The sequence below is a fragment of the Micromys minutus genome (genome assembly GCF_963924665.1).
Source record: "Micromys minutus genome assembly, chromosome: 3".
Classification (NCBI taxonomy): Eukaryota; Metazoa; Chordata; class Mammalia; order Rodentia; family Muridae; genus Micromys; species Micromys minutus.
In genome coordinates, this window is record NC_137972.1 from 65,157,493 (window position 1) to 65,301,671 (window position 144,179).

General features: G+C 41.3%; 1 protein-coding gene across 1 annotated transcript; it reads right to left on the reverse strand.

The window, feature by feature from the left end:
* Positions 1-3,023: 3,023 nt before the first annotated feature.
* On the reverse strand, positions 3,024-112,970 carry LOC308418597 (neuronal acetylcholine receptor subunit alpha-7; the record flags this gene model as incomplete). Its single annotated transcript, XM_080913985.1, has 10 exons — positions 3,024-3,542; positions 7,643-7,752; positions 8,878-8,964; positions 9,845-10,039; positions 11,318-11,485; positions 14,225-14,304; positions 49,151-49,260; positions 59,003-59,047; positions 112,616-112,755; positions 112,916-112,970. The coding sequence occupies 10 exons, from the start codon at positions 112,968-112,970 to the stop codon at positions 3,024-3,026; spliced, it is 1,509 nt and encodes a 502-aa protein (XP_080770111.1).
* Positions 112,971-144,179: the final 31,209 nt, after the last annotated feature.

Here is a 144,179-nt window from a genome sequence, read left to right on the forward strand (position 1 = left end):
TCCTATAAGGAATCTTAAAGAATAAAAAGTCATAAAGGCGAACAAGTGGAAATGTTAAGTTTTAGAAGGAAAAATATGACTAATTTATTTGTAATTTCAACATGGGAAGGCCTCTTTAAACCTAGAATCATGGTCTACAAAGGAAAACATAAATAAACTAACAACACAGTGCTTTAAACTTTCTATATAAACAATCAATGAACACCATAAAAAACACATGACAAATAAAAACTAAAAGAATAAAAAATTTAAGTTTATATTAAAGATATAAATATTATAAAACTGAAATTACCAATATATATTTTCATATATATATATATATATATACATATATATATATATATAAACTTCAACCTTGCTCACAGCAAAATGAACTAAATTCAGAATGTTTTGTGCCTCGTTATTTTTGCTCATCAGATCGGAAAGGGAAAAATTAAATTTGGAAGTATTTAAGAGCAGAAACCTGAGAATCTGGCCATTTAGCTTTAGATAGGGGTATGCACTGAGTTCATGGAGGACCATCCAGGTATCTTTATCCAGAGTTCCACATAGTCTTAGATCCAGTCGTTCCATTTCTAAACTGGAATTTACACACAAAAACTTTGGCAAACGATGCACCGATATGCTAACAATAGGCTTGTGTATACAAATCAAACTTGGAAATGTTACAGCTGTGTGTTCATCACTCAAAGGCTGATCCAATACATTATAACCACCAAATGGAGTGGAACTCTAAGCAGCTATTAAGAGGAATGAGGTAGACCTTTAGACCATTATGGAAAGCTCTCTAGGACAAAAGACTAGGTGCCTAGACCCTTTCAAACATGAGTTCTAGGAAAGCAACAACAAAGTCTCTCCATGTCCTCCTCCCTCTCTCTGTTTCCACCTGCCCTTTCTTTCTGTCTAAAACTGTCCCAAGGAGGAAACTGGAGCAAGGAGAGACTATTTTAAACCACAGACACCTAACTATGGACACAGCTATTCTTGATCATTATTTTATAATGACAATAATTACTCAGATAGTCAAAGCAACGGCTAGGGTTCAATTTTTAACAGTAAGACACAGAGCCTAGTATTTAGGTATCAAAACATATCTATTTGTTTCTAGTTACTTTAATCAAAAAGCATAATACCAGCAAAATATTTTATACCATTTGTTGATACTGTATGTAACAGATGCATGCTGGGAATGACCCTGATCCAGATGGTGGGTGCTGAAATCAACAGTCTCCAGATTTATCCACATCACCCTACACTCTCTCCTCTCTTTAGCCAAACACACACACACACACACACACACACACACACACACACACACAGTGCATACATGCACATGACCACATACATACAGAGTACCACCAAGTCTTCATCTTCCTATAGTAAAAATAATGGCTGGGGAAATGTGAGTGTTTGTTTGTTTGCTTTTTATTATTCTGAGAATTTAAATCTTCTCTCATGATTACATTTCTGGAGTCAGAAGTTGAAATTTCTGGGAGCCTCAGAAGCTTGATATAGTTTTAATCCTCAAGAAGCTCAACAACATTGTTAAATAGTTTTTCTTGGTGAAAAAACCTCTCACCTCATTAACAAATAAGGATATGCAAACAGACTGGTGTGAGCAATGTAGCCAGAAGGACCCTAGCTCAGAAGAAGGAAAAAATAAACAAGCAAACAACACTTTACACCCATCTCCAGTGAATCCTGGCACTGACTCCTAGTGAGCTTTGCATCTGAAGCCATGGGAAGGCAGATCCTAAGAAGCCAAATCCTGATGGTACTAGCTTTGTATCTAGACTCGTAATCAGTGACACCATCTCTCCACAGTTCCTGTCATACAGGAACTCAGAGGGGACAAATTGGTTCTCTTTAGCCGAAACATGGGGAAAAAGCCATAGATTATATGTACTTGGTGTGCAATAGTCCAGATGCAAAAACTTGTAAGACTTGTTAAGTCTGACATGCAGAGAAACTGACATGCATTTATTTTCAACATACACACATACACACACACACACACACACACACACACACACACACACACACATTTAGGTAAGCTTCAGCTCATCCTTAGTTAACACTCAGAACTCTATTTTCCCTTCAGGTTTTGTACAAGCAAATTTACTTAATTCAGTTCCTGGAAGCATCATGAAGCTTGGGGGTCATCTGAAATCTACAGGAGTCAAAGTCTTGAAACCCTTTTGGTTAGGGTGAGTCCTAGTTTTGAACTGACGCAACTTGTGTGCTAATTTAATTGTCAGGACAAATTTACAGGAATTAGCTTGCTTAAAACATCATTCAGAAGGCCAACTTTATCCCTGGTATAAAGTTGTAAAGACAAAGATGATAGATGATAGATAGATAGATAGATAGATAGATAGATAGATAGATAGATAGATAGATAGATAGATAGATAGATAGATGGGTGGGTGGGTGGATGGGTAGGTAGGTAGATAGATAGATAGATAGATAGATAGATAGATAGATAGATAGATAGATAGATAGATAGGTGGATCGGTGGATAGATAAAAAGAAATGTAAGTTGAAACACAGTAAAACTAGCAGAGAAACTAGAAGAGACGTTAGTAGTTTGAATTTGTATTTGCCTTCCTTTCACAAGGCAGTTGTTGAAATGGATCCAGTGGGGACTGCTCTGCATTAGTTTCAGCCTGCGTCTGTGCATGGCAAAGGCAGACAGCAAATCCTTGTATGAGCTCATGACAAGGGGCATGCTTCCATGCACCACCAACCAGACTGACCTCTCCTTGGCTAATATCACCATGAAGATCTACCCTGTAGGGCTGTCCAGAGTGGGCAAATGACCAAATAGTGCCCCTGCTAAGTTCAAGGATATGCCACTGCTAAGTGCAAGAGTAAACAAAAGGCTGCTGGGATCTTTTTAGTTAAAGTAACTAGAAAATTAAGTCTCAAGATAGCTACAGGGATACCTCAGAGTATCTTCCATTTATCACAATGTGGAGTTAGGACCCTCAGATTTCCTTCTGTGCGTTTCCTACATGATAATATTAAGCGAAGTCTTTGGATACAGCCTCCACAAAGTTTGGGGCTGACATGAGGATGCCGATGGTGCAGATGATGGTAAAGACCGAAAAGGCCATGAGGCACAAGCGGTCCACCACACAGGCTGCGAACTTCCATTCGCTGCAGATCACCTCACTCTCATCCTGGCAGCGGAAGCGGTTGGCGATGTAGCGGACCTCCTCCAGGATCTTGGCCAGGTCGGGGTCCCCATCAGAAGGGTGTGTACCATGCATGAGTTGCTCATCGTGTGTTGGGGAGCAGGCCAAACGGCCACATACGACCCCAGAGTCCGGAGTTGGGGCACAGTGCATGCCCTCCAAGCCTCGGAAGCCAATGTAGAGCAGGTTGCCATTGCTGGCAGGTGGCCCAGCACCCGCGCTCAGCTCCACACTGGCCAGGCTGCAGCGCCGAGGCTTGTGCTGACACGCCGGCCGCACCTTGTCTTCTCCGGGCCTTTTCATGCGCAGAAACCACGCACACCAGTTCAGAAGAATGATTCTGGTCTGCAAAAAAAAGAGGATGTCAAGAGCTGCTCAGAGTTATATATCAGATGAGCCCTCGCAGCAATGTGACCCCTACAGAGGAAGACTTGCTTTACAGATTGTAGGGAAAACATGCTTCCATGCCTTCTCAGTGGCTTTTAAATTTTTTTTTTTTAAAAAGCGAATCAGTGAGGAAACCTGGCAAGAATGGAGTCAAATATTAACTGAGAATATGACCTATGTAGGTTTATCACTCAGGGAACAAGCTGAAGTTCCCTCAGGCTAGACATACGGCACCGTCTGTGAGGAAAAAAAAAGGCAGCTAGTTAGGTAAAGATGTCTGGGATGTGTATAAGGAGAACACCATTTCTTTCAAAAGCCTTCCTTTTTTATTTCTAGAGACCTGCAGATCTAATTCCCTGGCCCTCATGCAGACCGTAATCTCCCCTGCAAGGAGTCTTCAATATGTCAGACTCCTAGCTTGGAGCAACTTCAGGGTTCTAACTTCAGGTAACCATATCTCTTGTGAGTAACTTTGTATCTTTGAGAGGTTGGTTTTAAAGGTTGCACCAAGATTATCAAGAGAATTAAGGAGAAACAGAGAAGGAAGGTGACAGTCTCTAATCCGTCCTCAGGGGTTGAAAGGACATGTTGTACTCCACAGGTGCCAGGTTGTTTAAGGCAAAGACTTGTTCAAATCTACATAAACAGACCGACTGTTGGGCCTCAGAGCCCTGTGATAAAAAGAGATGGGACATTAATATGGAAGAAAGCTTAGGCGTTCTTAACCCAAGTCATTAGGCTCTGATGATGAGCTCGTAAGAGCATGTGTGGGCCCGTGAGCTGCAGACAGAAGCAGGCGTTACAGACTTGCTGTGCATAGAGCAGACCAGGAAAGCTCCCAGACAACAGTGCCCCTGCTGGTGTGCACATAATAAGTGCAGGGCTGCCCAAAACAAACAAAAAAACCAAAAAACCCTCAGCCTTTTATAATTTTTAAAAGGTTGTAGTTAGGTACTAGAATCCTAGGTTATCAATGTGGCCCTTGGAGTTTTATGAATGTTCCCTGTCTGATGCACAGTGAAGAGTTGCTCTGCCAGTTTATAGGTTTTGTGTTTTGAGGCAGCTAAGACCTCAATCTGGATGAAGAAGATACTTGAAGTCAGTCTCAGTGTGTAAACAGTGGATCTTCTAAAGCATCTAGCCACACTGGTGGCAGATGCAAGTTGTGAAGTCCATGTCAGTAGTTCTTGATGCTTTGGCAGTCGTTTTTACAGCATTTTATCAAAAACTGCAAACATCAGATCTGTAGATAAGGAGTGAGAGGCAAAAGAAAGGTCAATCTTAGGTTCCTCATTCCTGGGCAGCCTGTCACAGCCTTACACTTCCAGTGGCAGGTTGAACTGAGAGAAACTCACAGCTGTACTGTAATTTCAAGATTAGGAAGAAGCAGGGCTGGAGAGATATCTCAGCAGTTAAGAGCACTGGTTGCTCTTCCTGAGGTCCTGAGTTCAATTCCCAGCAACTGCATGGTGGCTCACAGCCATCTGTTATAAGATCTGATAATCTCTTCTGGTGTATCTGAAGACAGCTACAATCTACCCATATATATAAAATAAATAAATATTTAAAAAAAACAAAAGAAGGAAGCAGAGGCACCTTCCTACCTTCTCATGAGCGTGAATCTAGCTCAGTCATTCAGAAGGCATGAAATGAAAATAAAGTCTCCATTTTACAGATAAACTGAGGCTCAAAGAACATACTGAACTGGATCAAGGTCAGCCTTTTATGGTGTCTGCTGCAAGCCTTGTCTATCAAAGGAACCTGGGCTCTCTTCAGAATGCTTATCTCTTATCCTAACCTTCTTTAGAAGACCCTAGATGGCTGGTGCTAGATCTCAAAAGAGGCTGTCAAACAATATGTGAATCCGAATCCAGATGCAACTGTGCGCACAAGGATTGAATAGGGTTGGGCACCTCTTCTGCCACATGGGTTCCGTATGTGCCGTCTGAGATGTATCTGCAACTAATATGATTTGTGTCACTAAGTCTGTTTTGAATTCCATGGGCCAAATTATCAGCTTTCAAGCACAACACATCCATCTCCAAATACAGAAGTGTTCTGTCAGTACTTATCAACCCATGCCCATGACCTCTTCTGTTAGCCTACAGTTTTGTTGTTACTTGTGCAAATGTCACATAATGTCACTGCACCCAGCAGTATCTTCTTCATAATAGCAGCAAATCATAGTAGGAGTCGCCTGGATACTGTTTACATTTCAAAGATGCATAAGATGAATGGAAAGTGTCCAATACTTTACAAAATGAGACATATACACTTATGTTTTACGAGCAGCCAATTGGTTTCTGAGAGGCTTGTGATAGACAAATGCTCTTAATTAAGATTCTAGGAGAATAAAGTGGAACCAGTTTCATTAAAAATGGCTCTGTGTCTCTGTGTACCAGCTTATCTTCACACCAGCCAAAATACTTAAGGAAATAAGTATGTGTGTATTGTGTGTGTGTGTGTGTGTGTGTGTGTGTGTGTTAGCATAAACACTAAAGGAAAAATAGAGAATTCATTAAAATGGCTACCAATATTTGTGGTTACAAAGGATGGGAGTAAAATGGGAGGTAGACTTTCTTATGCCTAATGTTGATTTTCCTCTTCCTTTTGAAGCAGGTAGTGTGTAATCTGCTTCAAATGAATGGCTAAGCAGACAGACCTAGCTTAGTTTGCCCTCATGTATCACGATGCTAAGAAAAAGAAGAATATAGGTGAGTGGACAGCTCTGTAACAGGACTGATGACTTCTAAAACAAGATTTCTGGACAGCAGCCAGAAATGTGAGGCATTTGAGGCAAAGGCACTGAGGCTGAGCACGTGCTACAGCTGGAGCGATGAACTTCATGTGGGATTTTACGATGTACATAGGGCAAGTAGAACAAAAGGAGAACTAGTACTCTTATGGGGCCACTGGAAAATCAAACGTTCCCTTTGCCAAGTCAGGCCATTGTAAGCTATTGCACAATGACTGTATTCAAAAGGTTGGAAGCCCTTTATTCTACTGGGGATCAAAATGCATCTTTTGCTATATGCTGTGTTTATCACATGGTTGATTCCTACATTTCTTTTTGGACTTGAGTGTTATTGAATGGGTCTTCAATAAAGGCCATCCTCTTTGGGGATGGAGAGGACTGCTCTTCTATCTTTCTACAGAAAAACAATGGAGGGTGGTTAGGGCAGCTACCTTCTACCTTGGGTTACATCGTGTCAAAGTGAGGAAAGTCTGGGCTCAAACTGAGCCCTAGTCAATGTCCCTGTGTATCAGCTTCAGATACTGGGTCCCGAGGTGGCAAGGCAGGTGAACACCAGAATCTAATAGTGCTGGCCTGATGCTTGTAGGTATCAGGAAGTGACAATGTACCCTGGGCTTATCCATTTCCTTTTGTTCTGTTACCTACTGGATCACTTCATCATATATCATGGATTTGGGTGGAAACTTGGCCCTATGTAGTTCTGGTTTCTGTCCTTACTAATTCTAATAAGCACACACTTAAAAAAAAAAAAAAAAAAAAAAAAAAACCTTAGGAAAAAATAAACCTGAAAGTATATTTGAATGTGTACAGATAATTTTCCTATAGAATTCCCTAAACAAGATAGCATAAGAAGTACTGGGGTGGCATTTACACATCAGGAAGTACCATACGGCATCTGAGGATGATCGGTCGTATACTGGAAGGTGCGTGCAGGTTCTATGTAAGCGCTATACTATTTTCTACCAGGAGCTGGGGTAATTCCAAATTCTCTGTTGCCAAGAGTTCTAGAACCAGTGCCCTGCAGATACCGAGAAACATTCATTCTGGTTCTCATTCTTTTTGCCCCTCTGTCCTGCAGTGAAGCTCCAGTTGCTTCCTGGCCACTGTCCTAATCCATTCAACTTGCTACATCGTAGTCCTCAGTGGAAGAGCATCGACAGAGCAATGCTAGCAGGACACAGAAGCAGCCAGTGTGGAGGCCTGATCTGGCAAGTCAGTGTGAAACACTGCCACGTCCTCAGGACACACCGAGGGGTGGGGTCTGTTGAGGGGCCCTGCAACTCCACAGGGGCACAAGACATACCCACTTAGGCATTTTGCCACCATCAGGGTCATGGTGGTGATATCGAAGCACAATCACTGTCACCACCACAGAGAGGCCCACGATGATCATGGTGCTGGCGAAGTACTGGGCTGTCAAGAGAACAGAAGCAGTGTAAACCCTGGAGCTCCAGCAGCACCTACTGGGTTGATATTTTCCTATCAGGTCACACTGTGTGGTCATACTGAAAAAAAAAAAAAAAAGCTATAGCTGAATAATCATTTTTCTAGTGGAAAAGGAACAGAGAGCCTAGACCTCAAAGACTTCTCTCCCCATCACAAATCAGAAGTGGCAACTCTCCCACTGAAGCCTAAAAGTCCATGACAGCATCCCTGTGGCACCCTGACCAGGAACGGAGTGAATAAGGCAACGTGAATCAAAAGCTAACCTGGACACAGTGTCCTTTACACGGTCCCCTTTGTTCTCATCTAGCAAACCCTACAGATACGGGGTCTTCCTATTTCTATCCCTCATCCCCTCAGAAACACCTACCTTAGATAAAACATATTTGCTCTACCCCCATCCCTCTAAACAATTAGCTAACAAATTGATACCAAGTGATTTCAGGAAATAGTAGCTAACAATTAAAATATGTGTGATTTGTCTCATTTTAAATAAAAAGATTAGTCAAAAAAAAACCCCAATATCTAGGTAAAGTATTGGGTCTCTAATTTTAAAGTCTTTGGGTCTAGAGCTGAAAGTATAAATAGGAGGAATATAGAAGAAAGGGGCAATTCCAGAACACACTCATACACACACACACACACACACACACACACACACAATCACACACACATACACACATACACACACACACACAATCACACATACCCCACCCACCCATCTGCCCACCCACACCACCACCACCATCACAGATGTCCCTCTCTCATTTTAAAAGATGGGTCATGCTTCTGGCTAGTCTTGAACTTCTGAATTCTCTAACCCTCCTGCCTCACAATCACAAAAGGTGATGGCAATTACACAAAACCTCTCATTGCCATTTCTTCAGACTAAAAAGAAGTCACAAGTGTGAACACCTCTCTCCTATTTCTCCTGCTTTGGCCTAGGTATGGGCCATGGTGTTGTGCAATAGTTACAGCAAGCCTTGTCCCCATAGCAGAGAACAGAAGGGTAGAAGAAACCTCCAGAGCCTTGAAGATGTTCCTTCTCTGTGTACCTGCTGGGAATCACTGGGCACATTTGAGCCCTTGCCTTACCTATCAAGGGCACGGAATCAGATGTTGCTGGCATGATCTCAGCCACAAGCAGCATGAAGACAGTCAGGGAAAGTAAGACAGTTATTCCTGAAACACAAATGTGAGGAGTTCCTTAGGCAGAATGGAAAACAACACAGAAATTCCATCTCCCAGGAGCTCACAAAGGGAGTTGCAGAGCACTAGCTAGGTGGCACCATTAAGTCCTGTGGTTTCTGTATATACAGGCATATGCAGTTTTCTGGGTACGGTTCCCATCACCACCTGGAACCCAAAGGAATCTCAAAAGGAGGCAAACTTAGAAATCACAATGTTGAGAGGACCAAGCAGCATGATTACTTCTCAGGGTCTTTCCTTAGTACTAAGAAGAGTTTAACACAGCAGGATCAGGAAACCGTATGGCCGGACTTGGTTTCTTTAAGGTTTTGCCTCTGCAGTTTAATTAGCTGTGTGACCTTGGATAAGATATTTAACATTCTAAGCCTTATGCCAAGAAGGCAGACAATATGTGAAAGCTTTCTTATACACATTAAATATGTATTTACTTAGTAATTTTGTGATATAAGAAGCTCATTCTATCTTTCAATATCTCACTTTTCATGTCTTCACAGGGAATTATAACAAACTTCATTCTTATTGTAATGTGTACAATAATTTACCGAGGCAAGCTGATATTAAGTTAATGTGTCTACCATCCATGCTGGAGGCTGGCTAGCTGCCACTGAGGAGCAAGGTGGGTGGAAGTGGGGGGTAGATAGCCCATCGGGGTAGAAACTGATCTGGTCTCTTGCTCTATCCTGTCTTCTTCACAAGACCACGGAATCCTTGGATCCTGCCCGATTCTCTGAAAGACATTCCGTATCTTTAAGAGCCAGAACCAGGAGTTTCTGATGTTGTGAGGATGATCCTGCTTATAGGCCCATGAATCCTGTAGAGATATCCTCAGAGAAAAAAAAATATGAATACTTACCAAGAGAGATTTTCTCTCCAGAGTCTGCAGGCAGCAAGAATACCAGCAGAGCCAGGGCTGAAATGAGCACACAAGGTATGAGCAGGTTGAGGCCATAGTAGAGTGTCCTACGGCGCATGGTTACCGTGTAGGTGACATCTGGATATGGCTCTTTGCAACACTCATAGAACTTCTCATTCCTTTTGCCAGGGATTCCTGCATGGGGTGCCAGAGAAAGTAATGAGGCCATCAGGTCACCAGAATATACATATCTTTTTTTTTTTTTTTTTTTTTTTTTTTTGGCCAAGAATGTACTACACAGGAACACAGCCCCTAAAAAAAGGGTAATGGGTGTTTTAAACAAACCCTTCCTCATATGCTATAGCTATTTAAAGGTATCTCAGTGATCTTCAAACCAACTTATAGATATTGTTTTGATGAATTAGAAGTACTTACACAATGTTAATTTTATAGCATCACAAATTCAGTTATAAGCATGTGCCACCGAAGAGTGTTTCTGTCAAAGATGTAAGAAATGTCCACGGTGATAGTCCAGCCATACTATCAGACTAGAATGGATCCCATGTGCACATAAAAGCTGCACCAACATTGCTAGTTTACCATCCCTTACTGATTCTGTGACTGGCTTACTTTGTGTATTATAAGTGACTTCCATCACGTTCACACAGTAAGATTACATAATGGCACTTCTCAGAATGTATACCTTATAGTAAATGACTCATAATAATATGGGTTTGGATTCTGAATAAGTGCAGTATAGGTTCCTATTGATTAAAAATAAATGTCAAAATGGCTATAGAGAGAAAAACAATCAAACTATTTTTCTAAGACTTAGAGATTTGCCAACAGGGGGTAAATTGTCCTGCAGGCATCATGTCAGGAAGTGCATCTGCTAGAAGGAACAATTTCTCAGAATCTCAGATTAGTTTAAAAGATTGAAAATGCTAGAGTGACCAGTTTGCTCCCTGTCCTAGACAGGACAATGGATTTAGGAAATTATTTTTAAACTACTTGGCTGACCCTTTGCATCCTCCCACCCCATGTTGAACTATGATATGTACTCTTTACCTTAAAATCCAAAGCCCACCCCGTCTCGGCAGAGTGCTGTCCTTGTGTCTTCCAGTGTGCCCAAACACTACTGTTTGTACTTTTGACTGAGCTCCACTTTTGATTTTCTTCATTTACATTGTCACTACAGTGTGCAGTCCAGCCATACCATAGGACCAGCACAGACCCCTTGATTGCACAGAATCTGCACCAGCACTGCAACTCTAACAGCCCCACCATGGCTGTTTGCTGCATTTGCTAATTGTTTTCTGCTTCTCATTCTGGAGCTCTCGGGACATGATGGAAGAGACTGCCAAGTGTAGTAAATAAAAAGAACACTGGAAAATCCCCAATTTCTTCAGCTCACACAAGCAGAAGGCACATTCTTTTTCAGGGAGACAGCATCTTGGTCTTGGCTAGCCTTACCCATGAGATCCCATTCTCCATTGGGGATATAGCTGCTGATATCTGCCTCTTGCATCTGCAGGTCCAAGGACCACCCTCCATAGGACCAGGACCCAAACTTCAGTTTGCACTGCTGCACATCAAAAGGGAACCAGCGTACATCGATGTAGCAGGAGCTCTTGAATATGCCTATGTGAGCATAGGAAGTGATCAGAGGACTGAGATGGAGCCAACTGAAACAGGCTCAAAATATACATCAGGTTCCACAGCCCACCCACCACCCCAAACTCTCACTACACCTATTTAGGACATACTGAGGTGCCTCCACACCTTCCTATTTTTTCCTTTGCAAAACTCTCTAGAGTAGCTCAGCTGAAGCTTCATTGCCTTTTCAAATTAAAACACAGTGCTAGCCTCTGTTATGGGAGGCTTTTCTTATGAAACTGTGCAAATTATTCATTATAAACTTTATTTGCCATGGGCACATTCAGACTCTGAGCAATATGAGAGAAAGAAAGGGCATCATAAATCTCCAAGACATTGATATAGATGATGAAGAACTTAAAAAGAGAATTGGAAAGAGGTGGGGAGAGGCTGTTGTTTTTAAGCAGCAAATTGAGAAAATATTTAGTTATTTGAATACACACAGATACATATATGTGTACACACAGACACACACACACACACACACACACACACACACACACACACACACATATATATATATATATATATAATTGCAACCTATAATTGTTCAGTTTCCAGAGTTAGGATGAATAGGTACAAAATTAAAGAGAGGCGAAAGAGGGAGTTTGGTTACAAAGGTAGATTCTACTAAAAGAATGTGCTCTTTCCTGCCCACAGTCTGGACTGTGCTAGAAGACACATATGGCTGAAATGCCCCAGTGCTAGTGGGGCCAGGGCAACACACTTCACATTTCTTTGACTGAATTAAAAGACCGAATGGAGGATGGAACTGAAGAGCTTTACACTCATAAGCTCCAAGACACAGCCACTGCTGAGATAACATAATGAACTCTCCCTATATAGGTATGACTTAGAATCCCAGATACTTGGGAAGAGGAGTCAGGAGGATGACAAGTCCAAGAACATCCCAGGCAACTCAATGATTCCCTGACTCAAAACAAAAGGGCACACGGGTTAGGGATATAGTTCAACAGTATACTACCTACTTAGTATGAATGAGGCTAAAAACTTTATCTGCAATACTATAATACACACATAGGTGTATGTATGTGTGTGTGTATGTATATATCACATACATGTGGCCTACAGAATTACTCCAGATTCTCACATAAACTTGAAAGTAACTACGGGTACTCTCCTACCATTAACAATTGATTCTAAATTGTATTTGATTCCACTTTTATAAAAAGGACCCAAGAAGAAGATGAAAACGATTCACAGGTTGTCTGAGGGTGGCATCAAGATCAGTTAACTGCTGTGAACAGTCAATGGATGACGGGGACACTCTGAAATTGGATCGGTCATGGTGCTCCTCTCGCTTCAAATGTATAATATGCAAATTCTACTGCCATGCACCTGTTAAAGAATAAACACATGGAGAGGGCTGAAGATATGGTTCAGTGGTTAGGAACACAGGCTGAGCTTTTAGAGGACCCAGCTTCAATCCCCAGCAGCCACATGGTGACTCACAATGGTAACTCACTGGTGACTCAATTTAAAGTGTGCTAGAAGTCAACATACAGCCCAGTATGCAAGGTGCTTGCAGTGCGGAGGAAGGGCTGGAGTAGGCAAGCAGATGATTTAAGACAGAAAGCCTGAGAAGCAACACTTCTTTAATCAATATAAACATCAGTGAAAGGGATCTGTCTCTGATAGATTCAATCACTTATTCATTCATTTATTGACACGAAGCCACCTGCAGTTGAGGAGTGATGGATTATAAGGTGAGCAAACACAGATTCTGTCTACAGAATTCTTATCACCTGCTAACAGGAAGAACATTGTAAACAATAGGCCAAGCCAGCTTTGCTGTGTCCTTTCAGATGGGAGGGGGCTAAGTGCTAGAAAAGGATGTGGTAGGCATTCATGTGTAGTTCTGAGAAGTTATATGTTCAAGAGTTACATATGTCGAAAGGGTGTTAGTGTGTTGTGAGCGGAGAGGTAACAGTGTGGCACAGGGTTAGACATTTGTTATGAGCCAATTACAATGAGGAAGATAATTCTTGAAAATTCTATTAAAAAAATCAAAAGATAAGGTAGAAAAAAATAATCCCTATATACTAAAACACACCTTGAATGTGTGTCAGAGGGCAGCAGTTTCTCAGGCTATAAACTGCTCAACAAGCAGCCCAGGATTCTGTGAGTCCCACAGTAATGACAGGCAGGATGACAAATCAAGCCCATAAAGTTCTTTATCACCAGGAGGTTAAGAAGGAAGAAACCAGTTGACAAGTCACCAATGGATGCTCCCTGGAGAGCACTGGTCCTTGCATCTATCTTGTGAGAAGTCTTGAGTGCATGAACCCAAGATGTGAACCCAGAATGCCCACCATCTTCCCAGTGTTGGTATACCTGTCAAGTTACTGTGCCAACTAGAAAGAGATGAAAGAGAAAGGCCTGCCTATCATGTTTATGGGCACAAAGAAGAGTTTGAAATTACTCAGCAACGGAGGCTAGAGTGTGAATTAACATTAGTAAAAGCATGTGGCAGGCTCTGGCAAAGACATTCTGAAATGTCAATATCCTATTAGAGACGACACCCAGAATGAGTTGAGGAGACATGTGAGAGTTCAGATGGGAAGGGAAGCGGGAGTGAGGATTCACCATGGAGCCATTCCTCCCCTCAGGAGAGGAGCCAGCCCTTCCCTTAGGAGGTCAGTCCTTGGGACAGATGTAAATAGGTGCTTAAATCTTCTCACTGGAATGAGTCCAAGATCTTACCTGGAGGGAGATACTGGCAATGCCCAGATGCATTTACCAAGACGTTGGTGTGGAATGTGGCATCAAACCGTTCATCAGCACTAGAAATAGAAAAAGGATTCATGAGTCAGCACCTGCAGGCAATGGGTTTCTCGGTGTCCTGCAGAACTGTGCTCAACCAGTCAGAAAAGTAGCAGCTCTTTGAAGGGTTCCTGCTTGTAGCTGGACAAGCTCACACCTGCCTGGGAGAGCAAATGTGGCTTATCTGGAGGGTCTTCTTATGGAAGAGCCAATGTTCACTCTCACTTCATATAGATTGTAATGTTGTAGGTTTTTTTTTGTTGTTGTTGTTGTTGTTGCTGTGATTAAAGAACCCCAACAAGAGCAACTTAGAGAATAAAGGTATCTTTTTGGTTCACAATTCTAGGTTATAGGAAAGTCAAAGCAAAAGCTTAAAAGCCTTGTGTACACAGTCAAGAGCAGAAAGAATAAACACATAATCCCCTATTCCCTTTCTTTCTCAGCTAGTCTTGCCTGGTTCAGGACTCTGCCATTGTGTAGTACTATTCCCGAGGAGACATGAACAAATATCTACTCACCCTAGATAAGGGGCCCAGGACAGGCTTAAAGTAAGGATACCATCAAAGTCCAACTGGATGAACCAGTAGGTTTTATTGATGGGGACTATTGACAGGAATATGGTTAAGGGGTTACTTACAGGGGCAGAAATGACTCAACATATTTGCACCATTAAAATCTATTTCAGAATTGGCGATAGTATCCAATCTCTAGAATGGGATTCATACTTGACTAGTGTTTAAAAAAAAGTTAACAACTCCTGCCAGCCATTTCTTAAGTTTTTTACATTCTTATGTTTTGAAATCTGAGACTTCAATGATCCTACAGAGGCTTCCCACTTGAGATCAGGCAGTTCCTAGAGAGAGTGAGCAAGTGTTCTAGTTCGCTTACTGTTGCAATGATAAACATGACCAACAACAACTTAGGGGGGATAGGGTTTATTTGGTTTGTAGGTTACAGTCGATTATCACTGGAAGCCAAAGCAAGACTTAAGGCAGGAATCTGGAGTCAATTGAAGCAGGATTGGAGTCAGAATTACCACAGAGTAATGCTGTTTACTGGCTTACTCCCCAAGTCTTTCTCAGCTTGCTTTCTTATACAACCACGTGCCCAAGAGTAGTGTCTTAGTCAGGATTACTATTGCTGTGATGAGACACCATGACTAAAAGCAACTTGGGGAGGAAAGGGTTTATTTCAATCACGGTTCCCATGTAAGAGTTTATCATCTCGAAGGCAGTGAAAGCAGGAATCTGGTGACAGACAGGAACAGCAGAGCCCCTAGGGGAGTGCCACTCACTGCTCCAGGTGGCCTGCTCAGCTTGCTTCCCCACAGAACCCACAAACACCAGCCCAGGGGTGGCCCCAGCCAACGGACTACCTGCCCCCTCATTCGATTTTATGGGGGCATCTTCTCAGTCAAGGCTTCCTCCTTTATGATAACTAGGTTGACATAAAACCAGTCAGTATAGGCAGCATAACCCACAGTGGGCGGGCCCCCAACCACCAATCATTACTCAGGAAAATGTCAGAGCGATCTGTCCACAGGCTAACCTGATGGGGCAATTTCTCAACTGATATTTCTTCTTCTTCAGGTGATTCCAGTTTGTGTCAAGTTGAAAAGCTAACCAGCACACCAAGCTTCAAAAGTCTCTTTCGAATCTAAACTAAACAAATTGGAGCCATACTCCTACCACCTACGGTATCAGGCTCCAGTGCCCAGGGCCCTCACGGCCCAGTGTAGAAACTGTCCCTTACCACCAGAACCTGCTATATTACTTATGGTCAATGGTGAACCCATTTGCCCTTTAGGACTGATTACCCCAAAGGAAACTAAAAGAAAGGTCACTGCCTGCTTACTCCATTATCTGTGCCTTTTGCCTCACATCCATCCTAGAGCTTTTCCCTGTGTCTCTCTCGGAGTGCTTTACAGCCTACACACACACACACACACACACACAAACAAACAAACAAAACAAAAAAGATCTTTCTTAATAATAGTCATTTTCTTGTTCCCATACCAGATTAAAGTCAACTCTATGTGGCTTCAAAACGCCAGCCTTTATGTCAATAAAAATAAATGGCCTGAAGAAAACATCAGCAGGGATGGGGAGAGAGTTCATTGGGGTCGTGAAAAAGTCAGGCAACACTGTTCACATCCGTAACTACAGCAGGGGTGGTCAGAGAGACCTGGATTCCAAAGCTCCACCAGCCAGCATAGGCAAACCAGTGAGCTTCCAGCTCAGTGTGAGAACCTGTCACAGGGCAGGAGCATGGATAGTGATAGAGGAAAACAATGGGTGTCCTACCTGGCCTCTGCGAGCTTGCACACACACACACACACACACACAAACACACACACACACACACACACACTAAATAAATAAATAGAAAACCCAGGCATCCAGCCAAGGTGTTGGCAACACACTATAAAGTCCCCCTCAATTTAATAAACAAGGTCCCAAACTGGGACTTCCCATGCAGACAGCATCTCAGGAAGCCTGCTTTATGCCTGAGGTCCCTCAGTGGAAAACTCAGAGTCACAAGGCACCAATGATCCATCTTCACTGGGAGCCACACAATCACCAGTAAGTATTTTAAAACATTTAAAAATAAAAGAAATTAAAAGGGGGAAACTTCCGATGGAAATGATAAAAAATTACTGCTTAACAAAAAGTGTAATATCCTCTTCAAATTCAAGAATATATTACAACTGGGAAGCAAACAGAAACCAAAGCTGCGGTTGATGAAGTAATTTTAAATGCATGGTGTGAGATTCTGCTGGTAAGCATCACAAAAGACAAGTGGACCAAAAATGATGAATGAATGCCACACAAAGGACAAGGCCAGCAGAGCCCACGTCATTGACAGGAAGACAAGAGCCAGAGTGGGAGGGAGAAAACGACCCAAGAAGAAACCACACAAAGGAATTGTCTAAGCAGAAGGAGGAGACCATTCAAGTGTGAAGGCAGGGAGGGGTATTTATACAAAGGCCAGAGAGCTGGAGTCCCACGCATCTGTCCTTGGGGAGCTTAACAGAACAATGAGGGTAAAATGGATGGAGATAGAGAGTGAGAGAAGAAACTTTTATACTCATCTGGGAATGGAGAACAGCCTCACTGGGATGTGCTATGCAGACAGCTAGACTATCTGGAGCCATACTGGAGAGGTACATTCTGGGCTGGCTAGAGATGGGCATCAAACAGACGAAAGTGTGCTTTGTAATGCAGGCAGTGTATAGCTGTGAGTCTTGCCTAGCCAGGAACTCTAAATCCTACTGCCTCAGTCTCCCAAGTATTATGACTACAGCTGTGCATGACCACACCTACCCAACATTTGGATCTGATTAAAGGCACATCTGTAAAATCTCCTAAAAAGAAGTTCTTTTGTTACTGCCATAGCCATTTTGCTCTGATAAGTGTACTAACAGAATCTCCCATTTTTTAAAAATAAATATTACATTAAGGAAAAATAAATTCAAAAGGGGAAAATGCACGAGACTTACTTATGAAAGAAAAATAGGATGGAGTTGATGGAGTTTAAAGGGAAGGAGGGAAGCCATTCATCACAGATGGATTGGGACACATCTACCTCCCTACACAAAACTCCACAGGGAGAGACAAAGGGTGGAAACAAGTTTGGCTACATCTGCACATGACTGCCAGTGAGTCCCATTATATATAGAAACTGGAGGGACATCAGCTTCTACACTGACTCAGGAGAGTATTATAACTTTCCAGCTTTTTCTCGAAGACCTCAGGGCTCCATTTTCTTAAGAATTTCATAAATCAGAAAGCTCTGAACACCCCAGAAACAACTTACAGACTATATGAAGTTCAAGAAAAACAAAGGCCAAAAACAAAGAACAATCATTATGCTTACACTTTACACATCAAGAAAACTTTGACTACTTCCAGGTTACATCTTGTTTTACAGGTTACTAGTAAGATTTTAAGGCATACTATCAAACCTTTAAAAAAATCAAGTACTGACAAAAATGTATTCATATGCTGTTATGCAAAAATGCTTTTAAAATCTGTACATTTATCTTTGTTTTTTAAAATAAAGTTGTTCAATTATAAAAAAGACCCCAGAACTCAAAAACATGTCCGAATCTCAGAGAATGTCTATTTTCTTTTTGTTGTGTATGAAAATGGATATAAAACCTACCATCGTTCAAATGACTGGATCTCAAATTTTAGCTCTTCAAAGACAACCAGTGTATTCATGTGGTTCATTGTCCTCCCTTCTGGGTAAAAAGTGTAAAGGCATCTTCTCTTCCCCTGAATGCACACACACTTGAATCTCTTACACATGAGTCACCACATAAACCTTCAGTCTGCCATTGCCCGTTTGAAAAGTTCATGTTTGTGCATATCATTTCTCATAGTGAACCTCTGTTTCTACCAAGGTTGATGATCCACAACATTCACACAAAGTATCAGATGTGTACTAGAGCCCAGAGTTTTTGTATATTTTAAGTTTGGAGTTTTTGTCTGACTTATTTTTATATTTATAATAAATACCACCATGGGCATCTGTTAGATCCATGATTCAGTTATGAAAAGAAGCAGTTACTAAAAGCTTTTCCTTCAAGTATTCAGATTAATTTAATTGAAGAGTTTTCAGGGCCACAAGAGAAATAGGCTACATACGAGAAAAAACACTGTTGCCAGTAGCAACAGCAAACCTGGGTGGCTCCATGATTTCTGAATGTTGTTCATCCACACAGAGCACTGAGATGAACAGGACTGGAACACTGCAGCTGCAGTCCAATCAGACTGCTGTGTTCAAGGTAGCTGATTCATGATTCTGTCCCATAGGCAAATTGACTTCATCAATAAGTGATACAGAAGTAAAATTGTGAGTGAGATTTGTGCTAATACCACTTTATCTGTTCTAAACATTAAGGCTAGATAAAAAAAATATTTGGAAAGAAAAAGCCTTGAGACAAACCTCTGAGTTTAAAAATAGCTCGCTCTCTCACCTCCCCCCTCAGAAACTCAGGTGTCCAGAGACCAGAACACAGTAGCAACTATGTAGGAATCTTCACCCCAAAGCCATTGATGCTGATAACACTGGAGCCAGCTCATGATAGCCTAGAGCAGTGGCTCTCAACCTTCCCAATGCTGCCCCCCTTTAATATAGTTCCTCCTGTTGTGATGACCCACAGCCATTAAATTACTTTCGTTGTTTCTTCATAACTGCAATTTTGCTACTATTACAATAAAGAACTGTAGTGTAAATATTTTGGAGGCAGAGGTTTATAAAGGGGGTCTTGACCCACAGGTGGAGAACAGTTTTAAAGGGGTCCACTTTACTCTTTTCTCTGCTTTTGTGTGTATCTGAACATTTTGTGTTAGTCTGAAAAATGTACAATCTATCTTTCCCCATCCCCAGTGTCTGGAAAATGCAATACCTAGGCATAGTTTTTGAGAACCTCAGATCCGGTCCCATTTTCCCATCAAGAGCTGCCTTTCTAGGTTGTCTCAACTTTCCACCAGCCAAAGAGATCATGAGCCTGCACTTAGTATGAGGAGAACTCTGAGCCTTGTCCTCATATCTAACTACAGAAAGGACAATGAGGAAATTTTATATCAAATATTGGGGTTTTTTATCTTGAAATGGTCTGTTGAGTTGGGAAGATATATGCAGGCAAAAATGAAGATATCCATGTCTCTGGCAGAGGCACAAAATTGCATTATAAATCCAGGGCAAACTGGAACATGGGAGCTTTGGGAAGCTGGACTTCTCAGTGTATAGGTCTAGCCCCAAGCAGTTATGTGGGGAAAGGATCTTGGAAGCAAACGGAAGGTGCCTATGGGACTCCCAATTGTTTTCAGAGCCAGTAAAGATGTAAAAAAAAAATGAATCTTCAGCACTGAGCTAGATAGCATAAGACAGGACTAACGGAGCTCTCTTATGAACATCCCCTCAGCTCTGACAGAATACCTGGTTCTGCATCAAAGACAAGCTTGTCCTAGCCACTTCAGCTTTCTCTGTAGCATTGGCATCTACTGCACAGCATGGGGGAACCAATCTTATGGCAGGAAGGTGAAAAATGAAGAAGGAAGAAGGGAGTGGAGGTAGAGTCACTGGCTTGAGAAAAACAGAGGGGGAGCAATCTCTACAAGGCTCAGCAAGACCAACACCATAGGGCAACTATTGACCAGAATGAAACTGTATCCAGGAACTAGTAAAGAATTTTAAAAGACGTCAGCTGCACTGTACTGCTATATACTGGTATAGGGACACAGATACTGATGTGTAAAATCCATCACTTGGGTGAAGAATGAGGTCTCAGGAGAAATCAGCCCATTCCCTCTAAGCTCCAAGTTAAAAAAAAGATGAAAGTATGATTTATCTGAAAACAACAAAATCATCAGGCATGGAGGCAATCCATCTGTCTCAAAACACAGTAAGTTTAAGGCACAATTTATTCCTAAAGAAAGTGAAAAAGTCATTTCTAACAACATGTTAAGATACAAAAGTTTTCATGATATAAAACAGGTCTATATTGAGGTATCCATAAAATGGATAAACTATAATAGATAAATTTTATATAAACTTTACTTTGACTTTTTTTATTCTAAGTGTCTGCAATCAGCTCCATGTAGCTTTTCATATCACATAACAAGAGATATTTGAATATCATCATATTATTATAGTCATTTCTTTTATTTTTTTAAGAAATTTTTATTTATGTATGTGAGTACACTGTAGCTGTCTTCAGACACACTAGAAGAGGGCACCAGATCCCATTATATATATCTGTGAGTCACCATGTGGTTGCTGGGAATTGAACTCAGGACCTCTGGAAGAGCAGTCAAGTGGAGCCATCTCTCCAGCCCTTCATGATCATTTCTAAGATCTTAGGACAGTAGCACAGCTCCTGTTATTGTGGTGACCCTTAATCATAAAATTATTTTTATTGCTACTTCTTAACTATAATTTTGTTACATTATAAATCATAAATATCTGTGTTTTCCATTTTCAATGGTCTTAGACAACTCCTGTGAAAGGGTCATGACCCACAGGTTGAAAACCAATGTCTTAGAAGTTGCGCCTAAAACATAGGGAGGAAACTTCCAGAAGAAAGAGAATAACCCATGGTCTAGCACCAATCTCAGACACTATTAATGATTCTCTGTTATACTCACACACAGGAGTCTAGCATGGCTGTCCTCCGAGAGTCTCCACACCGCAGCTGACTTAGACAGATGAAGATACCCACAGACAATCACTGGGAAGAGGTCAAGGACTCTTATAGGGGGAAGGAAGGCCCAGAAGGGAATAGGAACTCCACAGGAAGACCAACACAATCAACTAACCTGGACCTTCAGGAACTCTCAGAGACTGAGCCATCAACCAAAGAACACACATCAACTGGAATAAGGCCCCTGGCACATATGTAGCATGAGTGTAGCTTGGTCCCTATGTGAACCCCCCAACAACTAGAGCTAGAGCGGAGGTTCTCCCTAACGCTGCAGCTTGACTGTGGTATCCATGTTCCCCAACAGGGCTGCCTAGTCTGTCCTCAGTGGGAGAGGATGTGCCTACTCTGGCAGAGACTTGATGCACCAGGGTGGGGGGAAACCTAAGTGTGGAGGGCAGCCTTTCAGAGGAGAAGAGGCTGGGGATGGAGATCTCAGGGACGGGGTAGGGAGACCAGGACCAGCATTTGGAATGCAAATAAATAAATAAAAAATTAAAAGTAAAAGGTTAAATCAGTTGTTAAAAAGACCCAATTTGCCAGACTTTAGCAATGGTATGATGGGAAGTAGTTTACAGAAATGATAATGTATATAATAAATAATAGAATTCAAAAAAAGGAAAAAAAAGAATAAAATAAAATTGTGGCTACAAAGGAGAGAGGTTCAGAAGGGAGGAAATAGGTTGGGGATAGATAGGAAGATGCAAAATAACAGCTATACAAGGCGACTAACTTGTAATACACAACATGACGTTTATAAGTAAGTGGCGTTGGCTGACCTATCACTCCCAATGATGGGCACATCACTGACTTCACTCCCGTGATGGTTTTACATTTATATCTCCCTTAATATACTTTAAACATAAAGAATGCCATTTATTTTGAAGCATCCTTTCTTTTTACCATTACACATTAAATTCAATATAATACCATACATGTTTCTGTGACAATTACAACTTGATTTAACACTACAGAGGTCCTAAAAATCCTCTAAAGAACACAGGAAAATACTATGTAGCATTAGCAATGCTTCTGCTTGTTTCAGATTGGGTCCAGCTGGACATTATTAGCATGAGAAAAGTGTTTACACTTAAAGTTCACATGTCTCTCAAATTCGTTCTTTCTCTTTAAAATTCTCTTACCTAGTAAACTTTTGCTCCATATTGTAAATCTCGAGATCTATTGGTCCAATCACATAAAGATCCCATTGGAGCTTTAGTTGTAATAACATTAAATTTTGCTTGAGAAAATTTGCTGTCTTTATGGCATTGTGTTTACCAGGCACAGACTGATGAAACTAGATATTTAGGAAAGTTTTTTTTTTTCCCCCAGTGTAGATGGGTAATGTTTAACACCGGCAGATGCTGGCCATAAAATCAATCACATAACATTATCTAAATGTTTGTGGTAAGAGAACTGAAATATATTTCATATTTATATTATTTTCCCCTATTGAATATATTTTGTGTAGACTCCTTGAAAAAAATAATCGATTAATGATACCTTATTCTTTTCTCATGTTTTAAATTTTTTTAATTTTCTTGTTATTTGAAATTATGTGGTTTCTAGGATTTTTTTTTTTTGTGATGGCAAGTAACAGTTTTATTTTGTGGCACATGCTATATAGTCAGTGACTATTCAAGAAGCATTTCCATCGCCGTCCAGGGGATGCCGGAACAGGTGACAGCACCAGCTACTTATGTGTGGCTACATATGGCTTGGTAACTTGTTCTACCCAATCATATATCTTCGCAGATATTGTCCCTTGGACTAAAATTCAGATTACCAAAGGATACTTAGGTCAAATGAAATAAGATACCAAGCCTTGAGAAGATATGGATTGATATATCAAAAATACAAGTTACTAAGAGGGGAAAGCTGATGTGGAAAGGTTGTACGCCATATGGTTTCAATTCTGACTCTTGAGAAAGAGCCTGGGGTTGGAGGGAGAGGATGGACAGGTCAGACACAGAAAGCACTCTTGGACACTAAATATGTTGCCAGTCAGCAGACTGAGGATTCAAAGATTGGGGTCTCTGTGCAGGGTGTACATATCTGGGCTGTTAGAATTTAGCCAGTGTTAAGAGTTCTCCACCTGGGTTCTGAGACCAGTGCTAGAGGTTTATTAATGACCTGGACCTCTTTCAACTACCAGCCTCTATAGGTTCTCTTCTCTGGCTTTTTATAGCCCTTTCTCCTTTAGTCTCAGCTTTCTGCTTGCACTCACAGAGCCCTTTCTTTCCCTTTCTTCCTGTATGGAATACACGTGAACTGTTCTGCTTTTTTTTTCTCTCCCATTTGTTAGGAACCTCTTACATCCCAGTGGCTACCACCAAGAAAAGTCCCTCCTGTGAGGTTGCACTTGGAAGGCAGGGGGAGAGATGGGATACCTGCCAATGCTCAGGAGCGTGGGCACCATGAGGGCTGCTCAAATCCTAGGTAAAGTCTGGGTGAGTAAGGCGTGGGATGCTCAGGTGGGACAGCAGTCTATCCCAGGGGGTGTGCTCTCCCTTTTGTCCTCCCTGGCCAGGGTAGAACAGTCGTGGAGTTATCTACAACTATATAGGGAAAAAAATGCCATTGATCCCGTGAGACTGGTATTTAAATCACACATTTTCCCTTTAAATCCCTTCTAATGTAAGTATTAAAAGATCCATACTTCTATATTTTTTGCATTCAAAACAAACTTGTTAAAGATTTACAATATTTACTTGGGTACTTACTTCTCTGGATATTTGATTTTCATAGTTCATCTTTTCTGTTTTTGCTTTTACCTCCTGCATCTAGATGGCTTAAGTTCTCACGAAATAGCTTACAGATTTTCTTCTTTAGTTATTGCTGAGAGATTTGTGTTTTGTCTTGTCTGTTTTTGTTTAACCAGCTGACTCATCCACATGGTTTTAGGTGATTAGCTGTGATGATGCTGACTGGCTTCTCCACCGACTCACTGCATTTCTTCTAGCCTCTTACATTTTCTTTGCTCCTTCCCCTCTCACTACCAGATGGAGGATAAATATGCAACTCCTGTTTCTGTTGATTGTTTTCATTCATTTCTAAGTTATATATTTTACTAACGCTGGTGTTTCTAGGGTCTTCCTGGAAGAGCATTTTCCTCCATACACTATATAAACACTGCCTCTCACTCTATTCTTTTTCAATACTTTAATTCCACTACTGCTTTTTGGGATGATGCGGTCTTGAACCCACAGCCTTGGTATATATACTAAGGAGACATTCTATGTCCCAGCTACGCTTGCACCCTATTTTTTTAAACATTAAATTCAGCTTTTATTATCTTCTACATTCCAGTTTGTTTCTAAGCAAGCCCCCAGCATTTTACCTGATTTTAAAAATGATTTACTTTACCTATTCTTCTCATACCTCACTCCTAAAATTTATCTTCTGGTCATTTCTTTTATGGCAGTGTGCATCCTGCATGGTAAGTTTCTTCGGTCTTTGTTTCCCTGGGAACGCCTTTATTTTATCTTCGGTATAACATGGCTTAGCTTGGGACAGAATTCTAGATTGGCAAATATTTTCTTTTAATGTTTAAAAGTATTATGACACTTTGGGCTCCTATTGTTGTCTTTCAAAGGCCTGATTCTGTCTAATTGCCATCTCTCCCTCATCTGGTTATCTTTTCTCCTATGCTCACCATCTTTTGGCTTCAGCCTTCTGCAGCTTTATTTGCTCAGCATTTCTTTGTCTTTTTTCTTATTGCACATGGCACCTCAGACTCACATCTCCTGAACCTGAGGATCTATGCTTTATACTGATATTGTTAAATTTTCGAAAGTCTTGTGGATTGCGTCTTCTATATAGAAAGCACTGTTTCGGTGGAAAGCTCCCTTCCCCCACAGCACGCACTGGGGTTAGCTGCTCCCACACTGTAGACTGCCTGAGCTATTCTGCAGCTGGTTGTAGATTATAAGCGATTGACAGATGTAGCAACTGAGCTTTGGGGGGAATGCTTTAACTGGTACAGCTTTACCTCCCTGCCCATTGTAGATCAACAATTTTATTGTTCATTCCCAAACCCTTTTTATATCATATAAATCTGTACTGGTTTGGCTTTTCCACCTAACTGGCCAGGGCATCCACCTTCCCTCATGGAACTTAATACACTGTAAAACACGTTCAGTTTTCAACTTACGTGGAGGTTGAACCTTTACCAGTTTTAGAAAGATGTGTTTTAAGGCTGTCCCTTCATTCTTTCTCTGGCTGCTTTCCATAGTACCACCAAGGTGTGTGGGACACCTGCTGGTTAGGCAAAGGTAGGAACCCAGTCTCTACTGATAAGAATTCAGTCTTCCAGACCTGATTTATGAGTGACCTTGGACATTGTAAATCTACAATTTACCTAATCTAAACTTAGTGGTGCTTTCTGTCAAGGACTACTCACACAGGAAGCTTCTGGGAAGACCTGATGCAGAGATGTGACATCAGCATCTCTGCTATATCTGTTTACTATTCTTTCCTACTTCCCTCTGAGTCAGGCAGGAAATTGCTTCTGCTCCATCAAGTGCATCTCACCTGGCGTCCTGTGCCTCCACTGAGTTTTTTAATTGGATGACTATTTCTCATTTCCACTAATTTTACTTGATTCTTGCTTTTAAATGGTATGTAGCTCTTTTCTCCTGTTTGCAACACTTAATTGTGTCTAATTATGTGTCTTTTGCTGTGTTTGTAAATGATTACTCAAAGTGGTTCTTTATTTTGTAACCGTAACTTAAAGAGCTCATTTTCAACCAAAAGTTTTTGAAGTTGTCTTAATTTCCAGTGCATTTCTGTTTGTTTGTTTGTTTGTTTCTGTTGCCATTGTTGTTTGCAGCATACAAAGTGGCTATGGAGGCAAGGTGTCTCAGAGGGTAAAGGTGTTAGGAAAAAGAAGAGAGTAGCGGGCATATGCTCCATGGAGGTGCAGGGAGGCCTGGGGGTAAAGGGGGATGCCTCTGTGGGACCCATGTTGGGAATCCCTTCCCCTGAGGGACCAGCCACACAATGGTATAGTAGAGAATAGAGTTTATTCAGGACATGGAGAGGGGAGTTAAGAGGGTGGTAGAGGCAGAGAGTAAGAAGAGAGAGAGAGAGAGAGAGAGAGAGAGAGAGAGAGAGAGAGAGAGAGAGAGAGAGAGAGAGAGGAGTAGAAAAGCAGAGGAATAGAGGCCAGCCATGAACACTTGGAGAGAGGGGGGGAAGAGAATGGGGAGAGGAAGGGGGGGAAGAGCAAGGGCACAAGACAGCCAAGGGAACAAGAAAGAGAGGAAGGGGCAAGTAGCCCCCTTTTATAGTGTCAGGTAACAGGGGCAGAGCATACCTGGAACTGTGGGGTGGGGTCTACCTAGCTGTTGCCAGGTAACTGTGGAGTGGGGTTTACAGAATCCCAACAAAAGGGACATTCCACCAAATGGGAAACCCTGAGTTTGATCCTGGAGACCCACAGGGTAGAAGGAAGGGACATCAAGTTGTCCTAAGATAGCCACATATGTGTGCTGTGGTACAGGTTTGCGCATAGAGAAATGAGTGAGGTCTGTGGCTCCTTCACAGGTTCTTCTGCATCATAGCAGCATGGGCCATTTGTTAGCTGAAAAAGATCAGGGCTCGTATGACGTCCCACAGCCCCCATGTGCAAGGTACATGAAGCTTACCGACTGGCACACTAGAACGAATACTGGATTTTTGTACAGTTACAATGGTTTGCTGACATTCAGGGGAAGCAGGGCTCCATGTGATGCACTAGAGGGTGGTTTTTTTGGGTTCTTTAGAGCCTCTCAGATCCCCCGACTTCTCATGCCAATATAAGTGGACCAAGGCTTTCCTGTGAGATGTTACTATCAAAAATTGAGCTGCATCAGGGATCACCTCATCTCCATTACAAACTCATAGTAGAGAGCAAACTTCCAGCACAGTGCAATCAAGCTTTCTTTCCATTTTCCTTTGCTGTGGATTGGAATTTGCCCATCCCCACTTCTCCTGAGCAGTTTTGAGTTGATCTCAGCCTCCCCAGTTCCATCCACCTCATAAGTTGTGAGAGAATATGTGCAGGCTATCCTGCTTCAGTGGATAATTAACTCTGTGACCTGCTACTCTTGAATGAATTAGCCAGGGCACAATATAGAAGTATAGGAAGAAGAGCTGGGCTTAACCTTATGAGCCTGCTAATAGCTTTCACGTTCCTTGTAACACAGTTCCACTTATCCCACAGAACTCTATGTGAAAGAGTTAATGAGATACAAATAAAAAATAATTTCAATTCCCAAATGATGTGATCCAATGTGGTCTACCAGCTTTAAACCCACAGAGAAAGAGAAGAAGTTGGCCAACTGAAAAGAAACTATTCCGACTAACATCATTATGCATGCTAAGACTGTCCATTATCATGGAAATTTACCTGCATGCATTGCTGATTCCCTGGACCAGCCTATCCCCAGCAAAGGGGCTGACCTGATGCCTATGCAAACTAAGAGCTTTCAGAACAATTTGGGGGATAAGGTTCTTGCTGAGGTTTCCTAGGGATTGACCAGAAGGTAACTAGTCTGATTGTTCTGAGACAGGATCTTGTTAAACAGCCTAATTTGGCTGGCCTCTCACAGCTCAATCACTTTGATATATGGATTTCAGCACTATGAGAACACACGCACACAATTAACTAAGATAGCTGTTAAGTTTCAAATGGTGACGAACTGTTTAAATATCATCTAACTCACAGATGACAGCCATATCAAAACAAGGAAAGAATAAAACTGCCTCCAGCCCAAGTCACTACCAGCTCTTTTGGGGGTGCACAGATATGTGCAAGCATTCCCAATCTCTCCATTTTGCTCTCTACTCCTCCTTAATGTATACAGTAAAGAAGTATGTAGCAGACAGAGCTCTTACTATGCAACCAAAGTAGTCACAAACTTGATTTTTGTCCATTAGGACTCTAAAGGGGGAAAAACCCAAATCTGCTTAAAGACACAAGGGCTATGGTGTCTTCTTGTGGCAGCCTAAGTTGCTTATACATCATTAGTTCTTCTAAGCTGGACAAGTAACTGCACATGACACATATGAAAGCATGATGACTATAAAAGCTGTAGAGATGCCACAGGAGTGACAAGTGACACCCTGTGCCAGGAATAATGACACACGGCTAATGACCCATGCTTTTTTCTTTGTTTTACATATTCTAAAGTGTGTCCCACAGAGGGCTGTACCACAGATATAGGTGAGGCCAAAATCACTCCCAAGAACTCTAATTCTCTCTAGAAAATAACTTATTTTTCAATATAGCAGTAGCCTGCCCTAGCAAAATGCAGAAATCAAGCCCCATGATCACAGTTCCAGTGAGGGTCTGACCTTTGATTATTATCGGATGAAAAGGAGACCTCTTTCCTGTATATGGTTAAAATAAGGGCCATATCAGGGTACAGACTTAGTCTTAACAAGCAGTAATAAGCTTCCATCTGCAATTGAGGACAGTCAGAGAACTGGAGCTTCTCTGACCCTCCTGCTTGCTGTAAGCAACAAGAGCCCTTGTCTTTAAGATATTAGTGGAAGCTGCATGGAAAGTTGCACGTGCCCTCTACCTGACAAGAAAAGCTCTGATACCTCCTTCTTCCATTTACAGTCTCTCTAAGTAATGCCCAAAGTGTACAGGCTATAACATCCTTTTTGTCTATTAAATAAAAACCTTTGGAGCCAATGAAATTCTACAAGTGTCTATAATCTCCAGTGTTAAGAATGTTACCACAAAAGATCTGGGATCTACGGCATTTCCCTACTTCCCTGTAACTCATCCACCTGATGTCAGGACCATGTGTAAATGCCTTGACTTACAACTTTCATTTTCTGACTACAAATAAATTCTACAGTGGATCATGTCATTCAGGGAGAAAAAAATCTATCCAAGATTCCTCTGAGCCATGGTATCTTATGGCTCAGAATAAACTCTCTCTTCTTCTATTAAAAACCCATCAGCTACACCAAAAATCAAGACATTTTTTAACTCTAAGAAGAAAAGAAACGTGGTAGATGCTGTGCCTGAGATGGTATATCCTAGAATTCTGGAATTCTCTGAGATGACTTTGAAAATCGCTCCCATAACAATGTGCCACAAAGCCATGAGGGAAAAGAAGGGAGAATGGAGATATTCTCGGCAAGGAATAGTAGATACAAAAGCAGCTCAGTGGGGAAATTGGAATTGAAAAATAGAGTAAGGGGTTAGAAACACACAGGCAAGGCTCAGTATTAGAGCAGAGAGAGACACAGAGAGAATGGGTGTCTTGAAGTCGGACCGGAAAATACCCACTCTGAACCATAAGGTCAAAGAAAAAAAATACCTTAGAAAATGAGAACAAAGCTTGCCAAGAATGTAAGGTGATAATGAAAGACCTAGAGGTATCGGTGTTGAGTCTCAAAGACAAAAATACGTGAAGGCCGATGGAGAGCAAACAGTATTTGAGGAAGCAATGGCTTTAAAACGTTCTCAAATTTAGCAAAATATATAAACATAGAGTTAAGAGGCGGAGTGGAGCATAAGAGGAACCCAAAAGGGATCAGGCCGACACTCATCATGAGCAAACACGTGAAAACTGAATGAAAAGGAGACTCTTAGAGCAGCAGCAGGTAGACAATAGGAGGAAATAACGAAGTCCGAGACACAAGGCATTATCAGAGACCAGAAGCAGGTGCACAAATGTGCCTCAAGTGCTGAGAGCAAAGATGGTCAGCACAGGGTTCTGTCCCTGGAGATACTGTTCAGGGACAATGAAGAATTGAAGAGACTATGTTTGAATGAAGTGAAAATAAGTAAGCTGATAAATATCCAGGAAAATCACTTTAGAGTAAAATGCCTCAGGGAGGTTCTTGAAAAGAGAAAATAAAGAAAGAAGATGATGTTTTGATATTTGAACTAGTAAGAAATATTTAGTACCATTATACCGCAAACCTTGATCTATATGTAACACAGAATATCTGAAAACACCCTAGGACAAATGAACAAAGAGATAATCTCAAAACATTATACAAACTAATTCTTGTTTTAAAAAACATGTTAGGCTGACCCACAGGAAGGAAAGCAGAGAAGATGAAACGGTGAAGTGAAACACACACATACACACACACACACACACACACACACATATTCATATACAGACATACATACACACACATACACACACACACACACACACACACACATAGACGCACACATTAAAAATGACTATATGACTATCAGGCAGAGTAGACCTTAGAGCAGAGAAAACTGTGACATAGGAATGTGTATTTACATAGTAATAAAAGCTCAATCCACCAAGAAGACTCAGCCATCAGAAATGTATTTTCAAACAAGGAAGCTGTAAACATCCTACAATATACTTACAGGCTTCAACACCTCTCTTAGTAAGAAATGTCAAGACATGTCAGACAGGCAGTGGAGAATACACCGGCGTTTCACCAACTCTCCACCAAGAGATTTGAATTTGAATTTACAGAACTCACTAGCAACAGTTGTGCTTATTTATTTTTGTTTGCCAGACATATCCTGAGCCACAATACAACCTCAGTGAATGTAAAAGAAGGGAAACATCAAAGAGTGGTACCTTTCCACAGAGGACTCACACCAGATGTGACAAAATAAAAGACTTCACATCTGTGGAAATGAAATACCAACATCTTATCCATGAACCAAAGAGAAGGCAGCAAGGAAACAAAATCCACAAAGGACTTGACAAAACCAAACTGTCCCAACAGGTAGGAGCTAGGAGAGAGCTCAGTTGATGAAGTGCTTGCTACTCCAGCATGTGGACTTAAGTCTGATCAATAGGACTCCTATTTGGGGGATGGGTGATGGGTGCTTGATGTCACAAGTGTAAAGTCCCCCTTCTGGGGAGACAGTGGCCAGCAAGATATCCCTGGGGTGTGCTGGCTAGGAGCACATGAAGAATGCCCCCTGTCCTCTAGCTTCAACACACATGTGCATGCACCTGTGAAACACAGAGGGAAAAACAAATCAATGTATGTGATCTTTGGGGAAGAAGAATATTACAAAAGTCAATGTTCCCATTAGGAAGGAGGCTATGTAAAAGATAAACTCACTGCACACATCAATGGCCACGGAGAAATCAGAAAATCCAGGTAGCAGGTAGGAAGGAAAAGGTGATGAGCATACATCCATAAAACCGGGAAGAGTAGGAAGAACAGTGAAAACCAACTAAACAGGAATCCAATCCCTGGAAAGACCAACAAAGCCGACAGCCTAGGAAATGACTCTAGGTGTACCTGTAGACCTACATACCGGGCACCCAAAGGATGGCACAGGGGACTGCAAACCTTCTCACACATCAGCAAGTTACATGAAATGCATTTGCCCCTTCAAATCCATAGATGCCCCAAACACGGCCAATCAATATGTGTGGGCTGAAGAGCCCAAACAATCAAACAAAACCCCACTTGATCCTTTTAAAAAAAAGTTGCCAAACAGAATAGATTCTAGTGGTTGCCCAGAATTCTTCCAAATATTTAAAGAAAAGGTGATATAAATTCTCTTCCTGAAAACAGAGGAGGAACAATAACCGATGCAATGCATTTTTTAAAAAAAAAAAAGCCAATACTAATGTGTCACCTAAACCACACAAAACTGTACAGAAAAAGAATAAAACACCCCCCTAAATTAAAGCATGTATCTTCTCTCATGCAATAAGATAAATTCTAACAGAATTCTAACAGAGCAGTACATATCACCCAGTGGCAGCCATGACGAGGCACATACACTGGGTAGAGCTTGTTCCATGTATTTTTTAAAAACTGGCTCAATGTTTGCAATTTTGGTCAATAAAAGCTGCCAAATCTGCAACCTAACAAGGGGAAAGCAGATGGCCATATCAATTCTTGCAGTAAATACAAGCTTTCAACATCCACCTTTAATAAAGTGCTCAGAAAACTTAACTAGGGCTTACTCAGCTTAATGCAAAAGAAACTATTACAGCCAGCATTCTACTTAATAGTGAAGGTCAAGAGGGTGTTGACACTTATTGGACATAAGGCTGAGTCTATGAGAAAGAGAAGTAAAGAAAGTAAGAGGCATGGATATCAGAAAGATACAGAACTGTCCCTGTTAATGGGTGACTGAAAACCCCTGGGAATCCCCATCCACAAAGAATGATAATGCCCTCTTAGAACCTGTGAAAGTATTAAAGTCAGAAGATACAACATCAGCATGCAAAAATGTGTGTGAATATACAAGCAATAAATGTACAAGCAGAAAACACTGAGCCTGCATGGCTGACCCCAAAGCAGCTTTAATAAACAAAGCTGACACAAGGTAGAAATCATCATGACACTAGGCACATGATGCTGGTGAAAGAAGCCACAGGGAACTTGATCACTGGTGGAAAGACAACAGTCTATAGACTGTGGGCGGATGAATAAACCCACACAGACACACATGCATAGACCTCATTAAATAAAAAAATTATGAATCTTTAAAATAACCTTATTATTGAAAACTATAATAGATGTGTTTCCTTGTTCTCTTTTTTCCAATTTCTTACACTCTGTAATTATTTCAAAACTTTAAAAAGTTTTAGATTTACCAAGTATTCAACAATAAAGACTTAGTATACAACTCAATGGAATAGTAATGTTTATACTTAATGTCACCATTGAAATGACAGTCAACGAAAAGCCTAAGAAATGCTGTCATCATAACCACATAGAATGGACTAAGTGAGTGGACGGAGGGAAGACATATAATATGAAATTTTGCTTTTTTACAGGAATAGGCTCAGAAATTAAACAGCTATTGTTTCCCATAACCATAAGTCCTTCTCTTCTGAAATCTGCAATTTTCTTTGCTTTACCCTAAATCTGAAGCTCACTGACAAATGAGGTCAACAAAGCCACCGTAAAGGGGATGACAGCACCCATCGGCAAATCAGAAAGCAGAGCTTTCCAAGCCAGATTGCACAGGTGTCCAGTGGGTCAACAGACAGAGGATAGAAAGCCTAGGATTGATTCATAACAGCATAAGACAGCTAGATGTAGAGCCTCCATGTTCTGCCCACTAGGAACACTGACAGAACCATTAAGAAGCACAGCACACCCCTCCTATTCACTAAAGATGTATAGAACATTCTGAAATGGCTCATTAGAGTCAGGTATTGATGCATCCTTGGGAGACATGAGCAGCACAGTCAGGGTAAGACAGAAACACTGAGACGGTTAAACCCAAGGTTCTGCTTCTTCTCCGCCTGCTGTGTGCTGAGAGCACCGTTCATCAGTCTGTAGGTTTTCCAGGTACAGCAGGAGGGAGACAAGGCTGTAATTGAGGTTAGTGCATGGGCTGAAGCGCACAGCTTTCAGCCACCCAGTTCCTCATCACTTCCACCTAATTAAAGGAACGCAGGCTGGTATTCATGTTCAGCAGGACAGAGTCTCTGACAGTCAAATGCAGGGGGACCTTTCAGGTGGCAGATTACGGAGCTTCACCACCCACCCCTGCCATATCAGGCCCAGTATGATGTTAAACATCCAGGGGGCTTTCAAAGACACCAGAGCATGAAGCAGAAGTCACAGTGAGTCACACCGGCTCAAAACAAGAATGATGAGGTTCAAATGACCAGATAAGGACTATGGGGCACACTGAGATTGGTCAAAGCCAGTCTGAGATCTCCTCATAACTTATCACTTAGCATACAAAGACTGCAGAAGACCGTGGTGATTGCGTCCTACCTGATACCACAGCAACAGAGTGCTTTTATAATTGACCCCCCAGAGACCCTCATGCAGCAATTCCCCTGTATGACCCAGCTGTTTGCCATAAAGCACTGGTGGCAGGGGTAGGGTATGAGATTTGAGTGCACATCTGTTTCTGAGCTGTTTCACCGTTGAGTCTTCAGTGTACAGCCTCCTGCAATGATCTGCAGAATCTCCCCTCCTCCATATTTTATAATCACATCACTAATATAAGTGAGCCACATTCCATCTTAATTCACTGAGCACTCTTCAGCAGCTAATTCAGCTGTTCACTCATCCAGATTTGAACCTCCTATCTCTCCAAGTTCATCAGCTGAGTAATCACCTGGAAGTAACGACATCATTGCTTCAAACTCATGTATTAAAATCTCTTGTTTTGCACTTTCTCTTGTGGGTGCTCTGGCTTCAGTCTTCTCGGAGAGGTAAGAGCAAGGAGCTATGATATTCAGAGACTTCCAGCAGACACAACCAAAAGATCACTAGCGGGAACACAGGAACTTAAAAGGTCAGTTTACATGTTCATTAGGTCGACAGTCCTGTGAGGTAGGAGGAAACCAGCAGATACTCAATCAAAGCTGAAATCTGAGAATAACAGGTATTAAGCATGTGCCCTCAGTCTGACACAAAGGCCTGGAAGCTCCCTCGAGGGTCTCCAGTGAGCCTGCATTCAAAGCAGTGACTGTACTCTGATGCTCCAGAGAATGGAAGCCATGTAACTCATCCTATGCCCCTACGGATCCTATCCAACTCATTTCAGCTTCTCATTCTACCCAGTCCCAGCCTGTCAAATGCCATTCAACGGCAGAGTAAACCTTCCCCTCCATTCCCTGATCCACTTTCCCAGAACACCTAGGCATTTCTCAATCCAGTCAGGTGTACATGTAAAACAGACTATTAAATCACTGAAGTGAGTTTGGAGCTACTACGCAGAAAACCATAGTCTGGATGACTCAAACCGCAGCTTCTTAAATGTGTTTTCCACATGTGATTCTTTCTCAATGGTTTTATATGAAGCTGAGTAGATAGACATATAAGGCATGTGCATAAATCAAACATGTAATGACTTTAAAAATCTTAGAAAATATTATTTTATTCTTTGTGGAAGGGTCTCATGTAGCCCGAACCAGCCTTAAACTCACTATCTAGCTGAGTATGGCCTTGAACTACTGAAACTCCTGCCTCCCTAGCACAGGTGTTAGGATGACAGGTATGGCCACCATGTCCGGAAACTAAAAATGCATTATGCAATAATTATTTACAGCTCACCACTCATTAGAGATGAAAGTATACTGGCATATTAATGAAAGAGATGTCCTTGTTTATTTTTAATCATTTAATTAAAATATTTAATTATTAAATCTTGGCAGAACATTCAGTACTACAAATCGCAGAGAATTTTTCAGCATTTTTCAGCTGATTGATATTTTGATTTTAGAATTACAAACATTGAGAATGTCACCTCACAAAAATGGTACAACACAGGCAGGAGTATAATTTCAGAATTATACTCACTTCAGAAATCCTTGGAAATTCTATCTTAATCCTTATCCAAAATTCATTTAATAGCTGATCTATCTATCCATTCATCTATCTATCTATCTATCTATCTATCTATCTATCTATCTTGATGTCAACATCAACATAGACGTAGACAGGTGATATAAATATAGATATAGATATAGATATAGGTATAGATATATCAACAACTCCAACAGTAATTTTGAAATGCAACCATTTTAACACAATTCAGAAATTATACTAATTTGGTAAATGCTAGAATGACAGTAGGAAACTATTAAAAGTCTGTTTTATATAATTTAGCTGCTGTTTCTGTTAGAAGCAGGAAAGTTTTGTAGTTTTAAAAGTCCTTTATGAAATTCTTAAGAAAATAGATGCATCTAGAGAATATCATCCTGAGTGAGGTAACCCAGTCACAAAAGAACAGACATAATATACAGTCACTGATAATTGGATACTAACCCCAGAAAGCTCTGAACACCCCAAAAACAACTCACAGACTATATGAAGTTCAAGAAAAAAAAAAAGAAAGAAAATGAGAAACCATTATGCTTAATCTTTACACACCAAGAAAACTTTGACTAATTCCAGGTTACATCTTGTTTTACATGTACTTTATGCTCATTGTAACTAGTAAGATCTTAATGCACACTATCAAACCTTTAAAAAAAAAAACAAGTACTGACAAAAATGTATTCTTATGCTTTTATGCAAAAATGCTTAAAATCTGTACATTTATCTTTGTTTTTTAAAATAAAGTTGTTCAATTAAAAAAAAAAAGTCCACTCTATACAATAGTGTGGACTCTGAGCTGAGGTGTTTCAGGCATGCCCTCCTTGAGCACCAACTGATGTGCCAGAATGGAGAATGTGTTTGTGGGCTGTGATCTGAACCATGCTGCAGAAGGAGCTGCCACACAGCACAGGCTAGCCCCAAGAACCACCACAAAACCAGGCTGCAGCAGAGCTGTCACACACAGCACAGGCTAGCCCCGAGCTACACTACAGAGAAACTGTGCATTTGATGTTGTTCAGAAAAGTTCACCTGTTGCTAATTTTTCATGTCTATATTCTGTCACACACCCTGATGGGTCCAGTGTCACGCAGTGTAAGGAGCTGAGGCTTAAAGGTTTATTTCTTACAGGTCTGAAAACTGAGGAGAAAAGATGAAGGTACTAGCAGATCCAGTTCCAGAAGAACCCACTCTCTGGTTCACAGCAGCAGAAGGATGTCTTCTCACTACATCCGCCAAGGAGCAGAGAAGGAAGCACACCCTTGCGCCTCTTCTCATAGTGGCCCTAATCCCATTTATGAGGCTTCATCACCTCCCAAACTCTGCAGGCTGATATTAATATCTTGGGGGCTGGGATCTCAATACATGACTGGGTTAGGAGCACAGATATACAGTTAGAACCTGTCACCCTGCTTAAGATGTGGACACATCTGACATTTCACATGTGGGCTGTTTACTATGTTCTTGTAGACAGAACTTCGTGATTGTTGTCATTTAGTCTTGGTGTGATTTGAAGGTAAATATTTTTCAAATGTTTCAAGTTTCCTTAACATAACTTTTATCGTTTGAGTACAGGTTCTTCTTTACATGTTTTAATTCTGTCTTATCTAACAACTCACCTTTCCTGAGACTGGTTTTTGCTAGTTTCACCTTGATGGTAAATTAATATTGACTGCTTTGGCCTTTGAAGCCACATGACTGAGTTACTACGATTTCTCAACAGAATTCCCTCTAAGCCATATGAAATATCTACAATGCCTTCTCATGCACTTTGTCTTAAATCTTTGTCGACTACAAATATTAAATCTAGGTTTTTTTTTCCCTCTTATAAAATTTGGCAGACAGGACTTTCATATGCCCCTGTTTTCAATCACCTTGATTAAAATCTACTTTTGGTTTATATATGATTTTGACTGATTTTTAGTACAATTTTTGTCTAAAAATCGGTTTATATTTTGTAATTTTTTGTAGGAAATATTAAAAATGGTGGCGCTGGGTGCCCCTGATTCTCTCTGACCTGGACGTCCACTGCTTTGCCAGGCCCCAGCTCCGGCTGATTTGGGCAGTAACTGACTGTCCTAGTATTTGTCCTTGTGCCATATTCTCTCTAATGCTGGGAGAAAGAAAACTTTTTGATCATCCCTTAAAGTTCAGAACTGGAGGCCTGTGGACTAACATAACAAAAAGAGATTAGCAGGAGCAAACATATTTTTATTCATGGTTTCATGAGCACACAGAAAAAAATATGACTTTCCAAATAACCCAAGGTGATGGGCGATTCAGCAAACTTCAAGGCAGAAAAAATATATCCCCATGGTAGAACCAGTAAGTTTACAGACAAGAAAAGGTAACAGAGTTAGTGATGTTTGTTTCGCAGCCCCAAGTGACCTTCTATGTCTTCTTTGTGGACACTAACACATCACTGGAAAGGGATCCGGAAAGCCTGTTCCCAACAGCTTATGCTTACAGACAGAGGAAGCTCTAAAAAGGCCTCTTTCTCTACTAGTGAATGTCACAAAGCTTTAGATTAAAATCATCTTCGGGGACAGGGCAAAGCTCAGTGGTAGAGCACTTGGCCAGACTGAGGAAAGCCCTGGGCTCCCTCCTGAACATTACTCAAAACAAAAACAATAAAAACAGCATAAAAGTCTCCACTTACTTCTGTGGTCCAAATATCTCTATATTTACAGTGTATGTTACTCTTCCTGACTTTTTGTTGTGCTTTCTCTAATATCTAAGGGTCTAAAGTGCACAACACTGCTTCTACTCCCCTCACCGCTGCTCCAGCACTCAACAGAGATATCAACCTGCATATTCTTACTGGTATATATAACTAGGACCCTTTCATAGACATAAACCAGAGGAGTCCATCTGTGAACTTCCAGTGTTTCTTTCACATTGCTAACATTGTTATCCGTTCTACTCTGCAGCTTATGGAGACTTCTTCGAAACCGAGCAAATCCCATGACCCAAATCTCAACAATAACAACAAAAAGGAGTAATTCATTCATCTTATCTTAGAACAATGCAAGAAGGCATACAACCAACAGCAGAAGACTCTCTGGGAACAACATGAACTCATGAGGACCGACACATTACTGAATGACGAATGAATTAAAAGAGAAAAATGTTTCATTGGGGATAGATTACAGTTTCAGATGTGTAGTCCATTATGGTCATGTAGTCCTTCATGGTGGGAAGCACGGTAGCATTGAGGCCAACATGGTGCTAGAGACGGAGCTGAGAGCTTGACTTCTTGACCCACAGGCAGCAAGGAGAGACCATGTGTCATGCTGGACATAGTTTGAGCACAAAAGACCTCAAAGCCTTCCACCACAGTGACACACTTCTTCATCAAGGTCACACCTCCTAACAGTGGTATTCAAACACAGGAGTCCAAGGGGGCCACCCCTATTCAAATGCTACAAAACCCAAATCAGGAAGGTAGAAGGAAATTAAAGATAGGAACAGAAATTAATGAAGTAGAAACAAAGAAAACAAAAGAAAAAACCAACTATCTAATAGCTAGGTATTTAAGAAGATAAACAAGATCAATAGACCAGTTAATCAATAGCACAGTTAATGACAACAAAATGGAGTCAAATGAACGAACAGAATTAGGAAAAACACAGCAGACACCATATATATTCAGAACACGATTTGGTAATAATTAAAAACCCTATATTCCATTAAGTTAAAAAAACTAATAAATGGATACATTTATAGATTTATCTGAATCACCAAGGTTGATAAAGAGGAGATCAACTACATAAACAGACTCATAGCAGACAAGGAGGCTAAATGGTAGTAGTTTTCTGACTAAAAACAAAAACAAAACAAACAAAAGCCCAGGCCCAGATAGATTCATAGAAGAATTCTACCAAAATTCCAAAGAAAGTCTACAATCAATACTTCTTAAATTACTCCAAAAAACAAAGGGGGGGAGGGAGAAGAGAGAGAGAGAACAACAAAGAATGAAGAGAAATTAGAAACTGAGGAAAAGCTTCTAAACCCCTTCTTGTATAAAACCAGGATTTGATATTTAATATCAAATCTAAGTTTAAAAATGAAGAAGAGAAAATTTCAGGCCAATATCTATGATGAATACAGATATGAAAAATATTAATACAATACTTGCAAACCCCAAACAAACATATATTAAAAAACCACCTACCAAGATCAAGTTGCCTTTACCTAAGAGATGCAGGTTTTGTTCAACATGTACAGGTCAATAATCTAATACAGCAGGTACATAAGACTTAAAGGCAAAAAACGTGTGACCATTTTAATATATTCCAAAAAGCCTTTGACACAATCCTATATGGCTTCATGAAAAAGGCCTAGTACTGAAGGGAGCATAGCTTAATGTAAGAAAAGCTACATTTGGAAAACCCACAGTCAATATCATCCTAAAAAAAAAAGCAAAGCAGTCCCATAGAAATCAGAAGTGAGAGAGAGTTGTCTACTATTCACATTCCTATCCAATATAGTGGCTGAAGCCCTAGCTAGAGTAATAAGACAAGAGAAGAAATTAAAGGGATACATAGATGGAAAGAGGAAGTTAAATTCTCTCCATTGCTATATACTATGATACTCTGTATAAGATGCAAAAGTGATATTAAAAAAAAAAACCCTTCTGGAAAATTAAAATATGTAAAATTATGTAAAAATGAAAAAATTCTAGAAAAGATAAACATTTTAAGCAAATTAGTATGGTTTGAGTAGTAAGCTTGCTGAGAAAGAGATTGTGAAACACTCCAATACACAATACACACACACACAATCACATACAGAGAAAAAGCCAGAAAAAGGAGAGAGAAAAATACATTTCCAATGAATGCAAAATCTCCAATGAAAGAGAATGAGGAAGAAACAAGAAGATGAAAAGATCTTTCTTGCTTATGTGTAAGTTGAATTAACATTGTGAAAATGGACATCCTACCAAAAGTTTATCTATTTAAAGCATGCCAATCAAAACCCCAATAACATTCACCACAGACACAGAAAAACCTAAAACACTGTTTTTATACAAAACCCTTATTACATTGAGCCATGTTCCCTTCAGTCCTATACGCTCTGAGACTTTTATATTGAGGTCATCCTAAAATTCATAAGTAAGCAGAAGTAACCTTGGAGAGTTAAAGCAATCCCAAGCAGAACCAATTACTGGAAGGATCACCACACCAGATCCAGGCTATATCTCAGGTCATATAAATACAAACAGTATGGTACTGTCACAGAACAGACTGTTAGAGCAGCAGAACACAACAAAAGATCCAAGTATGAGTAAATCTAAGTACAGCCACCTGACAGAAATGACAAACAAGAATCTTCAATAAGCTGTGCAAGGAAAATTGGATATCTATCTACAGAAGCTAGTTTAGACGAATATCTACTACCTACACAAAATTAGCACTAAAATCATCAAAGATGTACCTCAGTGTGACTCCTGAAATGCTGAAATGCTAGAAGAAATATAGGCTGTACTATGATATGTGCCATCATAAGCCCAATGGAATGAGGTCAATTGGTCATGGACTGAAACCTCCAATTTCATGAGCCAAAATAAACCTGTACTCACTCTTCATCATGCACCTAACACTTTTCCCCTCTCCCTCTCCCTCTCCCTCTCCCTCTCCTTCTCCCTCCCCTCTCCCTCCCACCTCTTCCTCCTTCTCCTCCTCCTCCTCCTTCTCTTATTTCCCTCCCTCCCTCCCTCCCTCCCTCCCTCCCCCCTCTCCCCAGTTACTGATCCTATCCTACAACCTAATTCTTTTGGCTACACAGGTCCCTTTTATGACTATAATAGATTCAGGGACATGTTCTTGTCTCAGGGTCATAAACAATAGATACATTTTTCTTTAAAAACTGATGATAGTTGCACAAATATAAATGGGACATTTGTCAAAGAGGACATATTTAAGTCATTCATTGCCAAGCGAACAGCAAGGCATAGCAAACAATTCTGAGGTGCATCCAGAAAGCAGACACATGCACAGACATCTAGGAAGTCTCACTTGACCTGTGAAGAGAGAAAGTCACTCACCACACAGAATCCATATGCCTTCCCATGGACTACACTCATTTGCTTTGCTATCCATTTCCCAGAACTTCCAGAGTTGACAGTATTCAGACAACAACAGACACAGTCCGTTGCAGAAGCAGTCGGCTAGCTGGTTCAGAGAGCACACCAAGAGAAGCTATCAATAGACCCTGGGTATCTCACCTCCTTTTTGTGGAGCAAGTGGACCATGTTCCCCTGACAGAAGATCTGGTATGGTTGAATAAACCTAAACCTCAGGGAAATCTCAGAATTGAGAATGGTAGGCATGAGACCAGTTTCCTGACAAAGATCTGATTTGGAACACGTAAAACCATAAAACACCACTGAGAGAACCATGACAATCAGTTACAATAGCACAGAAACCTGGAGTTCTCTGTGCTAATGAGGTATCTAGATAGGCCCTAAGTGTTTAGCCATTGAGGTTTCTTTCCTGGGCATTGCTCCCACAAAAGGTTCTTCGTGAGTAAGATATATGTATTCACATCCACCATCAAATAAAGCAGTTTAGACAAGCAAGGACCATCTCCTTTACCAAAGATTGCCATGGGGGTGGAAGTAGGGAGCGGGAAGCCTTCATCATAAAACACCTCACCTAAATCTCTTGGAGAAGGTCTTCTCTTTTCCAGCCCCTCCATACTCTCTGCACTCACTTGGAACCAAACCGGATTCCACCTCTGTCCCTAGTTCAGCCATCCCCTTCTGGTCTGGCATACCCACAGAACCCTGTTCCCAACTGCCCAAGGTCTCCGGGGTCTCTGGGTACACAGGATGCAGAGAACCACATTTATCCCAGATCCTGCTGTTTCTCACTGGGGGAAACAGAGGCTGGGACCCATATCATGGACTATGTTCTGCCTCCCCTGAGTGGTTTGCTGGTAGCACTAGGGCATCCCAGTGGCTAGGGAGAGAGGCAGTCCAACACCTTTGTGTATCTCTCTGGAGCAATATGGACAGGCCTTTGCCCTACTGCTCTACTTTTATCTCCTTGACACCATAGGACACACTATTGAGAAATTTTGTCTCCTGCCTCTGTCTACAGTCCAACTGTCCCCAATCCCTGCTGCTCTTCTGGGAGCACCTATAATCTGTCACATGCTCCCCTCCTGTCTCTATGGGACAGGGACTTAGTCTGGTTTGACAATACTGCTTCTTCAGTTTATCACACAACGCGTAATGGCAGTGCGGGACCTTCATTCAATATTGGTTGAACGAGTCATCAAATGAAAAACAAACAGTACCAGCCGCCAGGAAAATCCATGATAAACCTTTTGGAAAATGAGCCTGGAGGTGTAAATATAGAATGGCTGGCTGCCCTCACCTCTGTAAAACATGCTTTCTACCTACACAGTTTACAAAGAGAACCCTCCCCCCATTAGATGGGAATATTTGATAAGGCAGATATTCGCAAACACCACAATGCTAAGCTTCCTTCTCAAAGTCCCAGTGGCAAAACCGGGAGATTTCCGCTGCATCCTAGAACTATCCTGGTAACTACTGAGACGTATCCTTGGCCCTACCAGGGCCCGCCCTTGACTGCATGGCTTTGTTCACTAATAGACCAACCTCAGTTCTATCTCCAAGTACCATGATTTCAGACACATGAATTCTCATAGCACTCGGTGGTCACTCCCTGAGATCCCATTTCACTTATGAACCCATGTGGTACCTCGGTAAACACATTCCAGCTTATGGTGGAACAGGCACCACCAACTGAGATACAGACCCCAGCTTCATGTTCCCTCTGCTACCTTCCTTGTGCACTGCCTACCTGTGAACACCCATCCTATTAGAAGAAGCCTATCCTACAAAGCTTCCCGGCCATTCACAATGCTTCACCCTGCTGCTTGATCACCAATGGAGGCCGAGTTTGGGTCTCAAATCATGCCGGGTGAAGTGGAGATGGACCTTTAGGGTAGAACTGGAAAAATAACATTGGAAACTGTATTTTCTATATCCAAGGTCTTGGCAGCTGCCTCTTCAGAGGCTTTTGTGTCTATGTATTACGGCAAGCTGGTAAATGGTTCCAGGGAGCTAAGCAGCTTTGTACAAACCCTAGTCCTAGGCTTCCCAGAGAAATGTGAAATGGGCACATAGCATTTCCTAGTGGCCACAGCAACACTTGCTTTCACCACCCTTTCTCATAAAGCTTGCCCTCCTAACCAGGATTTCTGGGGATCACTTTCCTAATAAACCATGTGCACTGACGTTCCAATCTTGAGTTCATTCTAGACGAATATGAGACTCTTCACAGGAGGAAACACTTTGTTCCAGTGAAGTGTCATTTGTTAGCATTGTAAGACACCATAACAGGCTGGAACATACAGTCATCTCTGTAAGTTTGCCATCAGCTAAGAGGTCCCAGGGACAAGGGAAGATAAAGCTCCTCACAGTCTCTGGAAGAGATGTCTGACCACAAGCGTTGCTCTCAAAATCAGAGCTATCAAACACATCTTTATTCATGAAAAATTCCCCACTATTACTAAAATTTTCTCTTGCTAGGGCAATTAAAAAAAGAAGATTCCTAGGAAGGCTGAGACATTCGTTTGCAGTAGTAGGGGCAAGGGCCACCTCTACGTCATGATACTGAACTCCCTTTAGGAAAATGACTACTGACACCAGAAAGGCATTTAATGCCATCCAAAAAAGGGAAACTCTGACAAGGCATCTGTAATTGTTGAGCTCATTTTAAACTAGATTGTGTTCAGGAAAATCCTTGAATTGATGGCCCCAAGCAAAGCAGAATAAGGTGAAGGAGAAACTACTGGAATCAGCATCAGACAGAGCTAATATTAACTCCTCTCTCTCCTCACAGCAGTCCAGCTGGCTGGCAGCCCATCACTGGCTCCCTATCCATCAAGAAAATGCATCTGCCCAATCTAGAAATGGTGCAGAGATATCTGTTTGTAGTGAGCCAGCCTCTCAAAGCATGGGAAAATGCATCCAATCTCAAGAACCATAGTGTTACACATACGGACCCAGACACTAAACTGGGACAAGATATTCACTATCTTTGTAAGACATCTCCAGATGCCCTAATATTATCTTCAAGAATTATGACATCTTAACCTCTTTCTTTGGGAAAAGCTTCAACACCATTATTCATGCTTGGATGGATCACAGTATGTCTATGGGCAGAACATAATATTCTGAAGGCCTGAAACAGACAAAGTATTAAGCTCACCATTCTCAAAATCACCCAGAATAGAATACGTAAAGGTAAGAATTTACTGAAGACAAGCCCGTGTTTGCTATCTCTGGTGTTGATTTTGTTTTTGACTCTTTCATTTGTTTTCTAGGTTGCTAACATAACTTCTTTTCTTCATTTTATTTATTTTTGTCATTCTTTTTTTACAGTGTATGTATGTATTTATGTATGCATGTATTGAGAGTGGCACACATGCTACATTACACATGTGAAGATTTGTGGAGAACAAACAAGGGAAGTGAAATCAGTCTCTTTCTCTTGAGTATGAAGAAAAGGGAGGAAGATAGTGAACTCAGGAGAATGCCCATAATACACCAAGTTTAACGGTTTGGGAACAAAGGACAAGACTAGGCTGAACCGCTGTCTACTTCTTAAAATACCCATAGCCATCAAACTAGACCTAGACCTGTGAAAAAAGACAGAGGAATAACACCAAGGTGGTGTGGTCCTCAGGCATGGCTGTCATCCTTGCTGGCAGTCCGGGCCAGTAGTGTGTGTTCCTCAGTCCTAGAAACTGCAGTATGCCAATGCCTCATGCAGCAGACATGTAAGCAGATCAGTTGGGTCAGGACAAAGCATCGCATAGAGTAATAAAGCCAGAGTCTGAGATTTTTCAAGCTGCTCAGTTTGAGATAATTTGTTTTGCAGCAATAGAAAAATGATACGAGTGTATGTCTGACTTAAATAAAAGTCTCTGTAATCTGTGCATTTTACATTCTGGGTACAAAAGATATCTAGCATCTGATTTATCACAGAACTTGTATGTCCCTCTGCATTAGTTACTTTTCTGATGGACTAGACAAAAGACCTGAAACAGCTTGAGGAAGGAGCCCATCCTCTCAGGTTTACTTCATGGCTGTTTGGACTAAAAAGACTGAACAGAACACCATGGTTTCAGGAGCTTCGGAATGTTACAGCGTACCAGAAATCAAAGGTGGCATGGAGGATTGTGGGTCTTGCATTCACTCTGCTACAGGGTGGGTGTTGGGCTGTAGAGAAGCCCTGGGACACCTCTCCAGGATTGGGAAAAGCATAGTCTGAAGCTTGGGACAGCAGGAACTAGTTCAGCAGTTCCTGGGCTCCATCGAGCCTGTAAAGAGGCAGGGACTGTGGGGTTCCTAGGCTCTTGGACACCCAGGTGCCACTAGAAATCGAGGAAAAGCTGAAAATGTAATATGGGTCTATGGGCTGGATCTGGCTTAACAGCTTGTTGGTGGCTGTGGCTGGCAGTGTAGCGAGACCTTCTACCGGAGACTAGACAATGGCTCTATAGGTGAAGACCTTCCCCATGGCTCCCCATAGAGAATCCCAATGAAAAGAATCAGTCTATGGTTTTAAGGCATTTACTGTCATGGAGGAACGTGGATGTGTAAAACCATACACCACTTCTCAGGGTGCATCGATGGTTAAATACCTTTTCCAGGGAGGAGTGTCTAGAAGGAAAGCTTGTTGGCTAAGCCCTTCCAGCCTCTATGTACCTCATTAGCATGGAGGTCATGTCCTCTACATGTGGAGGGGCTTGGGGCATTGCCCTTCTGTGACTGATGGCCACAAACTATGGGGGACTTTGGCTACTGAAAGAGCCCTGGTGCCCATGAGCAGGCAAAACTCCTACCTACTGTCCCTTCAGGGTCTCTGGGGCTTCTAGCTTTAGCTCATCTGGGGATCATGCTACCTTTCACAGTCCCACAGCAGTGGGCAGGAATTGATGAGAGATATTATACTCTGAATGACCCCCTTTCCAGTGGCATATTTCTTCCAGTTGGGCTAACTTCCCAACATGTCCAGAATTTCCCAGAACAACACCAACAGCTGTAGATCGAGCTTTCAAAGTATGAGCCCGTGTTAGGAATTTCAAATTCAATCAATAATACTGGTTACTTAAAAAAAAAAAAAAAAAAAACTAAAGGAAACACTGAGGTGGTCCCTCTGAGCTCCATTAGGGACAGTGGCCATATGATCAACAGGAACATGAAAAAACTAACAGGGAAGCTGTTAAACGGTGACACGCAGGCAAGATTCTAGACTATGGTTCTCGTTCTGTAGGGGACACATCCCTAGAGCTTGGTGGGATATGTCAGGTGGAAGCTGTTCTATTCATGATCCTTGAAATTAATTATATAGAATAATTAGTAACTCTCAATTAGCCAGAAGTTCGAGATCATCAAACACTTCATGTTTTAGAGTTCACAGTCTTACCCACAGCCATAAAACCATCTCTCACTGCCTCATTATTGAAATTCTACTACATTAAAAAAACATATTCATCCTTTCAGATAAAACTCATCAGGCACTCTGAGAGACAGTTTTAATTGACAAAGTGACATTGCCCTCCTCCCACAAAAAAAAAAAAAAAAAAAATACACAACTTCCACTGAATGCTGACGTTGAATACCCCTGTCCCTTTGCGGAGGACTCCACTAGGTATGCTGCATGCACTACAGAAATGTCCTTACAAATCTACATTGTTTCTCCATACATTTTAACATTTAAAATTCTAAACCCTCGTACCTGAAAATGTGACTGCATTTAGAGACAGGCCCAGAAGAGTCAATTAAAGAGTTAGGTGTGGTGTTGCATGCTTGGAAGCCCAGCACTTAAAAATAGAAAGAAAAAGGTCACAGGTTCCAGGTTATCTTTTACTATATAGCAAGAGCCCAACACACACACACACACACACACACACACACACACACACATACACACAAGAGCCCAACACACACACACACACACACACACACACACACACACACATACACACACACCTGTGTGTATAGTATTTAAAGTTAAGGAGGTCACCAGGCTAGTGTTCTGGCAAGACATTAGGACAGAGGACAATGTACAGACATAGTGAAAAGGCTGATACTTAGAATCCCAGTAGAAAGATACAGAAGCCAAGCATGGCTACACCTACAGCTCACTCATCTGTCCTCCAAAGCCATGAGCACACAAATATCTGCTGTTTAAGACAGTGGCCAGTGGTACTGTTCTATAGCAGATCCAGAATATCAGTGCAGTCTCCAGGAAATAGATGACCCAAAGTTCAGCTGCCTCAACCACTCAATAAAGGACCAGTCATTCTGACCTTGGACGTCCCACGAGCTCAGTTATCTGAAGTTCCTTTAAGAAGCTGACAGCGGTAGCAAATGAGGGGGTGATTTTCATCTAGAAGCACATTCAACCATCCAAGAGAAAGGCAGAAAGCAATTAAATGTGAATACAAAAAACTGAACCGCCCAGGGTTTGGAAATAACAAGTGGAACAAATCGGCTGCCTTAGACATTCCCTGAGGGATCACTGAGCAGGGGTTGACAGTCAGAGTACTCGAAATCAGGAACACCTGGGTTCCTCTCTTTCTAAAAACAGGAGCAAAGAAACAATCGTCTTCTGGGACCTTCCCCTTTGCATGACACCACACTGGTCATTCTGTTTAGAAACAAGATGTTTGAAACTCCCTTCCTAAGTCTACACAGCATGCCAAGGAATTTCGCCACCTCTAGAACTTAAACCTGCCTAAAACTTGCTTTCTAAGGCCATCTTGTTGGCAAATCACATTTCCTTGAATTACAAATGAATCTCTTTATGTTTTGCCCCTAATATAAAAACATGACTGTCATCCATATTACCTGACTCTTACAGACCTTCTTCAGTCCATGGACATCCTCTGAGAAGCATGTTCTGCAGATCTTGGTCAAAATGCAACAGCCACCCAGTGAACAATGGGAAACAAATCAGATGAGAACCTAGGTCTAAACTGTAGTCTCCAATGCACATGCTGTCTGACACCTTCTGCTATGGATTGTAGAAGTTGCCATTCAGATAGCAAAGATACTGCCTTAAGAATTCTTTACATTCCTATAAATGGGGAAGAATTTTCTGAATCTATAATGTAACCACTTGGACGGAGCATTTCTGGTAGCAGGCAAGACAACCTGAACTTAGCTGCAAATACCAGCAGAGGGACAGAGCAGCCTCCCAGAGATTTGCCCACTTGGAAAGCCTCAAAAGGAGCAATGGTTCCAAATTAAAGATAACACAGCCAGCTTTTCTGTAAAATACTCAAATATGCTTTATCACCACATGCATGCAAGTGAAGCCCATTTCCCATCTGTCAGGCTTGCTTACCTGTTATAGAGAAGAATGTCTGGTTTCCAAATCTGGCCATCTGGAAAACGAACATTCTTCACTCCGGGGTACTCAGACATGTTCCACTGCAAATAGTGATCTGTCCAAGACTGACAAAGATGGAGAATTAGTGGCAATTTCTTCCCTGGCTTATTTCTATTTCTTGTAAAAAATTATTAGGAAAGTTCAAAGCCAAAAGGAGTTTGGACATTATTCCATGACTAAGTTGTTATCTATAAAGTTTAAGGAAGCTGGGAATTAAATAATCCCTTCTAAAATGATCCAGACTAGCATAATAAATCGCATTTGGGGACCTGCTGTCACCATGACCATGTTTGTATGATGGCATTAAAACCAATTCCAACTCAATGCATACCTCTAGCCTTAGGCTTCTCCTCCCCCAATGGACTGGTTACTTTTAACCAAATGAATAATGGTTCTGCTTTCCAAGTTTTCCCTGAAAGGGCATTTTGAAAGAAATAAAAAATAAATCCATTTATTGCAACTGGAAGCAAAACCAAACTATAGAAATGCCAGCCATTTGTTTCCATAAAGCAGACCCTCTCAGAACTTCTAAGGGCACACTTAACACATTATTTTTGATTTTTGTCTTACAGTCAGTGCTTTTGATACTACAAGCTGACATCTCAAACCCCTGACCTCAGCAGGACACAGACACAGGTATGGGAACTTAGGAGCACCCATGAGTACAGTAATGAGCACAGCAACTCAGGGTCAGGCCCTCATGAGTGACCTTCAGCCCCAGAAAGACCTACAGTCCTTTCTCCAATAATCAGGTACCTTCAGCCATCCCCAGGGCTAAATGGCAGAAATAATCACCATAGAGCCCAGCCTCCCACTGCTGACAGGCAATCAGCCTTAGATTTCAGGCGGGGCAGCAAAGGACCCACCAGCTCTAATGTGTTTCTATTGACATTCATGTGGCAAAATCCAGACTTTCCAGGATTTAGGAAGGTTTGGAATGCTATCCCTCCATCTAGAACCAGAGTGGCCCCCATAACCAAAGACATTCTCACTTGTGCCCTGAAACTTATCCACATATTTATTCTAATGCTTCGGTGTATAGCAATCTCCATTTGATTTCTGACCACAAGTGTTTGTTGCAAAGTTATAAAACAATACTCAAGTGGAAGGAACCAAGCAGTTAGTTACTGGACTTGGAATATACAGATGAGTGTTATATGTCTACAGATACTGATTCTGGCAACAAATATTCATGGACAGGTCTCAAAGATCTGGCCATCCTCCGGAGGAACCACAGTGTTCTAAAAGTCTTCTTCAGAAGTGGAGCATTCCAAGGTCGGAAAATAGCGCTATTCACAACTGGACACCTCAACAAACAAGGATATTAAATTAACTTAGCATGTAGCAGCATTCCTGGAACATCAACATCTGTCCCATAGGGTCCTGTAGCTGATGAGGGTAATGGGGAGTGCAACAATGAGGAAGTTCTGGCTCATTCAAGTAGTTTGCTGAAGCATGTTTGTAACAGCCCACTCCATCTGGATATGCTTGGCCCAATTCTCTCCCCTGATTCTATGTCAAAGCACTTTTATCTTATTCTTAGCCCTGGAATGTTGCTCTGAGTTAGTCACAGTGGCCAATATTGTGTTCATAGTGGTTGCAAGACCTACCCTTGAAGGCATACTGGCAGGACAGTCAAGGACCCATCTTCTAAGCCTGACATGACAGGCAGAGGAGTGGGGAAGTCAGGGAACAGGATCACTTAGATGTTCAAACTCAAGACCACTTAGTAGTACATGTCAGAACTGCCTCACACCTCCCATTTCCCCCCACTTCCCCCAGCTTCTGGGCACAGTCATATGTGGGGTGTTCCATAGCCTTGTGGCAGGTGACATCACTGCTATTCTGCCTGATTAACAGTGTATGTGTGGCTTCTGCCTCACCACAATCCAAGTTTGTCAACATTATGACAGAAGAAAGCTCTGACTGCTCTGGATATAAGTCGGTCACTCAGTCAAGACTCAATTGTGTCACCAGACCTCAAGTAAATGAACCTCTGGGATGTCTCAAGATTGGTTCTTCTAAAGCAATGTCTCTGTACTACAAGACTCCAGCCATAACAACACAGACCAGATGCAGTCTCTGAAGGTGCTGATATCTGCCTGCTATTTTCTCTAACATGGAAACCAACCTGACCCATCAGGTAATGGGCAAAAATAGCTGCAAGAGACTCTTGAACCACACAAACCTGGGCTCTGAGATTTGCTCTGAGGATTTGGAAGACTGAATTATCTTCTCTGAGCTGCAATGTCCCATGTGTATGCATCCCCTCAGGCTAAAATAAGGGTAAAAACGAGATCATGCCTTCGGCAGCAGGGCAAAATCATGTGGTTCATATAGGCGAGCAACACATGATAGGTTTAGAGAACAATGCTTTCACTTTATAGAACACTACATTGTACACAGGGCTACAGCATCTCCAATACCTTTGGCCCAAGCAATGGTGTAAGAAGGATGGGGGATGTAGTGGGAAATGCTAACAACATGGGAGTCTATTGGGAACTCTCCAGAAAAAAAAATTAGAATGCGGTTTTTGCAGTCAGGCTTTAGAAGAAATAGATGTGTGTTCTCAGACCATTCCCGGCCACTTAGATTTTGGGTCAATGGGGTTAGGAGCCAAAAGCATATTTCTCCATAGAGAGCATTTAGAAACATTTCAATATATATGTCAGCCCCTGAGAAACCATGTGAATGAACCAAAGATCTTCCTCAGCAGCCCTAGAATGAAGTGTACGGCTTGAAAGGTAACAGAGGGAAAGGGGAGATGGATATATAGAACGGCTGTAATGTACTATTTTGCAGACTCTTCTACAATTCCAACACCTGGGCCCTTTATGAACATGTCTTGAGTTTTCAGGGAACTTGAGTTTTTTTTTTTTTTTTTTTTTGTGTGTGTGTGTGTGTGTGTGTGTGTGTGTGTGTGTACATGGCATGAAAATGGGGCTGGACAGAGCAGGTGAAATATCCTCTCTTCCAGTTCTTAGTCAAAGGAGACCAACAATGCCCCAAACAATGTCTATTATTGATGTTGCTCTTGGTTACCTCCCAGAACTCGAAGGTAAAATGTAATCTGAGGATACCACACACTTTGGTTGGACATAGGACTTAGAGGAGTAGAGCCAGAAAACAGCCTGAAAGCTGTCTCTTTAATGTGCAGCTCTTATAATAAATGAAGATGCCATGAAGACTATAAAGGACTAAAACAAGCCAATAGTCCTACCCAGCTTTTGAGTCTGGGAACAACAACGATGAACAGCAAGGCAAGAAAGCCCTGAAGGAAAATAATGGCACTCACATATTGGGAGTAACCACAGGCTTTAGAATTAGAATAAAAGCCCATTCAACAGGAGGAAATTCAGGCCTGCTACTGTAAATCAAGCCAGCTACCCAATGGCTAGTGAGAGCATGGACCCTAAAAAAGAACTTAGCGCTGCCACTTGTCTAAACCGCACACTGTCTAGTTGCATTCTAAATACTTGTTTTCACAGATAAGCGTAGGTCTCATCCCTCACCAAATAACCTTCTTCATGAAGCAGACATAGATCATTACAGAAACCAGCCAAAATGCAGGAAACACCTGGTGGTGTTGTTCCTTACCCCAACTGATTCACCTACAACACAATCCCTATATCTAAGACTCATGGAGCATCACAGAAGATGGAGCAGACATATTTACACCACTCATTGACATGCCAAAATGGATGGGGAAGTCTCACAAAGCCCCATTCCACTGAGAGAAAACTCTCCCAGGCACCAGCCACCTGATAGGTTACCTAATCTCCTGTGGTCAGCGCTAAATACACTTACACGTATGAGCTATAAAACCGGAACCTCATAAGGCTGTGTGCATAATCTTCCTCTCTCCTTCACTCTCTCTGTCACTTCAGTACATCTGTATTTCTGTAATAGTTAAAGTATAAGAGCTCACTAACTTGAAGAGGAGTGGATGAGGACACAGGGAAAGTTAGAGGAGGGCGAGTTGGAAATGATATAAATACACAATACTAATGCATGAAACTCTCAAAAAGTAGGAATCTTTTAGAACGAAAATAGTTTTGTTTCCTTTCAAAATATATTGCAATGTAATGAGAAATATATTTGGTTTCCTTTGTATAGAGCTCCTTAAACTCTTGCAGCTTACTGAGTGACAGGAATATCTTTTGCTAAAACCATCCTTTGGACCATATCTGAGATTATGCTAATGTAGCAGCTTTGGGGTTGGACCGCCTCTCATAGTTTCAGGAAGAAAGCCAGACTCCATCAGGGCAAACTGCCTGACGAGAGCAGGGATGATAAACTCCATTTCATCCTCAAGTCCAGACTTGGAGACCAAGGGAGACAAACTTCTGTAAAAAGTGCAATGCAGTTCCAGGTGAGCGTGCACACACAAGTGCAAAGAAGTGTGGCATGTCCGGAGGAGCAGGGTAACTCCTCCCTCAACACCTGCTCTGGTGCCTCTCCCACACCTGCTTTTGAGTGGCATCCTTTAGAGCGAATGCTATTAAATGGGTACCTGATCGCATGAGTCAGTGTGATGGGTACGGGTATCCAGGGCAACACATTTGCAATATGTTGCTGATGTAGGAACAGCCTCATGGGATGCAGACCTTGAGCTTGTGGATTCAGCTCTTAACTCAAGGTGGACAATATCAAAATCAAATTAAATGGCTACCCAGCTGGGTTGGAGATCTGCTGTAGGTATTAAAAATGACATCATATAATCGGTGTCGGGAAGCATCATGCAACTTGGGTAAAAATTCACCTGACTGAGTATTTTGACTCAAAGGAAGAATGCGAGTCCATTCCCCCAGTTTTCCTGCTGACATTTTTCTCTCTGTGATGTCCAGTGCCTCTTACCTGACCACAGCTGCAATCCAGCCCTCAGCAGCACATTGCTGGCTAATGAGTAAACACAATTCATGGTATTTATGCTCCATAGATGACAAATGCAGAAAATTTAAAAAGGAAGCAATTTAGAACTAATTATGGTTTACAACTAATAACATGTGATGTGAATGCTATTATTACTATAATTAGAATTAGGAGTCTAAAAATAGAGAGTAAGTACAAAAGATGAGCAAATCCGAAGGCAAAATGGCTAAGGTTCTCAAAAAGAAAGGGAGAGTTTTCAAAAGGAAATGTGTGCATCGGGAAGGTTCCAGTGTTTCTGTAGAACCCAAAATGTCTTCTGTCATATCCTCACACTCATTAGATCAAAGATGTCTAGCACTCTCCCCAAATGATAAAACCTCTGCAGAAAGGAATCTCCCACCAGCTTCCCCCAGGATAGGAAGAGACTCTCAAAATCAGCAACTCAGTATTCTTTAGGCTGTTGGAATAATCTCAATCATGTGAAATGAGAGACAGCTGGAAAGGGGGATAAGAAAATCCACAAAGGGTAGGTCAAGGGGAATTTAATTTAAAAAAAAAAAAAACTTATGTGACTCTGCCATTTTGACTGGACTGAAAAATCTATAATTTGCAGAAAATTGACTGCAGAGTAGAAACACCCTGGAGAAAAGATTATGTGTATCAGATTTCAGAACAGAACTTAGTGAAATGAGGCTTCGGAACTGAGACCCAGTGCTAAATGCCATTCCCGACAATCCTCCAGCCTCCTGCTCTCACTGATGGTCCCCTGGGAACTCTGGCCCTGCTTCCTTCCATACTGAGCTTCATTCTTATCCATGTATAATATCAAGACTGGGTCAGGCTAGACAGGTGAGTGGCCAGGGAACACAGACATAAAAATCAGTCCATTGCTGTTTATCAATGGTCCCAAGGAAGCTCCCATAAGTGCCCCTGGTCACATGCAAAGCCCAGTGTCCATTCTGCAATGGGGACTTTCCTAAGACAGGGCTTACCTGGGTAGGCTGCACTAATGCAGGGGCATACAGCAGTAGCAGCATTGCACAGACTCAAGCTGCTCTATTTTCCATTTTGATAAAGCAGGACTGTTTCCCCCTATGACATCCAAACATATGCCCACCCACTCTTACAATATTCCAGAGAAACATGAGGTTTTGCTATAATGACCACCTTTATTTTGTGATTAATTAAAAATCAATTGACATACAACCACACATATTTATAAGTACAGTATGCTAATACAGTCCATGTATATATCGATGTATAATGATCCAATCAGGGTAATTAGCATCCTATCTCCTCAAACATTTATCATCTCTTGGCGCTTAACCTTTCTTTAAATGAGTTAATTGCACAGCCTGATTGTAACAGCCCGAAAGAGGAAATTCAGCTAATACATTTCCAAGTGCTCTCCCACGGCTCTGGTCAATGTCTTCTACAAAGCAGGCACTCCCAGTGGTGAGTTCAATTAGTAAATGGGATTTACAAAGTGAACTTTTAGATATTTCTGCAAAGGCACGTCTTAATTAGAACTACCCTGTGCTCCAAAGAAATCTAAAGATCTCTAGTGATACCCTTCAGAAAACAGGTGATAATTTGGTTTTTTTGTTTGTTTCTTTGTTTGTTTGTTTCGAGATGAGATGTCTGAACTCAGCACAGTAATAGCTCTGTTACAATTTTCCTGAAAATCAGCCCCCTCTAAAGTCACTTGTCATGTCTGAAACACTGCTGGAGAGCAATACATTTTTGTGGGCCAGGGAGGTGGGTACAGGGACAGATATCTATCACCTGTCCATGGCACACATTTCTCTCTGTAGAATGGCATGGTCAGGTACAATACCAGCCCTTAGGTGTGTATGTGGCAGCGGGTGGAAGCAGGAGAATCAGTTCAGGTTCAATGCCACCCTGAACTACACAGCAAAAAGCTAGCTAATCAGAGCCACAGAGGAAGATATGGGGGAGGGGGAGGAAAGAAAAGAAAAACAATGTTGATGCCCACGTTTTTGTTTGGTTCCTCAGGTAAACGGCCATCATTCCCCAGGGTTCTTAGAACTTCATCAAACTCAAGCCTCCCACTGTTGTGTAGGAAGTGAGCTTTAGTGTGCATCAGACTTATTTGCCCTGCCCCAGGCTGATGTAGAGTTTTGGGCCTGTTCATTCCTTCAACAAAAGTGACTCCGTGCCTATTGCAGGCAAAGCAGTGGACTAGGATCTGGAGGTATAGTGGGGTTCAACCCTAGCACACAGTACGTGATAGTCAGAGGGAGAGAGACCTGGAGGCAAGGAGCAAAGGGAGAAGTGAGTGCCAAGTGCATCAGAGGGTGAGAAGAAAAGTTCCTTGGAAGAAACAGGCAGTAAAAGAGACAAATTAGGGGCTGGAACATAGATCGGCGGTAGAACATTTGTCTAACGCCATTTTCTGTTCACAGCAGTGAAAATAGTGGGGGAGGGACGATAAACAGAGTAGACTGAATATCGAATAGGAAAGTTTAGGAAGAAGCAACTGAAGTGGGCGTGTTTGAAAAAGCAGAAGAGAGCAAGGGAAGCCATCGTATGGCTTTCTAGGTACATGCAAAACCCCAGGTCATTCTTGACCAACATGTGTGGATGACATCAGGACAGCAGGGAGCAGAGTAAAGAAGAAGAATGCAGAGGGAATGTAATAGAGCCAATGTAAGCAGAGAAAGGATCCCTCACTGCCATCAGCCCTACATTATCCTGGGAGACCAGGACCCCCAGAAGGGGAGGGGTCTGAGCCTAGGGGCACTCATTTTGACTTAGGCCAGTTTGGCTGCTGTGCTGAGAAGAGACACAACCAGGGAAGAAAAGTGCAGAACAGGATGACTGGCTGTAGGACTATACTGATGAAGGTGAGAAAGGCAGACTAAGAACAGTGGGGGGCCATGGACTGGAGAACAATGCACAGATCCAGGGTCTGTTTCTGAAAGCTGAGCTACCAGAATTCTGCTGAGCTAGGCTCCCTGGTCAGGGCAGAAGGTCCTCTGTTCAGCTAGATTAAGATGACTATGGCAGAGACAATATGAGAGGTGGAAAGAGTACCCTAGAGAATGCAGCCGGCCTTCCCAGACACTATATCTAGGCATAAACAAAGGAGGCCAGGAGCAGGGCACACATGAGCAGGTAGGCTGTGTTATCTTAACTCCTACATGGGACTGTGTCCAAAGCTTCACATTACTGTTAGAGATAGCTCAGTGAGAGGGCTCTTCTTTAGCAAAGTATGTCCCCAGCACCTACTTTAACTTCCCAACTCTCCATGGGTTGCCTAGAAACCTCACCTGCCAAGGACCACACAAAAATCTCCCCTGCCTCTGTAATTGCTTCTCTAAGTAAGCCCTTCACTGAGGGCTGCACTAAGACCACATATTGCTGACTCGGCAGGCCCCTGAATCTGTAATATGGCAGTGATAAAACAAAGGCCACGACTGCACATCAGTTCCTCATTTGTAGAAATAAAAAAAGTCACCTATATATGCAAAAATCAACTTAAGCCAATGTGTCATCTTTGATAGACAAGAATCTCCAAATAGAAAATGTGTAAATGTTGTAATCCATACCTTGTAGGGAGATTATATAACAATATATAAATCCTTAAATCAGCTCAGAAGATTTTTTTTAAGTGTACTATGGCCTAAAAGAACGATGTTGCATAAATATTTACATTTGAGAGAAATCTAGAATAATTAGTGGAGTTTCAAATATAACATTTCGAAATAGGACAAAACCTGAATTATTAAAAAAAAACTCACTAGATATGCAAATGCATCAGTACACTTGGTGATGTTTGCCTGTCACAGAGCCCAGAATGGTGAAGCAGGAGGATTGGGAGTTCAAAGCCACCCTGAACTACATAACAAGGCCCTGTCTTAAAAGAAAATGGAGAGAGTGAAAAGAACAAACCCAAAAGAAGACGGAGGGGAGGGGAAAAGAAAGAGGGAGGAGAGAGCAAAAAAGGAAGACACTTAGGAAAGGAGCAGATGTAAAATAGATGAGAGACAAGAGGGCTGTGTTTGTAAGAATTATAAGTGCAAAGATTACAGTGGCAATAAAAACTCCACCTAAATTAGAGACTGACAGTTTGAAACTCAGATTCTAATATTTACAATTTGATGGAACTGATATATTTGGCAATTAAATAATTTAGATTAGAAATCTGAATGTGAAATTAAAAATTAAAGGCTAAACTGCAAGATGAATCTCCTTTGTTCGTGTGTGTGTGTGTGTGTGTGTGTGTGTGTGTGTGTGTGTGTTTGCGAAACTCGAGCAGCCAAAGTGTTTTCGGGTTTGGAGGATTGAGGATTTTGGAGTCGTTTGCATAAATTTTTCCAGATGAACACCCCCAATCTGAAAATCCCAAAGCCCTCAAAACAGAAAATAGTTTGAAAGTCACTCTTGACAATCAAAACTGTTCTGTGCTTCAGAGTATTTTTTGATTGTAGACGTTCAAAACATGGATGCTCACTTAACCCCTGTACACTTTCAGAGTTTCAGTCCACAGCACAGAGTGTGAACACCTTGGCTAAGGATCCCTTCGTTCCCTTCAAACATGCAGCTCTGGGGTCTACGGACAACAGGAGAGGTACTTTCAACCTAGAGAGCAGCCATAAGACAGGCCGTGGATCCCTAGGCGTGGCTCTGCCTCTGATTAGTTCTCTGGCACGCAGTGTTTTAGAATAGCTTGAGATCGTCCAGCAGTAAAATACAACTGAGTCCAGCTAGTGTCAGCCGCTCATGCTTGGCTCCATCCTAGCAAACAGGACAGTCTGCATGCGGTCCTCCAGCCCTCTCAGTTTCCCAGCACTGGGTCAGAGCACCAGCCTTGGCTCTCTAGGGATTTCTTTCCATGTAGTTTGAGTGCATGCATGGGTGGTGGGGTGGGGGAGGGGCAAGACCAGGCAGGTATGTACTTGGTGAACTTACCATTTGTAGCCAAATGTTGGTGGTTAAAACTTGGTTCTTTTCATCCTTAAAAGACAAAAAGAAACAGGTGACATAAATATGGCTTATGTGCTTCACCAAAGGAGCCACGATACAATTATTCATGTACAAATCTGACTTTGGGGATCAACTTCGTGAGTGGAAGTTAGAATGCACCAGGCACTTCCAAATCTATGCCAGTAACATTTCCCCAGAGTCAAGATTTTCTATTTATTCTGAAGTAATACACATTTATTACAGAGCACTTACAAAGGACAGGAAAATATAAAGAAGAAAATTAAAATCAGGCCAGCCTACTATCAGAAATGATGCCAGTTAAGGCCTTGGCAATTTATCTTTTTTTATACCACCCTCCCACACTCCAGGAAGAGGCATGTCATATGGAGCTCCTGACCCATATTAAGGGTCTGAATGGGCCACTGTATTTGCTTTATCCCTGCATGGGGCTTGGCTCTTCCCTCTTTTCTATCCAGCTGGCTACATGCAACTGTGCTGGGTCTTGGGTCCTAAGTCTCCCCTGAGAGTCCACATGCCAAAGACACCGGCACCACCTTGGCATTACTGGCAGATGGTAGTATAAGAGGGGTCAATGGGAAGGTTCTCAAATTAAGAGGAGCATGCACTTTCCAGACATATTAAGATGCCAGCCCCTTCTTCCTCTTCCCTTTCCCTTCCTGGCCATGAGTAAGCAGTTTTCCTCTGCCACAGGCTTCCACAATGTGCCGCCTCCCTACAAACCAAAAGCAGTGGAAACAACGACTCACAGACCGGGAACTCAAAAACTGGGAGCCAACCTTTTTCTCTTTGTATGTGAATTATTTCAGGTGTTTAACCCAGTGCCAAAAACCTGACCAGGACAGAATCTAAAAGAGCCTCATTAAATGAAGTATTTCCACCGGCCCCTTTGTCATAGATGATCACACCCAACAGTGTCAGCAAAATACATGTGCAGAGGGGGCCTGGAAGGTCCACTCAGTGGTTAAGGGCACTTCTGAAAGACTTGGGTTCCATTCCCAGCACCCACACAGCAGCTTGCAAACATCTGCAACTCCAGTCCCATGGGACCCCATGCCCTCTTCTTCCCTCTCTGACATATACACATGTGAACAAATCAAAACATAAGGAAACACTTCAATTAAAATGTTTAAGGTGACAAGTTATACCGAGAATGATGTCAGTCAGTCTGAAATCCTTACTTCCAACCTAAAGGACTCTGAAAACTAGCAACTATTATCCTCCAAGAAAAGTATTCATGAAAACCTGCCCAGAAGTGAACACCTCAAATTCCTGTGTCAGGAATTGCCCTGGCCGGATTCACTGACTAACACACATTCAAAACTGATCCCCGGCATAAGTCACAGGGTGACTTCCGGTGTACAGTCAGTGGCTGGAAATGCACATGAGCACACAGATGCCCCTGTACTCAGATGCTCACCTACTGGGTACCACTGAAGGTGTGATGGGCAAGTCTGAGCAACTGTGAAAGAGAAGATTGTGCCGTATGTGGAGGGACATAGGACAAATCACCAGGGTATCCCCAAGCCAGGACTGAAAGGAATTGCCAATTGATGAAGGCAAGAAATACATCTACTTTTCTAAACTACAATGTGCCACAATGTTCAGTGATAAATCACTGCCTCAGGTTAACGTGTCCCGTGTTCTATGCTAAGCGAATGTTCCCTCAATAGAGCTATATAAACTGCAATCACAGCAATGTCCCCATTTCTGATCAGTCACCAACACTATCGGGAAGCACTGAGTTCTTCAGCATGGGTACCTCTAAGTTCTTCAGGATGTGTCTCTATTGCCCCCAGTTATTAGGCAGCTGTTGTTACTAACAGAGTAAGAGTTAGCAAGAGCTTCATGCAGGTGCCTTTCCTTCTTTTAATTGCATTTGTGCCTGCTTCTCCCAAGAGAGGTTTCTGTGGTTTGGGAGCTCAATTACTACCAATCTAATTAAAAGCCTTTCTTCTTTCCAGAGTCTGGACAGAAACCTCATTAGAGCGACACTGGATTTCCTTACTGTGTAGCAGCATGGGACCAAAGAACAGCGCTTCAAACTGTAATCAACAAGCAGCAGCCAGCCACCACCTGGCAGCACAGGGAAGCCAGACAGAGCAGCCCACACTGGCTGCAAAGGAAGCCCAGGGCCACGCAGGATGTTGCTGCTCTCCACTTGGACTGTCTTCTGTCACCATTGGTCAGGTGGCAAGGTCTCCCTTACCTTCCCATCACAGTATGCTGCCTCCTGCCCATACGGGCACATGTGTACACATCCAAACATATAGATGTGACAGTCTGCTTCCATGGAGGCTCTCTGCTTAGGGGGGACAACCCACAGATCCATAGTGCATCACACAAGGCTTTGTCTACAAGTTATGGTCCGGCCAAGTTTGCATTCTTTCAGGAAATATTGGTGGAATATTCCCACTACAGACATGACACTGAGGTGTGCAGTGGTCATTTATCATTGCCCCTGAGTTCCTGGAACATCAGATGAAGTGGGATTAAGGTAAGAATGACACGCCTTAGGCAAAGGATAAGACTCACTGAGGAAAAAAAAAAAGAGGAGCCCTTTAGAGAAGTTAGTGAAGATGGATTGTACCTACTGTAATATTCCCTTTAACATACTATTAGCCTTTGCTTTTACATGTTAGGATCGCTCAACAATCCAGCATGTGGATCCTCTCATGTCTACCATGTATACCCCAGCCATGACCCCTGCTGACAGCCCTGACTGCCAAAGCACCATGCAAGTAACCCTGTGCCCATTCTTTCCTCACCTGACCATACCTGATGTACAATGTCAGCAGACCTCAGCCTCTTTAAAAGTGAGGTTCTGAGCCAACCTCAACCCCAACCCCAAAAGGGTCTTGTGGGAGGGTGTCATAAGTGAGCCTGGAGACATCTCTCTTTGCAAGACCACGAGTTGCTTACAGATAAATCCATCTCCTCTGCCTGAAAAGCTGCTCAACAAGCAGCCCCAAAGTCAAGTCTCTGCCCCTATGCCCACCTCTGCTCAGGCTACTGTTCCCCGGTTCCACTCAAGCCTAGCCCGCCTACCCAGCTTCCTAACACAGCCATGAACACAGCAGGCCCCAGATATGCCACCCGTCCTGACTTCTCTGCCTTGCCTCGAGCTTCCACATTTCCTTGTTTGCCAGAGGGAAGAAGCGGAGACTAGGTTTCTGTGAGATGTCTTTCAGTGATATTAGTTGTCACAGTATAGCTGTCACCTGACCAACCCCCCCCTGCAAGACACTGGAGGCAGAATCGCAGACCAACATGAGCCGCCTAAAGTAGGCTAACCTGACCCCCACCCCATAGTCTGTTTTAAACTGAGCACGTCAGTGAAGAGCAGCCTTTGATTTGTGTGACATATTTTGAAAAATCAATCTTCCTAAATTACGGTGAATCTGTTCAGTGTAACTTACCATACTTACTGTGCAGTCTGGGGCTTCTACACCCAGCACTTCTAAGGAAGTCATGGGGAGATGTTATTCGATGGTATTTTATAAAACTCTGAGAAAAGCCATATATCAACCCTGTCTAAATCCTCATTTGCAGAAAAGATATAAATCCACATTTGAAGAGCACTCATAGTTTTTAAGAAACATGACACATTTTTATCTATTTTTTACCACATTTTATTCCTGACAATCCAACAAAGCTAGGTTTGTTTGTTTGTTTGTTTGTTTGTTTTTCTTTTGTGTAATTCATCACGTGTAGGTGGGCTCCCAAACATCATTTTCTATGTCTGTTGGGTTTGAATGTTTATACTTGAGCACATACTACCTTATTATCAAGAGAAGGGAATGCATTCATGTGTAAACTATGAAACAGAGTAAATCAACCTCTGGCCTCAGGTCACACAAGACAGAGATGAGCTGCACACACCGATAATCCCATCACTCTGTAGGCTGACACAAAAGGATCAAGGGCTCGAGAGCACCTCGGCCTACAGATTTAAGACCTTCTTAAAAGAAACATACAAGCTGAGCTCTAAACCTTCTTTCTCTTTGTTCAGATATGTGTGCTATGAACTAAAATGTCTTTCTTTACCCCGTGCTGTCACAGTGAACAATGATCATGGGAACAGCAAAACTGCTTCCATATGACACTTGGTAACAGTTCCAGACAGAGGACCTTGAAAGCAGTTTGGGATATCTTTAGAGCAGTGATTCTCTACCTTCCTAAGGCTGCGGCCCTTTAATACAGTTCCTTGGATTGTGGTGACCCCGATCATAACATTATTCCATTGCTACTTCCTAACTGTAGTTTCGCTACTGGCATGCATGGTATGCAGGATGCCTGAAATGTGACCCCCATGGGGGTCAAGGCGGACAAAGTCGGGAACCATTGCTTTAGAGGCTCACTGAAGTTAAAACTCTTCATGATTATGACAAGTCCCTTCTCTCTTTCCCCTTCCTTCACTTGTGAACAATGGACAGGGTTCTCTGGCGGCTACACGCCATGGCAGACTGATTGGTCTGAGGCTGCATGCAGACTCAAATTAAGAGTTGCCTGACAAATGACTGAGGCAAGTTTTGCAAAACTATAAACAATAACCCTTCTCACTCAAAGTGCTATATTTTGCAAAGGCACAGTAGTTTTCCAGGAAAAAATATTGAGCCCAATAGGCTTATCATTATAAAGGAATAGACTTTACACCACTTTTGTGCATATATTTTCAACCTGGTAAATACTGAAAGCTATAACATACGCATAAAACCTGGGGATCCTCAAAAATCTTTAAGAGAAATTAAAGGAGCCCTGAGCATCAAAGACTGAAGTTCATTGCAACAGGCCCTGCACCCCACACACACATCGATTCTCACCCCAAGGACTAGGTCCTGCTCAGTGGAGAAGCAGCTCCTTCCTCACTCTCACTTTGAGACTGTGTAGGGTTCATGTCTGGGATTAATGTGAAAAGACTGGGTATCACAGACACACATAGGCTCTTCCACACACTGCCTGTAAGGATTCAGCTGAGTCCGCTGAACTCTAACATAACTGTTTCATTATTTGCAAACCTAGCAATGACAATGGCAAGAAATTCAGTAAGTCACCCAAACTATCAAAACACAAAATGGCTCTGCACTGTTCAGTGACAAGAGCAGCGACTGTTAACACAATCGATCAAAGGCTTAGAGAAGTGGCCAAATTGGTGGCCTCTCTTCTACGCGCAGCTGCCTATGTTTTGGGGTAGTCTTACTTTTGGTGAAAACACGGCTTACAAGCTAAATGCCTAATGGTCACAATTTTCTCATCAGAACTCAAATACTCTGTGACAGTTGACTCCACAGATGTCAGAGTGTGAAGTAACATGTCTAAGCCTCGGTTACCGGCTCTTTAAACCCAATATTCCACAACAGTGGAGAATTTTACCAAGGATCTTCTCCAGAGGAAACCCTACATATGTGTACAAGTTTCTGACTGTGTGGTTACATCCTGAGAAGTAAAAGAAGGCCGTCTTTAACCTGGAATGGGAAGACACAGAAGCTGAAAAGTCAACACAGCCCCCACTGAGGCAGAGCGCAGCCCCAGGGAGACTACTTTTGACAATAGCTTCTCAAGTAACTCTGAATTCTTCGATTCTATTTTTAACCACCAGAGCCAACCGTGCATTGCTTGAGAGTGCTGTTTTCGGAAATGATTCAGAAGAAAAGGCTTAAGGGATTTTTAAAAAATCAAAGCAGAATACAACAGAGATTTTTTTTTTTTTTTTTTTTTTTTGCCTTTTCCTTTCCCTACTGATCAGTGTTCAATCCCTTGTTGACATCATCCCTCCCCAGAAAAAGCACAAGAAAGCAAACTGGAAACCTAGCCAATCAGGCTAATGCTTTCAGGCTGGATAATTGTACATACAGAGAGGCAGGTGTCTCCTGAGCTTAGGTCCTTGAGCCAGGCAGGGATGACAATGGGCTGTCATCCCCCCTGCACTCCCTCCCCTGTGAATCTCACTCACCATACTAAAAGGGAACATGACATGTATCCAAGAAACTGCCCCCACCTTATTGCCTACATCCCCAAAGATGCCCTTCTGAGGAGTCTGTTGAACCCAAAGGTACACTTCCAACTGCATGCACAGGCTCCTTTCATTAGGAGAAGCCATTTCCTTCCTCCCACAAGGAATGAAGCCAGTCAAGTAGACTGTGGGAGCAGTACCTAACAGAAAAAAAAAAAAAAAAAAAAAAAACAGCAGTCTTGGAGATAACAAAGCTGGGGGCAATGGGTATTAGAAAACTAGAGGGAGAGAGGCAAAGAGAGGAATTTGGCTCAGACAGCCAGAAGCAGGAGCAAAGGTTTGTATACCTCTAGACTTAAACCATCGTCCTTCCCCAGTCAGCACTGGGCACCTTTGCACTCTTCACAGCAAAAACAGCCATGTAACTGGTGGGGAGCAAAGATCTGCAAGTGAGTCAGACAATCTTTGCCACCAGTACCAGAGGCCTTCCCTACGGATTTGGACAGCATCAGTATGAGGCAAGCTTTTCCAAAAAGCTTACTGTCATGTGATTCATCAATTATCTATCATCTTAGCAGAAGGAATTCTAACAAACCAAAAAAAAAAAAAAAAAAAAAAAAAGAGAGAATTGTGTTCATAGGAGTTGGGAACAGATTTTATCCATTCATTTGGTATCTTTCACACTTTATACCTATTGACTGACCAGACTGGGGTTGAGCCCAGGGCTGCTCTCATCTTAACAGATGCTCTAACACTGAGTTCTTTCATCAACCCTCATGTTTACATTTTATGTTGAGATCAAGTCTCACTAAGCTGCTGCTTGGACTCTCACACCCTAGCCTAGGCTGGTCTTGAACTTATGATCCTGCTGACTCTGTTTCATGAGCTTCTGGGATCACAGGGGACATGCTGACACTAGAACTAAATTTATTTTTAAATGATACATAAAAATCACACGTACTTATGGGGTGCTCATGATGTTTCATTACATTATGTATGTATATATCATAAAATGTTCAAGTCACATTAACCATACCTATCATCTCAAACTTTTGATACTTTTCTCAGTGAACACATGCAAATGTTTTACTTGTAGCTTTCTGCAATGCAGTGATGTGTAGAAAACCATCCCAATGCACAGTGATAGCCTCAGACCTTCTTTAGCCACCTCACTCCACCTCAGGCTCCACTGCCCAGCCTCTTCCCATGCCCCTTTCCCTAAAAGCAAGATTTAGAAGCAGCAGTTTCTCCCGGTTTTTATTATTTGATGTTTAATAGTTCTGCAAATAATATATATATATATATATATATATATATATACACATTCATTTAATAAACCAAGTAAGCATGAATCAAGGCAAAAATTTAAAAAGAATGACAAGAAAAATTTGTATGGCTATTGTAACATTAAAAATAAAATTATAAATAAACATAAGGCATAAAAATAAAAATTAAAACATGTAATACTTTCATAAACATAGCATGATTATGATTATAACCCTTGAAAAGTAAGTTATCATATATTATTATATATCATATATAATATGTCATGTACATTATATAATATATTATCATATATTATATATCATATTATTATGTGTCATATATGTTAATACTATGTTATATATTAATAAATGTGAATAAATATATGTTAATAAATAATCATATTTAATATGATTATTACAACTATATTTTACATATAATTAATAATATACTTATATATTAATTATACATTACTATATGTTATTCATATATTTTTATATATAGTCAACTACATTTTATATTTAATTAATATAATATACTTATATATTATTATATATTACTACATATAATTCATATAACTGTGATATGTAAAGGGAGGCAAACAGTCAGCAATAGTCTGGAAAATAAGGAGTCTAGAAAAGGCCCAAAAGCATGCTTCTCAGTTATTATTATAAAACTCAATAATGTCTTGGATTAAATTAAACATGATTTAAAAGTCAAGGTAACAAGATAATGAAAAGAAATGAGAGGCAAATCTTTAGACCAAATAAATAATCTGGGAGCCCAAATAACACTATTATGTAGTTAATAAGTTAGAAACAGAAAAGAACAAAACAGACAGCTAAAAATTGAGTTACTGGCATGAGGTAATCACAGTTTGTATAGCTGGAAATGGAGATTAAGTCAATTAGGCAAGAAGCCTGGGGCAGAAGTGAAAAGAAGACACTCTGGGTTGGCTCTGGAAGCACAGCACCTGGAGGGGAGTGGACTGTTTCAAGATGCTAAAAAGAGCATCTGCTCAGAATTCAGCAAAAACAGCAGGCTCTATAAGCTAAATACTGCAGCCCTGCTACACAGTATCTACAAAGGATGTAAAATCAAATGACTATTGTAAGTGAACCTAAGATCACCATTAAGAAAAAAAAATTTTTTTTCTTTCTTTCTTTTCTTTTCTTTCTTTTTCTTTTTCTTTTATTTTTTTTTAAGTATAGAATAGAGTTTATTTATGTCATGGGGGGGAAGTAAAGAGGGTAGTAGAGACAGGGAGACAGAAGAGGCAAGGAGAGGAGAGGAGAGTAGAGAGAGGCCTGGAGCACTTGGAGAGAGATGGGGGAAGGGATGAGAAGAGGAAGGATGGGGGAGGGGGCAAAAGAGCAAGAGCAAAAAGAAAAACTCAACAACAAACTTAAAGATAATATTAAAAGATTTCCCAAGTGTGTGGACTAATGTTACCTATGGTGGATTATAGAAGCAAAAGAGCCATGTAAATCCAGGGTGAACTTGCAGATGTCAGTGTGAAAGAAAAAGCAGGACTCTGCTACCAAACCTCTAGTCCACAAGCACCCTCATGGCATTATGATGTAAAAGAACCCACTGGCAGAACAAAAGCAGTTTGTCGCTTTCAATCTGAGTGCAAAGTAAGAAACAGAATAGTCTATCATCCTCCTTACAAAATGGTTTCCCATCTGTTGAACAGTTTAAACATAAACAGTCCCTAGTACCTAAGAACTCCGGAAGCCATGGCAAGAGCATGCAAGTAGCTGGAGATTACTGAAGCTATAAAGTACCAACAAAACCAACAATTTACCAAGCAGAAAAGTAAACAAAAAATAACTATGCGTAGAAACATACATAAAGTATCCTTAAGAGCTTATCAGGGTGAAAGAAAATGTTCATCACAAGTATGAGAAAGGAGGCCAAGTCAGAACATATCTCCTGAAAGTCAGACTAGACAAGTAGGAAATGACACCACTAAATAAGTACAATTAAAGCAATTAAATGCTTTAAGATATAATGATATATAAAAAGAGATATGTGAAGAAAAGGGTATACTTGAGAAAAAAATCTTTTTCAACATGAGAAATTCAGTAGCTGAAATAAACACCCAATGGATATTCTGGTCAGTTTAGGTCAACTTGAAACACGTTTGGGTAGAGGCAAACTCAATTGAGAAAATGCCTCCGTAGGACTTTCACACATAGGCTAAGCAAGCCAGTAAGCAGCATTCATCCATGAGCTCCCCTACAGTTCCTGCCTGAACTTCATTAGTGAGGGAGTCTGACCTGAGAACTATAAGCTAAACCAAACCCTTTCCTCCCCATGTTGTTTTTGACCAAGGAGTTTTATCCACTAATAGAAACCCTAATCAATAAATTTGACAGCAGACATGGGAAAACAGAAGTGATAATCAGTAACTGGAAGATAATGTGATGTAATGGCCTGCTAAAAATAAGAAGATAGAAATCATGGTTAACAGACAGACTGCAAAGATTGGATGTAAATTTTCACAAAAGCAGAAGAACCCTCAAAGAAGTATAACTGAGAGATGTCCTGAAAGACCAGGATAAATCCTGACCCCCTAACAGGTAAAGTAGAAGACCCCTAGCAGATAGAGTAGAGCCAAAAATGTAGGATAGCCGGTTCAGTGACTCTGTTTCAGGAGCTGACTGACCATAAAAGCTAAAATAACACCTTATAAACATTCTTGAGAAACCGGGTGTTTCTCTTGTGATTCTTCTCTGGTATTTTTGGCATTTTCCAATGAGGTATTCCCTCCCCCCTTGGTTGTGGTTTTTTCCATTAAAAACCCCTTCTCCCAGCCACTCGGGGTCAGACTCCTCTACCCCTGTGTGGGATATGAGACTCAACCCCAGTGCACTGGCTCATCAATAAACCTTGTTTAATTGTAGCAAGGATGATCTCTCATGAGTTCTTGGGGGGTCATGTCATCCCAAGACTTGAGTGAGGGTCTCCCCTCTGCGGGGGTCCTTCAGTCCAAAACTGTACAACTAATCCTCAGGTTAAGGAAATACAATGTCCTCAAAAGGAAATGAGTGAATTAAAAACTAATGACATGCTTTTTCTTTCCCCTGTCCCAGCCTAAGAGTTTAACATCAGTCACGCCGATACTGGAAAGAAAATCACCAAACAGATTGAAAATCAATTGCTTTTCTCAAGACACAGGAGGCATTAGGGTTGTAGGGTAAAAGTGCAACACAGAAATCTGCATGTCAGCAAATGCGAAAGCAAAGGGTAGACTCCTGAACTTCAGGCGATGCTTAAATGGCAATTTGATAATTACTGTAAAATTGAACAACAGTAAGGATTCTGTTGACCGCAGGCACTTGGTGACCTACCTCTGCTTTTATCTCTAAGAATTGCACAGTGCTCTGATTCCCTATGTTTGGTAAACCAAATTTAAAGTGACTTTAGGAACAGAAGCCAGAGATCTCTCATAAGAAAGCCTGTATTTCTGACAGACCCTTGTCTGTCACTCCTCTTTACCACACTACAGCAGATCAGTCTCTTTATTTGAGGAGGAAGGCTACAGAACAAAGGGGACACCTGAGAAGGTCACAACTCAGAGAGAGGAGCTTAGAAAAAGACTGACATTTAACCTCAGACACTTGCCCTAGCACCTACAATATCACCACACCCTAGCTCCAGCATTAAAAAGAACCAAGGTACATTATGATAAGGAGAAGTTTCAGATTCTCTAAGAAAGGGCTAAACTGTGTGTGGTGTTGGGGAGTGTTGGACCGTGGGGGTAACTGGGTTGGTATACAGCCTGCCTGGCATATACCAGTACAGAGCTGGAGTTTCACCATGATATAATCTGGGTGTAGCAGCACATGTTTGCAGTCCTGGGGCAGTTGGGAGATAGAGACAAGAATATCAGATACAAATGGTCATTTACTGCATAGCTGAGTTTCAGTTCAAGGCCACCTGAGACTCTGCCACAGCAGAGAGAGAAAGGGGGTGGGCAGTGATGAGAAAGAGGGAAGACCAAAAAGATGTATAGCAATAGGAACCTTTCATACTTCATGGAAAACCTAGAGTCACTTGGATAGACAGTTGGACACTCTATTAAGAATCTATCTTAGTACAACACCCAGAGGAAGCTCATCACCCAGGTACCCTAACATGCTAAGGATTACAGGATCATAGAATCACAGGTTTGCTACCAGGCCCTGGATCACAGAGGAAGCTCAACTCCCAGGAGATCGGACACATCCAGGAACACTGGAGCTCTGACATACTCAAGAACATCTGGAGCTTGGTCATACTGAGACTCCAGTATCTCAGAGGCAGCTTGACTACCAGGAGCTCTGACACACTCAGAATCCCAGGATCCCAGAATCCCAGGATCACAGAGGCACCTGGACTCTATGGAGTTCTGACATAATCAGGATCTCGAGTAGGACAGGTTCCAGTTAGAGATAGCTAGGGCAGGTAGCACTAGAGACAACCAGATGGCAAGAGGCAAGCACAAGAACATAAGCAAAAGAAACCAAGGCTACTTGACATCATCAAAACCCAGTTCTCCCACTACAGCTAGTCCTAAATATCCCACCACACCTAAAAAGCAAGATTCAGATTTAAAATCATATTTCATGATGATGATAGAGGACTTCAGGAAGGACATGAATAACTCCCTTAAAGAAATCCAGGAAAACACTACCAAACAGGAGAAGGAATTGGACAAAACCATCCAGGATCTAAAAATGCAAATAGAAAAAATAAAGAAATCACATGGGAAGACAATCCTAGAGACGAAAAATATAGGAAAAGAGATCAGGAATCATAGATGCAAGCATCACCAACAAAATACAAGAGTTGAAAGAGAGATAATCAGGAGCAGAAGATAACATAGAAAACATTGATATAAAAGTCAAAGAAAATGCAAAATGCAAAAAGCTCCTAACGCCAAACATCCAGAAAATCCAGGACACAATGAAAAGAACAAACCTAAGAATATTAGGCATAGAAAAGACCAAAGATACCCAACATAAAGGACAAGTAAATGTCTTCAATAAAATTATAGAAGAAAACATCCCTAACCTAAACTAAAGAAAGAGATGAGCATGAACGTACAAGAAGCTTACAGAACTCCAAATAGACTGGATCAGAAAAGATATTCTTCCACTCACATAATAGTTAAAATACCAAATGCAAAAAAAAACAAAGAACGAATATTAAAAAATATTAAAAGCAGTCTCCCAACCAAAAATGAGCCCAGGACCAGATGGATTTAGTGCAGAATCCCATTAGACATTTAAAGAATAACTAATACTAGTATTCTTCAAACTATTTTGCAAAATAAAAACAGAAGAAACAATACCAAATTTGTTCTATGAAGCCACAATTATGCTTACACCTAAACAATACAAAGACCCTACAAAGAAGGAACCTTCAGACCAATCTCCATTATGAACATCAAAACAAAAATACTCAATAAAATTCTCGAAAACCCAATTAAAGAACACATTCAAACAATCATTCACCATGATCAAGTAGGCTTCATCCCAGAGATGCAGGGATGGTTCAATATATGGAAATCCATAAATGTCATCCACTATATAAACAAACTCAAAGAAAAAAAAAAAAACCACTGAACATCTCATTAGATACTGAGAAAGCATTTGACAAAATTCAACACCAATTCAGGTTAAAAGTTTGGAAAGATCAGGAATTTAAGGCCCATATGTAAACATAGTAAAAGTAATATGCATTAAACCGGTACCCATGATGAAACAAAATAGAGAGAAACTTGAACCAATCCCTCTAAAATCAGGAACTAGACAAGACTGCACACTCTATACCTACCAATTTAATATAGTACTTGAAGTACTAGCCAGAGCAATTAAACAACAAAAATAGGTGAAGGGGATACAAATTGTAAAGAAAGAAGTCAAAATATTACTATCTATAGATGATATGGTAGTATACTTAAGGGACCCCAAAAATTACACCACAGAACTCATAAACGTGAGAAACAATTTGAGCAAATTGGCTCGATATAAAATTAACTCAAACAAAACAGTAGCCTTCCTATCCTCAAAGGATAAACAAAACAGTCTGAGAAAGAAATTGGGGAAATGACACCCTTCACAAAAGTCACAAACAATATAAATTATCATGGTGTCGATCTAACCAAGTAAGTGAAAGATATGTATGACAAGAACTTCAAGTCTCTGAAGAAAGAAATAGTAGGTCTTCTCAGAAGATGGAAAGATCTCCCATGCAAATGTATCAGGAGGATAAATATAGTAAAAATGGTCATCTTGCCAAAAGAAATCTACAGATTCAATGCAATCCCCATTAAAATTCCAACTCAATTCTTCAATGAATTAGAAAGAGCAATTTTTAAATTATTTGGAAAAAAAAAAAACAAGCTATCAAAAACTATTCTCAACAATAAAAGAACGACTGGGGGAATCATGATCCCAACCTCAAGCTGTATTACAGAGCAATCATGATAAAAACTGTTTGGTGTTGGTACAGAGACAGGCAGGTAGATCAATAGAATAGATTGTAGACTCAGAAATGAACCCACACACCTATAGTCACTTGATCTTTGACAAAGGAACTAAAACCATCCAGTAAAAAAAAAGACAGCATTTTCAACAAATGGTGCTGGTTCAACTGGAGGTCAGCCTGTAGAAGAATGCAAATCAATCCATTCTTATAACCTTACAAAACTCAAGTCCAAGTGGATCAAACACCTCCACATAAAACCAGGTATACTGAAACTAATAGAAGAGAGAGTAGGGAAGAGCCTTGAACACATAGGCACAGGGGAAATTTTCTTGAACAGAACACCAGTGGCTTATGCTCTTAGATCAAGAATTGATAAATGGGATCTCATAAAATTATAAATCTTCTGTAAGGCAAAGGACATTGTCAATAGAACAGAAAGCAACCAACAGATTGGGAAAAGATCCTTATCAATTCTACATCTGATAGAGGGCTAATATCCAATATACACAAAGTGCTCAAGAAGTTAGACTCCAGAGAATCAACTAACCCTATTTAAAAAATGGTGGACAGCGCCAGAAAAAGAATTTTCAACTGAAGAATATTGAATGGCTGAGAAGAACATAAAGAAATCTTCAACATCCTTAGTCATCAGGGAAATGCAAATCAAAACAACCCTGAGATTCTACCTCATATCAGTAAGAATGACTAAGATAAAAAACTCAGGTGACAGTAGATACTGGCAAGTATGTAGAGAAAGAGGAACTCTCCACCATTGTTGGTGGCATTGCAAGCTGGTACAACCACTCTGGAAATCAGTCTGTAGATTCCTCAAACAATTCGATATAGTACTACCTGAGGACCCTGCTATATCACTCCTGGGCATATACCCAAAAGATGCTCCAACATATAACAGAGACACATGCTCCACTATGTTCATAGCAGCCTTTTTGTAATAACCAGAAACTGGAAAGAACCCAAATATCTTCCAACAGAGGAATAGATACAGAAATTGTGGTACATTTACACAATGGGTTATTATCAAGCTATTAAAAACCATGACTTTATGAAATTCGTAGGCAAATGGATGGAACTAGAAAATATTATCCTTAGTTAGGTAACCCAATCACAAAAGAGCACACATAATATGTACTCACTGATAACTTGGTACTAGCCCCAAAAGCTCAGATTACCCAAGATACAATCCATAGACCACATGAAGCTCAAGAAGTTGGAAGACCAAAGAGAGGATGCTTCTGTCCTTCTTAAAAGGGGGAACAAAATTTGTACAGGAGAAAATACAACATTTGGAGCAGAGATTGAAGGAAAGTCTATCCAGAGACTGCCCACCCCACCCAGGGATCCATCCCATATACTCTCACCAAACCACTGTGGATGGTTAAAAAGTGCATGCTGACAGGTGCCTGATAAAGCTGTCTTTTGAGAGGCTCGGCCAGAGACTGATAAATACAGAGTCGATGCTCACAGCCAACCATTGGACTAAGAATGTGGTCCCCAATGGAGGAGTTACAAAAAGGACTGAAGGAGTTGAAGGGGTTTGCAACTCCACAGGAAGAACAACATTATCAACCAACCAGACCCCCCTCACCTGCCCCAAGCTCCCAGAGACTAAACCACCAACCAAAGAGTATACATGGAGGGATCCATGTCTCCAGTTACATATGCAGCAGAGGATCACCTTATCAGGCATCAAGGAGAGAAGAGAGGTCCTTGACCCTGTGAAGGGTTGATGCCCCAGTGTAGGGGAATGCCAGAAAGAGGAGCTGGGAGGGAGTGGGTAGGTGGAAGGGAATGGTTGGATGGGTGGGTGGGGGGGGAACACTCTCATAGAGGCAGGAGGGGAGGAATGGGATAGGGGGATTCCAGAAGGAAAACTTAGAAAGGGTAAAACATTTGAAATCTAAGTAAAGAAAATATCCAATACGAGTATTCCACCGCTTGAATTCTTAGGCACTTGCTCAAAAATATTGAGTAAAGAACAAACCTACACACACAAGAAAAACTGCATTTAAATGTCTATGAAAACTTTATAATTACAGAAATTGTCAGGTAACCAAAGAGATTTATAACAGATGAAGAGATATAAGCAAACGGTGATATACAATGGATACTTAGGGTTAAAATGATTGAGTCATCAAACAATGAAAGGTAGAGAAGTAACATATCTCCATCTTGCTAAGGAAAAGAAGTCAGCTGAGAAAACTACAATACATGGCTCCAATTATAAGTCTGAAAAATGCAAAAGCTGCAGGTTGTAAACCATACATGGGTATCAGATGTAGGGGTAGGGATCAAGAGGTGGAATATGAGGGATTTCATGAGATGGTAAGGGTGGGCTGGAGAGATAACTTAGGCTAGGCTCACAACCAAATACAAACCATAATGATGAGTACAAGACATAAGACATTTGTCAAAACTCACATATCTTTAAAGCATAAAATAACCCCACATGTATATAGAATATGTAGAAATCACTAAGAAGTGATGAGGTTTAGGACAGAGTGGAAAATATGACCAAAGGCTCCACATGACAGAGATGGGGGATTTTGACTCTTAAACTTTCCAGGGTCTAAAATGATTCTAAACCCACTGTGCTCTGTCTGATGAAGCTCTACCCAGAGATGGTTTAAAATTATTCCTAAAACCACCATACAGTTTTATGGGGAACATGATGGGAATGTGATGTCTTTATGATGGAGTAAGAAGAAACCAGGATCTATGTTGTAATGAATTAAAAGAGGAAACATGAATGCACATTTCGTGTAATAAAGGCACAGGTGTCACCTACAGAATCATGTGGTTATGTGCATATGTAAGCATATGTGGGTTCTACACAGCACTACTCATAGATGTGTACAAATATAAATATATGTGAGTTAAATACATTGGTATCATTTCTGTCAGTTTAGAAAGTCTAGAAATGAAATTTTCATAGCACTCTATATCCCAGATTTGATTTTGTTTTTTCATCATTCTCCAATAGAAAGATCCAAGGGTCCCTGAAAGACAGTTAATTTGAATAATTGACAGAATTACCTATGGTGAACCTGAAGCATTGTGCAAAGGCAGAGTGTGGGGAAAATAATCAGAATGCACAAGTAATACCACAATAATAGGAGTGCCTAGCAGGAGTATGAAGCACCTACACCCAACGGCACAAGCTACAATCTGAACAAAATAAATACTGGGTTGCAATCAAGCCTATAAAAGTAAATTTATAACACTGACTTAAATGAGTTATTTAATAAATGAATACATGGGATGCAATAGATAAATCACCTGTGCAGACAAAGGCCAGGTAATTATATAGCTATTCTGACTCTAAGGTCGTAAAGCCCATTCCTCACTAAGTGAGGGTGGTCTTGCATAGTGACTTTCTTCCAAGAATATAGTACATAAAGCAGGAAAAAGAGTAAGTATAGTTAGAATCCGGAGAGTGTAATGCTTGCCACACGGTCACAGGTAGATCAGTAGGTCCATTGGAGAGCATACATAACACATAAATATGGCATGTTCAGTATATGTAATGTTACATGTATGTTTGAGAGCTGACCATTCGGTACTGGACAACCAAATAATGTTTGCTTCTCCAAGGAAGACCTTCTCCTGCTCCCAGCATTCCTACTTGCCTTTAGTTTTTTGTTCAGGGTTGATGCCTCCTGGGTCCCCTTCCATCCCCCACCCACAACCCCACCCACATTGGTATGTCTACTGTTGTCCTTGTCCAGCTCCTGCATGTGTCCTTCAAGGATACGATGACATCTATGGTCTGTCTTATTCAATCTCAGAATTTCAGTTTTACTCAAATTATAATGCCCCAAAATTCCCAATGGAAAGACACTGAAAAATGCCTTCCCAGCACTCCACAAACAAGTCAAAATCACTGAAAATAAAGCCTTGGGAAGTATAAAAATGAAAAGGGGGCTATAAGGCCGTAATAACTGAGATGAACGGGGTGCCTGAATAGGTGCAAGGAAGAAAAGTGCATTCAAGTTGTTAAATACAAAGAAAAAGGACCAAGGAAACAAAGCTAAAGTACTTGACGTAGTTTCACATAACCTATTAACATTCACTAATCATACTAAAATATAAGGTGATAATGGGAAACAATTAGGATGACAAGGGCCATCCTTAAAAGTTTTCTAAAAATATAGTCCTGTCCATATTTAATAACAACACAAAAAAGCTAGGGTTAGTGAGATGTACTCCCAGAACCAATGAGGTGGAGATGGGGAGATACCTGGGGCTATCACACTTGGAGACTTCCAGACCACTGAGATACTCAGCCTTTAAAATAAAGGAGGAAGTATGGAAGGCAATGGTGAGAATCAAACAGCCCAGTCCTTGTGGCTGCACGCGCGCGCGCGCGCGCGCGCACACACACACACACACACACACACTTATATAATACAATCTCTTTTTTTTCTCTCTCTCTTCTTCCCCACTCCCTCCCTCCTCCCTCCTCCCTCCTCCCTCCTCCCTCCTCCCTCCTCCCTCCTCCCTCCTCCCTCCTCCCTCCTCCCTCCTCCCTCCTCCCTCATGATGGCTGCTAAAGTAGACTGAATGAGAAACTTGGCCCTCTTAGGCTCATGTATTTGGACATTTTATTCCCAGCAGGTGGCACTGTATAGGAGATGGGGCCTTGCTCAAGGAAGCACATCACCAAGGCAGGCTTTACAGCCTCATACTACTCCCTTCTCTCTCTCTCTGTTTCTGTCTCCCCCCCCCCACCTCCTTTCCACTTCTTCTGTGTGGATTAAGAATGTGATCAGCCAGCTTCTCTGGAACCATAATCTAAAACAAATTCTTTCTTCAAAAAAAGAAAGAAAGGACAACAACAAAAATAAATCATGCTGTAGTAAAGCTATAACATATAAGAAGGTACTATCCTAAAAGCACAGAGTCGCAGGCTACCCCTAACTGATAACAGATGATAACTGACCAGAGAGTTGATGGCAAAACTCAACAGCATCTCCAATCAAGGAAAGAACACTTCCAAATGATGGGAAAATAAAACATAGAACTTAACTGTGAAATCTATGCCTTGCTAAGTGGTTATTCAATATGTTTAATCGTTACACACAAAGAAAACTTTGACTATTGCCAAGTTATGTTTTGTTTTATGTGTACTTTATGCTCCTTGTAACTAGGAAGATTTCAATGCATACTATCAAACCTTTAAAAAATCAAGTACTGACAAAAATATATTCATTCAGTTTTATGCCAAAATGCTTTAAAAAAAATCTATACATGTATCTCTGTTTTTTTAAAAATAAAGTTGTAAAAAAAAAAGAGTCAAGTCAAAAATAAAGGCCATTTCAGACTACCAAAGTTTTTTGTTTGTTTGTTTGTTTTCAAATTAACTGACACTACCTCACCTAAAGGCTTTATTCCTTAAAGAAAAAAAAAAAGAGGTTTTGTTTGTTTATTTTATCTTTTGTAAGGGAGCCAAGACCCTGATTCTATATAATAGAAATTTTGAACAGGATTTTAAAGAGAAATTTTTTCCTACTGATTTTTACATATGTTTGTGGATAATATCTATCAAACTGATTAGCCTCTAAATAAATATTCCATCAAAATTAAAATGCTTAGGTAGTCATATTGGTGAAACTTTGTATAAAGGGAAAAGCACAGTAATCAGTTATTCAATAAAAAATGGTCATCTCTGGGAAAAACTTTATACACACACACACACATCAAGAAACATTATGCAGACTCAGTATATTGTATTTATGTCTTTAGGAATACACACACACATACACACACACACACATGCATGGATAGATGCATATAGTAACAATTTTAAAAGAGGGCATGAATTTAAAAGATAGTAAGAAGAAACATATGGTAAGGTTTGGAAGTAGAAAAGGGAAGAGAGAAACGGTGTATTATAATCTCAAAAAAATAAAAAATTATGATGCCATTCAGCTTCAACAGATAAATGATTAATTTTCAAGTGGAAATGTGTAAAGCATCTATTACTTGAATGGATGGAATATTATGCTAAGCTTCTTTGTACAGGCAATGAAACTTAAAGAAAATACATAAAACCTCAGAACTTTTAATAATTCATCTCAAAGGATAGATTCTGGAGTCTGAAGAGCATTGCATGAGACAAAGAACACAAATGGGAGCTTTCTACCAAAACCAACATTGATTTTTTTTTTTCACAAATGAAATTAAAGGTAGGAAATGTCTTAAGTTTTCAGTTGCCTCTAATATTTATAGAGATAGCTACTGACACTAACATGTAAGACTGTGTTAATTTAACAACCAGAGAAGACAGTAGGCTTCATCTTGTTAATATGAGGTTCTACTACCAGGAAATAACCTGACTTTGTTATTCAGGCCTTCTCAATCAATACAAAGAGCAAAATAGAAACACTTACCCCCTCCAGATATTTTAGGGGGAAAAAAAGCAAACAGTAAAGATCAATAATGAAAAATAATCAAAACCATAGAAGCTCGCTACATGGCAGATTAATGCTAAAGTGCTTGCTTAGCATTCTCTTGGTTTGATCCCCAACAGCATCAAAATACAGCCAGGAAGGGCTGGACAGCAGGGCTACTCTAGATGCTAAATTATGGGTAGATTCCTAGAGGAGAAAGAAGCCTAGCCATGACTGGCAGTTGGCATTGGTGTGGGCCAGGAAACGAATGCCAATGGCAGTGAATTCAAAGTAGCCCATGGAGTCCCCAGAGCAGCTGGCCCAACATATCTTCTAGGGCATTTATGGAACGTAGCAGAAAGGCAGGAGTATAGACCAACCTTGGAGCCACAAAGAGACAGATTCAGTCCTGATTTAGCAGGACTCTGCTTATGGAAGGAATGCTCCAAGGAATTATGCTCTAGTGAATTTGAAATTCAGGCAGTCCCAGGCCTCACCTCTAAAGTAGCACAGCAGAGGAGATAGCCTGCTCTCTCAGTGGTAGGCTGGAATCACTGTGACAAAGGCACAGCTCCTGTGATGGTCACTGATACCCGTGAGGAAGCAATAGAAGTCCTTCTCAACAACTCTTCATTCACACTGTCAGCATGAGTAATTCCCTAAATCCCTGAAGATCTAACCTCTCAGCTTCCGTATGTATTTATAATCCCTGTTTCCCCTGAAAATCTATAATGCATTCATTCCAGACACGTGGGTTCCAGTCTTTCTTACAGACTTGCAGAAAGCTAATAAATTCCTGTGCCCAGAAATATCCTGGCGATTCATTTTTAACTAATCACGACACAGTTTTGTTTCTAGGAGAAGCCACATGCCTCTCTCTGCAGACCCAAATTCTATTTCCCTTTCCAATCTGGAGTATATCCAACTGTCCTCTGTACATGGAACAAGGAAACCAAATTCAACTATTCACAGCCTTTTTTTCTTCTAAGTCTTACAATGATGTGTCACACCAGGAGGCGTATGCACCAATTACCAGGAGTCATGTTCCCATCACACAATCAGGGACAACATGACTTCAGCACTTCCTCATAACTTAGGTGATTAAGCAATTTGCATACATTTCCAGAGGAAGAAGGGGAAAAAAAAACCTTTTAAATGACCTTTTGGGATACATTAGCCTCCTGATATATCAGGAAAATTTCTTCCAGCTGGTCTAAATCTTGAAGTAGTTAGGGAAAAGTTACAAAGCAGACAGAAGAGAACACATTTAAATCCACACAACAGCGCCTCCTCATTTCCTAGCTCAGATCTCTGCACACTCAGCAGATCCGGCTACATGGGGGCTACGATAAATTGCCATCTACCTCTATATTCTCTATAACCTAGAAAAATAATCTGATAAATACAGATTTTATCTAGAAGCAGATTTTAGACGCAGGTCATTACAGATGATCGAGTGGGGAAATAAGAGATTTCCAGAGAAGGGAGAGTCCCTGGCATTTAATGATCTAGCCCAAGAGCTCTCATTCAGCTCTCATTACCAGATTATTTTAACTTTTCATGACCTACCAGGCATTGTTCAATCGCCCCGCCTTCCATTCTGTGCCACAGCACTCCCTGGTCTCTCAGGAGGGGCTTCCTAAATCACTGACAAGTCTGTTCTACCTCATTTGTGTCTCTGTGGACCCCGGAGGTCCCCAACACCGATGCTCCATCCGAAAGGCAGATGAAACAGGAAAGGAGGATAAGACAGCAGGAGACCAGCTGTCTCCTATATGCTTCCAAACTGATCACAACAGGAGCAGGACAGAAAATTACAACCAGGCAGGTCACCAATGGATGGAAACAGACATTCCAAGGCTGTGGGAGCCTGTGGCTGCTTCAGGGCGGAGAAAGGGTTTCAGTAAGACCTGAAACATGCAAATTAGATGGAAATAATGCTCAGTCAGCACTTTGATCCCCTCTCCTTTCACTAGGTCAGTTTTAGTATCAAAATTACAAATAATGGATACAAATGCCAAATGTATTTCCACATACTTGGTTTCCTCCCTCTGCTGCGTACAAGCTCATAGTTGCCCCAGCTACTACTGTTGCTCTTGTTTTTCTTATTACTTTATTTTAAAAAGAGAGAGAGATATGTACAAATTTTTAAAAGCATTTTGTCATAAAACTATATGAATATATTTTTGTTAGTACTTGATTTTTTAAAGGTGTGATAGTATGCATTGAAATCTTACTAGTTATCATAAGCATAAAGTACATGTAAAAGAAAACGTAACATAGAAATAGTCAAAGTTTTCTTGGTGTGTATAGATTAGACATAATGATTTTTAAATACCAAAAATTGCCACAAGGCTATATCTTCTTAGCTCTTGAGTTATTAGTGATTTAAGGTCTAAGTGTACCCCACTCTAAGAGGGTGCTATACACTTGCTGTTGTTGTTGTTTTCTACAGACTGAGGCTTCTCCTTTTTGACCTTTCTTTTTTTGAGCTTCATATGATCTGTGGCTTGTTTCTTGTTGTTCTGTTGTTCTTAAGCATAGTAGGAAGTAATATTGAGGAAATAAAAGCACCATTGACTTGCCTAACTATGGGCTATTTCTTTACATCTGTAGCTATGTAAATGGGACTATGCGAATAACCAACTTATCATTCAAAACAGTATTTATATTAAGACTCAGAGCTGATGAGGGTAAAACTGAATTTCCCACACGGAGTCAATGTACAAAAGCTAGCACATAGTCCATCAGTGCAATCTACTTAGAAATCTTCATGTAAAGAGCTTAACAAAACAAACAACAACAAATTTGACTTTGAGACTAGTACTTCTACATCTTAAAAAAAAAAAAAAAAAAAAAAAAAAAAAACCAAAAAAAAAAAAAAAACTAAGTTTTATGACACCAAAATAAAGATGGAAATCCAAAATGCTGACTATGAGTTTATACATAATGTTAGTGGGATAATCAACAAGCTAAATTCCCATTTAAAAAAAGGCTCGAGACCCACAAAATGAAAGTTTTACCACTGCTAATGTATTTTTTAGAAGAAGCTCATAATACGAAGAATAAAATGAAAGGTTGTTTTAAGCATGACATAAAATTAAGTCTGTGGGGCCTGACTGCTTAAAGACCTCTCCCATTCTACGGTTTCTGTATTCTCTCCCCAGTCTCTGCAGTAATGGGCAATGCAATCAGAGCTTTCAGTGATGAGCTTTCTCTTTACATCTTCCCTTACATATAAACTGTATGTCTAACATGACTGGCATGGTGGGGTGCTGTTGTTCTAGCACTAAGCAACCTAAAGAGATGAGCCCATCAATGGGTTAGAGGGGACAGAATAAAACACAAGTGGATCCGCACACAGAAAAAATCAAAAGGAAGAGATGAAATACACTGAAATATATCAGGGGTATATGATATCATGGCAACAAGGAGAAGAGGGTGGGATAGAATAATGACAGGGTCTCAACATCCTCAGCCTAAAAGCCGTACCAGCAGCTGCTACTACAGGCACTCTGACCCCCACCCACCCACCCAAGGTCCCTTCAGGAGCTTTGATGCCAGCAAGCACTTCCTATGGCTGATGCTCTCCAAAGCCAAGTGCTTGAGCTCCTGCTGGTTAAAATGTAGGATCAAACTTCCACAACTGACCACAGCCTTGCTCCCAAAGTTGGAGCAATACAACTCTTACATTCTGGACTTGGAGCTATGAGTCCCCAGAGACCGGTCAACGTATCGATGCCTGGTGGTCTATATTTATATAGAGCAAAATGACCTCAGCCAGCTACTCTGTAGCATGGTCATGAATGACAATTGCAGCGATTAATGAAAAGCAAACAATCCCAAAAGAAGAGAAAGTACTTAGTGCTTCTCAGTTACTTAGCTACCTCGATTAAATTACTTACCACTTCAGTGTGGACTAATAGTTGCCTATTTAAAATAATGACTTTTAGGAGCAGCTTTGATCAATCTATAAAGCAATACATTTTAAATGTATGGGATAACTGTAGACAACTGTGTGCACTCATGAAACTATCAGCACTATCTAGAATGAAGACCTTAGTCAGACTAGGTATTTCCTTCCAACTGGACCAGACTGTGGTTGTCATGATGCAGAACAGCTGTGATGACTCAGGGGGGACCATTAATATTCCCTCCTGGATGAAGAGGAAGGTTACATGTTTCTCAAGAGACTTCCAGAGAACTCCTCAGGAGGCCCTCACCTCTCAGAGGTCGTGCAACATGAACAACCGACCTGCATGTCATGGACTGTGCTACCTTGAGTAACTTATGCTTCTGAAAAGAACCCCAATAAACTCAGAGGATTCATTAGGGATTCTCTCATTTCTTTGTCTGTATCTTAAGAGACCAGACATTCCATATATCCCCCAAGACAGCAGTCATCCACAATAGATGTTCTTTGCTCACTGTGAATTCTTCCTTATACCTTCCTCCCTCAGCTTCCAAAAACCCTCTAATCTCATTCATTTCTATTGATACATTTGCCCACTTACTAACTGGATTTTCTATGTTGCTAGCAAAGGTACTCTGGCCACCTCAATTCTGACAGGCCTTACCTTTCTCCCCTATTCCTTTTGTCTTGCTAAAAACCATTAGAGGACATTTCTGAAGCTAGCCACCAAGGCTATGCCCTTATTTGGCCACTTCTTCCTCCAAGAGATGACTAACAAGGTCCAGATATCAACGTATTGAAATCCAGCAATCAAAGCCCCTTTGGCTCACCTAATTAACATGCTTAATCAAAATATACCACCACACCCTAGCCAATCTGAAACAGGCCTCCCCTTTTTCTCTTCTTAAAAGCATATTATTCTCTGCGACACTCTGCCCAGCAGCTGACTCAGACAGATACAGACACCCACAGCCAAACATTAGCTTAAGATCTCTTATGGAAGAATAGGAGGAAGGATTTAAGGGCTAGAAGGGGATAGGAACTCCACAGGAAGACCAACAGAATCAACTAACCTGGACCCTTGGGGCTCTCAGAGTCTAAACCAACAACCAAAGAGCATACACAGGCTGGACCTAGGCCTTCACGCACATATGTACCAGATATGCAGCTTGGTCTTCATGTTGGTCCTGAACAACTGGAGTCGGGGCAGCCATCCCAAAAAGTTACCTATATGTAGGATATGTTCTCCTAGCTGTTGCCTTGTCTGGCATCAGTGGGAGAAGAAGCACCTAGCCTCACAGAGACTTGAAGTGTCAGAGTTGTGTTCAGTGGTACCAAGGGGATCAGCATCTGCTCAGAGAAGAGAAGGGGTATGGAGGAAGGACTGTGGGAGGAGGTGAGCCGGAGGGGGGCAGTAAGCAGGATGTAAATTTAATTAATTAATTAAAAATAGTTACACCTGCAAGGTCATTTGCTGCTGTTTTTCTGCTTGAATCAGAAAGCAGCCAGTCTTCAACTTTTCATTTCTTTCCGGCTTAATGAAAGATGTCTCTGTAAAAACAGGTGTTTGGGTGTGGTTTGTGTCTAATCTGGGGTCCAAAGGGGATCCCCTCTATAAGGAGTCTCCTGACAGATGATTTTGAGTTCTTCATATATTCTAAACAAGAGGTTTTTGCAAATATTTCCTCTTATTTGTAGGATTTCTTTTACCCCTCAAAACAGACTCTCTCAAAAATCTTTATAAGTTATATATTTTATTACTAAGGTTTTTTGTTGTATTTGGGGGGTTGTTTGTTTGTTTGCTTGCTTGCTTGTTTTTTGTGAAGATCTTTTTGGGAACTATTAATCAAGCAAACCTCCTGAAGAGTGTCTGTAGTTTTCTTCAAAGGGTTAATAGTGTCACATTTAAATTAAAGTGCATAATCCATTTTGAGTTAATTCTTGTATTAAATTTGAGGCTTACTTTAAATTTCCAATTTTTGTAGCTCTATCCCATTGCAGACGAAATGCACCAGAAATACAGACTTCTCTTCATAAGCTTTGTTTTGTACCTTTGTCAAATCAGCCAGTTACCTCTTCAGTGGTTTCCCCCTGGATTCTGAGTGCTAAACTTTAACCCTCAAGCTTATCCAATCTAAAGATCTAAGGTACTACAAATCTTAAAGCTGCTGAAATCAGCCCTCACATTCTTTTTTTAAAAAAACTGACTCAGCTTTTTTCTTATTTTTAATACAAATTTTGAATACTCTCATCTCTATAAGTCTCTCACGGGAATTGAGATAGAAACTACATTAATTGAAAGAATAACAATATGTTTAGTATATTACAGGAGAACATACTAGCAGATATGTGGTAAATTTTGGAGAAATTCTCATACCAACAATCATGTCTTCTGCAAATGGCATGATTTTCCTTCCTCTTCTTCCCTTTGAGTGTTCCATATTTTCTCCTCCAGCCTCCTGTGCAGCCCAGAACCGTAACCGAGAGTATGATGCTGAACAGTAGTTGTGAGAAGAGATAACTGCCCCGATTCTTAGTTTAGCAGAAAATTCTGCAGCTACTAAACATAACAATACATTTATCCTTTCATAGGTGTTCTTTACTAACCAAGGAAGTACATTCTATTTGCATTTTAAGCTTTTTTAGGATGAGAGTAAAATTCAATTATAACTATGTGATAAGTACATATTGATTAGTTTTTCAAATATTAAAATTCATGGAATCTCTAGGATAAAGTGTCCCCCGCCAGGGCAGGTAAATTTTCTCTTTTTATGTATTATTGAAGTCTGTATGCTGCTATTTTCCTAAGAATACTGTAGTCAAGATTCATGAGAGATAACCATCTCTCCTTCCTTAGGTCACAGAGAATGTCCTCACTATAAACTCCCATATTTCAGTCTCTCTCTACTTTAAGTGTCACACCCTGACATACCACCTTTGTCCCAAGCAAAGATGGCAACCCAATCCTGAGTCTTTAGAACATGAGCCAAAATGCGCCTCTGTTTACTTCATAACTAGGCTGTTTTACGTACTCTGTAGTAGTAGTAACAGTGAGCTGGCTAAATTAGTCATTCTTTTTCATTACCCTTCCATTACCCTTCTGTTACTTATTTCTATTTTGAGCCCATCATACCTGGACAAGAAGCTTTGGAAGATTTCAATTATTAGGAATGGGATTGAGTTTATAGTCGTGGTATATCTTGGTGCATTTTCTATCTCTCTTAAAAAGAAATGTATTTCCTTGGTCTTGAGTGGAGCATTATGTTTGTGTTGGTTACATCCTGTTGGTTGTCAGTGGTTACTGTGTATCCTTGCTACTTTCTGCAAGACAGAAGCATTTACAGCTGTCCCTGTGGATGGTTTTCATTTGTCCATTTTCCTCCAGGTGCTTTAAATCCTATTGCTTGGCTCACACAAGCTTAAGATGGCTGCGTGTTTTTGGTGGTCTGACACATTTATAATTTCACACCAGCTCCCTTAGACTTGGGCAATGTAATTTGTTGTGAAGGAGAGTTTATATCAATAGAACCATAACTGGTCTGTTTAGGTAAGGTTTGTATCCTGTACTTTTTCGTATCGTTTTATTTTTAACTTTGCCTTTATTGCTATATTTTACATAGGTATATGGTTTATATAACTGGGTCATTGTTTCATTTTTAGTAGACTTTATTTTTAGAGCAATTATTTTGCTTCAGAACAAAAAAATAGTGAAGGATACCGAGTTCTTACACTCCCTTTCTCCTTACACATAGACAACCCTGTGTAATACTAATAGTACCCTGAGAGGTGCATTTTTCATAGTAACTGAACCTAACAGAACATGGAGCTGTTACCTGGAGTCCATATTTGGCATTAGCATTCTCTCCAAATATGTCCATAGTGGTGACATATTTGGGCAAATGTACAAGAACACTATTCACCTTTAATTTTTAAACAGCTGCTTTATTGTCCTGAATGTTCTCTGGAATCCCTTGGCTCATCTCTGCCTCCCACAGAGTTAGCAAACATGGATCTATACGATTAATACACACACCTCTGAAGGAGTCCAGGACAAGGGTTGGTCCAGTTTATTTTTGTTTTGGTTTTTTAAATGGACCAAATGATCCGAGCCAGAACTCACACTTCAGCTCTGGAGAGAAGATAGGTACTGGAAATCTGGTTTAATCAATTTAATTAACCATGGCCATAGAAATAAAACTCCAATTAATCTCCTAGATGAAGCTTAGGGAGCCCCCTGGGTGGAAAGCCCAGAGTACCAGATTCCATAGAGACAGAAGTTTCTAGGCAGGACTTACTGGGCTTTCTTTCTGTGTGGATGCTTGCTGGCTTCCTTTAATGATGCTATAATGCTGCATTCCCAAGCTTTTAAGTGAATTATCAAAACTGAGGAGTCATGGGAAGATCCCAAAATTGTATGTGACCAGACCCTACTGTGGCACCTAAACTTCACAGAATAGTCTGTGTGTAGGCCCTGTCCTTTGGATCTGATGCTAACTCTGTCTAGTGTCTGAAATGAACAGAACAAAGCATGCCCACTTGGTGTCAGAACTGTTGACAGAGGCAAGAATAAAGGAGTCTTGGGGTGACAGTTGTAGGACAGACTCAGGAATCAAACAGTTTGCTTTTAAGCAGAGGGCAAAAAGCATCACAAGATGACTCTAACAACACAGAAGATGAACCTCCATACATATAAAGGGACACAGAGAGAAAATTATATTTCCACTGTAGTTTGGGCAGGAAATGGTGATTGTAGGGGGAAAAAAATCTATAACCAAGAGAAAACAATGTAACCAAAGGGGGGGGGAACAATTTACTCCAAGGGTCAGAGATGAATAAGGATTTCATAGATTTTAATTTGCACATTATAGGCTATCCAAACTCTTCTCTGGAGAACTATAGGAAGAAACAAACAAGTATGATCATGTGTTCCAAGAAGAGGAGCATATGGAGAATTGAATTCTCTCTCGTGTCTTCTGGTTTTATAGCAAAGATTAAGCACTGAATTCGATCCTCACCTTCATTACTGGAAGTCCTTAGATGCTGACCATAACTCTAAAGCAAATAGCGGTGATGTGAGCACTTTATTTTTAGTTATGGATGTGAATGTTAGAGAAACCACTAAATGAGCTGGAGCCAGCTATCTGAGAAATATGGAGAGACAGACCCAGAAAAACCTCAGATTTGTCTTTCAGTTTTTAAACTGTGAACAAGAATTACTGGGTGGCTGAGTAGTACTCAATCGTGTGAATGTGCCACATTTTCTGTATCCATTCTTCTGTTGAGAGACATCTGGGTTGTTTCCAGCTTCTGGCAATTTGTGAAGAGGCAGGAGTGGGTGACTGTGTGGAGGAACACCCTCATAGAGACAAAGGGAAAGGAGGGGGGCATGAGAGGGGTGCTGCAGAGGGGTAACTAGGAAGGGGATATCATTTGAAATGTAAGTGAATGAGTAATATGAATGAAAACAAGGCTCCCAAAGAAATGTCACCAATCACACTGTGTTATTATCAGAGGTGTTATGATTTTACAGAATAAGACAAGAGGGATTTGTTGACATTTCAGAGCCCAAACAACTGCAAAGTTCTCAGGACACTTTTAATTTAAAAAAAAAAAAAAAGGAGAGAGAAGATCTCACCATGAAGCCCTAACTCTCCTGAAACACCTTTCGTGGACCGTGGTAGCCTCAAATTCATAAAGAACTTCCTGCTTCTGCCTCTTAATTGCTGAGAATTAAAGGAATATGTCACTATGCCTGGCTGAATCATATCTCATTTTTAAATGATTTTCTTGGTATTTTGAATCTTTTGTTTCTCTCTGAATCAACCCTGTAGAAGCTTCTCAATAATGTTTTAATATCACAGTTGATTCTGACGAGAAGGTATCTTTGGATCAAAACCTTGAACAATTTCAAACTGTCTTCCCCAGAAAGGGCAAGAACCTAGACTTCTTCCCTCTCTTCTTCTGGCTGCTCTCTACTGGCTTCCTCTCAGGTCCCGTCTTGGTGCAAGGTGTCACAGGTGGACGCACTGTTGGAAGCTGTCTTTCACTTCTCTGGGCCCACTGTCATAGAGGCTGTAGTATCTAATAAGTAAATGTAAGGAAACCCAAGACTGCACATCCAACAGGTAGACTGAAGCACTCAATAAGGGAGTATGTTCCAACGAGGCCCGGCTTTGTGTTCATGGTGATAGCACACAGTTCACATAGTCCACAGTGCTCCACTTCTTTCTGTACATGGCCATCTTATTGCTACCTGCTCTGTCTGCCTGTCAGACTGATGCTACCTGGCTTTCTAAAGCAGCTACAGAAGCTCTGGTCCTCCCAGGTCAGCTGCAGAAGATCCCTCTAGGCCTTGCTTTATATCAATGTACAGGACTCTCTGGCATACAATTTCCCATCTACCTGAGGACTTACCTTTGTATATTTATTTTTGTCTGAACATGTGTGAGCTAAGTCTAGCTTTAAAGGTTGGCATAAGGCTAGAAATACTACTGCCTAAGTGTGCCTGAGAGTATAAGAGAGAACATGATCCTATTGGTAGAAAGTATAAATATTCACCATGGTACTCTGTTGTGTTTCCTAATAGCATTCTTCGCTATTTCTGGATTGACCAGTTTTGCTGTTTTTCTATTATTCTCCTTCAAGTCATCAGTTTTCCCCTATCTTTATACTTATAAGGGTTATTGACATTTTTTGAAAACATGATTTACTTATAGTCTCCATCACATGCCTACAAATGTAGTATATACCACATAAATATATGTTCTGGTGCATATAAATTCATTCCATCATCTGAAATATGTGTGTGTGTGTGTGTGTGTGTGAGTGACAGAGAAGAAGGGATATAGATATAGATTCATAGATCAGTGATGGTGGTACATGTCTTTATCCCAGCACTCAAGACTCAGAGGCAGGAAGATCTCTGAGTTTGAGGCATACCTGGTCTACACAGCAGGCTCCAGGACAACCAGGGTTACACAGAGAAATCCTGTCTCAAAAGGTGTTTTTAAATATATAGATACATATAGAGAGACACATAAGAGAGATCTGTTCAAATACATTTCTTCCCTATTTTTCCTAACTCCCATAATCCCCTAAACCTATTCCTCATAGACAGCTGGTTAGGGAGGGGATATTGGTTTGTTGTCTCCTTGCTTGCTTTTCTAAGATGAGAGGTTGTGAAATGTATACAAGAAGTTGCAGGTAGACTGTAGGTGTCTCTGACTGGCAGACAGGCTCACTAGGAAACTGTGTGCACTCCAAAGACTTGTGCTTCCCAGGACACACTCGTTTTTCTTGGGTTTTATGTTTTTAAAGAAGTCGAATATATTATTCCACATTTCCCTCAGATAATTTGTGGGTGATGGACTCCATTTCCATGCACAGTTTAAAGTTTTCCTGACTTCCTGCTCGGAGAGAAAATTGGAGTTTTGGCATTCCAGCCCTGTCACTCCATTTGTGTGCTGCATGGAAGAGAAAGATACCATTCTCCATGTGTCCTTTGGAGAAAGGTCTTTTTTACTCTCCCAGATGACTATGAGGGTTTTATTCTCCTACTTGGGACACTGGAAGTAAAGGACTCATGGGGTCTTTTACATCAAACTATTCGTGTCTTCAACATCCAGAAGAAAGAAAAACTTCATATTCATGTAACTTAATCTTTTTCAAACTCTACTTTTAATAATGGTTCTTAAATGTTTTAACCTCCCCCTCTAGCCCACCACCCACCAAAGGTATCAGAAAAAAAGGATATGGGGGAAGCAGACCTTTTTGGAAATGGTTCTTGGGAGCAGATCCCACCTTTGTTGTCAGGAAATCAGCAGTTCAGTTTACAGGTCAGTTGTAATGGCTCAACCCACTTGTGAATACTTCTTGAAGATACCAGCTATCTAGTTTGAGAGATTTGGATTAGAAGCAGCAGCCTAACCTAGCTAGGCCTCAGCCGAATCAACAAAAGTCAGCAGGAGGGACTTGGATCACCAGGAATGTCAGGAAAAGTTCTCAGCTGTGCTTCTCTCAGCGAAGTAAGTGTCAGCAGAGACTCAAGACCAAAAATCATTGCACAGCAAACTCTACCAGCAAGCCTGTCTCATAGTCTGTTGCTTCCTATTTATACTCCCTTTAAACATCACATGTTCTCCACGGGGCTTTTCACATCACACATCTTGCCTCAACATGTGAATCTGTCTCAGCTGACATTACTCTGCCAATCAGCCCAAGTCCACTGAAAGGGCAAGAAGTTTCTTTGGTGTGTTTCTCTCTATGAAGTCCCAACAAATGAAGTTCAGCTATGTAATGTTAGGCATACCAATTCCCATGAGTCCTTAGGGAAGAATAATCCTTCATCACGTGTCTCACACACCCATGCTTCAGCAAAGCATGTTTTCCACCTGTGTCTGCTTCCGTGAAACACTCCCTCTTGAGTCTGCCTTAGCTTTTCACCTTGTCCACATCAGTAAAAACATTCCTTCAAGTGTCTGCTTTAGCCAGCCTTTCACTTGTGTTCACTTCAGGAAAACACCCCTTCATGTTTTTGCCCCAACAGAACACCGTCCAACACAGCTGACTTTCCAAAGGACCCTTAAGTTTCCACTTCATGTTCATACTTTCAATCCACAAGATTTCCAGATACAATTAACCACTGTTTCCAAATACTACTTCCCACCCATGTGCACCTCCCGGAAGGTAAACCCCAGTACCTGGATCCAAGGTGAAATACAGAACCTAAAGATTCATTGAATATTTTATGTCCAAAATATATATGTTGTCATAGATTATGGTGGCTACCATGATAGATTCAGAAGCCAACTCCATGGCAGTGTGAGCACCAGAAAGAACGGAAGATGTAGTGGAATAAGTAAGCCAGATAGACAGAGAAATAGATCCCTAGGGCAAAAGTAAGACAGTAAAGATTGGATTCAAATTCCCAGATGTCCTTTGTAAAGTAGGACAGCCACAACTAATGGAATAGCATCTCACATGACTATCAATGGGACAAAAGTATGTAAGCATGCTTTGAGAATTTCAGGTTAGATTCATAAATGGTGCCATGGCATGCCTCTTTTTAAACGTACACAGTAAAATACATACCCAAAGCCACATGACCAAAAGCTTCCCCACATCAGGCACAGGCTAAATCAAAGGCCACCTTGTTTCACTCACAGATCATTCCAGATTTGCCAGGAGAATTGGTAATAAATCCAAAGGCATTTCCTCATTTCCTCCCAGAATGGCATTTCTGAAAAGCATGCAGTTTTCTAAGAGCAGCTAAAGCACACAGTGTTCCCCATCTTGCTCTTCATTCCTTCTCTGGGCTTAAGTTCCAGGCACTCTAAGGCTGTAAAAACTCAAGAAGCCAGGAGAGCTTTTGTGCTGGTCTGTCCATGGCAGCTGCTTCTTGCCTATGCAAAACACTACTAGATGGGAACACTTTCTGTCATGAATATTCCTTTCATTTTATACTTTCGCCCACTGCTCATGATTTTCCTTGTCAGAAACAATGAAGGTGCCATCTGCACACGACTGCTTTAATGTGTGCCTGATGGTTATTGTCAAAGGATATTCCTGGGTCACTGTCATTGCATTAATTGTTCCATGCAAAAAACAAGTTGGACAGTTCAAATCACCCTGTCCTGCTTAGGGTAGAGAGGAGGTGAGGAGAAATTCCCCACAGCCCTTGTCAACTTCAGTCTGAAGCAGCCTCCTCTCAGCTGGACTTCTAGACACACAATTCATAATATGAAAATAGCGAAGTTGCAGGGTCAGATGCAGAGAGACCTTTCTGCTTGAAATATATCCCATACAACTGCAATGTAGCTAACTCTGGCCTTTGTGATAGTCCGTAGTCAATGTAGCTCACCACTGGCCTTTGTGATAGTCAGTTTCCAGTAGTGGAATAAGATACCTGAAATAATCAATTTACAGGGTTGGCTGGGGTTCAAACAAAGAATCTCAACTCATGTTAGGCAAGTACTCTGTCACTGAGCTGTACCCCCAGTCCCTGGAGTTTTTAAACATCGTGTATGTGTGTGTGTGTGTGTGTGTGTGTGTGTGTGTGTGTGTGTGTGTTTGTGTGTGTGTGTGTGGTGTGGTGTGTGGTATGTGGTGTGTGGTGTGTGTGTGCATATGGTATGTATGTGTGTAAGAGTAAAAGAGAGCAAGATGCCAACGTAGCATGTGTATGGAGGTCAGAGGACATGAGGGAACCAGTTCTCTCCTTCTTGCACCATGTAGGTTCTGAGACAGAACTAATATCCTCAGATCCCAATGAACCTCCTTACCAGCAATGAATAATCGATTGAAGGGACAGAGGTTTCAGAACATGATTGCCTGGTCTTGTTGCTTTAGACCAGTGGCAGCACAGGTCAACATCTGCTGCTTCTTGCCTATGAAAGCCACTACTGAATGGGAACACCTGATATCAGGAATATCCCTTTAGAGTTTATCTTTTAACCTACGGCCCATAATTTCCACCTGCACAAACAATAAAGGTGCACAGCAGAGTGTCCAGCAGAGGACCTAGGCTTCCCCTGAGGAGGGCATATTCCCAATAACCTACTTCCGTCCCTAGACCCCAGTGCATAGAGGTTCTATCTATCCCATCTGCCAAACATGCCAAGCATGGTAGGCAAGTCTTCAACGTGCATGCATTGGAGACCTTCCTCGCTAGTTTTATGTAAAACTGACACAGCTAGAATCACTTTGGAAGAGACAGCCTCTTGAGAAATGTCCCATTGGATTTACCTGTAAGCAAAGCTATGGTGCATTTTTTTGATTGATGTTTGACACAGCAGGGATCCAGCTCACTGTGGGCAGTGCCACGGTGATCTTTTGTGTAATAAGAAAGCAAGCTAATAAGTCATAAGACACAAACCAGTGAGCAACACCCCTCCATCACCTTATCTTCACTTCCTGCTTTCAGGTTTCTGCCTTGAGTTCTTGCTCTGGTTTTCTCAATGATGCTCTGTGTTCAAGACATGGAAGCTAAAACAAACCCTCTCCTTCTAAGTCACTGTGGCAATGGCACTTCATCAAAGCAACAGACAACCCAACTGAGACAGAGGCATATCAAAAACTTATTATAGCAGCATATAAGCCAGGTCATTCACAAATATTGGGATCCCGTTGAATTTATGAATTTGCAATCAACATGCATGCTAATGTTTTTATTTTCAAACAAGAATGTCATTGATCTTTAATCTCTAATCTGTGATCTCACTCAAATGTAAAATTTCTAAATTACACAGTCATACATTTGCTGAGCAACTACAATAGCTGATGAAAAATTTACAATTAACTACTCATTCTTAGAAAGAAACATAAAAAACTTTTAAAATGTTCTACGTAGCGGGCCTTGTTTAATATCCTTGGACCAAATGAGTATCACTGCAGTATTTGGAATCAAATCCAAAGGCTCAGGCATGAGAGTTGTGTATGCCACTACTCAATTACAGCACACACCTTTTACCAAGTGTTTCCAAAGCTCATAACTTGCTTCAACAGATAAGCTATAAATATCAAGCCAAAACTTTTCAAGTTACCCTTACCAAAACTTTATTGCCTAACAAAGAATGACCATATGACCTTTTAGAGATTATAAAAGTTCTGATTACCAAGATGCAATAAAACATTGTGTCTTTCAGAATCAGTTCATAAACACACACAAATAAATTAAATCCATTGTTTTATCTTATTCATGAGTCACCAATCTTCATTATGGACACTGTTTATAGATCACTTTGGTACTCTAATTAACACACACACACACACACACACACACTAATGAAAAAAAAAGAAAAGTACCCTTTAAAAATCAAAATATATATGTGAGCCAAGTAGCGAACCAGATATCTTAATGGGAAATAGGTGCTGTCTTCCAGTAGCTGTCTAATGGGAATGGTCAGCAACTGAACATCTTAGGACAGGAGCCAAGGTCTCTCATGAGCCCTCCTTTCCTGTTAGCTCTCAAAATAATGGGTGCCATTTCAATGCCTTTGAATATCAAAAGGTGCCAAAGCTTTGTCTCCATATTATATATATTCTTCAATAATTAAAATGTCCATTTGAGCACAGTCATCATAAAATATGGTGCCCAAGTGTAATCTCAATAATCACCCCACACATTACCTTTAATTACTTTTGAAAGTACAAAGTAAACTATGCATGAGTCAAAATTTCCTTAGCTTAAAACCCCTGTGACAGAAAAAAAAATCTCCATGAACTCCATAAGTGGGAGGTTAAAAGAAGGTATAACATACCTGAGCCAATAAGAAGGATTTGTAATCCACAGTATACTTCAGAAATTCTGTTTATCAAAAGCTACTGCCTATTCAAGGTTTACAGAAAGGATATTTTAGGAAAGAAAACCACATCCAATAGTTGAAGTGATATCAAGGCATAACCAAGGAAGGAAGGAAGGAAGCGGGGAAGGAGGCAGGGAGGCAGGGTGATGAGAGAAAATCATGTGTAGACATGCATATCTGTAATCTCAATGTGGGGAAGGCAGAACAGGTGAACCCTGCGGCTCACTGGCCACCAGCTTGCCTTGTGAACTTGCTGAGTTCCACAATAATGAGATATCCTGTCACCAGGAAATAAAAAGGGGTCAGTTCCCAAGGCAGACACCTGCCTGCGGTTATGATTTGGTCTCCATAAGTACATGTACCCATGTATGCACACAGCCATACCAGTGTGCACAGGAGCATGCACACATGTATGCACACAGCCATACCAGTGTGCACAGGAACATGCACACATGAGGGCTCCACATTGATGAATTAATGTCTTAACTGAAGGAGTTAGTTCATCTTCATCCAATGCTCTTCTCTTTCTTTTCTTGTTCTAGGTCATAGCAGGCCCTCCACTCTGTCTCCCTTGTAAACCGGGAAACTATCCAGCCTCCAGAAAGGTAAGAAACCAATTTCTACTCCAATGAAACAGTAACATTCGAGTATTCTGTTCTGGTAGTACAAAATAAAGACAGTAAGGTTGCAAACTCATAACATAAACACGCATACACATGAGCCTTAAACAAAGCAACAGAAGGAAATATCAAGGTATGAATAGATGCTCGGCGAAAGAATAGATCTGAACAAAAAGATTAAATTAAATGGCCGCATCAAGGTACTGCTATTTAATAACACAGGGAAATACTACTCCACACTTAGAAGAATGGAAAATTTATTTACTTGTAATACTAAGAATAGAATCAGGGCCTTAAGCATGCCAGGCAAGGGCTCTACCATCAGCCTACATTCCAAGACCCAGAATGTTGTCGAAAAGACTGAAACACCAAGTGTCTATGAGTGTATATAGCCACATAACTCTCCCAAAATGTCAGGCAATGTCTGGAATAGAGACTTGCACTCTCTAGCAGAGCAAACCTATTTCAATGAACAGACCAGACAGAAGAACACAACAGTGGAGGCCAGCCCTTTGGCAGTAGGATCTGATGCTAACCTAGTTTGTGTCAAAGCTGAACTGACTGTCCCTACAGGCTCCTAGCAACAGAGGCAAGAGGGAAGAGTCCCAGTGAGACAGGTGGTGGACATCCACAGGAAATAATCAATTTGCTTTTAAGCAAGAGGAGGAAAATCATCAAAAGACTCCTCTAAGGACACAAGAACACAACTCCGCATGCATCTAAACACAACAGGGGAAAATCATACCTCTACCGGAGAGACAGAGATGAAATAGCAATTGTACCCCAGAAATGACAACAGTAGTAACTCTTAGGAGAACAAATGTAACCCCTGTCTACCCCATGAATCAGAAGTGGACAAGGGCTTCATCGATCTTAAAATAAGCACAGCATATTAATGTAAGCAAAACTAATTTTATAATTTCTCAGGGAACCGTGGGAGCAGAAAGGTAAGTGTGGTAACTGTGTGCAGCAGAGAGCAGGGGAGAAAATGGAGAACCCTTTAAATTACTGAGCGCCACTCTAGCCAGGAAATGAGAGCAGGAGCATTGTGCAGATGTAGATGTAAATCTCAACAAGACAGCTGAGAGAATATTCATGGCAGTGTCCTCAATAACAGAAAATCTACAGACACTCGGGTTGTCTGTCAATATAACAAGAAATCTTGTTATGGCTGTACAATAAAGATGAGTGAAGTGAAGTTCCAGGCAACAGTTTTGGTGACTCACAAAAATAAATTGAACAAAAGCAGCTATATATGAAGGAAGAGATGCTGTTAAGGCTCCACAGAGAGGGATTAGGTGATAGACAGTAACACACTAGCTTTAAGCCCTGGCACCAAAGATAATAAATATAAAAGAAGTTCCAGAGGCAGAAAAGATTAAAACCTAGTACTTGAAATAAGGCTAGCAGGTTTGCTGTCCAGGAGGATTCGGTGGCTAGGCTTGGCGATGGGACCTTGGGTGAGTCATTTGTCATAGCTCACTGACTGGATTCTGATATGGTCACACACTTGTGCATACCAATCACAGTACAATGCAAAACATTCAAATAGGATGAAGGGCTAACTTCCAGAATGAAATCTATGCCTCTGGGAGCTAGCTGCTTGGTGGAGTTACTCCAAATATCAACAAAATGCCTTCATGGAATAGCAAGCTGTGTTTTCTGACCAGTGATTGAAATTGCAAATTTTACCAAGCCAAAGTTAATCAAATATATCAGTGAGCAGCCTTGGCTTAATCTGTTGAATCAAAATCATCAAACATAATTTATTTGATGTGACCTTAGAGTAAATGCACTACCAGAAATCCTTTATATAAATCTAAACCCTGAAATCACCTGAAAAGCTCGCCCATGCTTTCCTTCTCTCTAAAAGCAAAGTGAGTTTTCCCTTCACATGCCCTCCCTGTGGAGTGGAGACATTTTTACTCTAGGAAGAATCTTCACAATTTGCCTTTGGTTATCTAAAAGTCAATGCCCCACGCCTAGCATCTCTCACAGGTGGCTTCCTTTAGCTATGACAACTGCAATTCCCTCTGCTGGTCACCTGCAGCTGAGTCAGGTCAACATGCATAGCTACAGACTGACAGAACCTATGGTCACCTCCCTTTAAAGCCTTGTCCCCAGCCCAATCGTCCCTGTTAATTTTCAGCCCACTATCATAGATTTTATACAATCTTGTATTTAATTTCTGTTAGTTTTAATTAGCTGCCTTTGCTTGTTAGTAGCTGTGATCCCAGGTTTCTGCTTTAACTTCAATGTATCAATGCATGCCAAGGACAAAAATAAGGGAAATCACATAAATACACATACACACACATACATATACACACTCACACACACACACATTTACACTCACATACATACTCACACACTCACACACACACACACACTCAAACATACACAGACACTCACACACACACACTCAAACATACAGACACTCACTCACACACACACACACACACACACACACACACACACAAAAACACACACACAAAAGTTTACAGTACTTTGAGTATTATATTTGCTAAAAGAGCCAACACTGATTGTAATAAAGGAAATCACTAAAATGACCAGCAGAAGGATGCCTACTGAAAAACACACCAAATGGGAGCTAAGGTATCACTCCGGGAGGCCTTGGCTTTAATCCTCAGCACCACCAACTGCAAGGGTACAAAAAGGACTTCTGTCTTATCTGTAAACACTACCTAATCATGATTTTTAAGATAAATAAGCAGTAGAAAAGAGATTGTATCACTGCTTGGCCATGACAGAACTATTTTCCTTTCTTTAGCAGCATGTCATGGATGAAACAGGAGCTCCCAAAGAGCAGAATCTCTGGGGAATATATTCAGAATGGCCTTGAAAGTTACCATTTATAAGAAAGAATTCTGCACTATAAATACCCATAATTCTCAGCTGTAATGATGAAAGAATTTTAGAAATTTATATTCCAACACATGTAAACAGATTTGGGGGGACATAATATATTAGAGTTGATTATGAAGGAGCATTGTAAACAGGGTTTAACAATGAACGAGGGTCAGATAGATGCTCACTAGATACTGACTGAAAACAACTGGAGAGGCTGGAAGAAATGTAATCACATGTTTCAAAATACCAGGGAACTGTCAGAGCAGTAAGGAATCCCAGACACACTGTAACAGAGTAGGGAACCTTAGGGAACAACAGGACTGTGATTCCTTTTCTAGGATCACATAGTGTGTCCTTTAAAGAACGGCAATAAGACTAAACAGTTGAGGATATCCTTGAAAGAGCTACTGGAACAAAACAGGAGTTCAAGCTCACCGACAAGAAAGGGCATCCTGGTAAAATCTTTGGAATGCTTGCCCAGAATGTATGTGCACGGAGACTTTCCAGGGATTGAAGATGAAGCTTTTTCTTTCCAGGGCCTCCAAATGAATGGCAGCTGCTGGAGCCCACGAGCCAGCAGCTAATCAGTACAAGGCCTTTCAGATAACACCTATTATTTTGCATACATTTTCTAAAACAAATGAGAAAACTACCTGGCTCAGTAGACTGCACACCATGTTACTGAAAAGCCCAAAGAAAACCAGCAATAGGAACAGAGGCACAGTGTTCCTCAAACAACAGAGCTATTGACTAGAGGCTGGCCTTGTCATGATTCTTTGGTGTTTGTTTGCTCGATTTTATGTGTATGTGATTTGCATATAGGATTGTCATTGGTTTTATCGTGGTTCATTTTGAGCCACTGTGTGGGTTCTAGGAATTGAACTGGTCCTCAAGAAGAGCCTTAACTACTGATCCCCTTCACTACTCCAGGGCCTGTGAATGAGTCTTACTAATGTATTATGAGTTTTAGGAGAAACATGAAATGGATAAAATATAAGAAAAAAAAACACAAAAAAATTAAAAGTGAAATCAATAGATGGGGAAAAGAACAAGAGAAAGAGGATCTGTGACTGAAGATGAGTCACCAACCAGCAGCTGTGAGGAAGCCTGAAGAAATCGAAGAATACAAAACACGGGTAAAAACTACAGAGTTGGGAGTACAGCAATCACTCAGTCTCACCATTTCTGACACCCTGAGCCAGGTCCATCCTTGCTGCACCCTGCTAATTTTCCACACTGACCTTAGTGTCACTAAATGTAAATGTCAATAGCACCCTATAAAAACCATAAGTGCTTCAAGACACAAGTAGATATCACCTAGGTGACAAAACTCTTCTAGAAAAGAATGCACTGGAATCGATAATGTAACTGTGCTCCAAGTACACAATGGCAACCTCCCCACGAATAAGGAGAAAACCAGAGCAGAAGCCATACTTTCCACGATTTATGGAAGAAAGCACAAAATGGAAGCAGAGCCCTACTTGAAACTGTTGCTCAGGTTTGTCTAGGAAACTCACAGAACATACAGGCTATTGCTATTGTCTTTGGTTGTCTCCCAGGGTAGAGGGTTCTCCTACTGCTGCAGGCACCAGGGCCCAGAGACCCAATGACATGGAACTGACATGAATACTTTATCCCTGAGAACTAGTTCCTTGGTACCAGAAGATATCATGCAAGATTCCAAAAGAAGGAAGCAACAAATGGGCCTACCCAGCTATGACCCCAACAAACCCCAAGAAACAATATGACATGATAACCCTAAGGATGCTGTAGTAGCCCTCACAGCCTAGAAGTCACCAACAGCTCTTTAACTGTCTTTAAGACCACTCAACAAGATGGAAATCATACCTGATACTAGAAACCTAACCAACAACCTAGGGCTAGCAAAGTCATGGATCGTGGAGCAGAACCTACAACCCACTCTTTACTAAATCAGTATGATCCCCAACTACACTCTAAATATTAGTCCTTCTACCCACAGATAAATGCAGTTCTCACCTTCATCAAGGAAACTTCTATAGTGGTCTCCACTACAAAAAAACAAAAACTAATCAAAATATTGAGAATGGATCCCAGTCCCAAGAGATACATAAGCAAACAACTCCTGGTTCTAAGGCTAAGGATGCATTGCAGAAGAGAGGGGAGAAAGATTGTAAGAGTCAGAGGAGCAAGGATTTGTGTGTCTCCTAGGAATGTCAGAAGCTACATCTGTAAAATTTCACCGAAGAACCATGACATGGCCAGCCTCTAGTCAATAGCTCTGTTGCCTCTGATCCTCGGTCAGAGGTAAGCTGATCAAGAACAACACTAATAGAGATGGATGGGGGAAGCCCAAGAGGCCTTAACCCTAACAAAGAACTAGAGGCAACTAAGGAATGTTAAAGGCAGGAGATAAGATCTTCCCTGGGGAAGAGCATAGCAATTATTTATACAATTCCAAAGAGTGGGCCCTGAAAACATGTATATAAATAATATTATACAGACTGAGCAGTTCATATTTAAGCGAGAGACAGACAGAGAAAGAGAGAGAGGGGCAGAGACAAAGAGAGAGATAGAGAGACAAAGAATAATTAATGAAAAAGAAACCATGAGTCTGAGAGAGAGGGCAAGGAGTGAATGGAGAATTTGGAGGGAAAAATACTCTTCAGGCATCCTCACCAGCTGCCCTAGGGACCCAGGAACAGCAGGATACCTGATCATTAGCTGCCAAGACCTGACACATTCCCACAGTCACCAGGAGTTGCATACCACACCCCCCAGTCCATGCTCTATACCCCTTATAGAAAGCCAGTCCCTCCTCTCATAGCTCTCCTCTTCCCTCCACTCTTGCACAGAGACCGCCTTTATATACCCACTCCCCAGTAAACCTCCCATACGGGATCTGTCGCACAGGGTGACTTTATGTCAACGTCACTTAGGTCATAACAATTTTATTACAATTTCAAAGAGAAAATACAAAAGGATAAGAATCATAAATTAATTCCTTTCAAACAGAAAAGTACAAGACAAAACAAGCACAAATCTACACACACACACACATGTTTAAACCAAACCAAACAAAAACAACTTTCAAAACACCCAGAGGAAAATAGGAGCAAAGCAACCCAAAGAATTAACACGGTATTCATTCATGTGACCTCAGAAAAAGTGGTGGACGTCAGAAACAATGAAGTAAATGTTTTAAAATAGGAAACAGCGGCAGGATGTGGTAGTGCATGCTTTTAATCCCAGCACTCCAGAGGCAGAGGCCAGCCGGGTCTACACAGTTTAAGAACAGCCAAGGCTACACAGAGAAACCCAGTCTTGAAGAAAAACAGAAACAAACAAACAGAAAAAACAGACAGAGAAGTGAGGCAGGGTGCTAAGATAGTTCAAAAGGCAAAGGAACTTGCCAACAAGTTTAACAGCCTAAATTTAATCCCTGAAACCCACAGTTGGTAAAAGAAGAGACCCAACTCTTGCAACTTGTCCTCTGACAACAACGTGTATGCACTCACACACATGCACCTACCTACATATATACAGAATAAATAATTGTAACAAAACATTTTTAAAATGTGAGTAAACAATTTACCAACCCATATTTCAAAATGAAAGCATTGTGAGTATATTTAGAGACAACGAAATTATTTTGCCACTTTGAGACCTACGAAACTGGGAGAGACTGAAGCAGGGAAGTCATGCAATTCTATTCCAATCAAAACATTTTTAAAAGGATAGGTCAGTGTAAAGTGATGACCGGGAGTTTAAAAATACAGTGAGAAACAAAATACATGGGAACGAAAGCACATAGGCTGAGAATGTGAAACTTAAGTCTGAGTGGAGAAGTGTGCTGACATCTGCATGGTGCACAGAAAGAGCTAGGGCCTCCATTCGGCTTCGTTAGTCAGGGATTCCCGCTGCAGTCTGTAGGTCACAGAAGAAAGCAAGTTGGATGACTAGCAAACTTTTCTTAAATCAGGAGAAAGGAAAGAGAGGTGAGGACAGAGGAGCCACGGCAAACTCTGAAAAGCTGACTTCAACCCAGCCCCTGCACCCCAGGACAGAAGAAAAGGCAAGGATTGTCAACTCAACATCAAAGAACCCCCACACTCATTTCAGAAAAGGGACACCATGATCATTTAAATATAACGACTTTAAGTTATTTCTGAGTGTACAAAAAGTAAGAGGGTTAATTATGCAGCGATTCTAGAGTTACGTAATAGGGGCTAAACAGCCGTCTTTATTTTATTGCTTGCTTGCTTTTCAAGTTAATGCTGCTTCATATTGATCAAGACACCAAAATGGAGGCCTACTACTTTAAGTTCTAAGTATTTTTCTCCTGACCTATAAAGATGAAGAGAAGACAGAATAAGCTGTCCCAGAATGCCTCAAGCCACGGGGATTTGAGTGACTCCTCCCCCTCAACTCAGTCCCTTCTAAATTTGATTTGGCTTGTTGTACAAAGCATATCTATCGTTTGTAATTTTAAGAAATGTCACTTATAGAAGACTTATTAGGTCAGCTTTCCAGTTCTGCATGTAATGAGCGTGGAATTCACCAGTGCGTCCTAACAAGAGGTAAAAAAAAAAAAAAAAAAAAAAAAAAAAAAAAAAAAAAAACTGAGCAGACCGAAAACGAACCCTATCTTGCCTACTTGGTAGGAGAAGAAAGAACTTAAGACAAGTAGCTGCAGTCAAGGTCGGAAAGACTGGGAGTCACAGCTACCCAGAGCAGACTCAGAGCAAAGGAGAATGGGACAGGAAAACCAAGCTATCCCTATGTTACTGAGGACTCAGTGCGGATAACTCTTAACAGTTAAAACTTTCACAGGAACCCCATACATTGGGAGGATTACTGTCAAAAACCTGACAAGGATCTCCAGTAAACCTAAAGATTCTCTCCCTCTGGCAGGAGCACTTAGCAAGATACCAGAAATTCTTCTACTTAACAATGTCTACCCTACAGCAAAATGATGCCAATTCCAACCAGCCTTAGCCAGTTTGTTCCATCTAAGGATAAAGAACATGACTGAAATAGTTGGTTCAAAGTTTAGGGGCTCAGGCTCAGCAAAGCCTGCCACTCCATCATAGTACAAAGACACACTTCCTCTCCCCCCACACTACACCATTTCAGCAAAGGATAGATAACTTTCTGGAACTCCCCCATCCAGTCCAGCAGAGCTGGCTGTAAGAAAATATCAGAAAGCACACTGAAAGGCAAAGGCTGAACCCTGAAGAGGCAGGCACCGCAGGGATGCTGGAACTGAAGTTTTCAAGACCAGAAACTGACAACTGCTGTTAATATGAAAGATCTGGTAGGCAAAGAACTGTGAAAGAACTGAGAGTGACAAACACAAAGAAAAAAGTCTGAGGAAGGAACCAAAGGCATACTGAAGACCAAAGACTAGTTGGAAAAGTGAAGAGTGCTTCCACAGAGTTGCACAGAAGAGTCTCTAAGCGTCACACTACATCCAAAGAAACCTTGGGGAAAACTGTCAAAAGACTAAGTGTTGTAGGTAACCTGGAAGAATAGCATGTGAATAACAGAAACTAAAATGTATACATTAATCCAAAAATGTAAAGAATCACTTAGGTTTGACCTTCTAAATGTACCAAGTAAAAGAAATAATGTGGGTGAAACAGAGAAATTCAAAACTTGATTAAGTATAAAAACACAGCGAGATTAAAAATAGGATGCTGTGCCAATGGTAAATTTAAGAAATGTATAGTAATTTAAGAACTCAAAGCAAGCAATGTTGTTGGGGGTAGAGGGTATAGCTGCAAAATAAAAAAAGGGATCAGTGCTTCAAGAAGACACACAACCCTTGATATGTACCTAATAATCCACCCTCACAGTTGAATGCCTTTGTTAGAAAACACAAAGATGTGCTGTTCATACTGCCATACACTTGTTAGTGCTGAGGCCAGTTTGGGCTATGGAACAAGACCATGTCTCCAAAAAAATTATATTGTATTGCAAAAGGAATAAATGCATCTTGCTGCAGGCAGAAGATCAGCCAAGGACATAGTTTGATTTGAGATCTCCAATCAGCTGGATACAATCAATCTCTGTAGAAGACTTCTTCACCAGATAAGTGCACATTTTTAAGATGACATGGGACATTCCGTGAGATGAAGGGCTTTCTGACTGTAACACACCATAGCACTCTGCAATACAGTTTAAAAACCAGCAATCCCATAGCCTGCACTCAACATCTACAGTGGAATTAAACCGGAAACCAGTAACAATACCCCTTCCCAGACATACAGAGATTTAAAGAACATGGTCAGAAAAAAAAAACAAAAAACAAAAAAACAAATGTCAGAAAAATATGTTAACTAGATAAAAATAAACATAACCTCACAAAACCCATAAGACTCAACACATGCTTGGAAGGAAATGTGTATAGCACAGAAGAGCATTTCAAAGGAAGAAATACGTAAGACTAATGTTTCTGCTTTATGGAGAAGAACAAATTAATAAATCCAAATACTAATTACAAGTGAAATAAATTAATTTGAAAACAGTAAATCAATAGACAAAATTAGCATTACAAAATGGTATTTTGAAAAGATCAATGAAATTGACAACAAGCCACTAGCAGGAGCAGGAAAATGAAGACAATATAATTTACTACTATCAGAGACGAAACAAAAAAAAGGCCACCATCCCAACCTTATGACATTAAAATGATGTAAACTAATATATGAGCAAGCATATGCTCACAAATTTCATAGCCTAAATGAGCTGGACCATTTTTCTTAAAAATAATTCATCAAATTAAACTCACACTCGCACGCGCACACACACAAGATACGCAAACAAATGTAAAAACAGGACAGGAACAAACTGAACTTAAACAATGTAAAATAGAATTACCACAGGATTTATTCCAAATATGTTAGGATGATGAACCCTCACAAATGAACAAGTGCAAACCATCACACCATTCAGCTAAAAACTGTAATCTCACTGGCATAGCAATAGATACAAATAAACCTTTGAAAATGTTCTATATTCATTCATGGTCTAAAAAAAATCTAAATAAGATAGTTTGTTCCTGCAGGGGATATGGCTGTCAGGCAATCAAATCCAAAAGAATCGGTCAATAAAGTCACAGTAAAACTTTATGTGGATATTGGAAGTTTATACGTCAAAGATGGAGACTATCAAGGATAAGCAACTTTGGGGATGACACTTCCCAACTTTAAGACTATTAAACTCCTGATCAAGGGAATGTTGCTCTGTTGAGAGGACACACAGACCAGTTGAACAGAACCATGAGCCCCAGAAAAAAACTCTATGAACAGCCGTGACAAGTACTTTCAAATAAATGATATAAGAAATGGTTATCCGTGTACCGAAAAGTATACCTTACACCTTTCACAAAAATAATTCAAAATCGATCAGATCTAAATCAAAGTGAAACTGTATACATCCTAGACTTACAAAGAAAACACACACACACAAACCAAAATTCTTTAAAGACACAATTTGTAGGACAGATTTCACAAAAATCAAAATGTTCTGCTGTGTACAAAAACAATGTCTAAACGAAAGGGCGACCAATAATCTGATACATGACTGTTCTCAAATATATGCAATGATATGAAAAAAGCTCTCATTACAAAAGGGGATCAAAGATTTTAATGGGCATTAAAGAAAAACAGAGGGCAATGAATCCCACGAAAAGATGCTCAACATTATATATCAGTGAAATACAAAGGAAACAGTTAGGTACCACTACACAAGTGTTGGAATGAAGGAATCCTGAGACTCCAATACCATACGCTGCTACGGACACAGTAACAGGGATGCTCACTGACCACTAGTCCCCAGACTTGCCTGAGAATACGTTACAAAATGGAACAAGCCCTGACTATTTAGTCTCGCCAAGTGCCCTTGTTGGTATTTTCCAAAGGAAATTAAAAACTTAAGTCTGTAAGAGCACAAACACGAGAATCACAGCTGCTTTATTCACAGCTGCCAAAATTTAGGTGCAAATAAGATGCGCCTCAACGGATGAAATGATAAATAAGCAGATATGATCACAACACTCTGTTGTTCAACAGAAAAGAAACCAGCTAGCAAGTCATGAGAAGATGGGGGAGGGGTGGAAGGGTTTAAATGCCTGTTACTAAGTAAAAAGGGGGAAATATGAAAAGACCACAGAGAGATTAGTCTACCTATATGATATTCTGGAAAAGACATTTTTTAAGCAGTCTAGTGTGTGGTATGTTGTAAAGTGTGTGTAGCATACATTCTTGTTATAGGTGTGTGTGTGTGTATGTGTGTGTGTGTGTATGTGTGTGTGTATGTGTGTGTGTATGTGTGTGTGTGTGTGTGTCTTGGAGGTGGGAATCATGAATTTAAGGCAAGAATGGACTTGTAACAAAGCCTTGTCTCAAAATAACTAGAACAAACAAACAAGGAAAATTCTCAAAGGCATCTGCTGACTGACTTAGAAGCCCACCACAAAGTCCCAAAGAAACTGTGACAGGAATGAATCCCAAAGACAACGTGCATATAAAAACTTCAGGTACCCAGGAGACAGACTACATGATTGCATTCACATGATGTTCATGATAAAGTCAAGCTCATGCAGATAGAAGGCAGACTTGTGGTTTTCAGAAAAAGAGGCAGGTGAGATGTGTGTGTACACAGGAGGCTACAAGTCAACCTCATTTCTTCAATGGGTTTTCCTTTATTTTTGAGACAGGGGTCTCTCACTGAGCCTGAAGCTCGTAGCTTCTGCTAATCTGGCCAGATATCTGCCTGTCGTCCTCCATACACCCCAAATACTGAGTGCAGATGTGATGCCCAGTTTCTCGTGTGTTCTGGGGATCAGAAGCCAAGTCCTCAGGATTGCTTGGCTAGCAGCTTACCAGCTGAACTAACTCTCCACCCCCTAGAAAGAAAATGTTTATAAATAGTAAATGGACCAGTGGCTATAAGTGTCAGAGGTAAAGATACAGAGCAAAAAGGAATCTCAGTAAAGACTTTTAAAGTGATGCCTCAACTCTGTAGGTGCTCCAGCGGTGGACAGAAGCATATTATGATTCTGTTCTCCAAGGGCATAACGCTGCTGGTGAGGATGCAGACATGTCAACGTGTACTCAGCAGGCTTCACAGATGTACCACTGCCCAGAAAATGCTCATGAGAGGAGGTTGGGGAAGTGGAAGAGATCTCTGTACTTGTTGTGAACCTAGAAGCGCTCTTTAAAAGAGGGCGGGGGTATGTTAAAATAAATTATAGCACCTATCTGATTTTTCACTTTGGTCATTTCTGCATAAACATGCCATATGAGAATGGTGGCAGCACATCTTGTAAATGAAAAGAAGAAAATCTGCTGAATGGAAGCAGGACACTAACAGCACCTCAAATAAACCACAAGCTCTTAGGAAACTGGGCTCCACACCATGCCTGCCCTCTACAGGAGCAAAACTGAAGCATGCCACCAGTTCCAGGCTCTTATGAGTGAAGCTTCCAGAAAGTGCTTTAATCCAAAATCTATAAAATTCTAAGAATTCATTCATGCATAATTATGTGTTTGGTATTTGTGCATAATTACATATTGACTCGTATTTTTATTCTAAACATAGTACTTTCTGGAGATGTTTTTATAACTACATCTTTATTTTATGCAAGTGAACATCAGGGATGGCCTTTAGATGCTTGGCTCCAGGTTAATGACCACATAGCAGCAGACGAGAAATATTACCAGTGGCAACTTCGAAATCTCTATTTACAAGTCCTCTGGATGATTTCCCATGCATCACCTCATTCTCAGCCCAGTGAAAGGCCCATGAAGTAAATTAAAATTACTATAAACCCAAGTAAACACTAGGAATGAGAGACTTTCACATAAATGGTCTGTGCATGCATATGAATGCAACGCATGTGAACATGGAGAAGGATAAATAATAATGGAGGCATTTTGAATGAATGGTACATGAATACACATACCAATATTTGCATGGACTCACTTGCCCTTTTGCTTTTGGCCAAGGTCAAGCAACATAAAAGCCCTTACTAGAACCTGAGAGGACGTCTGGACCATGAACCTGGACTTGCCAGTTTCTAGAACCAGGTACCAAAATCAACCATATATATAAATTACAGTCTGAACTATTTTGTTAGAGCAGCAGAAGATAAACTAGCAAAGATCTCTGTATCCTTGGCCAAATTCTTTCTCCTCTCTGGCCTGCCCCACATTCTAGGCTTTTGTATTTTCTAAATATAGATCCTGATATTTCCCACTCCTGCTCAGAAATTTACCATATCTTCCCACTCTCTGCTGAGTGCCTCAGCAAGGGGATGGCCAAATAACTAGAAAAGACCACAGTGGGTACAGCAAATCCTCTAAAGACCCATGTCTTATCTTTAAAACATATGTGCTTTTTTTCATTCTAAGCTATAATTCATATTTATTCGATTTAATAAAAAAAGCTATGGCTAGAATATTTTCATTTCTAAGAAAAATGGGCTCTGGCAAGCTAGTCTTATAGGTTTACAAAACCCCGAATACTACCTCTTCAAGCACAGAGTCTGTGACACTCAGGTATATCACAGGTCAGTCTGTGAACTCTGTAACATAGTCAGGATACTTTACACACTAGCACCTCCTACAAGAGAAAATCACATAATTAAAAAAATACTTGACAAAAGGTTGATTAAAACTATTTGTGGGTTGATCAATATTTTTGAACTTTTAATAAAGCATGAATTTCCTAAGAAGTCGTTCAGCCAAACCTGAAGCAAAGATCAACTGAGACAGGAGTCCCTGGGAACACCTAGTTGATGGCAGGGAACTGAGATCTTATGGAAACACCTAGCTAAAGGTAGAAGCCAGGATTACATGGAAACACCCTGTTGAAGGAGTGTCTCCTCCCTTAAATCTACAATCTCTCCCTCCCTCTGTTTCCATTACTTGGGAAAGTCGTCCTAATTCCTCTATCTGGGAAACTCCTATTGGAAGTCCAGCCTCTCGATCTTTGAAACTACCCCAGCCAGCATCACTGGGAATAAGTGTTCTCAATACACAATCTGCGGCACTTTGAAAACCATGTCAAATTCTGTCACATGTGGACATCATAGATTTTCTTCTTGGTCTTAGACCCAGCCATATCATGCAGCCTCTAGAGGAGGAGGTTCTCTCTTACTGATCTGTCAACCCTCAGAACCTAAGAAGGCTTACAGTGCGAGCCCTTTAAACACAGGAGGAATTAGGTGATAGTGCAAACATCCTGCATAAATAAAATGTGTATGTGGCATCATATACCATCTCTGCATCCCTGAAGGGAGGACATGTATGCTGAAAAGTGGGGGAACAATAATACGTTGGGGACAATAAACTCCAGTCTAGGAAACAGTAGGTTAGAATGAGCAAAAATGACCCCCCAGAAATGAATGTGTGAAGAGATTCCAGAAGACTGCAACTCATAACCCTGATGAGCGCTGGTGCCTCTGTCCAGAGTGCTGAAATTTCAGCAAGAAAGACCTGGCTCCTTTTCAGAAAGAAACAGGGACAGAGCCAAACTGGATTAGAATACAAATGTATGCATATTTCCTTGCTCCTGATGTAGAAACCTCCTTCTCACCCAGAAGCTTAGGGCAGATACATTCAATCAGCTACAGTGCACCCAATTTAAGTAGATTAAGCTGGCTTTGTTCTATGAAAATAAGTTACCAAGTCAAAAAAAAAAAAAAAAAAAAAAAATCCTAAGCTAAGCAAAGGGCATGCAAACTCACTCCATCTGAGTTTTTCTCAGCAGACTGCCTGTAATCTTTGGGCATCTTTGAGTAGTAGCCACACCTCTCTAGGAATAGACTTCTTGACCTCTGAATGAAGTTACTACATAATTAAGATGGAGTAAGCTTTCAGCAAATTACCAGCGTGTGGCAAGAACTTCTCCTTTCTAATCCTCTCAAAACCTGTGAAGTGGATATAATTGTTCTCATTTTACACACGAGAGAGCAGGACTGAGAAAAGTTAAGTAGCTTACTTGAGGCCATTCAACAAACAAGCAGCACAGCCTAGTAGGAAGCTCAGTATTTTCACAGCTAGAACTGAGGCCAAGAGGAGGCCAAGACTGTCTCAAACCTCACTCTCCCCTTGACCTCAGCTCACGATCCTCTTCCCACTTTCCTTCTTAATTGGTGTGGCAATGACTTAAAGGTTTATGGTTTGTTGTTTTTATTTTTTATAGCTTTATAATATAACTAAGTTTTCCCCACATTATTAATCCCAGCTTACAACTTAACTTCTCCAAGTCAGCAAGCCTTAGTAACATATCGACCAGATTTCTTAAGAGTCTTTTTCTTTCAATAGGCCTGCTTGGTTTCTTTACATAAGCTCTGCAGCTGACTGGCCCCTATACTAGAAAGCTTACTACCCAGCCACAGGCTGCCATGAAGCATACAATGAAGCAGGCTGGCCAAAGTGGACCCTGGCCAAGTAGAGATAGAAAAGTCATCTTACTGTGTGACTCTTACGGAACATGTTACCTTAGCTACCTGACCTTTCCTTGTGTACTTTTTGCATGAAGATAACTATAATTATGTGGCTGGCTTTGACGAATCTTGACGCTATATTTATTGTTTTTAGCTCATCATGGTGACCAGTGAAGTAAGTGTCCATTCTGTTAGCAGGGAGGCCAAAGCTCCAGATGCTTATGAAACTTCATAAAGTCAACCACTTGGACATCTGCAAAGCCAGAAGCAACAAGAACTATGTTTCCTCTGCTCCAAATGCCCAGGAGCCTTTGCACCTCCTCTCTTTCACTGCCTCCCTCCTCCTCTTCTCTCTGATCTATGCTCTTCACTGACCGGCATTCTGACTCAAAACTAACAAGACTGCTTCTTCTTCTCCTGTAGTCTGTGCTCTGTAAACTTAGAAAACAATTGTCCACGCGGCAGCAGCTGTCTTCTACATCTCTCGTGATAAATCCTCCCACATTGCTCACAAACACTTAATAAAGTGGGATTCTGTCGGGAGGAAATGCAGATTTAACGGGTACAGTGTGAGACCAGAAGCCATTCATCATGAAAACTAGACTGAAAGGAACAGCATAGGAGTGAAAGGAGGAGTGGAAAGTCTAGCCTGCTGTGCCAAAGTTCTTATGGTACCTCTTTGCTCTCACAGTAGTCCCTCCTGATGAACACAAACACGCCAAGCCTTGTAGAGAACAGACACTGGAACACTTTCTAAGTATTGGCACCTTTTGGAAGACTCTGCCTATGAAAGATCGTAAAGTAGCACAGCTGGCAGAAAAAAAAAAATCAATCTGTCACAGGTATTTCAGTGCTGTGGCACCTAAATCTGGTGGCTTGCGGCAAGGGGTCCAGGGCATTGCTATTAGCTGCCTGGAATCCTCCAAGAAGTATCGCCAGCAACTGTCCTCTCGACAAAATAAAAGCAATGCCCAAACCCTAATGGGTACGCTTCTAAACACCTACAGTTGGCCTTCTACCCAGACAGATTGGCAGCAGAAAAGCCAGGCCCCCACCAAGGCACTACGCAGTCACTGAAGAGGAAGAAAAGCGTGTAAGTGCCTAAACTATTCTGGGCGCAGGATTGCACTAGTTTTCTCTCTAAGGGAGACTGGAAGTGACCAAGGAAGCCTGTTCCTGCTACTGACTCCCAGCTTGGGACACTTTAGCCGGGAGTTTCTACCTGTAAGACTCGACTCAAGTACCCATGCACAGGTGGCTGGGGGTCCTGCCCAAAGCTCAACCTCATCCGGGACAGGAGGATGTGTGGCCCGAGCGCCGCGCCAGACTCACCACATCCATGATCTGCAGGAGGCTCAGGGAGAAGTACACAGTGAGCGGCTGCGAGTCGTTGGCCACCGGCCTCTCCAGCGGGTTGTAGTTCTTCACCAGCTCCTTGTACAGCCTTCTCTGGAACTCGCCTTGCAGGGACACTTGGGAAGCAGAGCGCCCAGCGGGCCTCAGCGCGCGGCTGCCACCCCGCCCCAGCAGCTCAGCCCTGCCGCCCGACCGCAACCCGGGACCACCCGCCCGCCCGAACCTGCTCCCCGGAGCCCGCCGAGGGGAGTACGGCCGAAGCCGAGCTGCGGTTACCGTGCAGCAGAGCCGCGGCCAGAGCCAGCCAGATGCCTCCCCGCCCGCCGCACATGTCGCCGGAGCCGCCGCCTCGTCCCACCGTCCGCCGGGGCCGAGCTGCCGCTCCAGCCGCCTCCGCGCCTTTAAAGCGCTGCGCGCGCCCGGCACCACTGCGCGCCCCCACACGTGACAGCGCGCCCCCGCCTCTCGAGCGCTCACTGGGCTGCGCAGCACCGTGGCCACCCCGGGAACTGCATCCTTGCGCATCTTAGTCGTGGCCTCTGACCCCTGGCTACTTGCTCCAACTATCTAATGTGCACCATACTCAAACTAGTAACAGTTTCCAGACCCACTCTCTTTGGTGCCAGCATCTGCGTGCCAGGCTTCGGAAGTTTCTCCAGCCAGATAAGGTTAGACCATGAAAGGTAGACCTGTGTATTCCCTGCAAGACCCAGTGTTTTCAGTGACCAGCTGGATTTGGTCTCTTTCCTGAGGCTTTCTAAGGAAGAGCTAAACTAGGCAAATGTATGGTGTGATATTTCCAGCAGAGAGCCTGATCCAGTCTCACTTTCTTTTAAAATAGTTTCATAAAACTGAAAAGTTAACTCCAATTCCTTCCTGGAATGACAAGCCAGAACTTGATTATATAGTCCTTTTTGATTCAAAGAACGGCAGATGAATATGGAAGGGTTGAGGGAGATGACCCACAGAGACCCTGGTCCAGAGGCATCTTCCTTGCTGCCATTATTGGAGGATGGTACTGAGAGCCTTCAGGAGCCTGATGTGGATGTCTCCTCAGAGGCTCTGCCAGAGCCTGACCAATACAGACTAGATGCTTGCAGCCAACAATCAGACTGAGCACAGGGACCCCAATGGAGGAGTTAGGGGAAGAACTGAAGGAGTTGAAGGGGTTTGCAACCCCATAGTAAGAATAACAATATCAACCAACCAGACCCCTCCTGCCACCCAGAGCTTCCAAGGACTAAACCACCAACCAAAGAGTACACACAGAAGGACGCATGGCTCCAGCTGCATAAGTAGCAAAGGATGGCTTTATCTGGCATCAGTAGGAGAGGGGGCCCTTGGTCCTCTGAAGGCTTGATGTCCCAGCATATGGAAATGATAGGATGGTGTGGCAGGAGTGGGTGGGTGGGTCGGGGAACACCCTTATAGAAGCATGGGATAGGGGGTTTGTGGAAGGGAAACTGGGAAGGGGGATAACATTTAAAATGTAAATAAATAAAGTAACAACAACAAAACGAGGAATGAGTTAGGCTGTGGTGTTGCATTTGTCTCCAGAAGTATAGAAAATGCACCTTGAAGACTACTCTGAATTCCATTAGAGGATTCTGTCCTGTCGTCCTGTCTTCCTACGGACTCCATGATGTCTGGGTCTGACTGTTGCTCCTGTGGATTAGACAGTAAAACACTAAGAATGAGAGACCGGTTGATCAAAAAGTGACTGAGCTGGAAGGTACCCCAGTAGCTGGAATGCTGTAGTGAATCTAGTAGGAGCAATGGCACACAGTACCCTTGAAATGAGTGTCTTGAAGCACACCCATTTGTTTACTGATAGGAGTATAAAGTATTGGTGTAAAGTTTGACAGCTACAGGTTAAGAGCAAAGAAGAAAAAAAAAATGGTTTTGGAGAAGGTTAAAAAAAAAAAAAAAAAAAAAGACAACTGACCAGGACAAGAAGCAGTATTCCACATGGGCAGGGAACAGCAGACAGAGGCATCTGGCAGATGGGTGTACATCTGGCTCCTGGGTACTCCTCATTCCATTGCCAACAGTAGGAACATCACAGAGTAGGCACTTGGGAAAGGAATGAGCTGGAAAGCATTAACTGCCAGGAAGATGGGAGAGAAGGAAAATAAAAACGCCAGAGAAGAGGAGGCACAGGTCAGCTAGGCGTAGAAAGCCATCGGCACTGGTGGTGAGATCAAAGGGCTCACTCTTCTACTCAGTCTGAAAGTGCCGGGGAGCTCTGGCTAGCACTACAGAGAAACCCCCCCTTCTCCTGAGTGTGGCCAAGGGGCAACACATTACAGAAACCATGACTCCATCCTGACTGAGCTGGGGACTCACTTTTAAGAGCCTCAAACATACCACTAATATACTATGTGCAGTGACCCCGAAAATAACCATCTTTGGGTGGGACAACTGATCAATACCTGTTTATGCCCTGTGCTTGGACAGACAAGACCTCTTGGAGGATCTGCAAACAGACCATTGTTGGGCTGCTTCTCCGTTCTGAGATGTTAGTATCCCTGTTACCAAAACATAGGACGGAAAGTTCCTAGCGTTCCCAATGAGACTCAGTTACCTTCATTTGTGCAAGGTAAAATAATCGGAGTGTAGGGCCTACTCAGAGATGCAGGCTCACTGCTTAACCCCATTCTCAGCATAAAGAATAGGCAAACAGACAAAACAGGAAACAATGTATTCCAGTTTCTAAAGACAACAAACCCTACATACTCCACAAGCTGATTCCCCGGCCATAGCCTAAGGGGAGGCAGAGCAAAGGCAGAATCAAGAAGGAAGTCTAGACTTTTAATGCAGAAACTGGACCCTGTGCCCATGAGAGATAGGAAGCAGGGATGAAGAGATCCTCATAAATCCACGGACTAAAACAAAATCCCCTTTTGTGTAAGAGACTAGAGAACCTCTATTGTGTTCTAGGAAAGAGAAACAAGTTTTCTGCTTGGGCTATGGAAAAGGAGAAGATAATCCTGTCACCACCCACAGTGCATCAGCAGGCTTAGAACAGAGCCAGATATCAAGTGCATGCACTGTTTATAGTCAAGGATGCCTCCTCTAGTGTGTGTGAGCACGGGGCAGAGTTGGGGGATGGATAGGGGTGAAGCTTCACAGCTTCCCACATTGGACTCTAAAAGAAAAATCACAGTCAGTTCAAATTGCAAAGTGAAAAGCAAGGCTGGCAGGGCAGCTCAGCAGTTAAGAGCACTGGCTGCTGTTCCAGAGGACCCAGAGACAATTCCCAGAACTCACATAGTACTTCAAAACTGTCAGTAACTCAAGCTCCAAGGGAATCTAATACCCTGCCCTGGCCTCTTCAGGATCACACACAGGGAATGGACAGAGATACAGACATAATGCATATGCATGTTAAATAACAAGATAATTTTTTAAAATAAAAAAAAATTTTAAATCCAAGTTAATAGACAGCACATAAGAGGGGCCACAGTCAACCTTAAAAGTAACTTAACAACAAACTAATTAGGAAAGATGCTTAGGGTGGTTTGAATTTGAAAATGGCTCCCATGGACTCACTGGGGCTGTCATTGTTAGGAGGTGTGGCCTTGTTGGAGTAGGTGTGGCCTCACTGGAAGAACTGTGTAACTGGAGATGGGTTAAAGTTTCAGAAGGTCAAGCCAGGCTCAGCATCTTTTTCTTCTTGCTACCTGCCAGTCCAGATGTAGAGCTCTCAGCTGCCTCTCTAGCATCCTGTCTGTCTGCATGCCACCATACTTCCTGCCTTGATGACAGTGGACTACACTTCTGAATGGTAAGCCAGCCCCAATTAAACATTTTTCTCTATTAGAGTTGCTGTAGTAATGTGTCTCTTTGCAGCAACAGAAACTCTAAGACCAAAGTCCAACAATTTGAGATAACAAGATGATTGGTTCAAGCCTGTAAAATTAGGATGTATAAGATGATCAAATATATTGATCATAATGGACAAGGTTAATGTCCCCATTGGCCTAACAGTACCAGGATGTATTTCTCAGCTACCTTGGAGTGGGAGAATTAGAAAGCTTTTCCTGGATGAAGACCATCTTTTCTGTGTCTTTTGGGGATACAGGGTCCTTTTGTTAAGTAGAGACATAATGTTAGACAAAAGAAACATCCAAATACAAATTCTGGAAACTTCCCAATGTTGACATGAAACATGAAGCCACAGGTCCCCTTGAGCATAAATTTGACTCCTGATATTTTCCCCACTGGATTTGAATAGATTTTTTTATCTACTTCTACCTGTAAAAAAAAAAGTACTGTATAATTTTTAACCTCTTAAAATTTCACTAAGTCTGGTTAAGAATGATGGTAGGCTCACAGAGTAAACTGGGAAACAGTCCCTACTCCTCAATATTCTCAGATTGATTATAGAAGATATTATTTCTTCTTTGAACGTTGATAAGATTGTCAAATGAAATTAAAAAGGTGCACCTTGAGTTTTTTTCATAAAACTTTGGAAATTATTTTTAGTAGCATATGGTAGATTTGTATGTATGACATATTCCATGCTGCATGTAGATTCAGTCAGAGGACAACTTAGTGAAAATGAAGTCAGTTTTATCCTTCTGCCATTATCAGGCGACTGGGCTTGTGTATCCCTATGGTCTGTCACTGACCCTACCTTTGTGGGTTGTTTTGTTGTTGTTACTGTTGTTTTTTAGGTTAAGAACTAAGTTTAACAGCTATAGAACAGTTCAGAGTCTCTATTACATCCTGGAAAGGTTTTACAAACTGTAGCATTTTGAGAATTGCACCTGTTTTGTTTAAATAATAATATATTTCGGGCATAGAATTACAGTGCCCCTTTGATGCTGTCATTCTGTCTGTCAACCAGTAAATGATTCCTTTTCATTTCTACATCTAGTAATTCATTTCCTCATTTCGATTCTGAATTACATTTGGTAGGGTTTATCAGATGCATTGATCTTCCCAGATAACAACATTGACTTGGTTAATTTTCTCACCTTTCTTCTTTTATTGGTGTTCATCTTGTGCTGATATGTACTACAGATTTAATTTGCTTTTTTTACCTAGTTTTTAATTAATACACTGATATCATTGTGCTTATATTTCCTTTAAAATGTGGTGAAAGATACCAGTTTCTATCTGAGAGCTGCCTCCATGCCTCCAACTAATTTTCATGTTTCATACTCATTCCCTGAAAATCTAAGCATTTTCTACTTTCCTTGTGCTACTTTGTTTTCAAATAAGTGACACTTTTCTGTGGGTATTATTCTTCTATATTTCTAACTTAAATCTTTGAGGTGATCACTCATCCTTTTTTATGTCAACCCTTTTAACTATATTGACTTGGTTTGGGGTCTGATAAATGGTAAATGTTCTGTCTTGAAGAACATCTCATATGTACTTGAAAAATAAAAAAATATGTATTCTGAAGTTGTTGGACTCATGTGTCCTATAAATGTCAGTTAGACAGGCCCACAGGGTTCACTACATATTCGGTTCTTTGCTAGGCTTTAGACCGAAGAAACTATCTTTAATGGTAATTCTTAGTTCTGCCTGTTTTGTTTCAAATATTTTTAATTTAATGTGTGTGTGTGTGTGTGTGTGTGTGTGTGTGTGTGTGTGTGTATGATTGTTATACTAGTGAACTAGCCTATTTTATTTCAAAGTCATATCTTTAATTCTGATGTGACTGTCAAGCTTGTATTCTCTTTGATATTGGTAAAACAACATCATTTGTCTCATGCCTCCTGAATGCACAGCACATCTTACTCGAATTTACTTCTGTCTGAAACTCGTGACGTCCCATTTAACGTAAGCCTGGGAGATCCTATGTGGCTGATTTCTTCTGCTCTGAATATTTCAATATTATTTATGGCTCAGTCCACTCACATCCAGTGTATCATCGGTATCCCTAAGATGATCGTTCTGATATCTATTCTCTACTTGTCCAACCTGTTTTGGTACATCTATTCCTGCTGTTCTGTCTTCTGTTATTGTTAGTGGTAATTAAAATTTCATATACTTGGGTCAGTCTCAGTTGGCAGGAGCACCTGTCATAAAGTTTGAAGACCCAAGGAAGGAAAAAATGTACTCCTGAAACTTTCCTTTGACTTTATACAGGTGTCCCCACCTCATACACACACACACACACACACACACACACACAATACAAATTAATGAAATATTTTTAAATTATAGACATTTTCCTTTCATTTTCAGTGTTTTATTTTTACAGTGTTTACTAGGTGATTGCTCCATGGTTTCTGTCACACATTCTGTCATTGGTCATCTAGTGTGATCACTACTGAACTAATTCCTGGACATTTAATAATGTCCAGTTATCATCATGTGTCTTATAACTACATTGTGGTAAATGGTACAGTAGACTGTTGCCACTTTTCAAATTATTTTATTGGATATTCTCTGTATTTACATTTCAAATATTATCCCCTTCGCCTTCCCATCCCCTCTCCTCCTCCACTTGATTCCATGAAGGTGCTTTCTTTCCCAATCACCATCTCCACCTCAGTGCCTTGGCATTCCCCTATACTGGGAAAATGCACCTTTGCAAGACCAAAGGCCTCTCCTCCCATTGATGCCAGACAATGCCATCCTCTGCTATATACACAACTGGAACCATGGGTGTCTCTGCGTGTGCTCAATGGTTGGTGCTTTAGTCCATGGGAGTTGTGGAGGGTTTGGTTGGTTGACAATGTTGTTCTTCCCATAAGGTTGCAACCCCTTTCAGCTTTTTCAGTCCTTTCTCTAGCTCCTTCACTGGGTCCCCATGTTCAGTCTGATGGTTAGCTGCAAGCATCCTCATCTGTATCTGTATGACTCTGGCAGAGCCTCTGAGGAGGCATCCATGTCTGGTTCCTGCCAGTAAGCACATCTTGTGTTGTCATTTTTTATTTAAGCAATGTGACTGTTATAAAGAGAATTTTTAAAAGGGATAAAGTTGCATGCTTATTTATATTAACTGTATGCAGGGTTCTTCATGTTTTCTGAGATCCATATTTCTGTCTTACTCCCCTGACCTCACAGACTTCTCTTTGGAATTTCATATTAATGGTATCTTCTGATAAATGGATATTTCTAGTGTAGACCAATTAATCAGTGCCTCCCTATACATCTGCACTTTTCTCTCCAGTTTCAAGCCTATATGCCTTCTCCAGAGTCACAGAGAGATCACCCTGTGTTTTCTTCTGTGTGTTTTATGGTTTTACTTTTCACACTCAGATTTCTCACTCATCTCTACATTATTTTATGCACTTTATGAAGCATTATTTGGAGTAGCAATTCATTGTTTTCTGTTGGTATTCCATCCACCCAGTTTGTGTAGCAAGAGAGAATCTTTTTCTCCTTGTTGCTATATCATATTTGTATATCAGACATCAGTCTTGGTTCTGCCTATACACTCGTTATAACACAATTTTAAATCTGGTGGTGTGAGTTTTTCGGTTGTTTTACATGTTCAGTGTTTCCGTGGGCATTCTTTTGGATTAATGTTAGTATCATATGACTCATTTCTCAATACACTTTTCTGGGATTCTATTGAATTTTTGGGCTAACTGATGTATGATTGATGTCCTTGAAACAGTGAGCCCTCTAATCCATAAACATGATGCCTCCTGCCATTAAATGTCTTCCCTATTTTTCTCATGAATTTGCTGTAGTTTTTAGTGTAAGTATTTTAGGAAGCTTTTATGAGAATTATTCCTCAATACTTACTGTCTTTCAGTGTCATTATAGTAACATTTAATTTTCCTTTATAGATGCTGCATTGCAGAAGTGTATTTGCCTTTGCATGTTAGTCATATATCCTCTGAAGCTCCCCAGTTAATTTTGATAGATTCCTTCAGTAGATTGCTCTTGTACTCTCAGTAGATTATTCTTGTTCTTCACTCTATTTCTTGGCCTCCTTTGAAGACTCTGACATGACCTAAAACCATCATATTTAGTTGAGTAGAAATGATAGCACAGCGTGTTGTTTCCTTCCCATCTCGGGCAGGCCGTCAGTAAGTCACCATCTTTATGTCTTTGCTCTTCTTTAATAGACTACAAAAATATGTAGTCATTTAAAACATAAAAACATTTTTTTCATAGTTGCAAATTCCTTTCTCCAATTTTTTATTAGATACTCTTTGTATTTACATTTGAAATGCTATTCCTTTCCCCCTTCCAGTTCCCTCCTCCCCCTCCACTTGTCTTTATAAAAGTGCACTTCCTCCTAATCGCCCTCTCCAACCCATTGCCCTGGCATTCCCCTACATTGGGAAAATGTGTCCTCCCTGGACCAAAGGCTTCTTCTCACATTGATGCCAGACACTGATATCTTCAGCTACATAGGCTACTGAAACCACAGGTCTCTCAATGTGTGCTCAATGGTTGGTCCATGGGATATTTGGAGGGTTTGGTTGGTTGATAATATTCATCCCATGAGGTTGCAACCTCTTCCAGCTCCTTCAATTCTTTCTTTAGCACTTTCATCGGGGCACCTGTGTTCAGTCCGATGGTTAGCTGTAAACATGCTCAGCTGTATCTGTGTGATTCTGGCAGAAAATTCCTTGGCAAATGGATGGAACTAGAGACTATCATCCTGAGTGAAGTAACCCAGTCACAAAAGAGAACACATGGTATGCACTCACTGATTAGCGGATACTAGCACCATGAAGGCTCTGAATACCCAAGAAACAATTCACAGAACTTATGAAGCTCAAAAAGAAGGAAGGCCAAAATGGGGGTGCCTCAGTCCTTCTTAGAAGGGAGAAAAAAAAACACTCAAAGGAAAAAATACAAAGTCAAATAGAGAAACAGGGATTGAAGAAAAGATCATTCAGAGGCTGCCTCACCCGGAGATCCACCCCATATTCAGTCATCAAACCCAAGTACTATTGCTGATGCCAAGAAGTGCTTACTGGCAGGAACCAGATAGAGATGCCTCCTCAGGGGCTCTGCCAGAGTCACATAGTTGCAAATTCTTAAAAAGTGAAATCATAGCACAAGGCTACTCCCGGTGGGACTCTGGGTGGCATTTGTCCTGTTCCTAGCTACTGCCAGTGGCTAGCAGTCCTTGATGTCCTTTGACTCATAGGTGTATCATCCCATCTCTGCTTCTAATACAAGCCATGTTGGATTAGAACCCAACAAAGTGTCTTTCTCTTAACTTGATTACATTTTTTAAAAGACTCTGCTTCAAAAAATGATTACATTCAGCAATTACAGAACTTAGGCCTTCAACATATGTATCTGAAGAATCATAGTCCAACCCAGCAATGAAACAGGAAAATATTTGCTATAAATTCTGCTTCATTTTCTTCCTTCCTTCCTTCCTTCCTTCCTTCCTTCCATCCTTTCTTTCTTTTTATTTCAAATGATCATTTTTACCACCAGCACTTCATGGACTTGGGCTTGTTAGATGGTCAGTCAATCAGAAGTCTGTTGTGCATTTGTAAAGATCTGAGTTTGGGTCTCCGGCACCCATGTAAAACTCAAGCACAGTGGCACGCATCTGCCACCCCAGTGCTGTGGTGGGAGACACACAGACAGGGGATTCCTGGACCTCATTGGCAGCCATCAGGCCAAACTAATGAGTTTCAGGTTCAGTGTAATCCTATATCAAAAAATAAGGTAGAGAGTAATCAAGAGAAATATGGGACATCAACTCCATCCCCCCTCACTCTCTGTCACACACACACATACACACACACACACACACACACACACACACACACATGCACGAACTCACGTGCACGTCTATAGACATATTACAGAGACAACACAATTGTTTTCAATTTAAAAAGAAAACTTTCATTTCTTTCTTCTATTTCAGATAGAAATTTTTACACCTTTTAAAAATGAGTGAAAATAGGGTGTTGGCAAGTATCTATTATGATAATATTGGCTATGTCTTTTCTCTTTAAGATCTACTTTTATGTTTCCGAGCATTTGGCCTGCCCATTCACTACATACACCTGGTATCCTTGGAGGCCAGTGGAAGCATCAAATCCCCCATCAGTAGAGTTACAGATGGTTGTGAGTCATCACATAAGTGCATGAGACTTGAACCTGATTCCTCTACGAGAGCAGAATGCTCATAAGTGTCACACCATCTCTCTAGCTCAATTTTCTTTTACATATTAGTATGATGTTTTCTGATGATTTGTGAAGGCTGTGAAAAAAAGCAGTGCTTATCCCACACCAGTTTCTGGGAGCCCTGATCTGTCTAGACTCAGCTCTGAGTCCCTTTTTCCTCCTCACAGTGAATTCTGCTTTCAACATGAAGAGTGATAACTGCAAGGAGACAAGTTAGCACACGAGAGCAGCTGTGTTTTATTGTCACTCGGATTGTGTCTGCAGCCAGCCAGAGCCCACAAACTACCTTTGCTACCACCCCTCAACTACACAGACCGGCAGCCCATAAACTGCCCATGAGCTTGCTGTAGGCATTATGGATCAATCAGTCCAAGTCATCTCTGATTAAAGTATTTTCAGAAGATTCATTTCATTTTTAATTTGTGGGGAGTGTGTGTGTGTGTGTGTGTGTGTGTGTGTGTGTGTGTGTGTGTGTGTCTGTCTGTCTGTCTGTCTGTCTGTCTGTGTGTGCTGTTATGTATACATGACTGCAGGTGCCCACAAAGGTCAGATGTTGGATTTCCTGGAGCTGGAGTTACACAATTAGTATTAGTGAGTGTCTTTCTAAGGCAAATTCCCCCTCATTATATGTCTAAGGGCGTCTATTCTCCATTCATAATGCAAATTTTTACTGTGAAGGACATACAAATACACACATCATTCACATCAAACGTCGTACTTAAAGAGGTATGATAGATTAAATGTACTTTAAAGATTAAGTTCAAATAATATAGGGTGTGGCAGAAACCTCAGGTGGCTTGACCTGACCTCACAAAAGTGACTTCTACTGTGGGATTTTATGAGGTTCTCCTACCTTTTTCATTAGTATTTTATTAGTTAGTTGCAGGGCCCCAAACACTATCCTGCAGCTTAGGGTGATCTTTTATATGCTTCTCCTATCTCATCATACCTTTTTAACCTTAATGTTTTCTGTTGGAGATGTCTACAAAGTGAAGATTTTGTAGACTGTGTTCCTTTGGTACAGTTTGTTATTTCCATTTGGCCTCTAGGTTTGCTTAAAATCAGGAGCAGAATCTATCAACTTGATCTGATTTAAATTTTACTCAGAGAGAAAAATCGTTCCATGTCTGCTGTGAATTCACTGTCAGGAGGCATAGGTCCTCTTATCTGTTTTCTTGTGACCAGCAACCATAGTTCTGGTTGACAGTGATTAGATTGTGATTTTTACATACTACAATAATGATGATGCTTCTATTTCATAATTCCCCTTTTTAAATATATGCCTGTGTCTGCCATTTATACTCTAATCAGTAGTTTATACAGAAAAGAGCAATGTTAATGTTCCATTTATTCACAAGACTTCAAAATAATAAACTTGCTTGCAGCCAACCATCAGACTGAGCATGGGGACCACAATGGAGGAGTTAGAGAAAGGACTAAAGGAGCTGAAGGGGTTTGCAACCCCATCAGAAGAACAACAATATCAATCAACCAGACCCCTCCTCAGGAGCTCCCAGGGAATAAACTACCAACCAGAGAGTACACATGGAGGAACCCATGGCTTCAGCTTCACATGTAGCAGAGGATGCCATCATCTGGCATCAATAGGAGGAGAAGCCCTTGGTTCTGTGAATGCTCATTTCCCCAGTGTAGAGGAATGCCAGAGTGTTAAGGTGGGAGTGGATAGGTGAGAGGGGGAGCATCCTTACAGAAGCAGGGGGAGGGTGTGGGAGTGGGAGAGGGCAGAGCAGAGAAAGGGGATAACATTTGAAGTGTAAATATATAAAATATCCAAAAATTGCAAAAAAAGATATGAAGGCATAAATTTTTCAACCTATTTTAAATAAATAAACATTCAACCTCTCCTCTAGCCTACTACCCACCAGAGGTAGTGGAAGAGAAAAGTTATTAGGACACATGGGAAGTTGACCTGTTCATAAATAGTTCATTCCAGTCCACTGGTCAGCCACCGCACATGAACCAGCAAGGGCAATTCAATCCAGAAGAAACCAGAAGGCTCAACAACCTGCCTGAGGCTGTGAAAGCATCAGGAGCCTAAGAAGTTCTTGGGTAAATTTCTCTCTGTGGCATCACAAGTTCAGCTCAGCAATGGGGTGTAAGGTGAACCAATACATGTGTGTTGTTAGTGAAGAAGAGTGAGGTGGGTCAAAGCAAACAAATTCTCAAGCTCCCACTGTCTGTGGGTTCTCATATATATTCCTCCTGAACATCATGTGTCCTTTCATGTGTTTGCTATACCAACATACTTCCACCTGTTTCTGGTTCAGGAGAACATACTTTCACCTGTGTGCCCTAGCAAAACATCATTTGACATTCCAAAGAAGCATAAAGTTTCCACCTCAAATATCCTGTAAGGCTAGTGTCCTGGCTGGTTTTGTGTCAACTTGACACAAGCTGGAGTTATCACAAAGAAAGGAGCCTCAGTTGAGGAAATGCCTCCATGAGATCCAGCTATAAGGCATTTTCTCAACTAGTGATCAAGAGGGGAGGGCCCAGCCTATTGTGGGTGGGGCCATCCCTGGGCTGGTAGACCTGGGTTCAATGATAAAGCAGGCTGAGCAAGCCAGGGAAAGCAAGCCTAAGTGACATCCCTCCATGGCCTCTGCATCAGCTCCTGCTTCCTGACCTGTTTGAAGTCCAGTCCTGACTTCCTTTGGTGATGAACAGCAATGTGGAAGTGTAAGCTGAATAAACCCTGTACTCCCCAGCTTTCTTTTTGGTCATGATGTTTTTGCAGGAATAGAAACCTTGACTAAGACAGATAGCTAATTTGTGTGTGTGTGTGTGTGTGTGTGTGTGTGTGTGTGTGTGTGTGTGTGTGTGTGTGTGTGTCAGCGTCCATGTGTTCACATCCTGTGTGCCTGTCCATGGGCAGACGTATCTCCAGTTTCAGGTAGCAGTTGAACAGAAATTCCAGATATCAACTGATAAAATGCATCTCTCTGGTTGAGTTGAGGCCAAAAACCTGGAATCTTGCTTCAAGATTCTAGGAGATGTTGAGTCTTCTAAAGCCAATTTTGGCTCAAGATTTTCCTGTGTCCCTAAACCTTTCTGCATGGTAGGCTAGGACCCTCCCATGCAAGCTTCCATTCCACCTTCCTTTACATGCAGTCATACTCAGTAGTCTGGGCCCTCTCCCAGGCCTCTGTGGATTTCTCTCTATATTTTCTCACACATAGTCATTTTCTCAACCCTGTGCACATTTAATCTTCTCTCAGCAGATCTGCAGTAGCACAGACATCAATATGAACTTGTATATTTGTGCCTATGTGGTTTGTTTGATTAGAGTCATTATCTTTGCTGCTCTTCACTCTGTATGGTGTCTGGTGAGAGAGTGATCCTTCCGTGAGCTCTAGCTCCTTTAAAAGGGGCCCTTTGGTCCATGCCTTTATTCTCGGCTAGAAGATGATATTCTGAGCTCATCTATTCATCTTGTACATTTCTGGCCCTAAACCAGGAACCAGCCATTTCTCTTAAACTCTCGTTTCCCTTAGCTGGCAGTAAATGCTATTTTTAGACCTATTTCATGAATAGTTTGAAGATTACCTATCTCCCTGTCTATCATGTCAACTACGTACATATACATCTTACTGTGGTGAAATAGCTCATGAGATCAAACCCAGGGCCAAAAACTTTCTACTTAAACTCTGCAGTCTTAAATTTGCAGCTCCTGCAATTCCTGGTTCTCAAAGAGTATGGGGTAATCAAATTGAAGTAACACATGTTTTTCATTGACTTTATGCCCCATTCCAAGCAGGCACAGTCAGAATAGCAATAGCAGCAATGGCATTGTCAGCAACAAATACATGCTTTAAATACATGCTTTAAATGTCCTTTTAAATAATTGTCTTAACTTTCGAGATGACAATTACATTTTCTCCTTCCCATTTCTCCCTCTAAAACCTTCTTGCTATCTTTTAAATGTATTGCCCCTGATTTTCTTTGTGTGTGTGTGTGTGTGTGTGTGTGTGTGTGTGTGTGTGTGTATGTGTGTGTGTGTGTGTGTGTGTGTGTGTGTTTGTATACAAACATATATATTCACATATACAAACATGCAACCTGCTTAGTCTATATAATGTTATTGACATGGGTATTTTCAGTGCTGACAATTTGCTACTGAATAAGCAATTTTATTATAATTTCAAAAAGAAAATGAAAAAAGTTAAGAATCATGAATTAATAGCTTCCAAACAGAGAAGAACACTATTTCTGTGTAGTTGTCTAGGTTCCCAGTACCAGGCATGATCTCCCTCTTGCTGAATGGGCTGTAAGTCCAATTAGGGAGCTTTTGGTTACTGCCAAGGTATGTGTGCCACTAGTACACCCTTAGTGTTATCATGCCATGCTGGTCATTGTTGTGGAGCATAAACATCACAGCTGGGTAAGGCTCTTGGTTTCTTGTCTCCTTTGGAAGTGTGCACACTGACTTCTGGTACCAGAAATGCTAGTTCTCAGAGAGGAGGTTTTCAGATCACTTCCAGTCCAAGGTTCAGTGTCTGAAGTAAATAATGTCTTTGACTATAGGAATTTACCTTCTAACTCAGACTGGTGACAACCAAGGGCAATTGCATTAGCTTGTAATATCTCGGAGGATCCTTCTTAACAACTTAAAAGATATTTAGATAATCTTGTTTTGGAGGAGCACTGTCAGCCCAGATGGAAAAGCTTCATTTAAAATATATGTATGTTCCACCCAGAGGGCCCGTGCGTGTGGACCAAATGCTCAGGCCATCTGCCACTGGGAACAGCAGAGATACAATTACACAGGCCTGGTGAGACTGCTCTTCGAGGAGCTGGGGCAGAGAGAGGTCAGGGTTGAGCAAGCAGAAAGCACACCCCCCCACACCCAACTGGTTCAGGGGAACAGGAACTCTAACACAGGAACTCAGTTTCCACCCACAGGGCATGTACAAGCAGACCAAACACTCAGGCCATCTGACACCAGGAACAGAGGCAATCCAGGGACACAAGAAAGGTACACAGGAGAGACGGGAACCAATCACTGACAACAAGACCACATATAATCACAGAAAACAAGATGGCAAGAGGAAAGCAAAAGACTTACCCAAGGGAAACCAAGACAACCTGGCAACACCAGAACCCAGCTCTCCCATCACAGCAAACAGCAGAATGCCAAACACTCTAGAAAAAGAAGACTCAGACCTGAAATCATACCTCAAGATGATGATAGAGATCCTTAAACAAGAATGGGAGGAAAAGCATAAAGAAATAGAAGCTTTTAAAAAGGAAACAAGAAAAACACTCAAAGAAATCAAAGAACTAGAGGAAAACGGAACCAAAGAGATGAAAGAATTGAAGAAGAAATTTAAAATGAAAATGGAAACAATAAAGAAAACATTAAAAGAGACACCCCTGGAGGTAAAAAACCTAAAAAAGAAATCAGTAGTCACAGATGCAAGCATTTCCAACAGACTACAAGAGATGGAAGAGAAAATCTCAGGGGCCGAAGACAAAATTGAAAACATAGAAAAAACAGAGAAGATGCAAAAGCCAAAAAGCTCCTAACCCAAAATATCCAGGAGATCCATGATACAATGAGAAGACCAAACCTAAGTATAATAGGAATAGAAGAGGGAGAAGAATATCAACTAAGAGGCACAGTAAATGTCTTCAACAAAATCATAGAAGAAAACTTCTCTACCCTTAAGAAGGAGATGATCATGAGCATAAAAGAAGCCTACAGAACTCCAAATAGAGTGGACCAGGAAAAAAATTCCTCCTGACACATAATAGTCAAAACACCAAGTGCCCAAAGCAAAGAAAGAATACTAAAAGCAGTAAGGGAAAAAGGTCAGGTAACATATAAAGGCAGACCAATCAGAATAACACCCGATTTCTCAACAGAGACTATGAAAGCTAGAAGATCCTGGACAGACATCATGCAGACCCTAAGGGAAAACAAGTGTCAGCCCAAGCTGCTATACCCAGCAAAATTCTCAATCACCATAGATGGAGAGATCAAGATATTCCAGGACAAAACTAAAGTTACACAATATCTGACCACAAACCCAGCACTACAACAAATTATAGGTGAAAAACCCAACACAAGGAAGGAAACTACATCCTAGTAAAAAGAGGAAAATACATAAGCAAGAAAACCAAAAGTGTGTTGGTTTGGTTTTGGTATTTTTTTGTTTACTCTTTTTTTTTTTTTTTTTTTTTTTGCTTTATTTTCATTTTGCTTCTTTGACTTTTAAGGTTGGGGTTGTTTATTTTGTTTGTTCATTTTTTTGAAGAATGAAGGTGGAAGTGTGGAGGAGTTGGGGAGTGAAAGGAATATGATAAAAATAAAATGTATAAAAATAAAAAAATTGAAAATAGGAGACAAGGGATGAATTGAGATGACCCAGAAGGCAACAGGAGCTGTTTTGCATAATGTGGCCACCTAAGTTTCATTCCTGGGACTCATAGGATAAAAGGAGGGAACTGAGTCCAGCAAGTTGTGTGATCTTCACATTCAGCCATGGCATGCACACACACACACACAACACACACACACACACACACACACACACACACACGTGGCATGAGGGGCAGACAGAGAAGAATGGAGGGAGAGAAGCAGAGAGAAAGGGAGGCAGGCAGGGAGGGAGAGAGAGGGAGAGAGGGGGAGAGAGGAAAAGAGAGAGCATTTAACTAGTCAATAGAACACAGATTTTCAACCAGTGAGTCTAAACTCCAAATGATTCCTTCACTCGGGTTGCCTAAGACCATCAGAAAACACAGATATTTTAAGTACAATTCATAACAGTAGCAAAAGCATGGTTATGAATTAGCTATGAAAATAATTTTATTGTTAGGGATCACCACAGTATGAGGAATTGTATTAAAGTGTTACAGCATTGGGAAGTTTGAGAATCACTCTAATAGAAGGTCTTTATTGCCAAACCCATCAGCCCAATCTGAGAGATGGAAGAACATTTATTTGAGTTCAATTTAAATGTTGTTTGGGGGAGAAAGAACCCAGTGCACATTTTGCTGCAGCCTTTTTCAACTTCTTGGTAGAATTGATGATCTGTTGAACCTTTCAGATACTCTTCCCCCAATAAAACTAGTTCTTGGTTTTGCTTCTGTTGTAAAATAAAACAAACAAACAAAATCCTTTAACTGTCATTGTCAAAGCATCTAGCCACTGTATGCTCTGCTCTCCGCCTGCTATCTGCCTTCTGAGCTTCTGCAGGGAGGAAGGTACGTTTAATAATCTCCTAAGGTATTTGCACCCATGTTTCTCTGGTAATATTATCTAAGGCTCATTCTCCATCCATGCATATGATAGTGTTCCTGAAAAATGTTCCCTAAGTTTTCTCCGCACTGCTGATGGATTGTTCCCTTGTACTTGAGAGTCACTTCACCCAGACATAAAGTCTTGGGCTCATTTACTTAAAAACCTAGTATATTGAAATCTATTTCTTTTCTTCTGGCATAAAGTTTAGCCCTTGAAAAGCCTGATTGTAATATAATCCCCTTCCTCCTCTTCTATTTTATATTCTTTGATTTATTTTTAAACCTGGATTCTCAACAAGCATTTTCCCCTTTGTTTAAAGTGGAACATTTCAGCCATATATCCTAAAACGGCTCCGGGTAGAATTTCCCAGGAATACAGAAGTCTTCCTTCGAGGGTTTCAAGGCTTTAAGGCTTGTTGATGTCTGTGGTATTCCTTTTATTCCTTTGTTTTAAGTTTCTCTTTTGATCTGAATGCTTTTGTTTTTGTCTTTCTTGTTTTTAGCTCCTGCAAAAACAAGAAGCAGTTTTCCACATAACCAACTTTCTCTCTCGACCCCTTGAAACAACTCCTTTGAAAACCATTGTTCTCTTCTGCACTTTTCACAGGAGGGTAGCCTTGTGATTATTTGCATCTGTCCTTTGGCTATTTATAAAATGGCGTTCCTTTGAGACGTCTCATCCCTGATGTCTCATCTTTCCTACCTATTTCCTTAACAGACAGTTTTCAAGTAGTAAGACATAGGCTTCATTAGTTCATATATTTTAAGTCTTTCTTTAAAATTCAAATCTGTAATTTTGTTTACCTTTTTCTTGTCCCTTTTTGCTGCTGTATTTTCCGTACTAGAAAATCTTTCCAATCGCTGACTATCTGAAATTGGTTCTCCCAAACCTTCATTGTGGAAGTGTGACTTTGAGTTCTGAAGAGCAAGGATTCATAGACTCTAACTGACATGGCCAAACTATGCTTCTCAGAACCCTTTCACTGTAGCTTTTGATTAGCATGGGGGTGTCTTGGAAGGAGCGAGTGAAGCTTACAGGTTTTGGTGTGAAAGAGTCATGCTCTATCTATCCCAATACCTCTTCAGCATTCTCAGTGTCTCCCTATAGATATATTTAAGTCAGATAACACCAGTATTAAAGGGCAAAATCTAACAGAGATCTCCATGCAAGTACAGACTACTGCATTTCAGATTGTTCTAACTCATTCTTGTTGACAATGCAGCTCACTCTCCTGACTGATTACCGTAACCATCCAATGCAGAGGCAGCACCCTGGCAAAAGCTGCCAGCCAGATCCAGGGAAGACTCTCTCTCTCTGTCTCTCAATCTCTCTGTCTCTCTGTCTCTCTGTCTCTCTCTTTCTCTCTCTCTCTCTCTCTCTCTCTCTCTCTCTCTCACACACACACACACTCACATTCACACAGGCACACACATACATGAGTTGACACACACACACTCACATTCACACTCTCACACACATACACACACACACACTCACATCCACATAGACACACACATATATGAGTGGACACACACATATACACACTCTCACATACACTCACATACACACAGGCACACATATACATGAGTGGACACACACACACTCATATTCATAATATTACATACATACTCATACACACTTCCTCTCACACACACTCACATACACATAGGCACACACATACATGAGTGCACACATACACCTACACCAAATGTTCTTCTTTTGATTGGAATGTCAACAGCTGTTGTTTTTTGAGACAAGATAGAAATCTTGACATTTGGATTTCTGAACAATTTAGACTCTCTTCCTGCCCTGTCTTAGCCCACTCTTTATTGTTATTATAACTAACTTAGAGCCGATTGTAGACTGGAAGATTCATAAAGAGAAGGGGGTTACTGTGGCTCACAATTCTGGAGGTCCAAGGTCACTTTTCTATAACTAAGCATAGCTGGCAGAGTTCTGAGGTGGAGCCGTGGAACATGGGCACACTTACCCCTGCCCTCTACTCGCCCTCCTCTTACTGAGCCACTGTCATTCAGCCATGTGCTCTGTCCTGCTGACCTCATGGAACTCCCCACCTCACAGAAAACCTTACTTCTAGCACCAGCACCAGATTAATTTCTCTCTCCATTTCTTTCTCCTTGTCCTCTCCCTCCCCATTCCCCTCCTCCTCTCCTCCCACTCCCTTCCTGTCTCTGTGTGCCTGTGTCTATCTCTGTGTCTGTCTCTGTCTCTCTCTGTTTCTCTCCATCTGTCTCTGTCTCTCTATCTCTGTCTGTTTCTGTCTTCCCCCCTCTTTCTGTGTGTTATGCACACAAGTGCCAGTCACTGCCTGAGTCTATAGTCAGAGGAGGATAATGGATGGCATGCAGTATCACAGGCTTCCTTACTCCATTTAGACAGAGTGAGCAGCCAGCAAGCCTGAGTGGTACTCCTGTGTCTGTGCCCCCAAAGCACTGGAGTCCCAGACAATGTTTTACAGTGGTGCTGGAGATTCCAACTCAGGTCCTCATGCTTAAGCAGCAGCCGTCACTCTTATCCACTGAGTCTTTTCTCCAGCTCCTACCCTCTTGATTCTGCACACGTGGCTTCGAGCACCAGGAGTTCTGGAGGAAGCAAATCTTTTTCAAAGCATACCACTGCCGTAGAGCAGCATCCAGTCTATCTGCCCGCCTCTGCTGTCCTTGCTCCCCTCAGTCTGAATGGTGTTCTCAACAGTTTCCCTTGGGTGTGGGCTTTATCCTGGAAAGAAGGTTGATCATTGTTACACATCCTGTGAGGACCTCCTCAGTTCTGCTCCAGCGTAGCCTGAGAACCTTCTGCCCGCACCTCATTTTGATTTTGTTCAAAGTGTAGTTTATTACAATATTCTTTTAGTACTAATTGTAGTTAACGTACGAAAGAGTGAGTTTCATTACAACATTTGAAAACATGTGCACTGGTTACATTTACCGCCCCAAATTTCACTTTTGGTGGCCTGCTGACATTTCTATAATATAACCATCACCAGACTTTCAACACAACTTGTGATGCCAAGGACAAAATAAAAACAAAAGATTCTTGTTCAGATAAGAAAAATGATAAAATAAAACCTTTTCTTCCCTTCTCTAGTCTCTCTCCCAACATGCCTGGGTGGATGGATCTTCTGCTGTTCAATGTGTTAGCTTTTCTCAGAAACATTCCTGTAGCCACGCCCCCCACCCCAGGCTCTAAACCTCAATCCATCCTCTGAATCCACTTGCATGTGTACACCCCATCCTGGGCTGCCTAGTGTCTGTCAGGTCCTTCTTTGGGGAGGTTCTGATTGTTAGGCAGATGCAGTGGGGGGTAGGGGATGGGTCTGAGAGTTCATCCTGGCCAAACAACAGAGGACTACACCATAACTGAACCAACAAGTCACTGGGCAAAATCAAAGATGAAATATTGAGGATAAATTTAAGCCTGCAGAAGTTCCATAGTAGCTGAGTGATTATTGCCAGTACGCACAGGCTCAAGCACTGAGACACACACACACACACACACACACACACACACACACGCACATGCACTCACGGGGAGGAGGAAAAAATAAAAAAGATATCTAGATAGCAGCTGCAGAACAATAGTTATTCAAAATACAGATCTTCCTCCAAGTGAGAGTCACCTACCGTCGTAGGAGAATTTTCCTGGGGAAATGTGAACACACACCTACTTACCCCATACGGGAAACACATGATAGATTAAAGAAATGATTCCACATGGAAGTTCATCTTAAGGTTGCATACAGAAGGTTGAAGGGTTACTTACAGTTAACAGAAAGACTCTAACACAGCTGAATCACAGGAAAGCCCACCCTATCCTGACTCAGAAAATGTGTATCCCTGGAACGCTCTGCACAATTGCAAGCGGCTCAGATATGGGATGTGAGAATCTCCTCCGGCAGACAGCTCACTGGCCAGAGAGATGCTTCTCTAAACTCTCCTCTTCTTGTTTCCCTTGTGAATCTTGTAAACTTCTGTGTTCCAGAACTTGAGAGCTTTGTCCACCTCTTGAGCTTCTTGTCACCAATTCCTCTAGGAATGGGTGTTTTGTTTCAGTTCACATACCCAAAATGTTGTGCCTGAATTAGTTCAGTTTTGTCCTTCTGAAGTACAAGGAGTCCAACGGGGAACCTCACACAAGTCCCAACACTGAGGCACACCTGTTCTGCACACCTGTTCTGCAGCTTATGCCTTTCCTGAAGTTCTTGAGATGCTGTGCATTCACCGCTCCTGCATTCAGCCGGGGGACAAAGGGGAAGCTTATTTGTGTGTCCTCTGCTGCAGCCAGATCCCAATTCATGTCACCCATGGCATCAAAGCCCACAATATGGATGTCCTTGGAAATACCAGAGCCACCAAAGCCACCAAGCCACAGCATGACTCCAGCCCCTTAAGAAGCACAGCACCAAGGCCATGTGGACTACTGTCCCAGTATGGTAAAGGACCTGAGGAGGGGTGGGAAGCCAGTGCTAGAGCAACCCCAAGAGGACTGCTTCTTGTACCCAGAGGACTTTGAAAGGATACCCAGCCTGATCCAATCTGGAAGAGGGAGATCGGAGTTAGGAACTGGGAGGATACTATAAAAACATTCAGCCTCAAGTTTACTCAGTTGACTTCCAGCTCTAGAATTTCTTCCAGTACAAATGGGATCTATCCTCTTGCCTTAACAATGCTTGGTAATTTTATTATCTCTGTATCTCGGCTCTTGCTTCATGCGCATCTGTCACTGTGGCTTTCTCTGTTTCTAAGGTTTCCACCATCTCCATGGATATTTCTCCATATCAGTCTTCAGCCTTTCTTGGATATATAATTTTTGTTTTGTCCATGAAACAAACTCTACAGTACCCTAGAGGACCACTCCTACAAGAGCTACAGGGCTTGTGTGGGATTCAAAGATTCCCACTCGAGGTCTGTATAACTGACTCAAAATTGCAGTGGAAAATTTAGAAGTGAGTATGACCTTCCAGGACCCAAGTAGTCTCATGAAGTGGGTCTCCCTCCTGCCCCTCCATCCATAACCAGCACAGCCAAATTCTCCCAGTAGTCACTCTTTACTTTCTCTGGGGGATGTTAAGGGCATAGGTGACTAAAAGCCATAGGGAATAGGATCTTCCTACCTCATACAGCCAAACAGATTTCTATCTTATAATAAAGGGGGTGGCCAGGCCTGTGGTTTACATGACCACTCATGAGCTGGCACTAAGGAATCAGTCACTCCTTGAAGGTGGGAGAACATTTATCCTAGTGCAAATGCCTGCACAACCTCTTTGCCTCAATGATGCTTGGGCAATGTTCCTTATGGAAGTATGAGCAAGATCTGTGAAAACTGCATTGTTAGATGGACTGCATCCTGACATGGGGATCAGACCCCCTGATCATCCCTTCTGAATTTCCCAAGTTTCTTGGTCTTGTACAGAGTGTCTTTGATTCTAGCACTTCTTTCTCTTGTTCACCAAGTTAGACATGCTTTCTCCATCATGATCCCATTGTCCCACATTTGTTGCCTGTCCTTTTCTGTTCATAAAAGCCCAGGAATTTTGGCTGCTTAGTTGCTTTTTTTTTCTTTAATCAATTCGACATAACGTTGAGGTGCTTGAGAAGAAAAAACCTCAATTGAGAAAATACATCCATCAGGTTACCTTGTATACAAATCCATGGGGACAACTTAATGATTGATGTGGGAGGACATCACACTGGGGACAGTGTGGCTCTGGCCAAGTGGTTATGGGCTGTATAAGAGTACAAGGCATAAAGAGCAAGTAAGTAAGCAGCATTCTTCTGTGGTCCCTGTTTTGATTCCTGCCCCCAGGTTTCTGCTGTGAGCTCCTGCCTTGACTTTCATCAGTGATGAAATGTAAGATGAAATAAACCCTTTACTTCCCAAGTTACCTTTGGTCATGGTGTTTATAGCAATGGCAAGCATCATTTGTTGACTCCTTCCCACTATAGTAACACAGACACAGATCCCAACACTTTCTGAGTTAATTTTAGAAATTTTGCTTCTTTTGTTGTTTTCTATGTTCAGTGTTGTCTAGATGACAAGGAATCAGATCCAATTTATGTGTGGCTAATATCTAAGAAGTTTTCCCAATCTCTATACCCTTCTTTAAATGACAGCCAGTTACCTCCTAATTGGGCAAAAATGTAACATGAATTTATAGGTTAACAATATGCATGCAAATCATGGATACTCTATGGAGAGTGGTTTCTGTTGTTTCTATTTCCCTTAGAGAAACAAACTTTCCCCCATCTCTCTCAGCCTGCTCTTATACCAAGCCAAGAGACATGTACTCTCTCATTAGTTATCACTAGTTCAAGCTATTATTGAGATGCTTTGGTACCCTACTCAGCTCTGCACAAAATGAGGGGTTGATTTCATTTGCCTCACCTGAAATAAAAGGATCTTAGCCCTCACATTGTGTCCAGATAAAAGAAAAAATTCTGTCTGTAAGATTGCAAGGGCTTCTCAACTTTGACCTACCCGTTTTTCAAATACAATTGGAGGGGAATTGGTGTACTTTCTGGAATGGAGTCATCAGAAATAACTGGGATAAGAATAGAATTGTCAAGAGCCAAAGCCATAGGCATGGGTAAGTGTAAATTAGTCTCACATTCGGAACCAATCGAAGGGATTTATCTTAGAATATGCTGACCTTCTCCTCCATTGCTAGGAGCAGCTTCCACTGGTACTAAAAAGAAAGATTGATGAAGGATTAGGCAATCCTCCATCAGTCTTGTTTTGCTTTACAGACAGAGAAGGAAGCCTCTAAGATTCTCTTGAGATTCCCCCATTGGTTTGCCTTCTGGAAAACTGGAACAAGATAAACTCCAAAGTACATAAGAAGAACGCTTTAATTTGTCCTCCATTCATTAATAGCCAGAGAAATCAGAAGACAAATCTTTTGTTTGGAGGGATGGTGTTAATTAAAGATACTTGGGCTGTAAGAGGAACTGTAATGGACCGAATACCAGACCCCTGATGCTACAGGCCTCAGAGATGAAGCAAGTCAAACGAAGTCAGGAAATAGTGATCCAATTCACAGGTAATTGTGGAAATTGCACTGCTCATTCCAGCTTGTGCCCCATATAGACTACTCCACATTAACTTTTTTCTATCATAAACAAACAAAGGGGAAGGTATCAGGATATGTTAAGCGTTAAGCCATTCAACTGAACTTTCCCTAGGGCAGACTAGACCACACTAGGTGTTCCTTGTCATAGGCTCAAGCTGTATCTTCAAATGGGTGAAAGAATGTGGGTAAGAGAATCAAACCCTACCTAAAATTTCTCTGTATTTACTCCTCCATTTCAAACTAGTTCTAAAATTCTCTTGAAGTTCCTATTCAGCTGCCTTCTAAAACACTGAAAACATTAGCCCCTCATGTGCCTGATCAATCACTTTTCCTGGAGAAAATAAACCTTTCATACAACTTAATCTCTTGTGTAATGTGTGTGGGGGGTGGGGGGCATTTATCAAGGCTTTTCTTGTTTGCTTCCACATTACCTGACTCCATCTGTAGGGATCGCCAAACTGACTGGATGTAAAGCTTTCAAAGAGCTGGTGATCCCATTTGATCATGGGTGTTCCCTGTCATACCTGACACTGTATAGAAAAAAATCATAGGGTCGCCTTTTAAACAAGACATTTGATCTTTTATCAGTCCCTGTCAGGTCTGGTGTGGGATACTGGAAAACAAGCATGTTAAGAGCATGCAGAGATAGAAGCCTGGTTTGTAAAGCTTTGAGGGGAAGAAAGACTCTCCTGTGGCCATTTATACAATATTTTGTGTTATGAATCTGTACTGCCTCATCAGCTGGAGCTGAAGAGTTAGCTGTGACTAACAAGAGACCTACAATTTACTGAGACAGTTGTTACTGGTTAACTGGAGCTGGGAAATTAGCAGTGATTAAAAGGAGACCAACATTATTGAGGTGAAAGCTTCTGGGAAGTATTTTTCTCAGTGTCAGCATATAGAACCTGTGGTCCAGATGGTGGCCAAGCTGTACCTCATGCCGGCAGCCAATGTGTAATACAGTAATGTGTAAAACTCTCCTGTATGTTACTGGTTTTGAAGACATGAACGGCTCATGGAAAGCTGCCAAGGATTTGAGCTGTGAAAGGCCAGCAGAGGTCGTCGGTGGATGTGCAGCCTTTGTTGAAATAGAAGTCCCAGAATTCTTCAATTATAGATAGAAACTGAAGCCTGTCATCATGAACCCAGGAAGGGTTATTGGTGAAGGTTTGACCCAGTTCCAGTGTATTCCAGTACCATGGTATGACTGCCAAGGACAGCAGCTGCTGTGGGCTGCAAATGGCAGGGCTGGAGAAATGAAGCCCTTTGCAGCCCATAGGTCCATGAGTCAGTTTCAGGACTCTGACTCTGATCTTCAAACTCTTAAAGTTTGTTTTTGTTTAGATTTGATTGTGACAGTGCCCTCATTCTTTCTTGAACTATGGGAGTGCTTAACATAATTTGATTTTGCAAGAACCCGCAGTTATGAGAATTTGGGATTTTAGAGAGACTATGTCATTTGGAGAAACTTTGAAAAGACTTTGGATGTTTTAAAGACATTGAACTTTTAAGGTGTTTGAAGTTTTAAGCACTGTGGGGCCTTTAAAAGTTGGAATGTTTCATATTTTGATTTTTAATATTAACATGCCATCTTGGGGTCAAATGAGATAGGAAAGGTGATAGACGAGTAACTGATGTGTTTGTGTGTCACGTTGACAATGGATCAATTAAACTGACTTGTTTTATGTCATCTTGACACAAGCCAGAATTATTTGGAAAGATAAAACTTCAATTGAGAAAATGTTCCTACCAGTTTGTCCTGGATGGCATCCTGTGGATTGTTCTCTTGGTTGGTTTTCAGGACTCTTTTTAAAATAAACACTCTTAACACTCATGAGAGTGGAAGAAAGGTGCTACCACCAGTGAATCAAACCAGCTTGTTCCTTAAAGGCCTCAGTATTGGGTCAAATGTGGGTTCTCATTTTATTCTCTAAAACTACAAGATGAAGCAAACAAGCAAGATTTTGCAGAGGATACATGGCTTAGCACGTTGTTGAGGGCAACTTTCTTTCCATTGTTTAATCAATTCTACTGGGTCATTTTTTTTCCAGGTACCAAGTAAAGTCCTGCTTGGCAAATAGGCAGTACAAACAGTATTCAAAGTAAAACTAAATCAATTCGTCCATATCTAATAACTGATCTTTTCTATCCCATTCCATTTCAGTCAATTATTGATATAGCAGAATCCTGACATGGTTAACTATATGTTGTGTTCCAAGTGGGTTGGTGGTGCTGGGTGCTCTAAGAAAGTAAGCGGTAAAAGCTACAAGGAGAAAGCCAGTAATCAGATGTTCTCCATGGTTTCTGCTTCATTTCCTGCCTCTGAGTTTCTGCCCTAACTTCACTGAGTTATGTGCTATAAGCTGTATGATGAAAAAGCCCTTTCCTCCCCAAGTTGCCTTTGACTGTCTTTATTTATTACAGGAAGAGAAACCAAGACAGGTTAGAAGTGAAGGATCCATTATGTGGCTATGAGAAAGTCATCATCTATACTAACTGAAAACTTTCTTGTTGGCTGCGTTAAGGTCACCATGCTTCTGTCAGGAACCCCTCACCCACAATCGATAAGCAAGCCCCAAAATTGATTCTCAGGATGAACTCTGCTGAAATTGAAATTTGGCTTGTCAGTTGCAGTCATGGGTAGTCCCCTCAGTAGATAAAAAGTTCTTATAACAGATGGCAAATTTGCAAATATTCCTCATGCCTCATGCTATTAACGAAGAAAACCAGTAGGTAAAACAAAGTGTAAAAAGAATGTAAAGGTGGATGTGTCTGTCCTGAGAAGGATTTCTGTATGAGGATTAGGATGACTGCACATTCTAGAATAGAAAGATGAATTTGACAGCTTATACAGACCACTAACTTGTGAACATTAAATGTGAATGTTAAAGTTATATAAAAGATGAGACTTTGTGGGGGCCAACAAGGGGCCTCCATTTGTGGTGCCTGTACCAGGAACAGCTACTCCCAACCCAGCGAAGGCCTACGGGTTTGAAAGAAAAACACAAGCCCATTATTCCTGTCACCAGAAAGTTTACTCCATCTTGAACTGCAGCCTCTCACAACTGACTGCAGTCACAGTAATACACACTCAGGTAACTACAGGGGAGGTATGCAAATTTCCTAGGTGCTGGGTGGAAGAGTCACCCCCTAGGACAGAAGTCTGCAACCTGAGGCAACTGGAAAACAAAAATCCAGGTGTGGAGTGGCTTGTGACTGGGTGGGTATCTCTCTCCCTCTCCCAGAGTCCGGGCACAGCAAGCCGGCAGTGTAGCTAACCCTAAGCAGATTGGGGTTGGCAACAAGACTTGGTGATGGTGTATATGATACTTAGATTTGTATGGTCAAATTTCAATACACTCGGACTAGAGAGATGGCCTACTGGTTAAGAGCATTAACTGCTCTTCCAAAGGACCTGTGTCTTAGGATTTCTATTGCTGCAATGAGACACAGTGACCTTAACAATACCTATAAGGAAAATGTTTACAGGTTTAGAGGTTTGGTTCACTATCATTATAGCAGCAAGTAGGCAGACATGGTGCTGGAGAAGGCTCCCAGAGTTCTACATCTGAATAAGTAAGCAGCAGGAAAAAAAATAGAAAGAACCACTAGCCTGGCTTGAACTTCTGAAACTTCAAACTCAATCCCCAAACATACTTCCTCTAAAAAGGCTACACTTACCCCAATAGTGCCACCTCTCCCAATAGTGGCACTCCCTGGCATTCAAATTTATGATCTTATAGGGAACATTGCTATTCAAACTACCACAATCTGAATTCAATTCCAAGTACCTGCATGATGCCTCACAGCCATCAGTTGTTCCAGTTCAGTTCCAAGGATATCCTATACCTTCTTCTGGTCTTTACTGGACATGGTGTGCAGACATATATACAGAAAAAACACCCATACACATTGTGGTGGTTTGAATGAAAATGGACACTATAGACTCATAGGGAGTGCCATTATTTGAAAGTATTAGGACGTTTTTGGTCTTTAGTGAGTGTGACCTTGTTGGAGGAAATATGTCACTAGGATTGGCTTTGAGGTTTCAGAAGCTCAAGCCAGACCCAGTGACTCTCTCCCTCCCTTCGCCCTCACTACCTCCCTTCCTTCCTCCCTCCCTCCCTCTCTTCCTGCTGCCTGCTTACCCAGATCTAAAACCCTCAGCTTACTCTTTCTCCAGCACTGCCTATATGCCAATATTGCTTCCAGGCATGACAGTAATGAACTAAACCTCAAACTTCTGAATTGTAAGCTGGTACGAATTAAATGCTTTCTTTTATAATAGTTGCTGTGGTCACAGTGTCTCTTTACAGCAACAAAGATACACACACATATGACTACATATAAAGATAAAATATTCAGTACATTAATGTGCAGCTTAAATCAATAGAGTTCCTGGTCTTCTCTTCCTAAGCATTACAAAGACTTGCATATATGTGCAAGAACAAGCCTGAACATATAATCAAAGTTTATTTAAAAGTGTTTTTACCCAAGATTCATGTAAACATTATACAAAAGTTAAAAGTGCCCAGCAGAACTCCATGAATTTGAGGCCAGCTTGGTCTACAATCAATTTCTAGGCCAATCAAAGAATACACACTGAAACCTTGTCTCAAAAAAAAAAAAAAAAAAAAAAAAAAAAAAAAAAAAAAAGACATAATAGATTGGTTTGACTTACCATCTGAGTATTGAATAGGCATCTTTGGAGTCTATTCTAATATGGACAAAGGAATTAAAATGGACAGAATATTTTTTTTCACTCCAAGGGCAGCTAGTTCCCAGAGGAATATAGGAGGTCACTTAAAATGTCGTATACCATAGTCAACCAATACCTTTGATTTATTTTCACATAGATTGAGCAACTAATAAGTTGTGGGGGGCACTAAAGAGGCCCTTGAGAACCAATATCCAGTCCTTGACAGTACAAAGTAATTCTTTCTGGCCACCTGAGTGGTATTAAACATCTATCAGAAAAGTATAACCAAGGACTAAAAGTAATTGATATGTTTTCTTAGCAGTCCAAAGGATCACATTCCCCAGACATTATGAGATTGTTATTGAGACAACTATTTCTCACTAATGATTTTCTGCTTGATAAGAAAAATACTGCCCAGCAACAGGACTCTGTGCCCTTGGTTCAACTAAGCACTGAGGACCTACCTACGGCTGAAGAAAGCAAGCCCATCAAAGGTGTAAATATACCTGTTTTCTACAGAACAAATTTCTACAGAACAAAATCCAATGAGACTGCATTTCTGTCTTAGATTCTACGTGGAAAGATGACAGCTGGTTTTCCTTCTAATGAGACTGGGGTGCTCACTTCTCTCAGGATTGGCTTCTTCTGTCCACTGCCATCAAGAATTATATTTGGACTTTGGTGTGTAGTTCAGCCTGTTGTACAGTTACAGTTCATCTTGCTAAACAGGATTTACATCAACTATGATGCTGGGAGTTATCTTCATTAACCTTGTCTCCCGGTGTTTCTCAGGAGGCTGTGATAAAAGAGGTACAGTGGCTGGACTTCAGTCAACTACTGACATGAAGCTTTTCAAACTCTTGAGTCAAACCAGTGGCCTTCTCCAAGGTGTAAACCTCACAATAGACAAAGCTGGCAAGAAAATCGCCAGTCTTTCCAGTGCCTATGGTGAGCCCTGAAGATTGTTTCTTGTTGTAGTTGTAGTTGTGGTGAATATTTTTCTTGCCTTTTCTCATCATCTAATGGGTGGAGGGGAGCCTCCCAAGCATCTTTGAAATTATGGTATCAATGAAATTATTGTTATTCCAACAGTCTTACTCCCTTAATGTATAGCTCTTACATCACTTGCATAGCATGCTTTAAGTGCACAGGCTATTGACACATGATTTTCCTGTGCTCTGGATCTCCACCAACTCTTAAGTTCTATCACAGATTTCTAGATTAGCCATGAGGAGTCATCCCCAGGGTCTCTCAGGTCAATACCCTAAGATAGCACCTTCTCTCAGCATTAAGCATAATACCATTCCACTCTCAAAGGCATCTGGAGTAAATCTATGAAATGAAGAACTGAGTGAGCAAGTGCTTGTCTACTCAAGTTGGCCATAGAGCAGTTGAATAGTTGATGGCTGGGTTCCTGGCCTTAGCATCTAAGCCTGTGTTTACAGTGGCTCTGGCAAATCCTCAAAGATCAGAGCTGGGGCCAACTTGGGTTAGAAATAGAAGAGGGCTGATATCCAATCCCCCATCCCCAGTGACTGCAAGTTCCAGTGTCAGGTAAGTGAGCACTCACTGCTTGCTGCGACATGGCTCCAATCTTTATGGAAGATTCTGGTTCCACAAGAAGCCCAGTTTAGAAGCCATGTGGACCCAAACTCTGAGGGCCAGGAGCTCAGCACCAGTGGGCTGTTTCTTGTCTGTGAATAGTTTTGCAGTTGCACACAATGGAAAGAAAAAGACCACTAGTGAGAAAGGAGAGCCTGATAAGAGGGATCCACAGCTGGGGCCAAGCAGGATAGAGAGGAAGTTGGAAAAGAAAAGGACCTCTAGGAACTAATGTACTCCAGTACCAAACCCCAGAGTAGTCTCCTAGATCTGCTCCTTCCCATCCCAATAGAAGGCATTTGTTTGTTTGTTTGTTTGTTTGGTTGGTTGGTTGGTTGGTTGGTCGGTTGGTTGGTTGGTTGGCTGGTTGATTTTTTGCTGTAATGGTTTACCATTTTTGCCTCCTTTGCATCTGTCACTTTTTTATTTCTCTGCCATTGACTTTCACCATCTCCCAAATATGATACTTTTGCATCCTTTACATCTCAATCATGGGTCTTTCCCAGATGTACAATTTTTTCTTAGTCTTACAAAAGAAACTTGGTGGTACCCGTAGAAGACAAACAATCTTCATATATCCCAAGACCCCTTGCATCAGTCTCAGACCCCTAGACACCAACTATGCCCTATACTGAAGCCATAGATGCTTTGGGTGGGGTGGTGTCAGTGATTCCTCATGTTCTAAGACCTCAGGAATTCCACTGTCAGGTTTTACAGTTGACTCTGAGGGATGGTCGCTTTGCATATCCATGGGGAGCCAGTAGTCTCAAGGATGGTACTGAAGCCTTTGCAGTCTTCCCAG